The sequence below is a fragment of the Bufo bufo genome, chromosome 5 (genome assembly GCF_905171765.1).
Source record: "Bufo bufo chromosome 5, aBufBuf1.1, whole genome shotgun sequence".
NCBI classification, from domain to species: Eukaryota; Metazoa; Chordata; class Amphibia; order Anura; family Bufonidae; genus Bufo; species Bufo bufo.
In genome coordinates, this window is record NC_053393.1 from 80,545,434 (window position 1) to 80,689,612 (window position 144,179).

The 144,179-nt window shown below is 44.3% G+C and overlaps 3 protein-coding genes across 7 annotated transcripts; 2 read left to right on the top strand and 1 right to left on the bottom strand.

The window, feature by feature from the left end:
* Window positions 1–9,588: 9,588 nt before the first annotated feature.
* LOC121001139 (RNA-binding protein 12B-like) lies at window positions 9,589–64,782 on the bottom strand. Of its 2 annotated transcripts, XM_040432074.1 has the most exons (4): window positions 64,683–64,782; window positions 62,089–62,140; window positions 47,019–48,936; window positions 9,589–9,665 (listed from the first exon to the last, which is right to left on the bottom strand). In XM_040432074.1, the coding sequence occupies exon 3, from the start codon at window positions 48,911–48,913 to the stop codon at window positions 47,039–47,041; it is 1,875 nt and encodes a 624-aa protein (XP_040288008.1). In that variant the 5' UTR covers window positions 48,914–48,936; window positions 62,089–62,140; window positions 64,683–64,782; the 3' UTR covers window positions 9,589–9,665; window positions 47,019–47,038. The 2 variants fall into 2 exon arrangements, with proteins under 2 accessions (XP_040288008.1, XP_040288007.1); XM_040432073.1 differs by lacking the exon at window positions 9,589–9,665 and having other exon boundaries at window positions 44,861–48,936.
* Window positions 64,783–65,053: 271 nt separating this feature from the next.
* LOC121002263 (RNA-binding protein 12B-like) lies at window positions 65,054–74,998 on the top strand. Of its 3 annotated transcripts, none has more exons than XM_040433649.1 (3): window positions 65,054–65,157; window positions 70,294–70,326; window positions 72,864–74,998. In XM_040433649.1, the coding sequence occupies exon 3, from the start codon at window positions 72,888–72,890 to the stop codon at window positions 74,754–74,756; it is 1,869 nt and encodes a 622-aa protein (XP_040289583.1). In that variant the 5' UTR covers window positions 65,054–65,157; window positions 70,294–70,326; window positions 72,864–72,887; the 3' UTR covers window positions 74,757–74,998. The 3 variants fall into 3 exon arrangements, with proteins under 3 accessions (XP_040289583.1, XP_040289584.1, XP_040289586.1); XM_040433650.1 differs by having other exon boundaries at window positions 65,060–65,093; XM_040433652.1 differs by having other exon boundaries at window positions 65,074–65,138.
* A 7,999-nt stretch (window positions 74,999–82,997) lies between these two features.
* On the top strand, window positions 82,998–87,808 carry LOC121002262 (RNA-binding protein 12B-like). Of its 2 annotated transcripts, XM_040433648.1 has the most exons (3): window positions 82,998–83,517; window positions 85,733–87,369; window positions 87,465–87,808. In XM_040433648.1, the coding sequence occupies exons 1-3, from the start codon at window positions 83,443–83,445 to the stop codon at window positions 87,484–87,486; spliced, it is 1,734 nt and encodes a 577-aa protein (XP_040289582.1). In that variant the 5' UTR covers window positions 82,998–83,442; the 3' UTR covers window positions 87,487–87,808. The 2 variants fall into 2 exon arrangements, with proteins under 2 accessions (XP_040289582.1, XP_040289581.1); XM_040433647.1 differs by having other exon boundaries at window positions 83,003–83,517; window positions 85,733–87,790.
* The last annotated feature ends 56,371 nt before the right edge of the window (window positions 87,809–144,179 follow it).

Consider the following 144,179-nt stretch of genomic DNA (forward strand, 5'->3'; position numbering starts at 1 on the left):
GGTTCCTGATCCTGGTTTCGTCCGACTACCCTGCTGGTTCCTGATCCTGGTTTCGTCCGACTACCCTGCTGGTTCCTGATCCTGGCTTCGTCTGACTACCCTGCTGGTTCCTGATCCTGGCTTCGTCTGACTACCCTTCTGGTTCCTGACCTCTGGCTTCGCAAAGACTCTGCTTCGGTTTCGCCATCCGTTTGGACTTTTGCTTTACAGCTTTATTTTCAATAAAGCCTTCTTATTTTCACTTATCCCTTGTTGTACGTCTGGTTCATGGTTCCGTGACAACTACCTCTTGAAGCTCATCAAGAGAATGCCAAGAGTGCGCAAAGCAGTAATCAAAGCAAAAGGTGGCTACTTTGAAGAACCTAGAATATGACATATTTTCAGTTGTTTCACACTTGTTTGTTATGTATATAATTCCACATGTGTTGATTCATAGTTTTGATGCCTTCATAGTCATGAGAATAAAGAAAACTCTTTGAATGAGGTGTGTCCAAACTTTTGGTCTGTACTGTATATGGGGCAGTGTGGGGTAAATTACTACATGGGGCAGTGTAGGGAAATAACTGTATGGGGCAGTGTGGGGGAAATTACTATATGGGGCAGTGTGGGGGAAATTACTATATGGGGCAGTGTGGGGGAAATTACTATATGGGGCAGTGTGGTGGAAATTACGATATGGGGCAGTGTGGGGGAAATTACTAAGTGGGGGCCGTGTGGGGGGAATTAGTATATGGGTCAGTGTGGGGGAAATTACTATATGGGGCAGTGTGGGGGAAATTACTATATGGGGGCAGTGTGGGGGAAATTACTATATGGGGTAGTGTGGGGGAAATTACTATATGGGGGCAGTGTGGGGGAAATTACTATATGGGGGCAGTGTGGGGGAAATTACTATATGGGGGCAGTGTGGGGGAAATTACTATATGGGGGCAGTGTGGGGGGAAATTACTAAGTGGGGGGAAATTACTAAGTGGGGCAGTGTGGGGGAAATTACTATATGGAGCAGTGTGGGGAAATTACTATATGGGGGACGTGTGGGGGAAATTACTATATGGGGCAGTGTGGGGGAAATTACTATATGGGGCAGTGTGGGGGAAATTACTATGTGGGGGCAGTGTGAGGGAAATTACTATATGGGGGCAGTGTTGGGGGCGTTTCTATTAGGGGACATTATTTTTGGGGACCCTATATAGGCATTATTACTTGGAGCACAATATAGGGTGTTATTATTACTGGGTGCACTCTAGGGGACATTATAATTGCTGTAGACACTTTAGGGACCTTTGTGGTAATTTATCAAACTGGTGTAAAGTAGAACTGGCTTAGTTACCCATTTTTAACATATTCCACCTTTAATTTTTCACAGCTCCTTTGGAAAATGAAAGGTGGAATCTGATTGGTTTCTGTGGGCAACTAAGCCAGTTGTACTTTACACCAGTTTGATAAATGACCCCAATTATGAGAAATCTAACGTGTCTGTGTAACAAACTCTGTAGAGACGAGATGCGGCTGAAAGAATTTGTCATGGCGGTCTGGGTCAAACGGAGGAGAAGAGGAAAGAGAAGATCTACATGACAGGAGATGTCACTGGATGTAACAGGTATGTGGTGCTCTATTCCCCTATATGTAGAGCTGGCTCACTACTGTGAACTCATCTTCTCCTCTAAATCTTTTTTTATCATAATCATATGTATTTTACATTTGGCAACTAAAATTTTAATTTGTCACCTGCAGTCCTATGTAACAGCCCAGATCACAGTGATAACTTTCTGTGTGCAGATAATGTAGTAGATATTCCATGCAGTCCTTTGTAACATCCCACATAACACAATAGTTCACTGTGTTATGTGGGGTGTTGCATAGGACTGCAGGTAACATCTATGACATCTGTACTCAGAAAGTTATGAGATGGTGGGGGTCTGACTCCTGGCACCCCCACCAATCAGCTGTTTGAGGAGACCGCGATCTCCCAGTGAGCGCCGCAGCCTCTTTGCTCCTCACTCAGACGAAGTACCGCAGCCTCTTCATACAGAAAAAAAACTAAAGCTAAAAAGAAGGGGGGGGGGGTCCGAGTTGGGTAGAAAGCCCCGGGCCTATCATGCACTTAATCCGCCCCTGAGTGTGAATTGACACCAGGGCCCTGCCAAGTATTGTGTTTCTTTTCTGCCTTTTTGTGTGAATAAACACTGACTTTTGCTTTTTAACCGTGGTTTTGCCTCTGTATTGTGTCCGCTTACCCTGCCTACCAGAGCAAATCCCTACAGTGTACATCACTTTTTGATCACTTCTTATATTTTAATAGTTCAGCATTTGGGGACATGGCGATGATTTTTATTTTTTTATTGTTTATTTGGGAGAAAGGGGATGATTTGATTTTTTATAATTTAACATTTTTATTTATTTAGAAGGGCCATGATCAAGAATCCAGTTCCATCATTCCTGTGTAAATAGAATACAGGCCGGTAGCTGTCTTGCACAAAAGATAAACCTCCGGCACACAGCTGCCATATCCAATGTCAGGAGCAGGTACCAAGAAAATGCCCTCATCGTGTCATTTGTGTTAGTCTTTCACACTGGCGTTTTGGCTTTCCGTTTGCGAGATCCGTCATGGGCTCTCACAACGGATCAGTTTTGCCCTAATGCATTCTGAATGGAAAAGGATCCGCTCAGAATGCATCAGTTTGCCTCCGATCAGTCACCACTCCACTCTGGAGGCGGACACCAAAACGCTGCCTACAGCGTTTATTTGTCCCCCATGTGGTGCAGAGGAAGACAGATTCGTCCTGACACACAATGTAAGTCAATGGGGACGGATCCGTTTTCTCTGACACAATAGAAAACGGATCCATCCCCCATTGACTTTCAATGGTGTTCAAGACGGATCTGCCATGGCTATAGAAGACATAATAAAACCGGATCTGTTCATGATGGATGCATGCGGTTGCATTATTGTAACGGAAGCGTTTTTGCAGATCCATGACGGATCCGCAAAAAACGCTAATGTGAAAGTAGCCTTAGACAAGCTATTTAGTGGAACTCCTATGATATGCTGAGGGCACTCAATGGCACTGTCACGGCCTTTGCTGTGTGCGCCGTGACACTTGTGCCATGCTTGCGGTTGCCGGTGGGAACGTGTTGCTGTTATAGCATGTGGTGGCAGTGTCTCGGCTTTGGCTGTGTGCGCTGTGACATGGTTGCCATACATTCTGTTGCCGGTGGTAACGTGTTGTGTGTTGGCTGGTGTGTGCACTTCCCCTTTTAGTTGTAGCCTTCCCCTGTCTGGTGCTGTAAGGGTTAACTCCCTGACTGGGTGTGGTCACTTGGGTTTTATCTCCTGTGGCTTCCTGGCTGGAGGCAGTTGTACTTCAGCTGTTGTTGGTGCTGGAGCTCTGCTCCAGTCCAGGGTGATCTATCTGCCCAGTCCTTGAAAGCCACCTTGTAGGACATCGATGTCATTCCTTTGTCTCCCTTACCCTCTATGTACCCAACCTCACTTGTTGTATGTTTGGTGTGGGTTTTTGTTCAGGGTTTGTTGTATGTCTTGTTTGTTGTTACATGTCTGGGCTGTTGTTGGTGTTTGTCCCTGCATGTGCGTTTTCCCTGTGTGTGTTGTACCTCCGCGAGGGGTGAACCATAAGCCTGTATGCAGCGCTGCCATGCACTGTGTAAGCATGGGGGGCTCTTGTAGAGTTGGTATGCTGGATTCCTGTGTGGTTGTTTGTACTGTGACCTGCTGTGTGTTCGGGCTCCTGTACTGATGCACGGGTTCCAGTTGTGGAGGCTTCGGCAGGTGAGTAGTCTTGTTGTTCTTATCTGCCGATCCTCTAGCTGTGTATGGGCTTCCCTTTTCCCTGCCGCTTGGCCATTTGAGACTCCTGTTCATCCGTGTCTGGGAAGAACAGGTCGTCTCTCCCCTGCTCCTATGTGAGGGATTATCAGGGCGACTCAGGGCCATAGGTATCCTGGTATGAGCAGTCCTACCATCCAGGTCCGCTCATACGTTGAAGAGTTAGGGTGAGGATTAGGGACGCTATAGGAGGTGACCTGATTCCGGCATCCTGGCCTAGCTGCTTCTCCTTTATCCCTTTACATTGTACGGTGGGGGGTTTTCCGCACTCCCCACCGTGATAGGCACACTTCTATGCTTGGTAGGAAACGTCACAATGGTCACATATAAATTCAGAGCCTCTTTTGGGTGTTCTGTCTTGGTTTCAGTCACTTTCACAGCATGCAGCACTTCTTAACTTCAAAATGATGGCACCCCTCAAAGGACCTGATTCTAAGTTAGAGTGGTCCATTCCCCACCCTCAGTCTACATATGCGTTCACAGCCTCTGTTGAGTGCCACATGGTTTAAGTTACTTTTCACATCAAGCAGAGCACATGCTATACTTCTCTTGCCACCAAAATGGGGGAACCCCATACGTCAGTGAGGTCGTGGTAGATCCATGAGTTGGACCTATGACAGTTGTTCCATGAAAATGGGAACATCTGTATGGTCCGTTCCTCAGTTTGGGAGGGGGGGTGTCCCAGATGATGTACACTCCCGTGTTCGTTTTGGATCCCATTTTGCCATAGACCCTTATTTGGACTTTATTAGCCCATGTATTGTATAGGTGCCATATCTACCAGCGATCAAAATGGCAGAGTCCGCTATTGTTAATCACATTGCGCCTGCGCCAGTATACTCTTGCTATTTGCCTTTTCCAATATGGCCACCGAAGCCTTTGAGCGCATGCTCCGATAGCTGCATGACGTAACGGTATCACAGTAACTAAGGGCGGAACCCGGGCATGAGCAGTGGTAAATCCTACACTCCGAGTTTGGCACGGTATGGGCACTGAGTTGCTGTACATATGGTATGTGTATTACTGATCCTCCCCCACCTTAATCTAGCATATCATCATGATAAATGCACATGTCACTTTATTAACACATATGTTATGAATTGGTTTTAATTCCCAATTATATAAAATATTGCTTGATTTTTATCTCATTTAACACTTAGTTTTCACTTTTTAAATTATGATTGGTAATCACATTCGTCTTAATCATGTCCACTGGTTTTTCTTCACTGTACAATTTTTATTGCATTATGTATGGATTTTTTCTTATTTATTGAATAATTAATTGATAATCATGTATGTGATTAACTATGATATATACACTGAGCACTTTGTCCTTGAACTTTGCTTGAGAAAGGCTCTATTGTTGAGCTGTACCACATGGGTGAATAAAAGTTGTTTTATTTTATTTTTTGGGAGTGCTGATAGATATATATATATATATATATCTATCTATCAAAAACTCCCCTCAGGGGACTTTAACATGTGATTGTCTGATCGTTTCTCCCATAGACTGCAGTGATTTAATACTGTAGCCTATGGGAGATTCACTGTGTTACTTTGGAGCTCTGCTCCACTGGAACACTGCTATGGCAGACCTCGGATCCTTCAGAAGGGCCAGAGGCTGCCACAGCAACTGACTGGCTCCCTTGATATCATCGCAACTGACCACCACATCTGTACATGTGCAGCAGAGGTCAGGAAAGGTTCAACTTACACTTTGTTTGGAATTTAGCACAGACCATTAATCAATGCAATGCTCTTCTGTCGGCATCTTTAACTAGGCATATCAAGAGAACAATAGAGCTGTCATACTGTCATCTCAATTCTACATCTGCTATTTGCATGAGGATTACTCTGTAGATAAAATCTTCCTCTCACAGCAGCAGTAAACAGACAATGATTTCCCTGTGTACATAGGAGGTCTTTTCATTTGTGTTGCCACAGAAGGAAAATATTAAGCATTTAATTTTAAGTCATAGTACTGCCAAAATGAAAAGGAAATGGACAATTTTTTTTAGACCACTTAGAATTAAACCAGGCAGACAGAAGATTCACCAGTTTTATCAGTGGCTCACACTGTGTGATAGACTTGGCACATCTTGCTATACATGATACACTTTTTTTTTACGCCATCTTTGCTTACTTTAGACAAATATAGTGCACCAACATTTCTTCCACATTTTAAGCCATGCCCTTTTCTTGCCCTATTCAAAACGTGAGGCACAAAGTGCCTGAAACACAACAATAAATCTGGCGCACGGCATGTATGACAATGTGCCCAATGACTAGAAAACCTGGTTAGGATGGTTAGGAGGACATTGTTTCCCTTGCTGGAGGTTAGGATGGCAGGAGGACATTGTTTCCCTTGCTGGAGTTTTTGTTTTGAATGATTTCTGAGTTAAATATGGTGATATACAGGGTGAGTCAAAAGTCTCAGGACACCCTTTTATTTCAGAAATGAAAGGGAAAATGAAACATCTAAATACCCCAGGAAGTAATGTGTGAGGGGGGAGTATCTTGTCTGGCGGCCATCTTTTTCCAATGGGAAGGGGTTCATGTGGCATATCAAAGAAGACAATTTTCTCAGAAATCCATTGCCGAAATTAGATTTGCAATATCTCTTGTGGTTCAATAGTTATCAACACAGAAAGTTGCAACAACTGGGAACATTCCCTGTGATGCACAGCTATTTGACATTTCAAATCTTTTAGCCATGGTGCTGAACACAGAACTTTGAGGTTTTAAACTTTGTGTTAGCTTTTGAACCACAAGAGATATTGCAAATCTAATTGCGGCAATTGATTTCTGGGAAAACCCTGGTTTGATATGCTACAGGACCCCCTTCCCATTGGAAAAATTTGCCCTTGATCCAATATTGCGGCTTTCAAGATGGCGGCCACGTTCCAGACATAGCCTAAAGGGTCGCCTCACCCATTACTTGCTGGGTATTTAAATATTTAATTTTATCCTTTTGTTTCTGAAATAAAAGGGTGTCCTGCGACTTTTGACTCACCCTGTATAATCCATTATTACTGAGATTTCCAATTTGCCTTTTGTTTAAAAAACCATTCCAAGAGCCATAAGAGTTTTAAATCAATCATTGAATACAACCACTTTTTAAGTTTTCCCCGTGCTGTATGTTCTTATGTGTTATAGTTATTGCAATACTGGTATACCCATCTCTATGTAGAAGTACACTAAACGACAATTATTACCTAGTAAAACTCTAGCATAGTCTGACAGACATCTGTCCAGTTGTATGTCTAAGCATTTGCAGATACCCATCCTTTTATTGTTAGTGTTAATGGGGTAATACGTGACCAGCCCCATTATGGACGGCTCTGTACATCGATCTCAGTGGAAGGACGTGTATTTTCTATTTATCAGAGGACTACATGCTTCTAAATGTAAAAAATAAACTACAGGTTTGGTTTTAAAAAACTCTTTTATTGCAATCGAATAAGAAGCTAAACATTGAAAGAAAAAATATTACAGTTTGACTGTAAGGATCATCTTACCATTACTAATGGGTTTATTGGTATAAATGCCCCCCCCCACCAAACTACATTGGCAAATACCATTGGACTATACTGAGAAGAGCTCCTTTTCACAGTTTGGTCACTCCATGTTCAATACTTACAGAAACACATTGCCGATTATTACTTATCATTGTGATAGAGCCTAAAAAAGAGGGAATGAAAAAAAACTGAGTTACGCAAACGCTTATGGCACAGTGGTTCATGCTCTATACATTTAATGCAGCGTTGGTTATGTTCACATCTGCAATGTGATTTTCGTTTCTCTCTTTCAATATATTATCCTATGTGACTGTTTTGAATTGCAAGCTTTCGTGAAAACAAGGATACAACTAGATTCATTTCCCTGTCCTGGCCTATCATTTTTACAGAAATAAGTGGTGTTGCAGCAGTCTAACGGCAGCTGGTTTATTGAGAGCCACATGCCATTCAGACTCCTAAGGCTATGTTCACAGCAAATATTTGCAGCAGAAAACCTTAATCCACTAACAAAATACCAACAACTTTTCACTGATTTCAGTGAGAAAAACACCACCTTGTGCACAGGGGGCCGTTTATTTCTGCCGCTGAATTTAAATCCACTTCAGAAGGGGCATTTTACTTCTTTCAAGTGGATTTTAGCTGCGTTTCTCACGGAAGTAAGTAGGGAAGGGCTAAAACAGCTAGCTTTTTTTTTTGCAGCATTTCCAATGCCAAAAACACAGTGCTCACAAAGGCAGATAGTGTCTACTGATCCGCCACTGTTCTGTACACAGTAGATTTTAGCCGTGTGAACGCAGCCTCTCAATAAGCACAGGCTAAATATATTTTAACAACCCAGTGACTGTGGAAACAGGGCTCTGCAGGAAATACACTAAGGCTACTTTCACACCCGCATTTTGGGCGGATCCGTTCAGATAATACAACCGTCTGCATCCGTTCTGAACGGATCAGTTTGTATTATCTGTAACATAGCCAAGACGGATCAGTCTTGAACACCATTGAAAGTCAATGGAGGACGGATCTGTTTTCTATTGTGCCAGATTGCGTCAGTGAAAACTGATCCGTCCCCATTAACTTAAGCCAAAACACGAGTGTGAAAGTAGCCTTAGCTCCAACCAGTAATAAAGAGAAAATTCTAGCTCAGGTTCAAAAACCCTTTTTTTGCTGATGCCAGTCCATTTATTTTCTTTGGTGTTGGTATATGCCATGAGTAGTAACTGCAGCTTAGTTACATTCTGTAGCGGGGTCTGAGGTAGTCTGAAACTCATCCCAAGATGCTGCCCTGTGCCCCCCTTGTGCTTTGTATTACAGCAGTGTATGCACAGAACAGCGGCGCTGTAAGGCCTGATTCATACAACCATGCTCGGTCTGGGAAACACAGCCCATGTGTTAGACGCATCTCGCGGACCATCATAGTGATTTATGATAGTTAGTTCCTGTCTGATTGCAGGTCTGTTGTACTGTACTCACATCATACGAATACAATAGACCTGCAATCAGATAGACACTGATAAATCATAAATCACTTGGATGCGGTCAGTATGGTAGATGCGTCAGAGACGCAGGCCATGTTTCCCAGACCAAGCACGGTCATGTGAATCAGGTCTAAGATCTCATGCACATGTAAGGCTTCTTGCAGACGTGCTTGAGCGGATTAGGTCCGGATGCGTTCAGTGAAAAATGCGCGATTTCACAAGCAAGTCCATTTAGTTTTGCTTGTGATCACGTTCAGTTTTTATGGCGCGGGTGCAATGCGATTTAACGAGTTTTGCACGCGAGTGATAAAAAAAACCCAGAATGTTTACAAACAACATCTCTTAGCAACCATTCGTGAAAAACGCATCGCATCCGCACTTGCTTGAGGATGCAATTTTCACGCAGCCCCATTCACTTCAATGGGGCCTGCATTGAGTTAAAATTGCAGAATATAGAACATGCTGCGATTTTTACGAAACGCACAAGTGATGCGTGAAAACCAACGCTCATATACAGAGACCCATTGAAATGAATGGGTCCGGATTCCGCGCGGGCGCAATGCGTTCGCATGACGCATTGCACCCATGCAGAATACTCACTCGTGTGAAAGGGGCCTAATACAGTATGAATCTGTTTTGTCCACCCAAAGCTTACCAAATGAGTTGCAGCACGGACCTGTAGTGTTTTCACCGGCATGAACACTAGTGTACGGTGATGCCATGTTCATGGAACCAAAGCAGAAGCCCACCGGGAAGCTGGCACGTGTAGAGTCGTTTTTTGCTTTCAGCACTGCCACAATGAGTATGGAGTACACACAAGACCACCTGTAAGAAAATAAGTAAAGAAAATCATCTTCCTAGAAATATACGCATCATTTAAGGGATTCAGGAAGTTTACAAATATTGCATGCCTCAAAATGTGAGATAGTTGCATCATCTAGTTCATGGATCAGAAATCTTCGGCACTACAGCTGCTGTAAAACTACAACTCCCAGCATGCACACTTCCTCGGCTGTTCTTGTAACTCTCACAGCAGTTAAAGGAAGATTCTGGGAGTTGTAGTTTCAGGCTGCTGATTCCTGATCTAGTTTGTAAAACCTGTTTGCTACTGGTGCCATGTAACTAAAGTAGTGATATCGACCTATTCCCTTATTAGGCGTTTATATTATATTAGCTTTAACATGTGTTTGTAATGAGCATTTAGATAATTATATTAATCCCACATTACTACAACTGTTATATATGCAAACAATAGAGCTAAGAAATGGGGGTCATTCTAGATAAAAGTGGTACAATACCGACTATAAATGAGTATAAATGGATAATGGAAGCTCTTAGCACATATACGTGTCGGGCCCACCTACCAGGCGTTGTTTTTTGTAATTATGTTTGCTTCATGGATATGCACCTGTGATTCTGAAGGTTTTAGTCTAAATTTTCTTGCCCCGTTACTACAACTGTAAGAAATAAAGCTCTATGGCCCAATATTATATACACAATGTTATTACCATAACTGCAGGAACAATTTAAAAGCACCCACTAAACCACAAATTGGCCAGTGGGCTTTTACAGGAGGAACTCTTTGGCATCAATGTCCAATAATTACACATAGTACTGTGTGTGCAAAAAGCGAACTACAATTAATCATGCATAATACATATACAAATAAAACACCCTTAACCCTTTCAGCTCCGGAAGTTTTTTTTAGTCTTTCACTCCCTGCATTCTTGGAGCCATAACTTTTTGTTAACTTTTGTGTTCACATAGCATTGTGAGGGCTTTTTTTTTTTTGTGGGACAAGTTGTACTTTCTAATTCCACCATTTAATATTGTGTATAATGTAGTTGGGAGCTGAAAAAAAACCCCACAAAAATAAATAAATAAATATTCCGCAACAGTTTTATGGGTTTTCATTTTATGGCGTTCCTTATGTAGTAAAACTAACCTGTTACTTTCATTCTCCAGTTCAGTACGATTACGGCGATACCTCATAGGTAGTTTTTCTTGCGTTTTAATACCGAAAAATAAAAACCTTGAAATTTTTTTTTTTTTTCGTTGTCATACTCTGACCCCTATAACTTTTTTTGTAGTTATATGTTTGGAGCTGTCTGAGGGCCCATTTTTGTGGGGCAATCTGTACTTTTCATGCATATAATTTTGAGGTGTGTATGACTTTTTGATCACTTTTATTCAATCTTTTGTGGGAGGTGAAGTGACCAAAAAAACTGAATTGTCCATTTTAACTTTTTTTCTGTTTCACTGTATGGCATGCGTCATTGCCCATCATGTGTATTTTTTTTTATTGTTTATGTAATTTTTCATTTTGAGGAAAGGGGTGATTTGAATTTTTCTAAACTTTTTTTTTATATACACTGCTCAAAAAAATAAAGGGAACACTTAAACAACACAATGTAACTCCAAGTCAATCACACTTCTGTGAAATCAAAATGTCCACTTAGGAAGCAACGCTGAGTGACAATCAATTTCACATGCTGTTGTGCAAATGGGATAGACAACAGGTGGAAATTATATGCAATTAGTAAGACACCCCCAATAAAGGAGTGGTTCTGCAGGTGGTGACCCTAGACCACTTCTAAGTTCCTATGCTTCCTGGCTGATGTTTTGGTCACTTTTGAATGCTGGCGGTGCTTTCACTCTAGTGGTAGCATGAGACGGAGTCTACAACCCACACAAGTGGCTCAGGTAGTGCAGCTTATCCAGGATGGCACATCAATGCGAGCTGTGGCAAGAAGGTTTGCTGTGTCTGTCAGCGTAGTGTCCAGAGCATGGAGGCGCTACCAGGAGACAGGCCAGTACATCAGGAGACGTGGAGGAGGCCGTAGGAGGGCAACAACCCAGCAGCAGGACCGCTACCTCCGCCTTTGTGCAAGGAGGAACAGGAGGAGCACTGCCAGAGACCTGCAAAATGACCTCCAGCAGGCCACAAATATGCATGTGTCTGCTCAAACGGTCAGAAACAGACTCCATGAGGGTGATATGAGGGCCCGACATCCACAGGTGGGGGTTGTGCTTACAGCCCAACACCATGCAGGACGTTTGGCATTTGCCAGAGAACACCAAGATTGGCAAATTCGCCACTGGCGCCCTGTGCTCTTCACAGATGAAAGCAGGTTCACACTGAGCACATGTGACAGACGTGACAGAGTCTGGAGACGCCGTGGAGAACGTTCTGCTGCCTGCAACATCCTCCAGCATGACCGGTTTGGCATTGGGTCAGTAATGGTGTGGGGTGGCATTTCTTTGGAGGGCCGCACAGCCCTCCATGTGCTCGCCAGAGGTAGCCTTACTGCCATTAGGTACCGAGATGAGATCCTCAGACCCCTTGTGAGACCATATGCTGGTGCGGTTGGCCCTGGGTTCCTCCTAATGCAAGACAATGCTAGACCTCATGTGGCTGGAGTGTGTCAGCAGTTCCTGCAAGACGAAGGCATTGATGCTATGGACTGGCCCGTCCGTTCCCCAGACCTGAATCCAATTGAGCACATCTGGGACATCATGTCTCGCTCTATCCACCAACGTCACGTTGCACCACAGACTGTCCAGTTGTTGGCAGATGCTTTAGTCCAGGTCTGGGAGGAGATCCCTCAGGAGACCGTCCGCCACCTCATCAGGAGCATGCACAGGCGTTGTAGGGAGGTCATACAGGCACGTGGAGGCCACACACACTACTGAGCCTCATTTTGACTTGTTTTAAGGACATTACATCAAAGTTGGATCAGCCTGTAGTGTGTTTTTCCACTTTAATTTTGAGTGCGACTCCAAATACAGACCTCCATGGGTTGAAAAATTTGATTTCCATTTTTTAATTTTTGTGTGATTTTGTTGTCAGCACATTCAACTATGTAAAGAACAAAGTAGTTCAGAAGAATATTTAATTAACTCAGATCTAGGATGTGTTATTTTTGTGTTCCCTTTATTTTTTTGAGCAGTGTAGTTCCCATAGGGAACTATAACAACCAATCATGAGATTGCTTCTCCCATATACTCTAATGCATTAGCCACAGGCCTTTGAAGGGTTAAATGTCTGTGATCGGCATTACCGCCGGCCGCTGTTTAAAACAGCAGGCACCTGGCTAATGGTGCCAGCCGCACTCGTGAGCGGGCATCATCTTTAAATATATACAGAGTTCCTCTTGAAAATATCCACTGTCCAAGTTATTTTTTTATTGATGACCTATCAATTAAGAACAAGCCATCCTATTGAAATTAATGGGACGGCTTCTTGTAATTACACCTGCTCACCTCTGCAGTTGGGACGGCAAGCAGGTAAACAACAAAGTGAAGGCTGCGCTGGCACGGCGAGTGGCCTTCTCGTCAAACAAGATTATCCGGGTGTCTGGCCCCCGCCAATGTGATATTCATGACTTATCCTGAGAATAGGTCATCAATAAGAATAACTTGTACAACTCCTTTAATGCCTCGTTTACATTTCTGTTTTCACTGACATGTGTGGTCTGCATTTTCTGCGGTCAGAACACACGTGTCTGTTCACATAAACAGTTTTTTACTGAACATGGGTCAGTGAAAACAATCACGGAAACATGCACTACTTTGGTCCATGATGCAGACCAGATACGCCCAATTTAAGTCTATGGGTCCATGAAAAATCACTGACACAAGACGGATGGCATCCATGTTTGGCCCGTTTTTCACTATCCACTAATAGATGTTCCAGAAATTAAATTTTCAGCTGAGCAGTGTCCTTGGAATATGGATGACAAACAGACCAAACATGGATGAAACACAGACTGATTTTTTTTTTACAGATGTCAAACGGATATGGAAATGTAAAGGAGGCCTTAATAGGTGCTTCTGAACCATTCCTACAGTTGTGGTAATAAACTTTGGATATGCTACTGATGGGTCATAGTGCATTATCTTTCTACAGTTTCAGCAATGTGGGATAAATATAGGTTATCTAGGCGCTTTTGTTTTCCCAAAATTGAATATTACTAATGTGACAGGCCTTTGGTCCGTATGTAGGTTATAATTGACTACATGTTGTCCATATGCTAAATCCAAATATGTGGAAGAGGAAATTATTTGTTGCATTTAGCTGCAATATTAAAAAACATCCTAAAAAGATTGACTGTAGTGTGCCGCTGTGTGTTATAGCTATTGAAGATGTCAAAAGTATACCTAAATCAACCACAGAAAATGGAACTTTCCCAGCTAAGACTGACATGATTGAATCTCATAACCAAATCTTTGTGACCTTTAGTATGCAACACATTTAAAATGATTTTGATCATTTGCAAAACCTTCCTTAAAGAGGCTCTGTCACCAGGACCAACCCTACTAAACCAGACATACTGCCTGGTAGGGCTGATCATAACAATACCTTTCTTTGGTCTGTACGATAAATAGCTGCAGAGATATCCGTGTGGTTATTCATATGGAAATGAGCAATTGGAGCACCAGGAGGCAGGGCTGAATCCTTTGAGCACTGCTATGTAACACCCCCTGTGCTCTGCACACTCCCCCCTCCCTTTGATTGCCAGGGCTAGACAACAGGCTGAGGGCAGAGCTGGGTGCTAGCAATATCATATCACTATGTACTATAGCTTCACCACACTGAGATCTGCTCAGAAAGCTAATCTACATATAACTGCTGTATTTACAAGCACCATATATAATTATAAAGACACCAGTAATGTGTGATAGCTTCTAAGCATAGAAAAAAAAAAAGCATGCTTCTCTATGTGGTGATGTTATAGCTTTGTGGCATATTGTTTTACCATGTATGTAGAGATCCTAGGTTCAAGTCCCAGAAGAGATGTAAGTTTCCTGTTATTTTTTCCCCTCTTAATTAAAACCATATTAGAAGGCTATACTATAATATATAATCTAATAATAATGAGGCCTTACTATATTGAGAATAGGGCTTTGTGTTATTTTTTTTGTTGCTACAACCCATTACTGGTTTATTCACAGATACAATATATTATTATAAGGCCTCATGCACACGACCGGTTTTTTTTACGGTCCGCAAAAACGGGGTCCGTGACCGTTTTTTCGTCTGTGGGTCTTCCTTGATTTTTGGAGATTCCACGGACATGAAAAAAAAAGTCGTTTTGGTGTCCGCCAGGCCGTGCGGAGCCAAGCGGATCCATCCTGAATTACAATGCAAGTCAATGGGGACGGATCCGTTTGACGTTGACACAATATGGTGCAATTGCAAACGGATCCGTCCCCCATTGACTTTCAATATAAAGTCAGGAGTCCCTTTTATACCATCGGATCGGAGTTTTCTCTAATCCGATGGTATATTTTAACTTGAAGCGTCCCCATCACCATGGGAACGCCTCTATGTTAGAATATACTGTCGGATAAGAGTTAGATTGTGAAACTCAAATCCGACAGTATATTCTAACACAGAGGCGTTCCCATGGTGATGGGGACGCTTCAGGTTAGAATATACTAAAATAACTGTGTACATGACTGCCCCCTGCTGCCTGGCAGGTGCTGCCAGGCAGCAGGGGGCAGACCCCACCCCCCTGTTTTTAACTCATTGGTGGCCAGTGCGGCCGGCCCCCCTCCCCCTGTAGTTAACACTTTGTTGTCCAGTGCGGCCGGCCCCCCCTCCCTCCCCTGTAGTTAACTCGTTGGTGGCCAGTGGGCCCTCCCTCCCCCTCCTAATTAAAATCTCCCCCCCTATCATTGGTGGCAGCGGAGAGTACAGATCGGAGTCCCAGTTTAATCGCTGGGGCTCCGATCAGTAACCATGGCAACCAGGACGCTACAGCAGTCCCGGTTGCCATGGTTACTTAGCAATTTGTAGAAGCATTATACTTACCTGCGAGCTGCGATGTCTGTGTCCGGCCGGGAGCTCCTCCTACTGGTAAGTGACAGGTCTGTGCGGCGCATTGCTTAATGATCTGTCACTTACCAGTAGGAGGAGCTCCCGGCCAGACACAGACATCGCAGGTAAGTATAATGCTTCTACAAATTGCTAAGTAACCATGGCAACCGGGACTGCAGTAGCATCCTGGTTGCCATGGTTACCGATCGGAGCCCCAGCGATTAAACTGGGACTCCGATCGGTACTCTCCGCTGCCACCAATGATGGGGGGGGGGAGATTTTAATTAGGAGGGGGAGGGAGGGCCCACTGGCCACCAACGGGTTAACTACAGGGGAGGGAGGGAGGGGCCGGCCGCACTGGACAACAAAGAGTTAACTACAGGAGAGGGAGGGGGGCCCACTGGCCACCAATGTGTTAACTACAGGGGGGGGGGGGGGGGGCCTGCCCCCTGCTGCCTGGCAGGCAGCAGTCATGTACACAGTTCTTTTAGTATATTCTAACCTGAAGCGTCCCCATCACCATGGGAACGCCTCTGTGTTAGAATATACTGTAAAAGCTTTTATGCAGACGGATCCGTCTGTATGAAAGTAACCTACGGCCACGGATCACGGATGCCAATCTTGTGTGCATCCGTGTTCTTTCACGGACCCATTGACTTGAATGGGTCCGTGAACGGGTGTCCGTCAAAAAAATAGGACAGGTCATATTTTTTTGACGGACAGGATACACGGATCATGGTCTCGGCTGCAAAACGGTGCATTTTCCGATTTTTCCACGGACCCATTGAAAGTCAATGGGTCCGCGAAAAAAAACGGAAAACGGCACAACGGCCACGGATGCACACAACGGTCGTGTGCATGAGGCCTGAAGAAACCAGAAATATGTATTAGCTTTCTAAAAACAAAAAAACATTCTCAATATATGGACAGACTTTTCTTATGGGATAAATGTGGAAGAAAAAAAATATGTTCATGTCTCTCCCAAGATTCATCCCGTGCTTATAAGCTGTTACTTTTCCATTTAGTCATTGGACTATTGTTTGCTTTATCTTGACGTGTGTTATTCACTCCCGTAAAACTTTACTTTTATTGTGATTTATACTCCTAGTCTTGACCATTAAACAAAAAGTTTAAAATTATCAGTTGTGTCGCCTATTTATTGATATCTGATTGTTTCTTATTGTTAGTGACACTAATTTCAGATAGGGGTTGGCCGCCGCGTGCTGTCTCCAACCTCTCCAGCTATCTTCAATCCCTTCTTGTCTCATATATCACTATCATTTTATCTCATTATAGAGGCATCACTCCTTTTATTAAAAACGCCTCAGGCACTGCCCCCAACATGTTTCGCCAGCTAACCTGGCATCTTCAGGGAATAGGGCAGTGTGCGCATAATGGGCGTGGCAAGGATCTTTTATTAACTCCCAGGGGTGCGTCATATTATTTGGCCAATCGCATAAGTTATTACGAATTATTAGTGTCACTAACAATAAGGAACAAATCAGATATCAAAAAATAGGCAACAACTGATAATTTTAAACTTTTTGTTTAATGGTCAAGACTAAGAGTATAAATCACAATAAAATTTAAGTTTTTCGGGAGAAAATAACACACATGTCATGGACGGATCCGTTCAGATAATACAACCGTCTGCATCCGTTCAGAACGGATCCGTTTGTATTATCTTTAACCACCACCCGTCTGCCCATAGACTAAAAACGTCCGGGAGGTGGTTCTCCATTTCTGAATGGACGTTCCAGAACGTCCATTCAGAAACTGCAGCTGCACGCTAATCGTCAGTGACAGCAGGGCAACCCTTAGAGAAGGCAGGGACGGTGCCCAGGTGTCCCTGCCTTCTAGATCGCTGTATACACAGCGCTCGCCGAGCGCTGTGCATACAGAGCAGGAAGCGCTATGTGCTTCCTGTTCCGGCGGTCATGTGATCGCTGGGACCGGAGAGTGCAGGAGCTGTGTGAGGTCTTTCAGAGACCTCGATCAGCCCTGCACGGAGGCTGTATTTCTCCTGTAACTGGGGCTACTATATCAGCCCTAGTTCCAGGAGAAATAAACTCTGAACAAAAAAAAAGTGAAGTAAATGTCCCCCAGAGGTCCTGTATGACCTTATGGGGGACGAAAAGTGGGACGAAATATATCTCTAATTGGCTCTATAAATATATCACATGATCAACCCAGTCCGATAAACACCATAAAAAAATAAAATAAATGACTGTCAAAAAAAGCCATTTTTGTCACCTTACATCACAAAAAGTGCAACACCAAGTGATCAAAAAGGCGTATGTCCCACAAAATGGTACCAATAAAACCGTCACCTCATCCCGCAAAAAATGAGCCCCTACATAAGAACATGGACACATTAAAACATAATTTTTTTGGTTTCAAAAATGCTATTATTGTGTTAAAGTGAAATAAATAAAAAAAAGTATACATATTCGGTATTGCAGTATCCGTAACAACCAGCTCTATAAAAATATCACATGACCTAACCCCTCGGGGTAACATCGTAAAAAAAAAAAAAAAAGAATGACAAAACAACCAATTTTCTGGTCACCTTGCCCCATAAAGTGTTCTAATGAATGATCAAAAAATCATATGTACCCAAAAATAGTACCAATAAAACTGGCACCTTATCCCCTAGTTTCCAAAATGGGGTCACTTCTTGGGAGTTTCTACTGTAAGGGTGCATCAGGGGGGCTTCAAATGGGACATGGCATCTAAAAACCATGTGGAGTTCCTTTTCTTCTGTGCCCTGCCGTGTGCCCATACAGCAGTTTATGACCACATGTGGGGTGTTTCTGTAAACCGCAGGATCTGGGTAATAAATACTGAGTTTTGTTTGGATGCTAACCATCGTTGTTTTAAAGAAAAAATTGGATCAAAATGGAAAATCTGCCAAAAAAGTGAAATTTTAAAATTTGATCTCCATTTTCCTTTAATTCTTGTGGAACGCCTAAAGGGTTTAACACAGTTTGTAAAATCGGTTTTAAGTTCTCATGCGAGATTCTGGGTGTTATTTTTCAGAAATCTAGGAGAATGTATGCTTGGGAAGCAGGTGGGACGCTAGGATTTCTGGGTGGGGGGAATCTTCTTATGAGAGGTCGTTATGGTACATGTGCTTCAATGCCTATTCTCGTGATATTCATGTGATATGTTGTCATGAGTGTCGAACGGATGATCTGATGTATATGCCATACCATTGTAGAATATGTAGTGGAAAAGCAACAACTTAAAATTGGTATTTGTTTCTGCTCTTATTGCTCGGACTTTTCACCTAAGAGACTGTTGGAACTTCTCCGAGATGCTGTGGGACTTCTGGGACCGGGGACGGAAGGGAGGGGGGTTGGATGGGGGGGAAAGTTTGGTCTTTTCTCTGTTAAAAAAAAACAAAAAAAAAACTTTCAATAAAAATAATCTGATTTAAAAAAGAAAAATCGGTTTTAAGTAACTTGAGGGGTGTAGTTTCTACAATGGGTCATTTATGGGGGTATCCACTATCTAGGCCCCACAAAGTGACTTCAGACCTGAACTGGTCCTTAAAAAGTGGGTTTTGGCAATTTTCTTAAAAATTTTAAGAATTGCTTCTAAACTTCTAACGTCCTAAAAAAATAAAATGACATTTCCAAAATGATGCCAACATAAAGTAGACATATGGGGAATGTTAAGTAATAAATATTTTATGAGGTATCACTTTATGTTTTAAAAGCTGAGAAATTGAAATTTCTAAAATTGCGAATTTTTCTGAATTTTTTCATAAATAAAAGTCAAATATACTGACTCAAATTTATGACTATCATGAAGTGAAGTAAAATGTGTCACGAGAAAACAATCTCTGAATGACTTGGATAAGTAAAGGCGTTCCAAAGTTATTACCACATAAAGTGAGATATGTCAGATTTACAAAATTAGGCCTGGTCAGGAAGGGGGCAAATGGCCCAGATGGGAAGTGGTTAACATAGCCAAGACGGATCCGTCTTGAACACTATTGAAAGTCAATAGAGGACGGATCCGTTTTCTATTGTGCCAGTGAAAACAGATCAGTCTCCATTGACTTACATTGTGTGTCAGGACGGATCAGTTTGGCTCAGTTTCATCAGATGGACACCAAAGCGGAATTGAGACTGAATGGAGGCAAACTGAGGCATCCTGAGCGGATCCTTTTCCATTCAGAATGTATTAGAATGCAAACTGATCCGTTTTGGACTGCTTACGAGAGCCCTGAATGGATCTCACAAACGGAAAGCCAAAACGAGTGTGAAAGTAGATTTAGGGTATATATTTTTTTTGGGGTTAGTATAAGCTGTTACTGGCGTCTTTATAATCATATTGTGTTGGAATAAAGCCGTAATATGTAGATTAGCTTTCTGAGTAAATCTCATTGTGGTGAAGCTATAGTACATAGTGATATGATATTGCTAGCACACTGCTCTTGGACAGGGCTCTGCCCTCAGCCTGATGTCTAGCCCTGTCAGTCAAACAATGGTGGGGTGGGGGAGGTAGCATGTTACAAGGCAGTGCTCAGATTATTCAGCCTCGCCTCTGAGTGCTCAAAATTTTCATGTCCGTATCAATAAAAACGCAGATTTCTTTGCAGTTGTTTATCAGAGACAAAAGAAAGGTATCGTATTAATCAGTATGATGAGCCCTACAAGCCTGTATGTCTCGTTTAATAGGGTTGATCCTGGTGACAGAGTCTCTTTAATGTTAAAGCACCCAAATCAAATTCATATTCAATAGAAAGAAGAAAAAGAGAACATGGCAGTCTAACAGAACTATGCACGAGACCGTGACTCTCTAAGACCCTTGCAGACGAGCATGTCAGATTCAATCCGGATGCGTTGCGGGCGGTTTCAGGGAAACCCGCGTGAGTTCGCACGCAATTGCTCTGCGATTGCGTTGTTCAGTTTTTTCAAGTGGATGAGGTATTTTATTTTAACCCTCAATGGACATTTTACTTAGCATTCTGTATTAAGAATGCTATTATTTTCCTTTATAACCATGTTATAATGGAAAATAAACACAGTAAGTTGACTTTAATGGGGTCCCGGGCTCATCCCCATTTATTCACATCTCCTTAGAACCATCCGTGAAAATCGCATTGCATCCTCACTTGCTTGCGGATGCAATTCGATTTTCACACAGCCCCATTCACTTATATGGGGCCTGCGTTGTGTGAAAAACATAGCTCATGTACACAGCCCCATTGAAATGAATGGGTCAGGATTCAGTGCGGGTGCAACATGTTCACGTCAGATTGCACCCGCGCAAAAAACTAGCCCGTGTGAAAGGGGCCTAAGTGTTGGCCAGCACAGAAATTAGAAGGGTTTGTACCTGCACAAAGAGAAAGGCGATTGGCATAGGGTGGGCAAACTCATAAGCCAGTGAATGAGACTGGTTGTGACCCATGGAGGGCGGAGCGGAAGCTACAGGCTCCCTCATGGTGAAAACTTTGGTATAATCACATGTGGCATTATTTATTGCAGAATTGTATGTAGTGTGTGAATATACACTTGCTGTTCCAACACCAGGCAGATTTGTTTCTAAGCTGGCACAGATTACTGTAAGGGGCAGCGCTGAGGATTGTCCATTCCCATGGTGGGAATGGACATTAAAGGGAACCTGTCCTCTCCAACAAACATCCCAAGCCGGCAGCAGTACCTGAGAGCAGTCAGCAGCATGTTGGTAACGATCATTTTCTTCCTGCAGGCAGAGAAGCAAAAGCTGTACAAACGTTCTGCCGGTGCGTTTCTCTAGTCAGTCTTGAAGTCACGTATGCAGCGGCCTCCTTGCTTCTTCACAGTAACCACGCCCCCTTCCCTGCCGCTTCGCTGTGACTGACAGCCGGCAGTTCGGTAAAGCCAGCCGAGCTGTCGCGTATAAGCGCTGTCAGTCACAGGAAAATGGCAGGGAAGGGGGCGTGGTTACTGTGACGAAGCAAGGAGGCCGCTGCCTCCGTGACTTCAAGCCTGACTAGAGAAGCGCGCCGGCAGGGGATAAAAGAACGTTTGTACAGCTTTTGCTTCTCTGCCTGCAGGAAGAAAATGATCGTTACCAACATGCTGCTGCCGCATCAAAGTTCCACAGCATAAGACTGTGTCAACAAACAATTAAAGTGTAACTGTCATATTTTCGCCCTTCTGCCCAGCCCATTTTATGCAAATCCAACATGTGTCACTTTAATGTGGTGATATTCAAGCCATTCTAAGATTGTTTTCTCGTGACACATTGTCCTTTATGATAGTCATAAATTTGAGTCAATATATTTCACCTTTATTTATTAAAAAAATAAAAATTTAGCAAAAATGTAGAAAAATTCGCAATTTTTCAATTTCTCGGTTTTTAAAACAAAGTGATACCTCATAAAATATTTATTACTTAACATTCCCCATGTTTACTTTATGTTGCCATCATTTAGTAAATATAATTTTATATTTTAGGACGTTAGAAGGCTTAGAATTTTAGAAGCAATTCTTAAAATTTAAGAAAATTTCCAAAACCCACTTTTTAAGGACCAGTTCAGGGGGCTTACATAGTGGGAACCCCCCATAAATGACCCCACTGTAAAAACTACACACCTCAAGTTACTCAAAAATGATTTTTACAAACTTTGTTAACCCTTTAGGTGTTCCACAAGTATTAAAGAAAAAGGGGGATGACATTTCTAAATTTCACTTTTTTGGCAGATTTTCCATTTTAACCCATTTCTTTCTTTAACACATCGAGGGTTAACAGCCAAACAAAACTCTTTATTAAAATATTTATTACCCTGATTCTGCAGTTTACAGAAACAGCCCACATGTGGTTGTAAACTGATGTAAAGGCACACGTCAGGGCACAAAAGAAAAGGAACGTCAGATGGTTTTTAGAAGGCAGATTTTGCTGGACTGGTTTTTAGATGCCATGTCCCATTTGAAGCCCCCCTGATGCACCCTTACAGTAGAATCTCCCAAAAAGTTACCTCATTTTGGAAACTAGGCAATAAGGTGCCAGTTTTATTGGTACTATTTTGGGGTAGATACGATTTTTAATTGCTTTTTTTACAACATTCATCTGACAGGGTAGATCACGTGCTATTTTTATAGAGCAGGCTGTTACGGACGCAATGATATCAAATATGTCTACTTTCTTTGTTTGTTAGTTTCAGTTTTACACAATAAAGCATTTCTGAAAAAAAAATTATTATGTTTTTGTGTCTTCATTATCTGAACGCCATATTTTTTTTAGTTTTCTGCCGATCGTCTTTTGCAAGAAGAGTTGACGTTTTTATTGGTACCATTTTTGGGTACATATGATTTTTTGATCATTCATTATTACACTTTATGGGGCAAGGTGACCAAAAAATTGGTTGTTTTGGCACAGTTTTTATTTATTTATTTTTACAGTGTTCACCTGAGGGATTACGTCCTGTGACATTTTTATAGAGCAGATCGTTCCGGACGTGGCAATACCCAATATGTATACTTTTCTTATTTTTTTTTTAAGTTTTACACAATAATAGCATATTTGATGAAACAAAAAAAATTATGTTTTAATGTCTCCATGTTCTGAGAGCTATAGTTTTCTTATTTTTTGAGCGATTTTCTTATATAGGGGCTTATTTTTTGGCAGGATGAGGTGACTGTTTTATTGGTACCATTTTGTGGGACATATGCCTTTTTGATCGCTTGGTGTTGCACTTTTTATGATGTAAGATGACAAATTTTTATTTTTTTTTACTTGAAAATGTATTTTTAATAAACTTTTTTTTTTTTTTACTTCCTTTCTGTACCACTGTGTGACTTCAACTTTAGAGGGTCTGATCCCCTCTGCAATGCATTACAATACATCTGTATTGTAATGCACTGCCTGTTAGTGTATTACACTGAGTAATGGGGCTGGATCTCCTCGGCCCCCATAGAAGGCAGGTCCCGATGCCGTGCAAGGCATTGGGCAGCCTTGTCCCCCATCGGGTCCCCGCCACAGCAGTGAGGGGGCCCGATGGGCTCCCTCACCCGCTGCATGCACCTTTTATGCTGCGGTCAGCGCTGACCGTGGCATAGAACGGGTTAATCCGCCAGTATCGGCTTTTACAGTGATGCCAGCGGATACAGCAAGAGCCCGGCTATAGGGGACTGCCGATGCCCGCCCAATCACAATGACGTAATAGTACGTCAAAATGCGGCAAGTCACTTGCCGCCATGCTGTACCATTACGCCATATGTCAGGAAGGGGTTAATTCTAGTTTGCATTGTTTTTAATGCAGAAAATTGGATTTACAAAGAACTGCAAAGAAAATACTAAATGTACCATGATACTGTAAAGATGTAGTAAAGCGATAGAACTAAAGTTTATGAAGGTTTCATAGACTAAGCAATACCTCCACCTTTCAATCATATCCATTCAAAGACTGAAGAAGCCTCTCAGAAATCTGTATATTTAAAAATGAGATAAAGTGTAAAATCTAAAGGAGTTCTATATAAAGAATCCATGATGGGCCTGTCTTGTCTGGTGTTCTTCTTTTGTTTTGTTTTTTCGGTGTAGATAATGCTGTTTTGGCTGTAAGGGGCTAAAAAAATCCACTGGGAATATAACCTTGACGTGTTGTACAGGGACTAAGAAAGGTTAGTCATATTAACCCCTTAACACAAAATGCCGTGCATGTATGGCGGGGGAAGCTGTGCCAGAACGCATTCCGCCGTACATGCACGGCGGGCTGATCGGGCGGGTGAAGGAGCTGCGCCCGCCTGATCACTGCAGGGGTCCAGCAGTCCCTGGGTTTACAGCAATGCCGGCGGTCTAACCCCTTCTATGCCACGGTCAGAGCTGACCGCGACATGGAAGTGGTTTGCAGCAGGTGAAGGAGCGCATCGGGTCCCCGCACTGCTCTGGCATGGGACCAGATATGTGACAAGGCAGCCCGATGGTGTGCAGAGGCTGCCCAATGCCTTGCACGGCATCGGGACCTGCCTTCTATGGGTGCCCAGGAGATCTCCTAGGCAACCTGTTAGTGTATTACTCAGTGTAATACACCAACAGGCAATGTATTACAATACAGATGTATTATAATGCATTGAAGAGGGGATCAGACCACCAAAAGTTGAAGTCCCAGACTGGGACAGAAATAAAGTATATAGTAAAAAAGGTGTTTTCAATAACAAAATAAAGTTTCAAGTTAAAAGAAGGAAAAACGCCCCTTTCCCCTGATTTTATAAGAAAAAATAAAACACACACATATTCGGTATCGCCGCATCCGTAACGACCAAATATATCACATGATTTACCCCATCAGACAGACACCATAAAAAATAAAAACTGTACAATGATGAAATTTTTGTCATCTTACAACACTAAAAGTGCAATACCAAGCGATCAAAAAGGTGTATGCGCCAAAAAATAGTACCAATCTAACCATCACCTCCTCCTGCAATAATGAGCATAGGACACTAAAACATGATTTTGTTTTAAAAATGCTTTTATTGTGTCAAATGTAAAAAAAAGATACATATTAGGTATCGCCGCATCAGTAACAACCTGCTCTATAAAAATATTTTATGATCCAACCCCTCAGATGAACACCGTAAAAAAAAAAAAAGAAGTCAAAAGCAATTTTTGGGGTCACCTTACATCACAAAAAGTGTAATACCAAGTGATCAAAGTCATACGCACCCCAAAATTGTACCAAACAATCATCTCATCCTCCAAAAATTATACCCTACCTAAGACAATCGCCCAAAAAAGAAAACTGGCTCTCAGAATATGGCGACACTAAAACATGATTTTTTTTGTTTGTTTCAAAAATGCTGTTAGTGTAAAACTTAAATAAATTAAAAAAAAGTATAAAGATTAGGTATTGCCACGTCCGTAACAACCTGCTCTATAAAAATATCACATGACCTAACCCCTCAGATGAAGACCGTAAAAAAAAGTGTCAAAAAAGCCATCACAAAAAGTGTAATACCAAGCGATCAAAAAGTTATAAGCACCCCAAAATCATACCAATTAGTTATCTCATAAAAAACGAGCCCCTACATAAGACAGTTGTCCAAAAAAATATAAAAAACTATAGCTTTCAGAATAAGTGTAATATAGAGCAACCAAAAATCTTCTGTACCCTAAAATAGTACCAACAAAACTTCCACCTTATCCAGTAGTTTCCAAAATGGGGTTACTTTTTGGGAGTTTCTACTCTAGGGGTGCATCAGGGGGGTCTTCAAATGTGACATGGCAAGTTAAAATTATCCTAGTGAAATCTGCCCTCCAAAAAGCATATGGCGTTCCTTTCCTTCTGTGCCCTGCCGCAGGGGCGGACATACCGCCTGTGAAGCTGGTTCAGCTGCACAGGGGCCCAGTGTGCGAGGGGGCCCATACAGCTTGGACTGGTCCACTGGTGACTGGGGCCCCTTCCTGAACTTTAGACTGAAAGATAATGTGCTGCTCAGGGGCTGATTCATAGGAGGGCTGACAGGTTTTAGTGTAATCAGCACTCCTGGTCAGTAAGGCTGTGTCCACAGGGTCTGATTTGTACAAAATCGCGACAAAAAAAAAACACTGCATTTTTACGCAATTTTCTTGAAAATATGACCTTGTGGACCCAACCTTACTTACCAGGAGAGTTGATTGGTCTGAAAACTGTCACTCAAAAGCACTGACAGGCTCTCCTCCAATGGGCCAGCACTGCTAATCAGTGAAGAAGGAAGGACCCACTTCAGCTGTGTGGAGACCAAGCCCTGCTGCAAGAAGGAGGAGGAGCCTGCTACTGAGAGGGGAGGAGCCTGACTGAGGACACGAGAAACCACAATACAGCCAGGAGGCGAGGAAGGGATCTGTATGTAATGTAGTGTAAAATAATTCCTGCATGTATGACAGTGTGTGTATGTGAGAGTGCCTGCATGTGTACAAGTGTGTATGTGAGAGTGCCTGCATATGTACAAGTGTGTATGTGAGAGTGCCTGTATGTGTGAGGATGTATGACCGTGTGTATGTGACAGTGCCTGCATGTGTACAAATGTGTATGCGAGTGCCTGCATGTGTGAGGATGTATGACCGTGTGTATGTGACAGTGCCTGCATGTGTACAAATGTGTATGCGAGTGCCTGCATGTGTAAGGATGTATGACCGTGTGTATGTGACAGTGCCTGCATGTGTGAGGATGTATGACCATGTGTATGTGACAGTGCCTGCATGTGTACAAGTGTGTGTGCGACAGTGCCTGCATGTGTGAGGATGTGTGAAAAAGAGCAGTTGCATGTATGAAAGTCCAGTATGTGTGTTAGGGCTCATTCAGATGGCCGTATGAAGGAGTCCGCATCTGTTCTGCAATTTTGCAGAATGGGTGTGGATCCAATCATTTCAACGGGTACGCAGAAGATGCGTGCGTCCCATCGTGTGTTGTCCACATCCATGTCCTTTCCGCAGCCCCGCAAAAACGATACATGTCCTATTTTTGTCTGCAATTGCAGACAAGAATAGGCATTTTCTATCATAGGACGCACATGGCCAGTCTCTGTGTTTTGTGGATCCGCAATTTGCACAGCCGTCGAAATGGGCCCTTAGGCTGGCACCACAATGTGGCTGTGGCTGCAACACACATTATGCAGCCAAAGATTGCAGCGATACTACGATACATCACAACTAGTAAATGTTAATGAGGCCTTGACCTGACGGTCACAAAAAAATCTAACCTGCTGAATTTCTTGCAACTTTTCAATTGTGATTTTAAGAAACTTCAAGTTCACAATGCGACCACATTAATTTTAACTCAATGCATTGCAGCATTGTGTCTGCTGTGATCCTTGGTTGCACGACACATTGTTGGCCAAAAGCACTGTGTAGCCTTAAAGGGGTCACTGTATTTATAGTATATATTTACGTCTGTATGTGTGGTTTGGGGAGGAGGCCCAGGCACATTCTTTGCACAGGGGCCCTCTGCTGTCTGTGTCCGCCCCTGCCCTGCGCCCGTACAGCAGTTTACGACCACATATGAAGTGTTTCTGTAAACTACAGAATCAAGGCAATAAGTATTGAGTTTTGTTTGGCTGTTAACTCTTGCTTTGTTAGCGGAAGAAAATGATTAAAATGGAAAATCAGCCAAAAAAGTGAAATTCTGAAATTCCATCACAAATTTCCGTTCATTCTTGTGGAACACCTAAAGGGTTAACAGAGTTAGTAAAATCATACCTTGAGGGGTGTAGTTTCTAAAATGGGGTCACTTTTTTGGAGTTTCTACTCTAGGGGTGCATCAGGGGGGCTTCAAATGGAACATGGCGTCAAAAAACCAGTCCATCAAAATCTGCCTTCCAAAAACCATATGGCGTTCCTTTCCTTCTGCGCCCTGCTGTGTGTCCATACCGCAGTTTACAACCACATATGGGGTGTTTCTGTAAACTACAGAATCAGGGCATAAATATTGAGTTTAGTTTGGCTGTTAGGGCTCATGCACACGACTGTTGTTGTTTTGCGGTACGTTTTTCACTGATCCGTTGTTCCGTATCTGAGGTTATATTTTAAGTCCTCTTCCGTTCCTGCACAAAACATATCAGTATGGTTCTGTATACAGAAACAGTAACTTATTAATCCCCAAATACATGAGCAATATGGGCTGGGCATAGCATTTCTACAGTATGAATCCGCAAAATACGGATGAAATCCAGAAGACATACGGATGTGTTCCGTGTGCTTTCCTTATTATTTTGCGGACCCATTGACTTGATTGGGGCCTCGGACCGTGATTTGCGGACAATAGGACATGCACTACTTTTTTGCAGAACAGCCATGCGGACAAACGGAAACCACATGGAGTAACTTCTGTATTTTCTACAGCTTCATTGAAGTGAATTGTTCCGCATACGGTCCGCAAAAAAAATGGAACGGAAGCGGAAAGAAAATACGTTCGTGTGAATGAGCCCGCAATCCTTGCTTTGTTAGAGGAACAAAATGAATAAAATGGAAAATCTGCCAAAAAAAGTGAAGTTCTGAAATTTCATATACATTTTCAATTAATTCTTGTGGAACACCTAAAGGGTTAACAAAGTTAGTAAAATCAGTTTTGAATACATTGAGAAGTGTAGATTCTAAAATGGGGTCACTTTTTGGAGTTTCTACTCTAGGGGTGCATCAGGGGGGCTTGAAATGGGACATGGTGTCAAAAAACCAGTCCATCAAAATCTGCCCTCCAAAAACCAAATAGCGTTCCTTTCCTTCTGCACCCTGCCGTGTGGCCATACAGCAGTTTACGACCACATATGGGGTGTTTCTGTAAACTAGGGATCGACCGATTATCGGTTTTACCGATATTATCGGCTGATATTCAGTATTTTGACTGTTATCGGTATCGGCATCTATTTTGCCGATATTCCGATAACGTACTGGTAACACAGATCGCGCTGCTGACAACGCGCTCCGTGTTCCCTCAGCAGCACAGGGGAGAAGGAAGCAGTGTCTCCCTCCCCCCTGTGCTGCCGCCAATGAGAGGAAGGAGGACAAGAGAAGGGGAGGGGTTATGGCCACTGCGGCACCAATGAAGAGAAATCTCTCATTCATTCATATACAGGAGGCGGGAGCTGGCTGCAGAATCACATAGCCGGCTCCCGACCTCTATGAACAATAGCTGCGATCTGCGGTAGTTAACCCCTCAGGTGCCGCGGATCGCAGCTACCGCTCATAGAGGTCGGGAGCCGGCTATGTGATTCTGCAGCCAGCTCCCGCCTCCTATATATGAATGAATGAGAGATTTCTCTTCATTGGTGGCGCAGTGCGCCCCCCCAATATTAATCATTGGTGGCGCAGTGCGCCCCCCACCCCAGTATTAAAAACATTGGTGGCGCAGTGCGCCCCCCCCCCCCCCAGTATTAATCATTGGTGGCAGTGGCCACAGGATCCTCTCTCCCATGCTCCTCCGATCGGAGCACCAGCAGTGTAATCCTGGGGCTCTGATCGGTTACCATGGCAGCCAGGACGCTACTGAAGCCCTGGCTGCCATGGTAAGCTCCATGCTGCTGTGTGCACAAAGCCTTGGGTTTTTTCAAGATTTGCTTCTAAACTTCTAAGCCTTGTAACATCCCCAAAAAATAAAATATCATTCCCAAAATGATCCAAACATGAAGTAGACATATGGGGAATGTAAAGTAATAACTATTTTTGGAGGTATTACTATGTATTATAGAAGTAGAAAAATTGAAACTTGGAAATTTGCAATTTTTTACAAATTTTTGCTAAATTTTGTATTTTTTTAAATAAAATTTATATACATATATATTTTTTTGACTTCATTTTACCAGTGTCATGAAGTACAATATGTGACGAAAAAACAATCTCAGAATGGCCTGGATAAGTTAAAGCGTTTTAAAGTTATCAGCACTTAAAGTGACAATGGTCAGATTTGCAAAAAATGGCCTGGTCCTTAAGGCGAAATAAGGCTGTGTCCTTAAGGAGTTGAAGTCCGGACCCATGAAAAGTCTTATCATTGGTGGCGCAGTGCACCCTCCCCTCCTCCGCCTCTCCCCCCCCAGTGATGGCAGCGGTACAGGGGGGAGGGAGAGACTGCTTCCTTCTCCCCTGTGCTGCTGAGGGAACATGAGCGCGCTCTCAGCAGCACGCTCATGTTCTGTGATACTAGACTGTGTAGCAGCGCAGCCCAGGATTGAAAAAAAAATGGAAATCCCGGTGTTGTATCGATACCGGGACAAAAGTATCGATTGGGTATCGAAATTTCGATACCCGCAACAACCCTAGTCTATTATGCAAATTATTATAGTAATTTCTAGCAATGGAAGTGAGAAAAATGCAGATTGTACACGGAAAGTGTCCTTATTTTGCAAATTGCGGACCCCAATACCGACACAGTCATGTGCATGTTACCTTAGAGATAACGACAGGCAGTTGAATACAGAGGATGTGTGTGGAGGGAGTGAAGAACATTCAAAGAAGAGCAGCACACACAGACTGTAGAGAGGGAGAACGGCACTTGTAAGGCAGTTTGCAAGGGAAAGACAGCAGCATCCTGGACACACAGATCCAGTAAGTATTACTGGGAGGGCCACCCTTACATGGAAAAAAAAGACCTCTAAAACTGTTTATTAAGCATCTGAAAATGAACGAAGGAAAGGAGATTGCTTGTCTGAAAGAGCCCTTAAAAAATATACATAGTTGCAGGCTGCAATCATAAAAAATAAAAAAAAAGGAACATACATAGGTAGCATCTAGGGATGAACGAACTTCATATTTTGAAGTTCAGGTATATGCTAAATTGAGTTATGGATTTCGTTACCACGGACAATAACGCAATTAGATGACGGAATGCATAACGGAATGCCTTTAGAGGCATTCCATTATTCATTCATTCATAATAGAAGTCTTTGGCCTGCATAACAGATCCATCCGGTTTATGTTATGCAGGAGAGGACTCCAGCATAACGTAAACCGAACGGATCCTTTATGCAGGCCATAAACTTCTATTATGACGGAATGTATAATGAAATGCCTCTAAAGGAATTCAGTCATGGAATTGCGCTATGGTCCGTGGGAATGGAATCCATAATGCAATTCAGCATATACCCCAACCCGAACTTCAAAATATGAAGTTCGCTCATCCCTATTAGCGTCCATGTGCTGGCCCTATTTTTTTTTTTTTTTTCATCTTGAACCCATTTACTTGCACAAAAATGGGAGCTAAACTGTGCATGATGCGATTTTCTCTCTCTATGCAGAGCAATTACACAAGTGAATTGGCTCATTCACCATAATGGGACAGTATTCAGTCTGTGTGCTATTACACAGATGTGAACAATGCTTATCTGAATGAGCCATAAGGTAACCGCTAAAATCATAAAAATAACTGCCCATAGACTCCTTCCTGCTGCAGCTATTTTCAATTTTATTTACTCTATGCTTTCCACGAGCAATTCCTTTTTTTTTTGTTCATATAGCCATGTGAGGGCTTGTCTTTTTTCATGACTAGTACTTTCTAATGGCACCACTTATTATTCCATATAATGATGTAGGGAGCTGAGAAATAACATTCTAAATGGGTAAAGACGCTCGCAGGCTGCCAGCTTCCTCACAGCGCCTGCGCCGAATACGGAAAGGCTCGAGATTTTACCAGAGCACAGGGCTGGCAGACAGATGCGAGCGCTGCCTGGCCCTGTCAATCAGGACTTGGAGGGAGACGGCAAAAGGTGGGAGAACGGAGCCTCTAGGAGCAGGAGCAACGCCCCCCCCCCCCCCCCCTAGACGCTAATTAGCATTTTATAAAAAGTTAGATTTCTGGGGTAACGGGGGCATAGTTAAAAGTAGGAATAGGCTAGTTAGGTTCAGCTGACATTAGACCATCACTAATGTCAGCTAGCTTAATAGGGTTAAATCTGGTGACAAACTCTTTAAGGTGAAAATAGTACATCTCTGTCCCACAAGTCAATATTCTGCTAGCCTTAGAAGCAGCTGATCGACACTGCATGTTATTTAGTCTATGACCTACAAGTACACACAAACTCACTCTACAATTAACAGAATTACTCCACCTAGGACAGATGATGCATGTGGAGTTTTAGTACCTATTAGGGCTGCACGATAAATCGAAAAAATAATCGAATCGCGATAATCGGCAAATGCGATATGGCGATTTGGCCGACCCGAAAATGCCGCGATTATATATGAAGGGGCCCCGCTCACATAACTGGCTTTGTGTGTAAAGTATTTTACTAGTGTGTGAAACAATCTCTCTCCTATTGATAACATGGCCAGCCTCTGTACTCACTGTCACTATGAATGCACTGCAGCGAACGGGCCAGCCGTCACTTAGTAACGCTCCTGCTTCCTGAAGTGGGAGGAGCGTTACTAAGTGACGTCAGTCACGAGCCGGCCGGCCAGCTCGCTCCCGCTCGCTGTAGTGCATTCATAGTGACAGTGAGTACAGAGGCTGGCCATGTTATCAATAGTAGAGAGATTGTTTTACACACTAGTAAAATACTTTACACACAAAGCCAGTTATGTGCACAGTTTAGGACACATGAGGGGGACCAGCATAAGATGCTATATGTCTTATGCTGCCCCCCCTCATGGCCCTATGTGTCATAGCACACATCCCCTATAACAGCGTCCGCCACAGATCCCCCCCATAACAGCGTCCTCCACAGATCCCCCCCCCCATAACAGCGTCCTCCACAGATCCACCCCATAACAGCGTCCTCCACAGATCCACCCCATAACAGCGTCCTCCACAGATCCACCCCATAACAGCGTCCTCCACAGATCCCCCACAACACAGCGTCATCCACAGATCCCCCACAACACAGCGTCATCCACAGATCCCCCACAACACAGCGTCATCCACAGATCCCCCACAACACAGCGTCATCCACAGATCCCCCACAATAGTGCCATCCACAGATCCCCCACAATAGTGCCATCCACAGATCCCCCATAACAGTGCAATCCACAGATTCCCTATAACTATGTCATACCCAGCCGCGTCAGCGGCTCATATGGGAAAATCCAAGCAAATAGACCTCTAGCACAATTCCCTTAAAATATCGCATCGCATATCGTTATCGCAATTTTTAGGGCCCTAATCGCAATCGCACAAAATTCCCATATCGTGCAGCCCTAGTACCTATATGCAAAACTTTACATTGATCCACAATAAATCTCATTTGCTAAGTGGATGACCAAACACCTAGAGTGTCCAAGTCAGCTTTTAGTTTATGGACATCTTCTATAGTACTACATAACTTGGTGTCATCTGCAAAAAATAGATACAGTGCTAAATGCCATCCTCTAGATAATTAATAAACAACTTAAATAATAGGGGACCTAGCACTGAACCTTGGGCTACACCACTTTTAACCAGGGAACAATCAGAATAGGAAACAATGGCCGCAACTCTCTGGACACTGTCCTTCAGCCAGTTTTTAATCCAAATACAAACTATACTTTCTAAGCCTATAGTCCTTATACATCCTCAGGATAGGTCATCAATATCTGATCGGTGGGGTTCTGACAACAACCCGACGATCAGCTGTTTGAAAAGGCCTCTTAGGCCAGAGACGCCACGTTCATTGATCACATGCCCTATGTGCAGCTATACTATGTATGGAATCTAGGTTGGTATGCTGTGCATGATTGGTGGCGGTGCCCCACGATCAGATATTGACAACCTATTCTAAGGATAGGTTATGAATATTGTACTCCCAGAAAACCCCTTTGAAGCTCTTTTCTGTATTATTGTGTGACAATAGCTGCTTCCAGTCTATGCCTTGAAGTGCTGCCCTGAACCCGGCATAGTTGGCCTTTTTAAAATTATGGCCAGTTTCAAATGAGGGTATTCAGTCCAGGAAACAAGCTCCGTGTGAGAGCAGCATTTCTCAGGATGAACACTGCTCCTGTGACACAACCTGCCAGAATTATAATGATTTATAATGCTGTGGGTTCCTTCCCAACCCGAGATCTACTGAACTGTACTCACATCATACGGTCAGGACAATTCAGTGCAGCAGTGGGCAGACTGGACTTCACAGCAATATAATGCTGTCAGTCCGTGTCACAAGAGCCATGTTCAGTCCGGGAAATACTGCTCTCACAGAGTGTGTCAACCGGCCTATAGTCATCCTACAGCAAGCTGAGGAATGTTCTACCCTTTGCAGATGAAGCAGAACCAGGACCCCAATAAATACCTGGGATGATAAAATCTCCCATTATGAATACTGTACCCGCCTTACAGACTGCTCCTTTTCGTTATACAGCTGACTTATCTCCTCAGTGATATTGGGGGGCGGGTTCGTCTATAGATTACACCAATATTACTTTTTCAGTGTTTGTTCCCCTTTGTAACTCTACCTATAAGTTTCAACATCCTTACCCACAACTGCTTCTTTTCCATATCATTCCTCCCATACACACTCCACCACCTATTTGCCGTGTCTTTCCTAAAGTGTAGAACCCTGAAGATTAACAACCCAGTCATGTGAAGAGTCCAACCAAGTCTCTGCGTTCCTCCAGTAAAACAGACTCAAGCTTCCCTATTTTGCTTGCTTAATGTGAACATACATTCTACTATTTAATTTTCCACATTCAGTTTCTGGAATGTGAATTCCTGAGGACTTGTTGGCACATTGGTTTTTAGTGTTGGTTTGTAACATGCAGATCTCCCCATCCACTGACCTAAAAACCCTCCATAATCCATTTCTCGGCCTTACCCTCTCCCCTACTACAATTCTCTCCCCCAGCACAGCAGACCCCCTTCCATTCAGGTACATTATCTGCCGAATACAGTTTGTATTCCAATGAAAAGTCTACCCAGTGCTCCAAGAACCCAAACCCTTAAGCCACGCATTTAGCTCCCAGAGGATCTCGGCACACATTCTGTTCAGTCTGTACAAGCACCGATTATTAGAATTGTAAGTGCAAATACGGCTGCGTCTAGTGGCTTTCCTAATAAGTCACTTGCGACCTGTGACTATTTTTACTATTACAGACTGCGAGATTTTATACATTTCTTCATCCCAATTATAGGCTGCTTTAGTGACCAAGTTAGAAATAATTAACAAGCAGCGATTGACAATTTAGAGGTTCACTGGCATTCAAAAGATGTTCAATTACACAAAACAACCACTAAATATTTTTTTAGCTCTTTGCTAAAAACAGTGTACGTTACTTATTCGCCACTACATTTACATGCCAAATACTGACAGATTTATGATTAGATGAGGGGATTTGGTGGTAACTAACGATCAGGCAGATTTGTCTGATCTAGAAAAAAGGAACAATTTATCATTGGCGCACGCTAGTACATGCTATTATAAATTCTGAGAATTTAAGCAATAATCTATCTAATAGAGCCCTGAAAGTAGAAGAACAGTAATTAAGACTTGAAGAACCTGTTTCTGAGTTGAATTATGATACTTTTTTTTTTGCCTGTGATGGCAGCAGTAAAGAGTAGGAGAAATATATTAAGAAAACACATGCAGTGTATACTCCGTTAAGGAAGCACTCTGGCGATTTTTCCTTTTATGATCTGTGTAGTACTCACCATCAATATATTAGTTGTGTGTAATCTCCTCTTTGTTTTCTTCTGTCCAATGCAACCCAAGAGGTCAGACTACTTCAGTCTGACTCTCTGCACAGACTGGAGCTCGGTATCCCACGACGTGTCTGACCTCACATCAGCACTGTTGTACAACTGGCCCTGTCCTGGTCTTTTCCTCCACTCTGTCTTCCTCCCTGACGTGTTAAGTGTCTTCTCCTCCTCACAGGCTGTCCACCTCTGAGGTACTGACTATCACTGCTGTGTGACTCCAACCCCTGGTTTCAGAGTATATTATGGGGTTAACAGGCACAATACAGAGCTTCTGCCATGAAATTGAAGCTGGTAATCAAGTTATACTTTTTGATTACCATTTTCAAAATCAATGCTGCTGTGAGTAGGAAGGTGTAAATAAATAAAAAAAATCCCTAGAGTGCTCCCTTAATGAACTTTTTTGTTTTTGTTTTGGCTTTTCAAGGCATGCTTTACACTTACCTTGAGTCCACAGACAGTTTTAGGTGGGATTTAACATTAAACTTACCTGGCATCTTCTACATCAGCCTTTCCTTCACAAATGGACTGCAACTTTGGATAAGCAATGACCAGGACCAGCGTGTCTCCGAAGTCCAAGATAGATCCTACCATGCAGCTGTACATGTCACTGAAAGTCACCATGAGGTCTCATGCACACAAACTTGTTTTTGTTTGTTTCCGCTTCTTTGCAGTCTATATGCGAAACCATTCATTTCATCGAGACGGCAAAAAAACAGAAATGACTGTGTGCATTCTGTCTCCATATATGTCTTATCATTGTCCATTTTGCGGACAAGAATAGGACATTTCTGCAGGAACCAAAAATAAATGGTGGCATGCCCTAGGGTGGAATCTGTGTTTTGCAGATCCACAGGTTGCAGACTGCAAAACACTTATGGCCATGCGCATGAGCCCTGAGACTAAGGTGAAGGGAAATGTCCAGGCTTTGGTGTACTGCTCTTTTTTTGGGACACTTGGAGGTGCTACTGCTCATAGGCAGTAATCAGACACCTTCAAGTTGATATGTTCACATGTAGCAGTCACACTGCAGATCTTCTGCCCATATTTGTGGGCAATAAATCAGCAGAATATTACAGTAGCAGCAAAGTTTGATATTTTAACAAATCTCATCCAAATACTGCGGAGAAAAATCTGTGCAATTGAGACATAGCACAGATTTTAAATTGGTAGAATGTAAAATTTTCTTAATTCATAGGGTGAAAAGTGCAGCAAATCTGCAACAAAATGCAAATATGAAATGTGAATTTCGCACAGATTTCACTGTAAGCTCGTGTAGACATTGCCTTGTGAGGCACTTCCATGAAATGTAGAGGATCCAGCGATGAAATCCGGGGATTTTGACATCCACGTCTACTTTTACCATTCTGCATGTTTCTGCAGGAAGGCCTTACAAGGTAAAGGATCATGGACATGGAGGAAATGTAAAGACTCCGTTAACGGATCTATTCCACCACGAAAGATCTAGAGGAGCATAGCGCCATAATACAACCACTGGTGACCAAGGATAATTTTTAAATGAATTTTATGACCTCGTTGGGCGACTTTGGCCACGTAACATTAACATCACAATGTTGCACTGCTAAAATCACAACAATCATGAACGTAGTAGTGATGAAATCGAACCGTTTTGTATGACAGACTGTCATGTCTTGGTATGTGCCACAATGCAACTACATTCACTATTAGTTGTGAATTAGCAGCGCAAAATTGCAATCTTGAGGTCACGCAGACACAGTCCCATGTGGACCTATTCTAAGTGTTCGTACAGCTTGTATGGAGCCATAATAGGGCCATGCGCCATTACTTTCTAGCATGGATTTGAATATCAAAAAGATAATAAAGTCCAATGGTTAGAGTTACACCAAAGCTAGAGCAGATTCTTATAAAGGACACAATACTTCTACACATTCACTACCATCCTGCAAGTGAACCAATGAAGATAGTCAACAAGGAGTGTTTATGAAATATAGAAAAAAATAAAATGTTTTTAAATATTTTATTTAAAAAAAAAAAGCCAACCAAACAAAAAGTTGCAAGACGAATGGCTGCATCTGCTTCAGAATAAGTTCCCAGGCTCACCGTAGTTCATCGCTCCATCAGGTGTCGTTTCTTGTCATCCTGGATCAGCAACATCCGCCGGCGGTGCATCATCTGTGAGGGTCCAGGCCACATCCATTAAGGGTTTTGCTAAGGTCTGATGTCATGTGACAAAGCCAAAACTTTGAAAGTTTTGGTTGGCAGTCAAGTCTTCTGATCCTGCTATTAGCAGTGAAAATGAGGAGTGCCTCACTTACCACATACTAATAATCCATAGTAAGACCTAATTCACACGACCGTATTTTTTTTCGGTCTACGTCCAATCCGCATTTTTTGCAGATTGCACACGGACCCATTCATTCCTATAGGACCACAAAAAATACAGACAGCACATGGATGTCATTCATGCACTGTCCACATCCATGCGGCCGTGCAGCAAATGATAGAACATGTTCTATTCTTGTCCATTTGGCGGACAAGGACAGGCATTTTGAGAATGGAACCTGACTGATGCACGCGGCCGGTACCCACATTTTGGTGATTTGTGGAAGGCAAAACAGATACGGTCGTGTGAATGCAACATAACTTAGAGTGGTTCAGCAATGTGATGAACATGATACTTATGCTATTAATAAGGACAAAAGTCTAAGGTGTGATGGGGTTAAGAATCTCGGTCAAATGACTGGAGGATGGGGGTGGGAGAAACTGAAGAGTAAAGCCTGTATTACACTGCCTGATGTGACAGACGATTGTCGGGCAATCAGCCTCAGTATTACACTGCAAGATGATCGCTAACGGGCATTCATACGAACGCTCGTTACCGATCATCTGCCTAAAAATAGGAAGGTGTAATACAGGCTCAACTATTCTGAAACTTTATAAACTCAATTTCTTAAAATGAAAAATATTTTAGCTATTTCCATTTGGTAACCCGCCAGTAAGTGCTGGGAATATGACCTGTGGCAACAATTTTCAGCCCTACTTCTAACGCCTGAAAATAGGGTTAGGGGGTTAAAGAGGAAATGATCATCAGCATTACTTAAAGGGAATCTGTCACCAGTATTATGCCTCGGGATACAGTCACAGGCTCACACGGCCAAGTAAACTGTGGTGGTAATAAATTAACTCATTAGAAACACTTTATTCAGCTTTCATCGGTTTTTCAGGTTATACGTTATATAGGACCGCGCGCTGCTTCTTAATTTTCAGGAAGGATTCCTTCTATGTTCAGGTCATGGGTGTATTGCAGACCCAGGGAAAAGAACATCAATCTTCACACGAGACAAGTGGCTCTGTGAAGTATCAGCAGGTCGCATAGATAGTGAAGCACCATCGACAGAATCATATATAAAAGGGTTTTATTTATACTCGCAATGTGATTCTGTCGATGGTGCTTCACTATCTATGCGACCTTCTGATACTTCACAGAGCCACTTGTCTCGTGTGAAGATTGATGTTCTTTTCCCTGGGTCTGCAATACACCCATGACCTAAACATTGAGAAGCAGCGCGGTCCCATATAACGTATATATTGGCTAGTGTGAATTTTACCCACTTCACTTTGCGACCTGCAGCGCAATATTTACAGGCAATGTATCGGAGACTTTTTTATTATTGGGTTTTGCAGGTTACTGCACGATCATTAACAATGAATGCTGAATAAACAGTTTCTTATTTGTTCTACAACTCTACCCATATGTGAGCACAGCGTATCATATTTTTCGCTCCATAAGACGCATTTTCTTTTCCACCAAAGTGGGTGGGAAATGCCCCTGCGTCTTAATGGGTGAATAATAATGAGCGCTTCTATTATGGAAGCCCTTATTAGTATCGAAGGACCGGGAAGTGGTGAAGGCTCTGTACTCACCGCTTCTTTGTCCTCGGCCGTGGCTGAGCATAGCGCGAGGGCGCTCTGTGACCTCACACTGTGCAGTTGAGTCACAGTACAGCTGCGGTAAGAGGAAGATCATCGCTCTGGAGGTGAGGAGCGGCAGCGTCCAGAGCAGGAGAGGTACGTTTTTTTTTTTATGTCATCTGAGGGCTGATCAAACAAGGCATGGGGTCTGATCTGAGGTCTTATTAACATTGGGGGTCTGATTAGGGCTGTGAGCTGAGGTCTGATTAACATTGGGAATCTGATTGGTGGTCTGACCTGAGGTCTAATGAAAAATATTTTCTTATTGTCCTCCTCTATAACCTAAGTGCATCTTATAGGGCGAAAAATATGGTAAGTTACTGACAGAGACCCTAATTTCTTTTTGGCCATATTGAGCAGCTCCAGTGGGTCCTCAGTGCTGGAGTCCGGTCAATGTGAAGCACAAACTCAAGAGCTCCCAGCTCTCCCTGTCACAGATTTTCTAGACACACTACAGGAAGAAAGCTGCCATCTATCCACAAGCAGGGTGCAGCACCAGCTCATTAAAGGGTTGGGATAGGGGATAACTAAACAAATTGGTGGGGATCCGACTGCTGGGAGTGGTGTACTCAGCGCCCATAGAAAAGGAGTGGAGCGGCAGTGTGTATGCACAACCAGCAGCTCCATCAGAATGGGGGGGGATGGGGGGGGGGGGCGACCTCAGGATCAGTGGGGGTCCCAGCGGTTGAACCCTAAGAGATATGCCAGTTATTCCTTAGGCTACTTTCACACTAGCGTTTTGGCTTTCTGTTTGTGAGATCCGTTCAGAGCTCTCACAAGCGGTCCAAAACTGATCAGTTTTGCCCTAATGCATTCTGAATGGAAACGGATCCGCTCAGAATGCATCAGTTTGCCTCCGTTCCGTCTCCATTCCGCTTTGGAGGCGGATACCAAAACGCTGCTTGCAGCCAAACGGATCCGTTCTGACACACAATGTAAGTCAATGGGGACGGATCCTTTTTCTATGACACAATCTGGCACAATAGAAAACTGATCCGTCCTCCATTGACTTTTAATAGTGTTCAAGACGGATCCATCTTGGCTACGTTAAAGATAATACAAACTGATCCGTTCTGAACGGATGCAGACGGTTGTATTATCTGAACAGATCTGTCTGAGTGTGAAAGCAGCCTTATCCTGTGGCACAACCCCTTTCATTTTAATAATTTTTTTTGGAGGGGGAATTGAAAAAATAAAATGCAATTCTGCCTTTTTTTCAAAAACATTTTCATAGTAACATGTTTGGGTACATATGACATTCTTTTTAATCCATTTTTAGGGTACAGGAGGAACATAAAATATAATTTCTGATTTATTTTTATTTTTTAAGGGTAGCAATGTTTTTTTTTTATGGTGGCAATTTTCATTTCTTTTAACTACAATATTTTTTGCCCTAGACGCAACAAACTGGGGGGAAAATGTCAATGCATCTTATGGGGCGAATAAGCATTCATTAGTACAGGAGGAGCAATGAATGCAGTGCTTCCTGGCATTCCCCGGCCGCTTGCTGTGTTGTGACTGCATACAGCGTAGGAAGAACAAGGGAGGGATCCTAGGAGCAGCGGCGCCTGGAGCAGGAAAGGTAAGTCGATTTATTTTTTTTAATTATTATTTGGTTTGAGAATGGGGTTCTGATCTGTGGTCTGAAGGGGGGGGCGGGGTTTGGGGCTTATTTATAATGGGGCTCTTATCTAAGGGTCATTGGAGCTCTGATCTCATTGGGGTTCATTCACATTGGGGTCTTATTAACACCAGCGGTCTGATTAAGCGTCTGAGTTGAGGCCTGATCAACATTGGGGGTCAGATTGGGGCTCTGATCTGAGGTCTATTGAAAAAAAAAAATTATATATATATATATATATATATATATATATATATATATATAATCTTATTCTCCTCCTCTAAAACCTAGGTGCATCTTATAGGGCAAAAATACGATATGCAGGTTAAATAATGTGATCATTTTATAGTTTGCGTCATTAAAGAGGACGTGTCACACATTTGTATAACTGTGTTGTACCATTCATGTATTATTCCTTTGCCAGCAGTCTGCAGTAAAGGTACTGCTGGGTGTTCCCAGTAGCTACTGTGTCTGACTGTGAGGGACCCACCTCCAACTGGTAACACCCAGCTGGATCTTTACTGCTTCCAATTCATTCATAAACTTCTAGTAGAAATAACAGAGGAATGACCCAGCAGAGTCATAAGAATAGATTCTCCAGAAATATTATTACATGAGGAATGTAAGTAGTCACTACAGACATGTCAGGAGAAGGGACAGGTCCTCATTAAGTACTTTCTACATTTTTTTCACTTAAACCTATTAAAGGGGCTGTCTCACTTCAGTTAGTTGCATTTATCATGTAGAGAAAGTTAATACAAGCCAGTTACTAATGTATTCTTATTACCTATATTGCCTCCTTTGCTGGCTGGATTCATTTTTCCATCACATTATACACTGCACGTTTCCATGGTTACAGACCACCCTGCAATCCATCAGTGGTTGTCGTGCTTGAACACTATAGAAAAAAGCATCAGCCTCTCTGGTGGCCGGGACCATGGAAACAAGCAGTCTATAATGTGATAGAAAAATGAATCCAGCCAGCAAAGGAAGCAATACGGATAATACATTAGTAAGTGGCTTGTATTAACTTCCCCTACATGATAAATGCCACTTACTGAAGTGAGACAACCCCTTTAATGTGCAAGAAGGGGTTTCTTATAAATATTTTTATTTGTTCATACATTTTATTTCAGTTCCATTTGGACACTTGATCGCTCACATAATACACTGCAATACTTCTGTACTGCAGTGTATTATGCCTGTGTGTCAATGTAAAACTGATTGTTTTTGTGCCCAAGCGATCGGAGAGCTGTAGTATGGCGCTGGACCTCCCGCCAGTACTGTACTTTTAAGGGTTAAATAAAGTGTTGCTTTATTATATGGGTCATTATGATGACAAAGAATCTGTGTTTGGACCATGTGTCATCCATATTCCACAGACACTGCTCAGCCGCAAATTAATTTCCAGAGCATCGCCTACCAATAGTCTGAACAGGGACCACTGACAGAACATGGATGCTGGTCCGTTGAGGACACAAACAGCACAAGTCTGTGATTCACTGAAGTGCGAACAAGGCCTTATGCCGCCCTCATACATCTGTTGACAGATTCCCTTTAAGACCATTTGAAATGTTGGTTCACATTTCATTTTAGATTTGGAACTTTAAAAAAGAAAAAGGTTGGCCCTTCCCTATTAGACAATTATAGTAAGGCTATTCATGCACTTGTGCTGACTTTATACTACACAAGTTCTATGGGCTGATCAAAAATAGCTTTCAAATACTGTGAAAAGTTAGAAAAAAAAATAGCAAAACTGCAACATGTATAAAGGCATGTGAGAATAGGCATCAATAATTTGATGCAATGTTTGTTTTTTTTGTGCCCTAGGACGATACTCACACTCCACAGATATCCCGATCCTTGAGGAAGTGACATGGTCCTCTGATATTTGTCCTCCTCCGTAGCACCAAGCGAGTGTGAAATACACCCACAGCTCACGTCCTTCATCCCTCAGGTCCTTGGGAATCTTCCTCGACTATCACTCCTTTCAAAGTCTCCACATGCTGGTGGTGTTGTTGCTTCACAGAAGGCAGATTTCCGAATATTTTTTTTTTTTAAATTAAATAACCTCCCACCCACCCCAACAAACACATTGAGAGAGAAATTCTTCTAAACTGCTGCAAAGAAATGTCGATGTGTAATCCATTGCATCAGGATTACCTTTCTCAAAAGTGCATCTGAAATCAAATTGCTTAGTACCGACATCCGCCAATTCTCCTTTGCAGTAGTTTTGATGAATCTCAGACACCGACTGTAAAGGGTTCATTTAATTTTCAAGTAGTTTTGTTGGCATGGATGTAAAAAGCAATATTCTGCCTGGAGAAGGAGCTCCTAAAATTCAACAAAACAAGACTTGACGAGCCTGATATAAAAGGGTTGTAACACAGTTAGGGTGTAATTTCATATAGCATTTTTTTAGGTTTAAAAACACATACTGGTAAAAATGTGTCTGCGTTTTATGAAAATACACATGTGCCTTGCATTTTAAGTCCTCATGCACACAACTGCATCGGTTTTGCAAATCACTGATTCTAGAAATACGGATATAGTCTGTATGCCGTCCGCCTCACCCGACTTTAATGGGTCCATATCCCGCATTTTACAGACCAGAATAGGACATGTTCTATCATTTCTTTAACAGAAATAAGGATGCGGACAGAACACAGATGTCACATCCGTATAGGTCCGTTCCCCAAATTATAGAACAATTCTGGTCCAAAAACAAGGTGCTTGTGGACCCATTGAAGTCAACAGATCCTCAAAATACGGAGGGCAATATGCGGGACACAAAACGGAGACGGTCAAATGCATGAGGCCTTGGAATTATTGGAAAAAAAGATGTAGGCTTCCAAGAAAAACACCAGTTTTTTTATGAGCCGATTTAAAAAAAAAAAAAAAAAAAAAATGCATTACAAAAAATACTACATGTAATAGCACCCTTATTACGCATTGCAGGCCAATATACTTCTGTAAGTGGTTCTACAGTCCTTACTGTTCTGCTTGAATATCAGACTACATTCACACATCAATTTACTGCATGCATTTTATTATTAAGGCTACTTTCACACTAGCGTTCGGAGCGGATCCGTCTGATGTTTCATCAGACGGATCCGCTCCTATAATGCAGACGTTTGCATCCGTTCAGAACGGATCCGTCTGCATTATAACTTAGAAAAATTTCTAAGTGTGAAAGTAGCCTGAGCGGATCCGTTCAGACTTTACATTGAAAGTCAATGGGGAACGGATCTGCTTGAAGATTGAGCCATATGGTGTCATCTTCAAGCGGATCCGTCCCCATTGACTTCCATTATAAGTCTGGACGGATCCGCTCGCCTCCGCACGCCCAGGCGGACACCCGAACGCTGCAATCAGCGTTCAGGTGTCCGCTCACTGAGCGGAGCGGAGGCTGAACGCTGGCAGGCGGATGCATTCTCAGTGGATCCGCCTCCACTGAGAATGCATTAGGGCCAGACGGATGCGTTCGGGGCCGCTCGTGAGCCCCTTCAAATGGAGCTCATGAGCGGACACCCGAACGCTAGTGTGAAAGTAGCCTTATATAAATTAGAGCCAAAAGAGAAATAAATCTTTCATCTTAAAATTCTAGCCTATGGGTATGCCAGAAATGTAACGTAAGAATACCACTCAGAAAGATTAACGCATGCCTCCAGTTTTCATAAATGAACTAGTACAGGTGAATATAAAACTTTGTAATATATCTCATTAAGGCTACCATAACACTACCTGTGTGAATTCCGGCAGGCTGGTCCGGCAGAGAAAAGCTTCCCGGAGTTTACTGGGGTCCGGCGGAGATCCGTACGCTGTTCTGGCAGACAAGTGGAGAGTCGGCCAGACACAAACTGTTGCATGCTGCGGTTTGTGTCCAGACAATTCTCAGTTTGTCTGCTGGAAGAGTGTGCTGGAGGTTCACACCAGAGTTGTGAAACTAGCCTAAAGAATCATTCTTTCTTCTGGGTTTCTCAGACTGCTGCCCTCTTTCCATGCCCTCACCCTCTTATCTCTATTAGCTCCCATCTGTTTTCAGCCACACACAAGTGTATGGAGAGAGGAGGCGGCTGCCAGCTAGTAAGTGATTTATCACCTCACACTGTTAGATGCTTATCTTACTAGATATCAGAACAAAAAGTTCTAGGTGTCATAGAGCTAAGAAACTGCAGTTTGTGTCTCTCTCATCCAGAAGCCTCCTTCACCTCCACCGTAGAATTCAATGTTAAAAGCAGGGGAAAAAGCAAAGCAAAATGATAAAAGTAAATAGAGGACATTTCTTTTTTTTTTAAGATGTATTATAAAGTTTCTTATATTCACATGCACTATTCATCTTTTAAAAGTTGTTTATAATTAGAGGTACTCTTTAAGGATCCCATGAATAACAAATACTTATTTTGGACATAAACTTTAGAATTCTGCATTTTTAGGGTAGGTTCACGTCGCCTTATGAGCCTTCCGTCAGACATATAACCACAGGAGGTTCCATGATGTACACGCTAAACGTAGATGATAAACGTGACGTGAACCCACCCTTAACAGCACTTGACTACTGTGAAAGTGGTGGTGGGAGCAGGCTGCTGTGATGTAGTGATAGGGGAACCATTTTTACTAGAGAGAAAGGGGGGGGGGGTTGACATAGTAGAACTCCACTCTAACAAGTATGTCATTATGTGGATACAGATCTACAGCTCATGATTGCTGGCTCATAGATCAGGCTAAGATTTGGATAGTCCAGGGATGGGCAAACTCTGCCCTCCAGCTGTTGTAAAACTACAAATCCCATCATTCCCAGTTTGCCTACAGCAGGGCATGATGGGATTTGTAGTTTTAAAACAGCTGGAGGGCCGAGTTTGCCCATCCCTGGGCTAGGCCAACGTAAAGCTAGTCATAAGCATTAGATCAGATTTTGGCTGGATTACCTGACCATCTTCAAAATAGCGATAAACATTACATCTATGCTTTCTAAACCATTTAATGTGCACGTGGCCCCCTGATGACTGGGTCTATTGTGACTTTCAGGAGATAACCCATTGGCAGAAGTGTCTGGCCTCTGGCTTTCTTCCCTCCCCATTCACTACATATGCTTGAGCAGAACAGGATCAGGAGAGATTCTCTGAAAAGGCATCAGGGCCCAGCAGTCAGATCCCTGCCCGACATCCCCTATCCTGTGGATAAGGGTTAAGTTGTTCCCTTTTAGCAAGAATTTTCCACTTTCTAACATAATTAAGTTCCAACTTTCACATTTATTTATACAAAGCAAACATCGCATTTTCACGAGGCATCAGCTGCTGACTAATAATCCTATGTACACATAACATCTGTGGGGTGATGTCCATAGTTCGTCTGCTTCCAACTAACTATTCCTCAAAATGCAAGCTATGGAAAATACAACTTAAGAATTAGCTTACATCCTGCCCCTCATATGTGATCATTAAAGCAATTTTAATTCCAACAGAGAAAATTTGGTGAAGTCCTACCAACATGACATTAGAAAAATCAATTTTCATAACTGATACTCAACATGTGCTATAGGCTAATCTACAATAAACTGCGCTTAAAAAAAAACTCCTTGCTTATTTCACTTTGTACAAATTCCAGGATTTGTCACAGAACAAAAAATTTAATTAAATTTTTATCCAATATTAACAAAACTGGAATCGGATACAACCCCTAATGTTGGAAAATAGGCAATTACCAAAGGCAAAGACTTACCAAAGAAACTGCACCAGAACTCAAATTAAACTGAGGAACACCTGCTTAAGGCCCACTTCTTTCTTGTTAAGGGTATTTATGGCAGATTCGGCTTCTGCGTAACTTGGCAAGCGAACTGAGGCGATGCCTCTTTCAATATTTTTCAGATTCACAGAGCTCACTTTGTAGTCATGGAAAAAGTCTAAAACCTCGGCAGCAGTGACCGAAGAGGGCAAGTTCCTAACAAACAGTAGTGTTACTTCACTTTTCTTTGTGGCTTCGGCCTCGCAGGGCATTTCCTCAACGCAACCATTTGCATCATCTAGATTTTCCTCTGGAAGTTCGCTCTGAACCATAGGGTCTTCCTGTACGGAATCGGATACTGGTGTGGCTTCCGGTTCTTTATCCGAAGGTGGCACAGTTTCCGATTCAGAGGGAATATCTACTTCATTGGAGTCTGGCGCCGGGGACTCGCCATTGGTTTGCTCCGGTGGTGCATCCGCAACGGTAACCAAATTGGGTAATGCATCTGAAGTGAAATCAGGATCATCTGCTTCGGTGACTATGTCGTCATCCGCTTGATTAACCGTCTGTAACGACTTCATTTGTTCCTCGGTAATTCTGCTCAAGAGGATTTTAATCCCTAGATATGTTTGCTTATTTTGTTTTTCAGCTTTGGATGCCTCTTTTTCATCGGCAAACTTTACCAATACTTCCCCAAGCCCGACGCCTTTACTGTCAAGTAACAGAGTAATGTCATCCTCTTTCAAAGTTTGCTCAGTAAAGAATTTCTGAACGTCAGCTTTGGTGATGTTAAATGGAAAATTTCGCAGATATAAATACTTCTGTTCTTTAGAGGACCGACTTGGAGACTTTTTCCTATCTGAGCGATCTTTACAAACTCTGACTTTCATACGATCAATCAGTCCCAGCATATCCCTTTTGGAGATCGGTAATATATTTACACTGTGGCCCTTGAAGGTTTCCTTGTTCAGGCTGAGCGCTCTTCTATAATCCTTTTCGGTAGTGAACATAGCAAAACCTTCTCTTGTCCTTTTACCTTCTTTGTCAACTAGGAAGTTAATGTGAGAGTCTTTCATGTCAAGATCAAAAAAGAACCTCTTGATATCTTTTTTCTCAGCTCTGTAACTCAAATTAATAAGATGCACAAAGTATTCACGCACATAAGGTGATCCACGTCGTCGTCTTCTATGTACTGGTGTTCTGGACCTTGACCTGGACCTGGACCTTGACCTGGTCCTGGTCCGTCGCCTTGCATAGCTAGCGAAACGTGGAGGAGGAGACCGTTGCCTCTTTGCAGAATTTTCTCCACCATGTTTGGCCCATTCAAGCTCACTAGAAAGCTTGAGAGTCACTGGTGAACCACAAAGGGCCAGATTGTGGAGTTTCAGCCCTTCAGTAGCATCAGTGCTTCTTCCAAACTTGACAATGGCATTTCCATTCCTAACTCCATTTACAAATTTCAAAAACAAGACATCTTCCACGAGGAGTCCTCTAAAAAACTCTCGTAATTCCACTTTTGTGACTTTGATTGGCATCCCATGTATGTATATATATGAAAATGTTGGTCTCCCAAGACCTCTTGAATTAACCTCTGGATGATTTGAAGCACCCAATGATGGCTTTAGACCTATTTGGTACAGCTCCAACGCACGTCTCATTTCCTCTTCATTGCTGTACGTGAGGCGGACATATGAATCCTTAAGAGGACGGCCTGACAGGCCCAAGGCGTACCGAGCATCTTCGTAAGTTGCAAATACAATATAAGCCTCACCGTATTTTCCACCGGTGATGTACACGCCTCCTCTGGGAATATTCAATCCGCAAAAGAACTGCCGAATGTCAAAAGAATCTGCTACAGCAGAAAGACCCTGCAGCCGGATGATTAGTGACATTTTCGGGTCAAAAGAAATTATACCTGCAGATAGGAAAAAAGTGTTATGTCTAAGTTTCTCGCAATAAAAAATAAATAAATAAACATGCCTCAATGAAATCCTGTTGAGAAAAAAAATGAATTACCGTATTTTTCACTTTATAAGACGCACTTTTTTTCCCCCAAAAGAGGGGGGGAAATGACAGTGCGTCTTATAAAACGATGGTTGACTTTTTTTTTTTTTTTTACAGGACTGACACTGATATATCGCCGGCCGCTATGCTTCACAGCGTGGCCGGCAATACGGTACATCAGTTACAGTGCGGGGAGGGAGGAGGGGCTGAAGGCAACTCACAGCGGGCCCGGTGCAGTAACTGTATTACACCGGGCCCCGCGCACAGAAGTCTCTTTGTATGTAAAATCTTTCATTATTCCTGAATCCATCGCTCTCCTATTGATAAACTAGCCTAATCGCCTGCATCAGTACTCACTATGAATGTAGCGTGCAGTCCCTCCGGCGCATGACTTCATCCTGCTCCTGCTTCATTAATGAAGTGGGAGGAGCGTGACATCAGTCACACGCCGGCCGGACCGCACGCTACATTCATAGTGAGTACTGATGCAGGCGATTAGGCTAGTTTATCAATAGGAGAGCGATGGATTCAGGAATAATGAAAGATTTTACATACAAAGAGACTTCTGTGCGCGGGGCCCGGTGTAATACAGTCACTGTATTACACCGGGCCCCGCTGTGAGTTGCCTCCAGCCCCTCCTCCCTCCCCGCACTGTAACTGATGTATCGCCGGCCACGCTGTGCAGCATAGCGACCGGCGATACATCAGTGTCAGCTCGTTTATCAAAAGGAGAGTGATTGATTTAGAATTAAAGAAAGATTTTACATACAAAGAATAAAGTACTGTAATGCTGTGAAACATAGGGCTATGAGGGGGACCAGCATAAGAAGCTATATGTGTGTCATCCACACATATAGCATCTTATCCTGGCCCCCCCTCATGGCCCCATGTGTCACAACACACACCCCCCATAACAGTGCGTCATCCACAGAGCCCCATAACAGTGTCATCCCTAGACCATTAGTTCAAAATCCACCAAAAGCATACCTTTTGGTTCAAAATATATTTTTTCTTTTTTTCCTCAAAAACCTAGGTGCGTCTTATAATCAGGTGAGTCTTTTAAAGCGAAAAATACGGTAAAACCTATACATATTTCAAAAGGTATAAATGATAAGCAGTATACTGGATCAGCTCCCAAACTGCACATCGCAGGTTTGGTACAACATGACCCGAATAATTGATATCTTGGCCAAAGAAAAATTGGTAAAAAGAATCTGGTACAGAATAATAATACACCAGAACTCACAGCATGTATTTGTATACAGTTTTGCTGCTGAACTGGGGTATTCCCATCTCAGACATTGGCGGCTGCCACCAATGTCAGATAGGACAAAGTCCCAGAGGTGAGACTTGCACCAATGTCCAAAATGGTCCCTCCTAAGTGAAGCAGAGCGCACTGTGCAAGGGCAGCCACCCTCTATTAACTGTTTTGGGAGATTCAAAAATAGCCAAGCGGGGGATCAGCTATTGTAACTCCCATAGCAGTGAATGGAGGTACCTGCACATGCACGGACATCTCTCCTTTCACAACTATGGGACTGCTTGAAATAGCTGATTTAGCGCTTGTATGTTTTTGGAACTCCCACAGCGGTGAATGAAAGGTGGCGGCACTTGCACAGTGCGCCCTCCTTCTCCTTGCTGATGATAGGAGTGGGTCCCAGAGGTCCATGTCACGGGAGCAGCTTTCAGTAGGGAAATACTGCTGACACACGGGGCATATTTCCCACAATGAACACAATTGCGTGAAATTACCTGAAAAGGGTTTTTTGGATTTAAATACTTATGTCCTATCCAGCATAGGCCATCAATATCTGAACGGCAGGGGTCCGACACCCCCCGATTAGCTGTTCTGCAGCAGCTCCAGAACTATACACCTCTGTCCGCTGAGAAGTGGACAGAGCTGATAACTGCAGGGCTGCCCCCACTGAAGTGACCTGGACTACAGCTGCAGTTACAAGCTCAGTCCACTACACAACGGACTGAGTTTTGGCACTGGAGCGACTGTAGAACAGCCGATTGGCAGTAGTGCGGGATGTTGGACCCACGATGATCAGATATTGATAGCCTATTTCGAGGACAGGCCATCAATTTTTAAATCTCAGAAAACCCCTTTACGGTAGCCATACACCTTAGACAGCGGTCAGCTAAATGTGTGTTTGACCAACAGCTATTTCTCCCCTATCTCAATAGCGGAATCGTGAAAGTAGCCTAAAGCGTTCGTCTGTCCAGCCATTCATCGTTTAGGTAGCACATAAAATCATTGTTGGCATCAACCTGTGCTGCTGACCAGCAATGACTCTGTATGAGAAAGAATGATTGTACATTTAGATTGTGAGCCCCATTGGGGACAGCATGATGCCAATATCTGTAAAGCGCTGCGCAATATGTCAGCGGCAGCGCTATATATGTGCATAAGATAAATAAATAGTAGTGATCATTCATCCCATACCAAGGAGGTGATGGTTGCAAGTAAATGCAGCTGAACGAGCTGGCAATGATTGGGAATGGAGAGTTTGTTCCTGATCATTGCCCTGTGTATTGGCCCATGTAAATTCCAAGTGACAATTTACTTCTACTGAACGGTATCATATGAACACTCCAAGTAATGTGTAAGGCTACTTTCACACTTGCGGTAGCCTTTTCCGGCGGGGGAACAGCCTGCCGGATCCGTGCTACCGCAAGTCCACCGATGCTGCCGGAAATCCGTTCCAGCCCCATTCACTATAATGGGGTCAGGCGAGAGGTCCGGCCGCAGCACGGCATACATGGCGAGAAGCGCTGGAGCAAAACTACAGCATGCTTCGGTACATGCTGGAAATGGCTACCGCAAGAGTGAAAGTAGCCCAAGCTGTAGTCACCTGGCCCTTCAGAGGAACTAGGTGTGTGACAATGCATTTTTATCCGTGTATTAACACAGTCTAGCTCAGAGCTTGCATCATTAACAGTAATCATTTTGATAAAGCCAACTGTTAGAATAGTATTTTCCCATGCTGACGATTATTCTGCAAAATGTGCATGATATCCACATTGTAAACTGGAGAGATTACATACAGATTCGCCCATTGGTGCATGAAATCTCAAATACACCGGGCATGTTAAGGTGTTGTAAATCTGCATATTGTTCTAAAGTCGTATTAGGAAATTTTTCACAGTAAAAAAAAAAAAATTCTAATCCATACTTCATACTTTTCCCTGAATATTAAAACTGCCATTTCATTTGATACTTAAAGGGGCTATCCGAGACTATACAAAGCTCCTCCATATGCCGGGCCCTTCACACTGATTCTACTTACCTGGCTCTCCACTCTTTGTCCCTGCACTGTCGCAGCTTCTCCCCATGCGCGGATGAAAACTTAAGATTACACTTACTGGTAATCTCTTTTCCATGAGCCCATGACAGCACCCTTGAGAGACCGCCTCCATCCAGGACAGGAACTTTCGTGGAGAGCCCTTAAGGAGGGGCACTGCCCCAATACCATCAGTTAATTGTATAATTTTTTTTTATTTGTATTACATTTTTTTCTTTTCTTTGGGAGGCTGGAAGAGGGCATGAATAAAATCCCGGCTGCTGTCATGGGCTCATGGAAAAGTGATTACCGGTAAGTGTAATCTTAAATTTCCCTTATGCCCATGACAGCACCCTTGAGAGACGACTAGAATAGTAATAGCTTGGGGGGGGGGGGGGGGGTGAAGTACATGGAGACTTCTAGAGATGCATTAGCCCTCTCTGCCCACGAGGTAGAAATGGATCTGTTTGAGTGAGCACCAAAACTCAAATTCCCCCGCTGAGGAATAGGCTAAGGCAGGCATGCTCAATCTGCGGCCCTCCAGCTGTTGCAAAACTACAACTCCCAGCATGTCTGAGCAGCCTACAGTTATCAGCCTATAGCAGAGCATAGTGGGAGTTGTAATTTTACAACAGCTGGGGGCCGCAGGTTGAGCATGCCTGGGCTAAGGAAATGGCACCCACTATCCACCTAGATAGGGTTCTAGAAGAAGCTTTGAGACCTCTGTTTATACCTCCAAATGTAGAAAAAGTCTAGAGGATCTTCTCCATTGACTAGTCACTTTTTAAGTATTCAGACAGGCATCTTTTTACATCTAGACAATGGAGCCTCCTCTCTTTCTCGTTCTTTGGGGACCGACACAAGGATGGAAGAACAATGTCTTGGGTTCTATGGAACAGGGAGACCACTTTAGGTAGAAAAGAAGGATCTGGTCTAATGAGCACTCTATCCTCCAAGATGTTAGTATAAGGAGGAGAGGCTGAAAAGGCAGAAATCTCCTCCACACGCCTGGCAGAGGTAATTGCCACCAAAAAAGCGGTTTTAAACGAAAAAATTTTAATAGACAAATCCCGTATTGGTTCGAAAGGGAGGCGCCATCATTCTACTCAAACCTAGATTAAGATTCCACGGGGGAACTGAGGGTCTGATTACAGGTTTCATCCTACTAATTGCTTTAAAGAATCTCCTGATCCATGGATGATTTGCAATTGGGAAATCAAAAAAAGCACTAAGGGCAGAAACTTGTACCTTAAGAGTGCTAGGTCTTAGGATCTTATCGAGACCCCTTTGTAAAAAAAAATCTATATTTTAGACAAAGGAGAACTCAAGGGGTCTACCGGGTTTTTAGAGAAGTTTAAGAAAGTCTTTCATATTCTGAGGTAAATGGTAGAGGTTACTTTTTTCCTTCATAATAATAGGGTAGATCAGGGCTCGACAAATTCCAGGCACCAGGTCGCCATGGCGATCAGGAATTTTGTCCTGGCGCCTGGGTATTTGCCCCTGCTTGAAAATAGGCCCAGCACACCAACAGCCGGGCGCAGTAGCACTAAGTTTAGAGTAGACGCGGACTCCTGCATGACGCCGCGTCTACTAGGCCCGCCCCTCACGCTTCCTGCCCCAGACTACAGTGAAGAGGACCGCTACTGGCTTAGGCTCCTCATCGCTGCGGCACGTCTCCTTCTCAGAACTGTGGCGAGTGGCGGTACGATAGGGGGCGGCCTCCCCCATCATTGGTGGGCATTGCGCCCTCCTCCTCATTGGTGAAAGCGGCAGTTCCGATCAGAGTCCCAGCAGTGTAATGCTGGGGCTCCGATCGGTTACCATGGCAGCTAGGACGCTACTGAAGTCCTGGCTGCCATGGCCAGTTACTCGGCAGCAATATACTTACATGCGCTGTGGCCGCCCGGCACTCCTTCTTGTAACTCGCCACAGGTCGGTGCAGCGCATGGCTATAAGCATTAGCAATGCGCTGCACAGACCTGTGGCGAGTTACAAGAAGGAGCGTCGGGCGGCCACAGCGCATGTAAGTATATTGCTGCAGAGTAACTGACCATGGCAGCCATAACTTCAGTAGCGTCCTGGCTGCCATGGTAACCGATCGGAGCCCCAGCATTACACTGCTGGGGAAGGGGGGGGCGGTCGCACTGCCAGCCAATGATTTTAATACTTGGGGAGGGGGCGCACTGCCCACCAATGATTTTAATACTTGGGGGGGGGGGAGCGCGCACTGCCCACCAATTATTTTAATACCTGGGGGGGGGGGCGCACTGCCCACCAATGATTTTAATACAGAGGGCTCCTAACTTTTTTAGCTGGCTCATAGATTCCAAGGAAATTTGTCAAGCCCTGAGGTAGATACAACTTCCTTAGATAAACCTCTGCGCTCTAGGATTTCCCTTTCAAATACCAGGCTATTAGATGAAGGTGTCTCACTTCCGGATGGAAGACAGGACCCTGAAACAACAAATCCTGCCTGTCCGGAAGAATACGGGGATCTGTTAAAGAAAGCTTCCTCAACCAAGTGAACTATGTTCTCCTTGGCCAGAAGGAGCGATCAAAATGATCCTTGTCCGTTCCTGTCTTAGTTTTTCAGGTCAGGGGGAAATTAACTCTCCTTAAGGAGATAGCACCTTAATCAGTGTGAGGAGACTTATAGGCCATACATGCTCCTCTGGAATTCTGGGAGGGAACTCTCGGAAGAAGACTCAGCCGGGGGGGAAGGCGTACAGAAGTTGATTCGGCCACGGAAGGGAGAAGGCGTCTATCCGTGTCGGAGAATCTTCCGAATTTAGGGAAAATAATAGGTTGTATTTTTTTTGTTTTCCCTGGTTGCAAATAGGTCTACTTGAGGATGGCCCCAGAGCTAAATTATCTGGTTGAAGACTTATTGGTTTAAACATCATTCTCCCTGGTCTAGAAGGTTTCTGCTTAGATAGTCTGCCACCTTGTTTTCTGTTCCCTTTAAGTGTACTGCTTTGATAAAACATAAGGAATAATCAGGGAAAAAATGTCTGCGGCTAAGGACATAAGATTTTTTGATCTGGTCCCTCCTTGTCGGTTTAAGTAGGATACCACAGTGGCACTGTCTGAGAATATTTTTATTCCTTTCCCTTGTATTATGGGTAGGAATTCTCTTAAAGGGAACCTGTCACAAGGATTTTGGGCATAGAGCTGAGGACATAGGTTGCTAGATGGCCACTAGCACATCCGCAATACCCAGTCCCCACAGCTCTGTGTGCTTTTATTGTGTAAAAAAAAAAAAAAGATTTGATACATATGCAAATTAACATAAAGAGTGTCATATCTTACTTGTGTGACCAGAGAAGAGTCATATTTTCAAGCTCTGACTCATCTCAGGTTAATTTGCATATGTATCAAATCGTTTTTTTTACACAATAAAAGCACACAGAGCTATGGGGACTGGGTATTGCGGATGTGCTAGCGGCCATCTAGCAACCCATGTCCTCAGCTCTATACACAAAATCCCGGTGACAGGTTCCCTTTAAGGCAAATAGAACTGCTCTGAGCTCTCTCATGTTCTGGGAGTCCTGACTCTCCATTGAGCTCCATACCCCTTTTCGAATGCCCCACTGACAATAGGCGCCCCACTCGGTTAGACTGGCGTCTGTGGTGATTGTTATCTGCGCCTATAGATGCCAAGAGAGACCCTGAGATAGATTTGAAGGATCCAGCCACCAGATTAAGGATTGTATCACCTGAGAGGAAGCGGGGCATCCAATGGGGATAGTGATCCCTGCCACTCTTTTAGAATCTGCCATTGAAGTGTTCTGGAATGAAACTGGGCCCAATTGACTGCGGGTAACGTGGAGGTCATTCTTCCCAATACTGCCACATTCCCTGTCTGAAGGCTCGATCTTTTGAGGGTACCAGTGACCGCACATCTTCTCTTAAACCGGGATATCTTGTGCTGAGGAAGGATACAACGTAGGTTTAGTGAGTCCAGAATCAGTCCTAAAAATATGCAACTTTGGGAAGGGGTCAGTTTTGAATTTCCCCAGTTTATCTGCCATCCTAGTTTTGTCAAAATTTGTAATACTTCTTGTAGATGCGAGGTTAAACGTTTTTTTTGTTTCTGCCACCACTAGAAGATCGTCCAAATAAGAAATAACCAAAATGTATTTTTCCCTTATGTGGGCCATAATCTCCGCCATCAACTTTGTAAAGAGCCTGAGATATTCCAAACGGAAGTGCTCTGTATTGTAGATGATGGACTTGGCCTTCCATGGAAACTGCCACTCAGATATTTTTGGAAATCTGCACGAATAGTGATGTGGTAATAGGCATCTTTTATGTCTATGGTGGCCATGACCGTCTTTGAATAGATGTTTTATTGCAGCTTGTATAGATTCCATTCTGAATTTTTTGTATCTTAGGAACTGATTTAAGTCTCTCAGGTTTATGATCATTCTGAATGCGCCGTCTGGCTTGGGTACAAGGAAAAGGGACGAATAAAACCCCCTCACTTTTCCTGAGTCCGGAACAGGAACTAGAACCTTTTTCTCTAGAAGGGAAAAAACTTCTTGTTTTAATGCTAAGTTTCTTGCAGAATTCTGCATAAGATTTGTCATTTTTAATCTTTCTGGTGGGGGAGAGACAAACTCTAGACGGAACCCGTCTTTTATAATACCAAGAATCCAAGGGCTTGACGAGATTTTTTCCCAAGCCCGAGAAAACAGAGTCTTCCCCCCCCATGGGACAGAAACAGTCATTGTTGACTAGCCTTGGACCCTGAAGTGGACTGAGAATTAAACAGAAATCCCTTATCCTTCTTATTTCTGTTCTCGTCGGAAATTCTGTCTTCTAAAAAAAAAAATCTTATTTTTCCGAAAAAACTGCTGTCTTTTGGGAGGTCTGGAGACAGGAAACCCTTTTTTGTTATCAGAGGCCTTCTCTAGAAGGTCATCCAAAATTGTTCTTAAGATAATCTTCCTGGCACAGAATAGAGCAGAGTTTATTCTTTGAAATTTGAACCCGTGTCACCAGACCATCCCTTAAGCCAAATAGCTCTCCTTGCCGAATTAGATAGAGCCGCTGACCTTGCATTTAATTTTAATGCATCCGCAGAAGCATCCGAGATGAAGTCTACTGCTTTAAAGGTAACCGGTCACCAGTTTTATGGTGTCCTAACTAAGGGCAACATAAATAAGTGACTGATTCTCTTAGCAAAATGCTGGGTCACTTTCTTTAATTGACCCATTCAATCTGCCAACATCTTGTATCGAAAAGCTCCAGCTGATAATGATGAGTCCTGAATATTTATGAGCTCCTGACTCTCCCCGCCCACCTGCTGCTGAATGAGTTTTTTTCCATATGAATCAGCAGCAGGTGGGCAGGGGAGTGGCTATAGCTCTGAATTAAATATACGCTGGACTCAATGACATCACGCTGGACTAAAATCAGCTCATTAGCATGCGGCATCATTGTGTGTATATTATGAGGTAACCATCTGTCACACCAGTAAGTGAATACATCTAAGGCACTTTTTATTAGTTAATGATTATAATCTAACTAATTACGGTATATACAATCAAATATCCACATGACAGGTTCCCTTTATTAAGGATGGTGGGGAACACTGCTAGTAACTGGTCTCTGGAGGTTTTATTCTGGATATAAGACTCCAGTTCTTCTAACCATAATTTTAACGACCTGGCAGTAGAAGTAGTGGCAATATTCGGTTCAAATACCTGGGTAGAGGCTTCTCATACTTTTTTAAGGTACACTTCTGCTTGTCTATCCATAGGATCTTTTAAGGCGCCGAGATCTTCAAATGACAAAATAAGATTTTTTAGAGATCTTAGCAATTGGGGTATACAATTTAGGAGGCATATCCCTGCAGGAGGACTCAGCCTCAAAGCGGTTTTTTCTTTTCACTTTTTTTTTTTTTTTTATTAAAAATGTGTCAGGTTTTTTCCATTCTTTTTTAATTAAAAATTTTATGTTTTCATTTAATGGAAACACTCGATCTTTTGTGCCCCAGATCACCAAACATTATATTGTGGACCGACTTTTGTTCTCTAGATTCATCCACTTTCATAGTGGCTCTGATAGCCTTCAGCAGAGATTCTGTATCCTCAGGAAAAAATAAAGGTCTACCCGTGGTTTCTTCATCTGAAAACGAGTTTGAACTTTCTAGGATTTCTCCTTGCTCGTTCTCGTCTGAGGAATCTGAATCAGATACCATGGCAGCGTGACCCTGTTTGCTTCAGAGTTGACAATATCCTTAATACTCTGAAGCAGAGATGGGGATTCCTCTTCTACCACTTTATCGACACAATGCTGACATAATAACAGACCAGAAAGGGGCGAGCTTTTTCTTGCATACAACACACTCTTTTCCTCTAGTCTTTGTGGTAGCTTTCCTAGGGCCCTCTTTGACACTACAAAAATAAGAGAACAAGCCCCTATTAGAACCTGACAGAGGAAAAATAAAAGTTGGGGAATGACCCCCTTACCCCCCCCACCAGGAGTACCGGTCTGGCGTCATGACCCTCCTGGACATCTGCGCGCGGACTACTCTCATCCGCCATTATAGCAGACAGGGATAGAGAGCGTCTTCCATCGAGATCACTGATGCTTGTAGGCTGGCTGGGCTCCTTCTGACCGCATGCAGAGGGAATTTAAATAACCCAGGTCGGTTCCTTGCCGATGCTCCCATGTGGCCTCAGCAGGAGAACTCCCTCCCCCACTTCCGGAAACGCTCACCGCGTGCGTTCCAAATACCGGAAGTTGCGCTGAGCGTGTATGTCATGGGAACAAAAAAGTCTCCCCCCGCCTCTGTAAGTTGCCCAGGCAGGTAGAGAAAAACCCCGGCCCTCCTGAACACCGCCAGGAGTATCCGGCGTGTCAGCATCAACTCCCGGTAATGCTGGGACTGCCCGGGAACACCGGCTCGATGTTACATCCAGGACCCAGAAGGAGGATCCCAGATTTTGCAGGCGGCTCCTAGTGGAGACTTACACCGAACCAGGTAACCCCTATTAAAAGCGTTTTCAAGGGCTCCTGCAGCCTAAATCTTGCTCTCCACAAAATATCATCCTTTCCATAGGACAGGAAACAGGAACTGGTGGTATAGGGGCAGTGCTCTGTTTCCTGTCCTGGATGGAGGCGGTCTCTCAATGGTGCTATGGGCGTAAGGGAAACATCCGGTGTTGGGGGGAGCAGCCAATGGATGGCAGAGTGCTTCCCTAGAGTCACTTGCGACGCTAGGGAGGCTCGTCCCCGCCTGCCATTGGATGCTCCCCCTCCCCCCCCACGTTTTCATCCGCACACTCGGAGAAGCTGCAGCGGAGGTGTAGGGACCAGGAGCTGCGCAGGGAGCCAAGTATATTCATTGAGAGGGGCCCGGCATATGGGGGAGCTTTTTATAGTCTCTGATAACCCCTTTAAGATTCACCAGAAGTGAGCAAAATATTCAAAACCATCCAAAAAGGGAGATACCAGTGTGGAAGATCACACATACCAGATAGCAAGATGTAACAAGACAAACACAGGGGGGGTGCTTGCCTTAATGTGCGCTGATCTTGCGTCTGGAAAAGGACGGCCCTGTGCAGCAACCTCCTAATCGCCCTACAGTGCCATAACACCTCATGCACACGACCGTATGTGTTTTTGAAGTCCACAAATTGCGGATTCTGGCCATACTGTAGAAATGTCTTACCCTTGTCTGCAAAACGTACAAGAACAGGACATGTTCTATCTTTTTTACAGGGCCGGAAAATGGACAATCTGCTGTCTGCATCTTTTGCACAACCACTGAAATTAACAGCTCTGCAAAAAGAAAGCAGATCGGATGTGGACCAAACATATGGTAGTGTGCATGAGGCCTTAAATAAATGGGTGGGGTGGAACCCTAGGGGTCAAATTACCTCATAGTACAATGTCCCATCCAATCACCTCTATACAATATAAAAACACACCTGCCACCTAGTGGCCAGAACATTCCAAAACAAAAAGTAGACAAATATATGGTAGTGTAGATAACACGTATAGTGCCAACAGTTAAAGGGTTTCTATCACTTCGTTTGACATATTTAGGTGTCAGACACTAGCGATCCGCTAGTGTCTGCTCTAACAAACCATCCTAATATGATAGGCTTTGGGGCAGCCGTTTTGCTAAAATAACAACTTATATCTATATGCTAATGAGCCTCTAGGTGCTATGGGGGCGTCATTAGCACCTAGAGGCTCCGTCTACCTTCATAAACTGTCGCCGTCCAGCGCGTCCCTCCAGCCCGCCCATCTCCTGCTGAATGCGATCCTCTCCGTGCGCGTCTCTGTTCTGCGCATGCGCAGTGAACGTCTGACCGCTTCCCTGCTCAGACATCTCCACTGCGCCTGTTCCTCGGAGCACTATGATGTCATCGGCGCAGGCGCAGTGGAGATGTCTGAGCAGGGAAGCGGTCAGACATTCACTGCGCATGCGCAGAACAGAGACGCGCACGGAGAGGATCGCATTCAGCAGGAGATGGGCGGGCTGGAGGGACGCGCTGGGCGGCGGCAGTTTGTGAAGGTAGACGGAGCCTCTAGGTGCTAATGACGCCCCCATAGCACCTAGAGGCTCATTAGCATATAGATATAAGTTGTTATTTTAGCAAAACGGCTGCCCCAAAGCCTATCATATTAGGATGGTTTGTTAGAGCAGACACTAGCGGATCGCTAGTGTCTGACACCTAAATATGTCAAACGAAGTGATAGAAACCCTTTAAGTTTGCCATGATATTATCAGATATACGAGTAATTGCTGGTTGAGATCTGCTCAGTAAGCTAATCCACATATTACTGTTTTATTCCCACACAATGTATCATTATAAAAGACACCAGTAAGATGTGTTAGCATGGAAAAAACGGACATCTTTGCGTGGTCATGTTACAGCTTGGTGGGTAAGTGATTGGTTTTGCATGTAGAGATCCCAGGTTTGAATCCTGCGAGATACAAGCTTTGTTTCAGTTCAGGTCAGGAGCCATGGTCAGACCCATGAGCCCTTACACAGACAATGTCATCAGTCACTTATAACATCTCCCACATGGACAATGAAGTCAGAAATAGCAAGGGTTTAAATGTATAAATTGTATACGTCAGTCTGCTCCTGCCCCTTTGAAGGAGTTTTCCAGTTATAATTATATTTTATGTATGTATTCTGTATAGCTCGCATCTTTCCTCCTGAAAAAGAAGAATTATACTTACCTGCATCACGATGCTCCGGTCCTCTGCTGTCGCCATCTTCTGGTCCCTGCACTGTTTGATTCCAGCTGGCCATAAGCATTGTCATACGCACCACTTCAGCCAGCGGTGATGTGGCCACAAGGGGCTGTCCTGGTGTTTAATATGGATGACCTATCCTTAGGATAGGTCATCAATATCAGGATGGTGGGGGTCCGACTCCAGGCACCCATGCTGATCATATGCCTGAGGAGGCAGCTAACCAAGCACAGCGCCGTACCTTGTAGCTATGCTTGGTACTGCAGCTCAGCTCCATTCACTCAGCTGTGCCTAGGCCATGTGACCTATGAATGTGATGTCACTGGCCTAGGATAGGCCATCACTATAAAAATCTCAGACAAACCCTCTAAAAGGGGTTGTCTGAGATGAGCAATGAGTTCATTTTTAATTGTCAGTGCTATATGCAAGTAAAATATATATATATTCATACACACACAAATACTTGGCATCTATGACATCAGCAGAACAATGGAAGTGTCTATATCTATCACACACAACAATTACAGAGGTTACATGCCAAAAAATCCCATACCTGTATGATATGTCTGGCAGCAGTTTGTGGGTTATAACGTTTGTACTAGAACCTGCAAACATAAAGGAGAGAAAGATTAAGCATAAACATCTTACATAACTGAAAAAATATACATTTGACTGCGTAGGTGTCTGGAATAATGGCCCCCGTTGCTCCTAGAGGCTCATTTGCATATAATAAAACATCATATTTCACAGCAATGCAGACACATATGAACATGGGACCAACACAGATGTCTTCAGCTGCCAAGTGCACATGTAAGGCTACTTTCACACTCGCGTTTGGTGCGGATCCGTCATGATCTGCACAGACTGATCTGTTCAGATAATACAATCGTCTGCATCCGTTTAGAACGGATCCGTTTTGTATTATCTTTAACATAGCCAAAACGGATCCGTCTTGAACACCATTGAAAGTCAATGGGGACGGATCCGTTTTCAATTGCACCATATTGTGTCCGTCCCCATTGACTTACATTGTAAGTCAGGACGGATCCGTTTGGCTCTGCTTCGTCAGGCGGACACCAAAACGCTGCAGGCAGCATTTTGGTGTCCGCCTCCAAAGCGGAGTGGTGACTGAACGGAGACAAACTGATGCATTCTGAGCGGATCCTTTTCCATTTAGAATGCATTAGGGCAAAACTGATCCGTTTTGGACCGCTTGTGAGAGCCCTGAGCGGATCTCACAAACGGAAAGCCAAAACGCCAGTGTGAAAGTAGACTAAGGCTACTTTCACACTAGCGTTTTGATTTTCCGGTATTGAGATCCGTCATAGGGTCTCAATACCGGAGAAAAAAACTTCTGTTTTGTCCCCATTCATTGTCAATGCGGACAAAACGTAACTGAACAGAACGGAATGTTCCAAAATGTATTCCGTTTGTTTGCGTTCCCATACCGCAGACCAAACCGCAGCAAGCGGCGGTTTTCCTTCCGTCATGGGATGCGGAGCAAAACGGCATGACCCACAATGCAAGTCAATGGGGTTGGATCCGTTTTCTCTGACACAATAGAAAACGGATCCGTCCCCATTGACTTTTAATGGCGTTCATGACGGATCCGTCTTGGCTATGTTACAGATAATACAACCGGATCCGTTCATAACGGATGCAGACGGTTGTATTATCGGTATCGGAAGCGTTTTTGCTGAACCCTGCCGGATCCTGCAAAAACGCTAGTGTGAAAGTAGCCTAACAGGTCAGCCAGTTTCATAGGTACAAAACTGCTTACAGATGCCCTTTAAACACAGGATATGCAGCTTTTCTCAACCCCTGGGCATTTTTTTGGCTTGTTTTTCCTTCTTTTTATCACAGTGCATGCAGAAAAGAAAAATGCTATGAATGATTGCGATTGCCAGGTGGTATAACACACTGGGGGTCATCTATTAAGGCTACTTTCACACTTGCGGCAGAGTATTCCGGCAGGCAGTTCCGTCGCCGGAGCTGCCTGCCAGGTCCGGCCGCAAACGGATGCATTTGTCAGACAGATTCAGATCCGTCTCACAAATGCATTGCAATACCGGATCTGTCCTTCATCTGGAAAAACAGATCCAGTATTTCTTTTTTTTCACAGATTTAAAGGTCTGCGCATGCGCGGACCGGAAGAACGGATCAGTCAATGCGGAAATTTTAATGCCGGATCTGGCACTAATACATTTCAATGGAAATGAATGCCGGATCCGGCATGTGGTCAGGATTTTTGGCCGGAGAGAAAACTGCAGCACGCTGCGCTAACATGTAAGGCCTTGTTCACATCAGCGTTTAGCCTTGCCGTTATAGGAGCAGGAAAACGGAATGGACGGATTAGGCTCATAACTGAGCCGAACGGACCTCATAGACCCCTATAGACTATAATGGGGTCCGTTAGGTTTCCGCTCAGAAGATGATTTTGGAGCGGAGACAAAAGTCCTGCATGCAGGACTTCTCCGCTCCAAAATCATCTTCTGAGCGGAAACCTAACGGACCCCATTATAGTCTATGGGGGTCTATGAGGTCCGTAGGCTCAGTTATTAGCCGAATCCGTCCATTCCGTTTTCCTGCTCCTATAACGGAGCAGGAGAACGGAAAGGCTGAATGAACTGATGCACACTGAACGGATTGCTCTCCATTCAGAATGCATTAGGATAAAACTGCTAGTGTGAATGTACCCCAAGTCCCTATGCCAGTTTTGCAGCAGACAAAAGTTGCAAAAAAATTTTTATTTTTGTACGCCACCCTCACCACTTTCTGCAAAGTAAGCCTGACTACAGGCCCTGGCAGATTTATCGTCACGGGCACAAGTTTGATTTTAGGTGCACAAGAGGATGACAAAGCGTCTATCTCAGACAATGCATTTTACTAGATTGGTTGCTATGGGCAACCACCACATTTTATCTAAATTTCCATTGCTGGGCGGTTGTGCAGAGAGGACACCCCGGATGAGGTAAGCGGTGACCCGAAAAACTACGATATCACCCGGTATATGCGCTGCAGGAGGTAACACTACTTCTATGGCGTCTCCCTGCAGCCGCTGCCTTCCCCGTCACATATTTGGGTCTTAAAACGGCGACCAAAGAAGGGAACAGCAAACGCAATAATCAGCAGCACACTAATACTGACCATGGGCCCGGTCACCGTGAACGTCTCGGCTCCTCACTCACTACCTGCGACGTCTGAGCAAAATGGCGGCCGCAGAGCGTGCTCTCCAAACTGCGCATGCGCGCTGCCTCCCGCTCTTCCTAGGGAAATGCGCAGAATCAAGAGTGCAAAGCCGTCGTGTAAAACGTTAGAATTCGATTAGTCAACGCTTTGAAAGTACAGTCTACGTATGCTCCACGTCAATGGTCACACCGCGGAGCTGTCTTTTACCGCTTAAACAACGGAGGATAACCAACGAAATGTCTACCTTCTGATCGGCGACTGTTCGTTGGAGCCAATAGCTAGTCAGTGACGTCACTGTCGCGTCTAAACCAGAACGTTCTAGTCGTTCTGTGGGACTCGAGGGGTAAGGCGGGCGCCATCTTGGAACAGGTTGAATTTGGCGTTTGGGAGACGCGGCGCGCTCATCTGTTCTCGGTACTGGGGCTGATATTCGGTAACGATGGGCTGAGCGTTAGCGGTGTAGTTCAGAGGGGGAGAGCGGTTATTGTGGGGGGTGCACGCGCCTGGGCAGGTTGGTGGCTCCAGCACGCGCTCTGTCTGTAGTGCAGGAGACCCGTGCTGGGACTTGTGGTGCTTCGGCCCGTGGAAATGCAATCTTTAGGATGGATTTGCGATCTCTTCTGATGTGACCTCCAGGGCACAGGGCTGGTGGAGGTTTGAATGTGTCCGGATGTATATTAATGTTTTGTTTTTTTATGCATGCCTGACACGAGTTTTATTGTTTTTTTGCGTTTTGTGCATGTGTCCAGATATAGGGTATTTTAGGCTACTTTCACACTAGCTTTTGATTTTCAATACCGGAAAAAAACGCTCCAGTTTAGTCACCAATTCATTGTCAATGGGGACACAACGTAACTGAACAGAACAGAGTGCTCCAAACTGCGTTCCGTTCTCACACCGGAGAGCAGCGTGCTGGGACGCTGAGCAAGACGGATCCGTCATCACCCACAATGCAAGTCAATGGGGACGGATCTGTTTTCTCTGACGCAATATAGTATAAATCGTCCCCCATTGACTTTCAGTGGAGTTCATGACAGGTCCGTTTTGGGTATAGTAAAGATAATTCAACTGAGTCCGTTATGAACAGTAACGGAGGCGTTTTTGCTGAACCGTGCCGGGTATTCTCTGCTGCTCTTGTGGGCCCAGATATAGGGTGTTCTCTGCTGCCCTTGTGGGCCCAGATATAGGGTGTTCTCTGCCGCCCTTGTGGGCCCAGATATAGGGTGTTCTCTGCTGCCCTTGTGGGCCCAGATATAGGGTGTTCTCTGCCGCCCTTGTGGGCCCAGATATAGGGTGTTCTCTGCCGCCCTTGTGGGCCCAGCTATAGGGTGTTCTCTGCCGCCCTTGTGGGCCCAGCTATAGGGTGTTCTCTGCCGCCCTTGTGGGCCCAGATATAGGGTGTTCTCTGCTGCCCTTGTGGGCCCAGATATAGGGTGTTCTCTGCCGCCCTTGTGGGCCCAGATATAGGGTGTTCTCTGCCGCCCTTGTGGGCCCAGATATAGGGTGTTCTCTGCCGCCCTTGTGGGCCCAGATATAGGGTGTTCTCTGCCGCCCTTGTGGGCCCAGCTATAGGGTGTTCTCTGCCGCCCTTGTGGGCCCAGCTATAGGGTGTTCTCTGCCGCCCTTGTGGGCCCAGCTATAGGGTGTTCTCTGCCGCCCTTGTGGGCCCAGCTATAGGGTGTTCTCTGCCGCCCTTGTGGGCCCAGCTATAGGGTTGTTTTTTTTTAGGCACACATGTCCAGATATAGGTTTTTGTTTTTTGGGGGGGGGGGGGGGGGATGGGGGGGTCAGATCACCCCCCCCCTCCCTTTGTGTTAGATGAATATTTTGTATAAAAAATGACATGTTGTTTCAGAAGGATGTTTATATTTTTTTATTTGCTTGCATAAGACTTCGTTTACATCTGTGTAGGAGGCACCGTCATAAACTCCCTCAAACATCTTGGGCTGCATGCTGTCATTGCTACAACATTTTTGTCTGGTAAAATGATGGAGCGCTCAGCTGACCCGTGGGGGGGGGGGGGTTTGGGTGTCATTTGTGCCCACAATGCAGCTGATGCGGCACTTTTATTTTTCTTTTATAACTAATCAGAACAGAAATGTTTTTGCCGATGTGAATGAAGCCTAGATATGTGAAGAAAGCACCAGTAGAGTAGCCTCCAGGATAGGTCATCTCTATATATCGGAGGGGTCCGACTCCCAGTAGCCCCGCTGATCACCTACCAGTGACATGACGCACAGGTAATTATCAGCGCTGCTACCTCTTCAAGCAGCCGACCGTGGAGGTGTCGGATCCCTACCAATCTCTTATTGACCCATCCTGAGGGTAATCAATATTAAACTATAATACGTAGAAGATAAATGAAATAAGGCGGCACTGCCTTCACTGGTATAGCCTTGTTGATAATGAGAAACCGCTGCTGTGGTTAGGTGTACTCCGTAACGTGGTGCTCAGCGAAGTAGAGGCTAGGTCAATAGTTCATAATGTGGAGAGAAACTGATAAAGAAGATCGCGGCACTCACCGGAGTAGAAACAATGTTGCAATGTTGTATCTTTCAAAGAAGTTTTCTAATAAAGCAGCAACATTGTTTCTACTCCGGTGAGTGCCGCGATCTTCTTTATCAGTTTCTCTCCACATTATAGTCAATATTAAACCACTATACACCTTCAAGGGCTGCGCTCAGATTGTGTTTTTAGTCCACACGTAGGGCTGTATTACACCAGGCGGTCAGACACCTAATTGTCAGAAGAGAAGTGTCCCTTACTGACCATTACGTGTAGCGATCTCCTCCATAGTATGGGGAGGAGTGATCGCTAGTGCCAAATGATGATTTTTAAACCAGGTGAAAGATTTTGTTTGCCCAATGAACAAGCGTTTACTCGTTTGTCAGGTAATCGGCGGCAGTATTACACTGCCAGATCATTGCTAACCAGCGTTCCTACAAACGCTGTTCAGCGATGATTAGCCCAACAATCGGCTGCTGTAGTACAGCCTTAAGTACGCCATTAAAGTTCCGGATGTACATGCTGATCATGAGGGTATAGCGCCAGTGAAAGCATCATAGACACCAGAGCATATTACTCAAGTGTATTCATGCATAATACTTTCAGTATAATTCTATAGAAGCAAGATCAGGCAGTAACACACAGCATTATAAATCCGTATGATGCCATGTGATTCCGTAATGGAAAATCACACTCGCACACGGAGGGTGTTTTCCGCACTGGACACTCATCTGAAATAGGCCTTAGGGGTGAGTTCACACGACCCCTATTTAGTTACGTTCTGCTCTGTTATAGGAAAATAACGGAAGTGCCGACTAGGATACATAACTGACACGACCGCAGCTGAATAAACCCCATTGCTTGTAATACAGTCCGTTCAGTGTCCATTCAGGATCCTGTCTTTTTACCAGACAAGTCCTACGTGCAGGCCTCTTATTGGCCGGAGTTTTTGATGGAACCTGCGACAGGAGACCCTGAACTGAGCCTCCTATGCAGAAGTGAACAAGTCGTTAACATTATGTATGCCTATGTATTATTTCTTAGAATTACTGCAACTTTCCTACTCCTCGGCTAGGAATACTTGCCAAAAATGCCGAGAGGAGTATTTTTCACTCCGGAAAAAAAATAAAATGAAGTGTGACCTCTGCATCCACAGGTCCGGTCCTGTGAGAAAGATTAAAAAAAAAAAAAAGTACACCACAAATTAAACATGGTGGCCCAAATTTACTAATGTGTCTGTGCCAAAAAATCGCTCTAAAAGGTGGCACAGATTGTGCAGTTTGGTGCATCTAGAGTTTCTACACTCTTTCTGACATGCTCGATAAAGGTACAAGGCCTAAGATGCTCCACAATGATGGTGTAAAAAATCTGTCTAAGGCTCCATTCAGACGTCCGTAACGTGTTTTGCGCGGATCAGCAAAACACAGACAGCGGCAATGTGCGTTCCGCATTTTGCTGGCACTAATAGAATATGCCTATTCTTGTCCCCAATTGCAGACAAGAATAGGACATGTTCTATTTTTTTCGGGACCGGAATTGAGGACCCTGAAGTGTGGGTCCGTATCCGGGCATCACATCTTGCTGCCCCATAGAAATGAATAGATCCGAAATTGGCGGACATGTGAATGGGGCCTTAAGGTAAGTTCTCTGGATCCGGTGTAACTGGATAGTGCTGTGTGCTCCCCGGCGTAAATGCCAAGATTTGGCCAGACAAAAATGTTGCATGCAGCAATGTTTGACTGGCCGGATCCCCTCTGATTCCTGCTCAATCCGGGTTCAGTGAGCACACGTTACTGTCCGGCTATGCTGAATCCAGAGAACTAGGGCAGGCTGTTCTTAGCCAGAATACCCTGCCAAATTGCTGTGCCACATGTGTGAAAGTAGCCTAAGGCTACTTTCACACTAGCGTCGGGGTTCCGTTTGAAGAGTCTCACAAGCGGCCCCGAACGCATCTGTCCAGCTACCAATGCATTCTGAGGGGATGCGGATCCGCTCAGAATGCATCAGTCTGGCAGCGTTCAGCCTCCGCTAAGCAGACGGACACCCGAGCGCTGCTTGCAGCGTTCGGGTGTCCCTGGCCGTGCGGAGGCAAACTAAGTCAATGTAAGTCAATGGGGACGGATCCGTTTGAAGTTGACACAATATGGCTCAATTTTCAAACGGATCCGTCCCCCGTTGACTTTCAATGTAAAGTCTGGACGGATCCGTCTGAACTACTTTCACACTTAGAATTTTTTTTTAAACTATAATGCAGACGGATCCGTTCTGAACGGATCCAAACGTCTGCATTATAGGAGCGGATCCGTCTGTGAAGACATCAGACGGACCCGCTCTGAACGGCAGTGTGAAAGTAGCCTAAGTCAGCCAACAGTTGGTCGGAGTAAAGGATTTACCCCGCATCACATTCATCATCCAGCCTTGAGCCCCTGTGGTAAATCTGGTGCAGGTCTAGACAGACTGTCTAAATTGACGCCATGTTTAGGATTAGTACATTTGGGCCAGTGTGTGCCATGTGACAATTACCGCTCGGTCTTGACACCCATTCTGATTTGATTGATGTCCCAAAGGCCTGGTTTCTTTGTTACAGGCTCTTGTGATATCTGGTGTCCTGGGTTCATGTGTCTTTTGGTACTGGCGAGTGGCACTACAAACACAGCATGGTGCGGCTTTTACAAATGTCCCCTTGTGTCAGTGAGTGTTGGTAGCACAAGTTGGTTTTGGTGCATTTTTGTGATGCATTTGTATTAAGCAGAACAAGTCACATCCATTCCTGGGTTCAGATATGTACACATTACATATGGATTTTACTGTGGATTATCTGCAGATTTCACCCCATACATTGGCTAAAATCCATAACACAATAGGCACATTGCACTTCTGAAAATCCACAGCATGCTTGTCTTTCCACATGTAACTTGATGCAACGTGGTATCTGCACTTCAAATCCACAGCTTCTGAATTCACCCCTATTCTGTTATTTGAGAGCCCTTGCAGTGTATAGGTTATTTATTTTTTTCTCTCAATGTCCCAGAAATTTATATCTGTTTTTGTTTTATTTTTACAGTTAAGTTCCAAACGAGCTTCAGAATTTAAGCAGGTAAGACAGGACATGATCTTGAAGGCTGATTACTGAACCCTTAGGTCCCGTTAACAAATCAGATTTTGACATTATCAAAATCTGCCTCAAACTCCGTGGCAGAGAACACCACCGTTGTTCACTTTGCTGAGGAGCCGTTCATGGCTTAGCTCCATTGAATGGCGCTAACTCACGAGTGGAATCCGTCTGGGCACTGCTTCTATAAGGCGCAAGTCCGCTTTAGGCACAGTCGAGGCCTGCAAACTGCATCGCTGCCTCCCATTGAAAAACGGCAGGCACCATGCGGCTGCCATTGGAATTTTGGCATAGTGTCAATGCCAAAATTACAACGACAAATTCTACCATTTGAATAGGTCCTTAGTATTTTCAATGGGCAGCATGAAGCGTTAAAGGACCTGTCCTGTCCTCAAACAAGTTAAACTACTACCATACCTTTATTTATTTTTATATTGTCCCCAGAATGCAGAGCAATTTCTGTTTTTCTCTATTCCCCCTGCAGTTCTTTACAATTACTTTCCATAATATGGTAAGTAATGCATACATTTACAACCAGGCAGTCTCCAATGTCCAGTATCAAGGGGCATGAAGCTGAGTGGATCTGTCTAGTCAGATCAAGCAGTCGCAGATCTTGAGACTTTATGCTGTATTCCGAGATCACGCTGCCTTCTGACAGCAGTCCTTGCAGAGTGGTTCCAGAAGCAGAGGCCCATGCAACCTGCATGTAGCAGGGGAAGAACAGGAAATAAATCCACAGAGGGCAAGCAGAGGTTCCAATGCAGACCTCCTCTACTACCCTTGTGGCAGTGGCCTGGCTGTATAGGCCTCTGCTTCTGAATCCCACTGGCTGCTGTCTGAAGGGAGTGTGATCTAAGGAGATGATGTAAAGCTGGGTACACACAAGAGAACTGTCTGGTGATGGCTGTCTCTCTCAATCTTCCCATACATATGTATGCTCTGCTTGACAGTGGCTTCTCCTGGGAACAAAAGGATCTTTTAGGTGTAATGTGTATGGCCAACTTTAAGCCAGATCAAGCTACCGGAGTTGTCCTGTGATAATTGGACAATGAAACAGAGGCTAAGGGCTGTTTTACACCAGGCGATCAGACAGACGATTGTCAGGAAGTGTTCCTTCCCCTGCTCGTCAGTGGAGGAGACTACTGCTATTACATGCAACTTCCACTGTGTAAAGAGGACCGATCACTAATGCCATCCTTCATCCCCCTACTGAATCATTGTTTGCCAACAGCAGAGTGTGTTTAGAAAGCATGATCTGCCGCCGGCAAGTGATTTTTTTTAACCTGCTGAAAGATTACAATTGCCCAATGACCGAGTGTTTGCTCATTCATTGGGTAATCGGCAGCTGGTATTACACAAATCATCGCTAACTAGTATTCCTACGAATGCTTGTCAGCGATGATCTGCCCAACAATCGGCTAGCGTAATACAGCCTTAAAGGGGTTCTGCAGTTTGTTTAAAGAGGACCTTTCACCGATCCTGACATTGTGAACTAAGTATCATGACATGTACAGCAGCGCCCAGGGATCTCACTGCACTTACTATTATCCCTGGGCGCCGCTCTGTTATGTCCTCCGGTATGTTCGGGGACTTTGTTATAGTAGGCAGAGTCTGCCCTTGTTCTGCTGGGCGTCTCCTTCTCCTAGGCTGTAGCACTGGCCCATCGCAGAGCTCACAGCATGGGAGAAAAAACCTCCCAGGCTGTGAGCTCTGCGCTGCGATTGGCCAGTGCTACAGCCTAGGAGAAGGAGACGCCCAGCAGAACAAGGGCAGTCTCCGCCTACTATAACCAAGTCCTCGAACATACCGGAGGACGGAGCGGCGCCCGGGGATAATAGTAAGTGCAGTGAGATCCCTGGGCGCCACTGTATATGTCATGATACTTAGTTCACAATGTCAGGATCGGTGAAAGGTCCTCTTTAAACTGATGAGCTATCCTCTGGATAGATCATCAGCATCTGATCGGCAGGGGTCCGGGACCCCTGTTGATCAGCGGTTTGAGAAGGCCTCGGCACTCCTGGAGCGCCGCTACCTTCTCAAACAGCTGATCGGCAGTGGTCCCGGGTGTCGGACCCCCGCCGATCAGAGGATAGATCATCAGTTTAAACAAACTGCTGAACCCCTTTAAGGCTTATGCGCCTTCGACACTAGGCAGTTCGTTAATTAGCATGTCGGATGTAGAACATAATAATGCTGATTGTGGCACAATAGATACCCCTAGAAAAAATGCAGACAGTGGACAATTAGTAATAAAGGTATGGTGGCCTTTTTAATGTTTTGGGGACGTGAGAGGTCCTAATCAGTCCATCTGTGACCTTTTCTACTGTATGTGATCAGGTTATACGTGTTTGCTTTGGGTGCAGCTGTCTTGGATCTGTCGTTCCCTTTTCTCAGATCTTTGTAAGTTGCTTTCTCCAACCTTTTTAGTTTTATGTACTGTACAGGTCAGATGTGTTTTATATATGAATACATTACATTTTTACTATATATTTACAATTTTTGTTGTACACTTTTGTTTTCAGGTGACATTCTTTCAGACCCTAAAAATGGCTGTAGTGATCCGCTTACAGGGGCTTCCTGTTGTTGCTGGTTCGGTTGATATAAGGCATTTCTTTACTGGTTTGCAAATTCCTGATGGAGGAGTGCATATTATTGGTGGAAATCTTGGTGAGGCTTTCGTCATATTTGCAACAGATGAAGATGCCAGACGAGCCATGAGTCGGAATGGGGGTATCATTAAGAGCGCACAAATTCAGCTCTTACTCAGCAGCAAGACAGAAATGCAGAATACGCTAGAAATGAGCCGTAAAGCTAACAAGAATCCAAAGCATCCTGCTGTACCACCTTCTGGTGATATGAACCGGTCAGCAATGGTGAAGAAAGGACCAAATCAAAATAAATTCGAGAAAAAGAATTATGATTCTGGCTTGCAGAACAGTGGGCCGAAACACCGCGAATCATATGGCCAGAAATACGACACAAACGAGGTGAATTCTCCCAGTGATGACCTTTACGTATCTCTCTATGGGCTACCATACAGTGCAACAGAGGAAGAAATCAGAAATTTTTTTAAAGGCCTGGATGTAGCTGATATTATTTTTACTTTGCGACCAAACGGTCTTAAGAATGGAAATGGCTATGCGAAATTTAGAAGCGCAAAGGATGCTGAAGCAGCATTGGGTTTTCACAATCAATATTTAGGTCACAGGTTTATATCTCTATCTAAAGCAAGTGAAGAAAAGTGGGTGATGGCTGGAGGAAAGGTTGATGAAGCTTACTCCAAACAACCCAGGAGACGAACAAGGTCTAGATCACCACAAAACCAACAGTTTTATGTGCATCTGAAAAACCTACCGTATGTAGTAGAGAGAGAAGATATTAAGAAATTTTTTGGAGTACCCGATATGGAAGATTCCCAGATCAAATTACTGTTTGATAAGCACAGCAGCAGGATAAGGGAAGGCTTTGTCATGTTAAGAAGTGAGTGGCAATACGAGAAATGCCTTAGTTTACACAAAAGCAACTTTAAGGGTCTGCCATTGTTCATCCTCCCCGTCCCTCGGAAGGCAATGCTGGAAATAATCGAATCATATGAAACAAAGACACCGCCAAAACAAGAACGCCCATATGACGCTTATGCAAGAGGAGAGCCCTCGAGTCTAAAGAGATGCATATACATAAGAAATTTTCCCTTTGATGTGACTAAAGGTGAAGTTCAGAAGTTCTTCACTGGATTTTTTTTGCATGAAGACGATATAATCTTGCTTTTTGATAACAAAGGAGTTGGATTGGGAGAAGCCCTAGTAAAGTTCCCATCTGAAGAACAAGCACTTCGTGCCGAAGGCTTGAATCGGCAACAGTTTTTGGGGACAGAAGTTCTTTTGAGGCGTATTTCTGAGGGACAGATGAAAGAGTTTAGTCCTTTCACTGATGCTCCAGTTCCAGTGTATAGAAATGACTACACAAGAATTCCGCTACCAGAAGGCCCTGACAGGTCCTATGGGTTGCCTGAATTTGACCGTAGAGAGTTTAGAGGTTCTCCAGAAAGGATAAGTGGCTCTTATCCGATGGAGTTTGCTGGTGGAGATGATTCTTTTGACATGGGAAACAATCACATCGACTACGATCATTACTATTCAGCTCCTCATCGCAACTTTGATAGCGGGTCAGCAGGAGCAGTAATACACATGAAAAACCTACCATACACCATTACCACTGCAGAAATTTCCGACTTTTTCTATGGTTACAATGTCATTCCCGATTCTATAGATATCAAGTTTAATAGAAAAGGAATGGCCACGGGACATGCTACCGCCTGCACTAACAATTATGATGAAGCAATGGCTGCCGTGAATGAGCTAAATGAAAGACCTATTGGATCACGCAAGATATTTTTGACTTTGAACAGGATCTGAAAAGGTCTCAATGGACTTGGTTCTAAGCTCCTGTTTACCACTGTTGTTATGCATGTCTAGAAAAGTTTCTCACAGTAGTTGGAAAGTTTTTGTTCTAAAAGTCAGGACTTTCAGTTTTAAACAGTTTGTCATAAGGAGAAACGAGATCGATTTTTGTTAGTGAACACATTCCACATTCTGTCTTCAGTTATTCTTGTGCTACTTTGTTCGTTTTTGGATTAAAGTGCTGACGTACAACCATTCATGTCTGGAAATTTCTTTAGCTGATAATTGCTCAATACACCAGTCTTATAAACCAAGACAATGCCGTACAAGTTGGGAGGTGTATATCTGGAACTGAGCTTTTTCTTTCCCCCCCCCTCCCCCTCCACTCCTGCAAACAGTGGTATTACAAAAGGCTGTTTAATACTTTTTCCAAAAACATTTAGTTGGTTAGATTACATGATGGTTTAAGGCATTGGGTATTTATTGTAGATGGCACATCAATAGCCTGCAATATTGTTAGCAATATAAATTGCTGCCAGTTGGGTAGTAGTCCAACTACATATGTGAAGTTATGGCGCCACCCTTCGCAAAGTTGATGGTTATGGGCACCAGTTCCAGGATGCCTGTCTAGTTTCTTTATCTGAATCACTTGTGTACTTAGTTTCTAATAGCTGCTTTTTTTTTTTTGGTTAGGCTGTTGGAGAAATTGTGTGACGAAGTCTTATTTTGAGGTTTCTGCTTTTGCCTTGTGCGAAGTCTAAGTACATTTCGAAATCAGCCTCGTCCCCTTATGTTTTTAGTCTGTTCTTTTGTTCTACCTTGTTTTTAACAGCATTTGGAATAATGAGACGCTATGTAGTCAGGAATCTAGCTTAAGTCTGCTGCATCACTCATTATGGTGTTGTCCGAAAACAGTTCAACCATAGCCTTGTGAATTATCAGCAGGTTGTTACCATACGGTTTGCAGTGGCAAATGGAACAGAGTGGTTTGACAAGGCTTTTCTGGTCAACAGCAATGTCGGACAGCCAACACCTTGGAGAAAACTTGGTTACATATACCAATTTTTTTGCTTGATAAGGGGCTGTAGTTTTGTTCTTTAAGTGTTAGTATTGCTCAATTTAGATATAGGGTGTGACTTTTCTCGGAATTATAAAGCCTACATTGCCAACTAAGCAAATCTGGGATCAATTTGCTTTTACTATAGCTAGAAATGTTATTGGTGTAATTATTGCAGTCAGTGATATTGTGGTCCGATGTGAGAAAGGTATTCCTTGTTTTTTTATATATACATATGCAATTAATGTGTAACTTAAATTTGCAAGGTAGCGAACGATACTTTATTCTGTAGATGTATGATGCATACACAGGTATTGTCCCCTACCCGATTTGAGGACAACCTATTGTAGTCCTAAATAAATGACTGTCACATTTCACTATGCAGCTTAAAGACCAACTATTCAGGTACACGTTTGGTCACGTCGACTTGCCGGACTTGAGTTTCAAGTTTAGATAGGGCTGATTCGTCATGGGCAAAAGAAAGTATTTGAATAGGTGGAGAAATGGCAGTAATTCAAGGCTTTATCCAGGATAAAACGGTGGTGCTTGGCTACAGAAGCAGACGAGAGATCTTCAAAACTCGCAGAAACTAGACATTCATGAATGTGTAAGATATTATTTTTATTTAACTTTAAAACCTAGCGCAGTAGATGCAGCTTTCTGACATTGGTAATGGCCCATTTTGTGCTTCATTGTGTCATTGGGAATACTTGCCCAATTCCATTCAGATGTTTAGTTACACTGGATCACGTTACTAAAAGGTGAGCAATGGTGCATTTGAAAGCACAGCTGAACGTTTTGTTAGGTACAGCTGTCTAGAGTTGACTGCTTGGTGAAATAATTAAGTGGAGACCATGGTGTTTGAGATAAATGGAATTTGCACCATTTAATTATGGCATAGTCAGTGGTGATACGGTCATGTCCATGAAGAATTCCTCAAGAAACAATGGACATGCAAATTAATCATGAGTATCCTTTTGAACGACTGCAGCATAACAACCCTAAAGCATAATTAACATTTTCACCACTTTCCAGGAATTATGCAGTTGGTTAACAAAGCTGAACATTGGACCCAAAAAAGGAGATGAAGAAAATATGATGTATCTTGAAACCGGATGTGGATGGACACTAGCAACCTGTTTCCAATCCATTTTGCATTCTAAAGCAAGATAAGGTCGTGAGATATGGTCTATAAAAAGGTGTAGAAAGATAATTTATTTTGGGGACGACCATAGTTATGGTAGACATCACACAGACATGCCATATGAGAGCATTTACCAACATATTTAGTAGCCTTTTTTTTTTTTTTTTCCCCCTTTGTGGATGTAAGTATGAATGGAAAACCTCACCCCCAGAAAGACCCGTCTCTACAGTATTTCAGCTACAAACATAAGAATGTCCTGATATTGCTCCAGGAATACAGGTCACCTGCATCTTAATAAATCACTGTCCAATCATGGAAAGGGTTGTGGCAAATTATTAGAACTGAAATGAAGCCAAATAGGTTTATACATCAAGCACACACATTTTAACCTCCAGGCCATTCCATTTGGACTAGATGTTAGCTTTTTTTGTGTTGGAAAACAGGACCTCACATGGTATATTCAGAGTTTTTCATGAAAGAATTCCAGCCACACTGAGCAAAGCCACTTGTCTCTTTCCTTACAAGATGTAATGCAGCATCTACTGGATCTCACTCGCTGTGCTCTTGCTTGGACTACAAGATTTGGGAAGAATTTATTTTTCTCTAATCTGGGAATAAAACACCACCTGGAAGAACCGGGGTCTGTAGTTCATGTAACAATCTCATCTGTAATATGAATGTCAAGGGAGAGGGGGGAGGTAAAGAGTATGTACAGTGCTTTAGGACACAGCTGGAGTGTGGCCAAATATCCCAGAAGAAAAGCTGTGATATACAGTTGGAGTCCACCATTAACATGGTCTACCATTGAAAACAGGGGAACTGACCACTAGCCTCCTTTTGTTTAGCTTTATTGGTATTGTTTGATTGAGCTTTGCTTTGTCTATAGTCGAACCTTGGGAGTTTAAAAGGCGTTGTCCAGGCAATCTCTAAGGCCTCTTTCACACCAGCGTGACGGATTGGCTCCGGTTGCATTCAGTGAAACTCGCACCATTTTGCAAGCAAGTTCAGTCAGTTTGCCTGCAATTGCGTTCAGTTTTTTAGTTTTTTTTTCTTTCCACGCGGGTGCATCGCGTTTTGATGCTTTTTTCACGCGCGTGATAAAAAAATTGAAGGTTTACAACCAACATCTCTTAGCAACCATCAGTGAAAAACGCATTGCATCCACACTTGCTTCCAGATGCAATGCGTTTTTAATTAAAGCCCCAATCACTTCTCTTGGGCGAGGGCTGCGTGAAAAACGCAGAATATAGAACATGCTGGATTTTTCACGCAACGCAAAACTGATGTGTGAAAGAAAAAGAAAAAACCGCTCATGTACACAGACCCATTGAAATGAATGGGTCAGGATTCAGTGCGGGTGCTATATGCGTTCACGTCCTGCATTGCACCCACGCGGAAAACTCGCTTGTGTAAAAGGGGCCTAACCGTTCTCACAAATGAGGGAAGAGTTACCCGTGCACATTAAATAGCAGTAGTCTGAATAGTTGGTCGACCGATGGCTCTCTCCCCCAGCTGTGTTCATTTTCTCTAAGTGGGGAAAAAAGCTGTTGCCAGACTCCTGGTAAAGTCTTATCTCCCCTATAACAAATGGAAGTAAGTAATTGAATTCCAACAGCTGATACCTGGCGCTGGGGAATGGGGATCCTCCACTCAAATCGGCAGGTTCACCTCATATTTATGGTATGTATGGGTGCTTTGACTAGTTTAAATTGCATACATAATAACATTTATTGGGTGGTTAATAACTTCAGGAACAGCAGCAAATTCTATGCCTATGACTGCAGATCACACCTCACCAGGCAATGGCTATATACTTTTGTGGTGTGAAAGTTGCAAACTGCACATTTGTGACTTTTTCAGTGGCACTCGTATAAAAATGTGTGAAAATGCTGTTACTCCGCTGGCTGCGCCACTCTCCCGAAAAAGGGCCGGGCTGGAGACTGAAATCTATGCCAGCCAAGTGCCCATGCCCCTCTGTCAGTGGTCAGTAACTCCTTCCCTGTCTTTCTGTAAGTCAGCCCAACGTACAATATGTCAGCGTCTGCTTCTGAAATCCCATTCACGTCACTACTGGGTGCGAAAAGGGTCATTTTGCGGTCTAATCGGTGATGTTACTGCCCACAGTGGGTATTGTATGGGACATTCCCGGGCCGGCAGTGATGTGCACAAGCACGGGATTTTAGGAGCAGAGACACTGACGTAGGCAGGACACAGGTAAGGAGTTATTGACTAGTAATGCCCAGTTGCCTGGGCACTTGCAGCAATTGAAAACGCCCCTGGGCACTGGAAAGCTAATTAGTTTATTGCTTCAAACTTCGGGTTCTCAGCATCACAGCTGCAGAGAAAGCAGACAAAGGTACCATTTCTGAAACGTGTATATGAATTATAATGCAATTCAAGCACTTTGAAAAGTAGCTGACAGACTCCCTTTAATTCAAAATGTTTGCGTAGATTGTTTTGTAGAGAGAGCCTGAGTCCTGCCTGCCCTACCCACACAGTGGTTAACAGCTTTTCCTGTATACCGTTATTATACAGGAAGAGTTGTCAGTCATGAAGTCTATTGAAAAGAAAAAAAAAAGTGCTTACACATCTCCGATGAGGCCTCTTGTAACCCGCTTAAGATGCAAATGGAGCAGGTTATAAATCAACATATTGGAGGAAAAAGTACATTTCTTTAGATAATTTATGTATCCAACGAAGCCTCTGTATTGTGAACAGAGAGAAAATATTGATTTGTGCCGATTTCCATTCTGGCAGATAGTGCTCTTTCAACTCACTGGGATGCTGAGCAAGACGGATCCGTCATGACCCACAATGCAAGTCAATGGGGAGGGATCTGTTTTCTCTGACGCAATATAGTATAAATCGTCCCCCATTGACTTTCAGTGGAGTTCATGACAGGTCCGTTTTGGGTATAGTAAAGCTAATACAACTGAATCCGTTAATACAATCTGCATCCATTATGAACAGTAACGGAGGCGTTTTTACTGAACCGTGCCGGGTCCAGCAAAAACGCTAGTCTAAAAGTAGGCTTATGCAGACGTGCCCAGATATAGGGTGTTGTCTGCCACCGAGTGGGCCCAGATATTGGGTGCTCTCTGCCGCCGTGTGGGCCCAGATATAGGGTGCTCTCTGCCGCCGTGTGGGCCCAGATATAGGGTGCTCTCTGCCGCCGTGTGGGCCCAGATATAGGATGTTCTCTGCCGCCGTGTGGGCCCAGATATAGGGTGTTCTCTGCCGCCGTGTGGGCCCAGATATAGGGTGTTCTCTGCCGCCGTGTGGGCCCAGATATAGGGTGTTCTCTGCCGCCGTGTGGGCCTAGATATAGGGTGCTCTCTGCCACCGTGTGGGCCTAGATATAGGGTGCTCTCTGCCGCCGTGTGGGCCCAGATATAGGGTGTTCTCTGCCGCCGTGTGGGCCCAGATATAGGGTGTTCTCTGCCGCCGTGTGGGCCTAGATATAGGGTGCTCTCTGCCGCCGTGTGGGCCTAGATATAGGGTGTTGTATGCCAACATGTCCAGATATAGGTTTTTGTGTGTGTGTTTTTTTTTTGGGGGGGGGGGGGGGGTTTGTTTGTTTTTGGGGGGGGGGGGGGCATGGGTGAGTCAGTTCACCCCCCTCTCCCTCCCTTTGTGTTAGATGAATATTTTATATCAAAAATAACAAAGGTTATTGTTTCAGAAGGATGTTTTATTTTATTTGCTTGCATAAGACTTCGTTTACATCTGTGTAGGAGGCACCGTCATAGACTCCCTCAAAAATCTTGGGCTGCATGCTGTCATTGCTACAACATTTTTGTCTGGTAAAATGGAGCGCTCAGCTGACCCGTGTGGGGGGGGGGGGGGGGTGTTGGGTGTCATTTGTGCCCACAATGCAGCTGATGCGGCACTTATATTTTGTAACTGATCAGAACAGAAATGTTGCCGATGTGAAGAAAGCACCAGTAGAGTAGTCTCACCCATAGGTGTCATCTCTATATATCGGAGGGGTCCGACTCCCAGTAGCCCCGCTGATCACCTACCAGTGACATGACGCACAGGTAATTATCAGCGCTGCTACCTCTTCAAGCAGCCGACCGTGGAGGTGTCGGATCCCTACCAATCTCTTATTGACCCATCCTGAGGGTAATCAATATTAAACCACTATACACCTTCAAGGGCTGCGCTCAGATTGTGTTTTTAGTCCACACGTAGGGCTGTATTACACCAGGCGGTCAGACACCTAATTGTCAGAAGAGAAGTGTCCCTTCCTGACCATTACGTGTAGCGATCTCCTCCATAGTATGGGGAGGAGTGATCGCTAGTGCCAAATGATGATTTTTAAACCAGGTGAAAGATTTTGTTTGCCCAATGAACAAGCGTTTACTCGTTTGTCAGGTAATCGGCGGCAGTATTACACTGCCAGATCATTGCTAACCAGCGTTCCTACAAACGCTGTTCAGCGATGATTAGCCCAACAATCGGCTGGTGTAGTACAGCCTTAAGTACGCCATTAAAGTTCCAGATGTACATGCTGATCATGAGGGTATAGCGCCAGTGAAAGCATCATAGACACCAGAGCATATTACTCAGGTGTATTCATGCATAATACTTTCAGTATAATTCTATAGAAGCAAGATCAGGCAGTAACACACAGCATTATAAATCCGTATGATGCCATGTGATTCCGTAATGGAAAATCGCACTCGCACACGGAGGGTGTTTTCCGCACTGGACACACTCATCTGAAATAGGCCTTAAGGGTGAGTTCACACAACCCCTATTTAGTTCCGTTCTGCTCTGTTATAGGAAAATAACGGAAGTGCAGACTAGGATACATAACTGACACGACCGCAGCTGAATAAACCCCATTGCTTGTAATACAGTCCGTTCAGTGTCCATTCAGGATCCTGTCTTTTTACCAGACAAGTCCTACGTGCAGGCCTCTTATTGGCCGGAGTTTTTGTTGGAACCTGCGACAGAGACCCTGAACTGAGCCTCCTATGCAGAAGTGAACAAACATTATGTATGCCTATGTATCATTTCGAGAGGAGTATTTTTCACTCCGGAAAAAAAATAAAATGAAGTGTGACCTCTGCATCCACAGGTCCGGTCCTGTGAGAAAGATTAAAAAAAAAAAAAAGTACACCACAAATTAAACATGGTGGCCCAAATTTACTAATGTGTCTGTGCCAAAAAATCGCTCTAAAAGGTGGCACAGATTGTGCAGTTTGGCGCATCTAGGGTTTCTACACTCTTTCTGACATGCTCGATAAGGGTACGAGGCCTAAGATGCTCCACAATGATGGTGTAAAAAATCTGTCTAAGGCTCCATTCAGACGTCCGTAACGTGTTTTGCGGTTCCGTGGATCAGCAAAACACAGACAGCGGCAATGTGCGTTCCGCATTTTGCGGACTGCACATTGCTGGCACTAATAGAATATGCCTATTCTTGTCCACAATTGCGGACAAGAATAGGACATGTTCTATTTTTTTCGGGAACGGAATTGAGGACCCTGAAGTGTGGGTCCGTATCCGTAGAAATGAATGGGTCCGCAATTCCGATCCGAAAAATGTGGAACGAAATTGACGGATGTGTGAATGGGGCCTTAAGGTAAGTTCTCTGGATCCGGTGTAACTGGATAGTGCTGTGTGCTCCCCGGCGTAAATGCCAAGATTCGGCTAGACAAAAATGTTGCATGCAGCAATGTTTGACAGGCTGGATCCCCTCTGATTCCTGCTCAATCCGGGTTCAGTGAGCACACGTTACTGTCCGGCTATGCTGAATCCAGAGAACTAGGGCAGGCTGTTCTTTGCCAGAATACCCTGCCAAATTGCTGTGCCACATGTGTGAAAGTAGCCTAAGTCAGCCAACAGTTGGTCGGAGTAAAGGATTTACCCCGCATCACATTCATCATCCAGCCTTGAGCCCCTGTGATAAATCTGGTGCAGGTCTAGACAGACTGTCTAAATTAACGCCATGTTTAGGATTAGTACATTTGGGCCAGTGTGCGCCATGTGACAATTACCGCTCGGTCTTGACACCCATTCTGATTTGATGTCCCAAAGGCCTGGTTTCTTTGTTACAGGCTCTTGTGATATCTGGTGTCCTGGGTTCATGTGTCTTTTGGTACTGGCGAGTGGCACTACAAACACAGCATGGTGCGGCTTTTACAAATGTCCCCTTGTGTCATTGAGTGTTGGTAGCACAAGTTGGTTTTGGTGCATTTTTGTGATGCATTTGTATTAAGCAGAACAAGTCACATCCATTCCTGGGTTCAGATATGTACACATTACATATGGATTTTACTGTGGATTATCTGCAGATTTCACCCCATACATTGGCTAAAATCCATAACACAATAGGCACATTGCACTTGTGAAAATCCACAGCATGCTTGTCTTTCCACATGTAACTTGATGCAACGTGGTATCTGCACTTCAAATCCACAGCTTCTGAATTCACCCCTATTCTGTTATTTGAGCCCTTGCAGTGTATAGGTTTTTTTTTTTTTCTCTCAATGTCCCAGAAATTTATATCTGTTTTTGTTTTATTTTTACAGTTAAGTTCCAAACGAGCTTCAGAATTTAAGCAGGTAAGACAGGACATGATCTTGAAGGCTGATTACTGAACCCTTAGGTCCCGTTAACACATCAGATTTTGACATTATCAAAATCTGCCTCAAACTCCGTGGCAGAGAACACCACCGTTGTTCACTTTGCTGAGGAGCCGTTAATGGCTTAGCTCCATTGAATGGCGCTAACTCACGAGTGGAATCCGTCTGGGCACTGCTTCTATAAGGCGCAATTTCGCTTTAGGCACAGTCGAGGCCTGCAAACTGCATCGCTGCCTCCCATTGAAAAACGGCAGGCACCATGCGGCTGCCATTGGAATTTTGGCATAGTGTCAATGCCAAAATTACAACGACAAATTCTACCATTTGAATAGGTCCTTAGTATTTGCAGTGGACAGCATGAAGTGTTAAAGGACCTGTCCTGTCCCCAAACAAGTTAAACTACTACCATACCTTTTATTTATTTTTATATTGTCCCCAGAATGCAGAGCAATTTCTGTTTTTCTCTATTCCCCCTGCAGTTCTTTACAATTCCTTTCCATAATATGGCAAGTAATGCATACATTTACAACCAGGCAGTCTCCAGCGTCCAGTATCAAGGGGCATGAAGCTGAGTGGATCTGTCTAGTCAGCTCAAGCAGTCGCAGATCTTGAGACTTTATGCTGTATTCCGAGATCACGCTGCCTTCTGACAGCAGTCCTTGCAGAGTGGTTCCAGAAGCAGAGGCCCATGCAACCTGCATGTAGCAGGGGAAGAACAGGAAATAAATCCAATGCAGACCTCCTCTACTACCCTTGTGGCAGTGGCCTGGCTGTATAGGTCTCTGCTTCTGAATCCCACTGGCTGCTGTCTGAAGGGAGTGTGATCTAAGGAGATGATGTAAAGCTGGGTACATACAAGAGAACTGTCAGGTGATGGCTGTCTCTCTCAATCTTCCCATACATATGTATGCTCTGCTTGACAGTGGCTTCTCCTGGGAACAAAAGGATCTTTTAGGTGTAATGTGTATGGCCAACTTTAAGCCAGATCAAGCTACCGGAGTTGTCCTGTGATAATTGGACAATAAAACAGAGGCTAAGGGCTGTTTTACACCAGGCGATCAGACGATTGTCAGGAAGTGTTCCTTCCCCTGCTCGTCAGTGGAGGAGACTACTGCTATTACATGCAACTTCCACTGTGTAAAGAGGAGCGATCACTAATGCCATCCTTCATCCCCATACTGAATCATTGTTTGCCAACAGCAGAGTGTGTTTAGAAAGCATGATCTGCCGCCGGCAAGTGATTTTTTTTTTAACCTGCTGAAAGATTACGGTTGCCCAATGACCGAGTGTTTGCTCATTCATTGGGTAATCGGCAGCTGGTATTACACAAATCATCGCTAACTAGTATTCCTACGAATGCTTGTCAGCGATGATCTGCCCAACAATCGGCTGGCGTAATACAGCCTTAAAGGGGTTCTGCAGTTTGTTTAAACTGATGAGCTCTCCTCTGGATAGATCAGCATCTGATCGGCAGGGGTACGACACCCGGGACCCCTGTTGATCAGCGGTGTGAGAAGGCAGTGGCGCTCCGGCCTTCTCACTGTTTACCGCTGGCCCAGTGACATCGTGACTAGTGTCAACTGGCCTGGGCGGGGCTAAGCTCTGTTCACTTGAATGGAGTTTAGCCGTGCCCAGGCCAGGTGATACTAGTCGTGACATCACTGGCCCTGCGGTAAACAGTGAGAAGGCCTTGGAGCACCACTACCTTCTCAAACAGCTGATCGGCAGTGGTCCCGGGTGTCCGACCCCCGCCTATCAGAGGATAGATCATCAGTTTAAACAAACTGCTGAACCCCTTTTAAGGCTTATGCGCCTTCGACACTAGGCAGTTCGTTAATTAGCATGTCGGATGTAGAACATAATAATGCTGATTGTGGCACAATAGATACCCCTAGGAAAAAATGCAGACAGTGGACAATTAGTACTAAAGGTATGGTGGCCTTTTTAATGTTTTGGGGACGTGAGAGGTCCTAATCAGTCCATCTGTGACCTTTTCTACTGTATGTGATCAGGTTATACGTGTTTGCTTTGGGTGCAGCTGTCTTGGTTCTGTCGTTCCCTTTTCTCAGATCTTTGTAAGTTGCTTTCTCCAACCTTTTTAGTTTTATGTACTGTACAGGTCAGATGTGTTTTATATATGAATATATTAAATTTTTACTATATATTTACAATTGTTGTACACTTTGGTTTTCAGGTGACATTCTTTCAGACCCTAAAAATGGCTGTAGTGATCCGCTTACAGGGGCTTCCGGTTGTTGCTGGTTCGGTTGATATAAGGCATTTCTTTACTGGTTTGCAAATTCCTGATGGAGGAGTGCATATTATTGGTGGAAATCTTGGTGAGGCTTTCGTCATATTTGCAGCAGATGAAGATGCCAGACGAGCCATGAGTCGGAATGGGGGTATCATTAAGAGCGCACAAATTCAGCTCTTACTCAGCAGCAAGACAGAAATGCAGAATACGCTAGAAATGAGCCGTAAAGCTAACAAGAATCCAAAGCATCCTGCTGTACCACCTTCTGGTGATATGAACCGGTCAGCAATGGTGAAGAAAGGACCAAATCAAAATAAATTCGAGAAAAAGAATTATGTTTCTGGCTTGCAGAACAGTGGGCCGAAACACCGCGAATCATATGGCCAGAAATACGACACAAACGAGGTGAATTCTCCCAGTGATGACCTTTACGTATCTCTCTTTGGGCTACCATACAGTGCAACAGAGAAAGAAATCAGAATTTTTTTTAAAGGCCTGGATGTAGCTGATTTTATTTTTACTTTGCAACCAAACGGTCTTAGGAATGGAAATGGCTATGCGAAATTTAGAAGCGCAAAGGATGCTGAAGCAGCATTGGGTTTTCACAATCAATATATAGGTCACAGGTTTATATCTATATCTAAAGCAAGTGAAGAAAAGTGGGTGATGGCTGGAGGAAAGGTTGATGAAGCTTACTCCAAACAACCCAGGAGACGAACAAGGTCTAGATCACCACAAAACCAACAGTTTTATGTGCATCTGAAAAACCTACCGTATGTAGTAGAGAGAGAAGATATTAAGAAATTTTTTGGAGTACCCGATATGGAAGATTCCCAGATCAAATTACTGTTTGATAAGCACAGCAGCAGGATAAGGGAAGGCTTTGTCATGTTAAGAAGTGAGTGGCAATACGAGAAATGCCTTAGTTTACACAAAAGCAACTTTAAGGGTCTGCCATTGTTCATCCTCCCCGCCCCTCGGAAGGCAATGCAGGAAATAATCGAATCATATGAAACAAAGACACCGCCAAAACAAGAACGCCCATATGAGGATTATGCAAGGGGAGAGCCCTCGAGTCTAAAGAGATGCATATACATAAGAAATTTTCCCTTTGATGTCACTAAAGGTGAAGTTCAGAAGTTCTTCACTGGATTTTTTTTCCATGAAGACGATATAATCTTGCTTTTTGATAACAAAGGAGTTGGATTGGGAGAAGCCCTAGTAAAGTTCCCATCTGAAGAACAAGCACTGCGTGCCGAAGGCTTGAATCGTCGACAGTTTTTGGGGACAGAAGTTCTTTTGAGGCGTATTTCTGAGGGCCAGATGAAAGAGTTTAGTCCTTTCACTGATGTTCCAGTGTATAGAAATGACTACACAAGAATTCCGCTACCAGAAGGCCCTGACAGGTCCTATGGGTTGCCTGAATCTGACCGTAGAGAGTTTAGAGGTTCTCCAGAAAGGATAAGTGGCTCTCATCCGATGGATTTTGCTGGTGGAGATGAGTCTTTTGACATGGGAAACAATCACATTGACTACGATCATTACATTTCAGCTCCTCATCGCAACTTTGATAGCAGGTCAGCAGGAGCAGTAATACACATGAAAAACCTACCATACACCATTACCACTGCAGAAATTTCCGACTTTTTCTATGGTTACAATGTCATTCCTGATTCTATAGATATCAAGTTTAATAGAAAAGGAATGGCCACGGGACATGCTACCGCCTGCACTAACAATTATGATGAAGCAATGGCTGCCGTGAATGAGCTAAATGAAAGACCTATTGGATCACGCAAGATATTTTTGACTTTGAACAGGATCTGAAAAGGTCTCAATGGACTTGGTTTTAAGCTCCTGTTTACCACTGTTATGCATGTCTAGAAAAGTTTCTCACAGTAGTTGGAAAGTTTTTGTTCAAAAAATTAGGACTTTCAGTTTTAAACAGTTTGTCATAAGGAGAAACGAGATCGATTTTTTTTTGTTAGTGAACACATTCCACATTCTCTCTTCAGATATTCTTGTGCTACTTTGTTCGTTTTTGGATTAAAGTGCTGACGTACAACCATTCATGTCTGGAAATTTCTTTAGCTGATAATTGCTCAATACACCAGTCTTATAAACCAAGACAATGCTGTATAAAGTTGGGAGGTGTATATCTGGAACTGAGATTTTTCTTCCTCCCCTCCTGCAAACAGTGGTATTACAAAAGGCTGTTTAATATTATTTTCCAAATACTTTTAGTTGGTTAGATTACATGATGGTTTAAGGCATTGGGTATTTATTGAAGATGGCACATCAATAGCCTGCAATATTGTTAGCAATATAAATTGCTGCCAGTTGGGTAGTAGTCCAACTACATATGTGAAGTTATGGCACCACACTTTGCAAAGTTGATAGTTATGGGCACCAGTTCCAGGATGCCTGTCTAGTTTCTTTATCTGAATCACTTGTGTACTTAGAGTTTCTAATAGCTGCTTTTTTTATTTATTTTTTGTTAGGCTGTTGGAGAAATTGTGTGACGAAGTCTTATTTTGAGGTTTCTGCTTTTGCCTTGTGCGAAGTCTAAGTACATTTCGAAATCAGCCTCGTCCCCTTATGTTTAGTCTGTTCTTTTGTTCTACCTTGTTTTTAACAGCATTTGGAATAATGAGACGCTATGTAGTCAGGAATCTAGCTTAAGTCTGCTGCATCACTCATTATGGTGTTGTCCGAAAACCGTTCAACCATAGCCTTGTGAATTATCAGCAGGTTGTTACCATACGGTTTGCAGTGGCAAATGGAACAGAGTGGTTTGACAAGGCTTTTCTGGTCAACAGCAATGTCGGACAGCCAACACCTTGGAGAAAACTTGGTTACATATACCAATTTTTTTTTGCTTGATGAGGGGCTGTAGTTTTGTTCTTTAAAGTGTTACTATTGCTCAATTTAGATATAGGGTGTGACTTTTCTCGGAATTATAAAGCCTACATTGCCAACTAAGCAAATCTGGGATCAATTTGCTTTTACTATAGCTAGAAATGTTATTGGTGTAATTATTGCAGTCAGTGATATTGTGGTCCGATGTGAGAAAGGTATTCCTTGTTTTTTTTATATATACATATGCAATTAATGTGTAAGTTTAAATTTGCAAGGTAACGAACGATACTTTATTCTGTAGATGTATGATACATACACAGGTATTGTCCCCTACCCGATTTGAGGACAACCCATTGTAGTCCTAAATAAATGACTGTCACATTTCACTATGCAGCTTAAAGACCGACTATTCAGGTACAGGTTTGGTCACGTCGACTTGCCGGACTTGAGTTTCAAGTTTAGATAGGGCTGATTTGTCATGGGCAAAAGAAAGTATTTGAATAGGTGGAGAAATGGCAGTAATTCAAGGCTTTATCCAGGATAAAACGGTGGTGCTTAGCTACAGAAGCAGACGAGAGATCTTCAAAACTCGCAGAAACTAGACATTCATGAATGTGTAAGATATTCTTTTATTTATTTAACTTTAAAACCTAGCGCAGTAGATGCAGCTTTCTGACATTGGTAATGGCCCATTTTGTGCTTCATTGTGTCATTGGGAATATTTGCCCAATTCCATTCAGATGTTTAGTTACACTGGATCACGTTACTAAAAGGTGAGCAATGGTGCATTTGAAAGCACAGCTGAACGTTTTGTTAGGTACAGCTGTCTAGAGTTGACTGCTTGGTGAAATAATTAAGTGGAGACCATGGTGTTTGAGATAAATGGAATTTGCACCATTTAATTATGGCATAGTCAGTGGTGATACGGTCATGTCCATGAAGAATTCCTCAAGAAACAATGGACATGCAAATTAATCATGAGTATCCTTTTAAACAACTGCAGCATAACAACCCTAAAGCATAATTAACATTTTCACCACTTTCCAGGAATTATGCAGTTGGTTAACAAAGCTGAACATTGGACCCAAAAAAGGAGATGAAGAAAATATGATGTATCTTGAAACCGGATGTGGATGGACACTAGCAACCTGTTTCCAATCCATTTTGCATTCTAAAGCAAGATAAGGTTGTGAGATATGGTCTATAAAAAGGTGTAGAAAGAGAATTTATTTTGGGGACGACCATAGTTATGGTAGACATCACAGACATGCCATATGAGAGCATTTACCAACATATTTAGTAGCCTTTTTTTTTTTCTTCCCTTTTTGGATGTAAGTATGAATGGAAAACCTCACCCCCAGAAAGACCCGTCTCTACAGTATTTCAGCTACAAACATAAGAATGTCCTGATATGGCTCCAGGAATACAGGTCACCTGCATCTTAATAAATCACTGTCCAATCATGGAAAGGGTTGTGGCAAATTATTAGAACTGAAATGAAGCCAAATAGGTTTATACATCAAGCACACACATTTTAACCTCCAGGCCATTCCATTTGGACTAGATGTTAGGTTTTTTTTGTGTTGGAAAACAGGACCTCACATGGTATATTCAGAGTTTTTCATGAAAGAATTCCAGCCACACTGAGCAAAGCCACGTCAGTAGTCCGTTCTGATTCTCGCCAAGTTACTCCATATATTTACCTTTCATTACATGATCCTTGGTCTTACTGGTGCTTTTCTTAGCCTCTGGGAAGGTCTTCCTTGTGTGTCTCTTTCCTTACAAGATGTAATGCAGCATCTACTGGATCTCACTCGCTGTGCTCTTGCTTGGACTACAAGATTTGGGAAGAATTTATTTTTCTCTAATCTGGGAATAAAACACCACCTGGAAGAACCGGGGTCTGTAGTTCATGTAACAATCTCATCTGTAATATGAATGTCAAGGGAGAGGGGGGAGGTAAAGAGTATGTACAGTGCTTTAGGACACAGCTGGAGTTTGGCCAAATATCCCAGAAGAAAAGCTGTGATATACAGTTGGAGTCCACCATTAACATGGTCTACCATTGAAAACAGGGGAACTGACTGCTAGCCTCCTTTTGTTTAGCTTTATTGGTATTGTTTGATTGAGCTTTGCTTTGTCTATAGTCGAACCTTGGGAGTTTAAAAGGCGTTGTCCAGGCAATCTCTAAGGCCTCTTTCACACCAGCGTGACGGATTGGCTCCGGTTGCATTCAGTGAAACTCGCACCATTTTGCAAGCAAGTTCAGTCAGTTTGCCTGCAATAGCGTTCAGTTTTTTTGTTTTTTTTCACGCGGGTGCAATGTGTTTTGATGCATTTTTCATGCGCGTGATAAAAAAATTGAAGGTTTACAACCAACATCTCTTAGCAGCCATCGTTGGAAAAACGCATTGCATCCACCCTTGCTTCCGGATGCAATGCGTTTTTAACTGAAGCCCCATTCACATCTATGGGGCCAGGGCTGCGTGAAAAACGCAGAATATAGAACATGCTGCATTTTTCACGCAACGCAGAACTGATGTGTGAAAGAAAAAAAAAAAAACGCTCATGTACACAGACCCATTGAAATGAATGGTTCAGGATTCAGTGCGGGTGCTATATGCGTACACGTCCCGCATTGCACCCACGCGGAAAACTCGCTTGTGTAAAAGGGGCCTAACAGTTCTCACAAATGAGGGAAGAGTTACCCGTGCACATTAAATAGCAGTAGTCTGAATAGTTATTCGACCGATGGCTCTCTCCCCCAGCTGTGTTAATTTTCTCTAATTGGGGAAAAAAGCTGTTGCCAGACTCCTGGTAAAGCCTTATCTCCCCTATAAGAAATGGAAGTAAGTAATTGAATTCCAACAGCGGATACCTGGCGCTGGGGAATGGGGATCCTCCACTCAAATCGGCAGGTTCACCTCATATTTATGGTATGTATGGGTGCTTTGACTAGTTTAAATTGCATACATAATAAAAAATTTATTGGGTGGTTAATAACTTCAGGAACAGCAGCACTTACACAGCAAATTCTATGCCTATGACTGCAGATCACACCTCACCAGTCAATGGCTATATACTTTTGTGGTGTGAAAGTTGCAAACTGCACATTTGTGACTTTTTCAGTGGCACTCGTATAAAAATTTGTGTGGAAATGCTGTTACTCCGCTGGCTGCGCCACTTTCCCAAAAAGGGCCGGGCTGGAGACTGAAATCTATGCCAGCCAAGTGCCCATGCCCCTCTGTCAGTGGTCAGTAACTCCTTCCCTGTCTTTCTGTAAGTCAGCCCAACGTACAATATGTCAGCGTCTGCTTCTGAAATCCCATTCACGTCACTACTGGGTGCGAAAAGGGTCATTTTGCGGTCTAATCGGTGATGTTACTGCCCACAGTGGGTATTGTATGGGACATTCCCGGGCCGGCAGTGATGTGCACAAGCACGGGATTTTAGGAGCAGAGACACTGACGTAGGCAGTACACAGGTAAGGAGTTATTGACTAGTAATGCCGAGTTGCCTGGGCACTTGCAGCAATTGAAAACGCCCCTGGGCACTGGAAAGCTAATTAGTTTATTGCTTCAAACTTCGTGTTCTCAGCATCACAGCTGCAGAGAAAGCAGACAAAGGTACCATTTCTGAAACGTGTATATGAATTATAATGCAATTCAAGCACTTTGAAAAGTAGCTGACAGACTCCCTTTAATTCAAAATGTTTGCGTAGATTGTTTTGTAGAGAGAGCCTGAGTCCTGCCTGCCCTACCCACACAGTGGTTAACAGCTTTTCCTGTATACCGTTATTATACAGGAAGAGTTGTCAGTCATGAAGTCTATTAAAAAGAAAAAAAAAAGTGCTTACACATCTCCGATTTGTGCCGATTTTCATTCTGGCAGATGGTGCTCTTTCAACTCACTGAATACTGGTGGCAGTAAATGGTACTGAACAAGAAGATGGTGCTGCTTTTAACCCCTTAAGGACACATGATGTACCGGTACGTCATGTGTTCCGATCACTGCCGCCCAGGCTGGCGGTGATCGGAACAAGTTGCCTGCTCAAATCATTGAGCAGGCACCTCGGCTAAATGCGCGGGGGAGTCCTGTGACCCCCCCCATGTCGGCGATCGCAACAAACCGCAGGTCAATTCAGACCTGTGCTTTCTGCAGTTTCTGACCCCTGCGGTCCCTGACTGCGGGGATCAGAAACTTTATATGCCTAAAATATAGATTCTCCCCCCCTTCCCCGCACCCCTGAATGATTTTATGGCGGCGGGAGATGCAGGGAAGGGGGTTGCGGGCGGTGCGGGATCGCGATCCCCCGCTTGCCTTCTCTTGATAAACGGCTGACATCTGTGATGCGATGTCAGCCGTTTAACCCTTTTGATACCGCGGTCCTTACGGACCGCGGTATGGAATAGCAGAGGTTAGCAGTCGGGAGCTCCCTCTCCCATCGGGGGGCTGCTGTGCCTTTGCAGCCCCCCGACAGGATGGGGTGACAGAGGGAGGGAGCCCCCCTCCTTACCCTTCCCCCGTCTGCGCAGTTGTGGCCACAACTGAGCAGACGGGGAAGGTTCCCATGGCAACAGGACGCCTTCTCAGGCATCCTGCTGTCCATGGTGCTGAACAGATCTGTGCTAAAGGCATAGATCTGTTCAGACAAAGTGTAAGTAAAATACAGTACAGTACACTATATAGTGTACTGTATAATACAGACATCAGATCCACTGGATCTTCAAGGACTAAGTGGGTCTGGGTCAAATCAAAAAATACATTTATCACTGATTAAAAATGAAAACAATAAAATTCCCTACACATGTTTGATATCACCGCGTCCGTAACGACCAAATCTATAAAACGGTCATGTTACTTTACCCGAACGGTGAACGCCATAAAAAACTATGATGAAATTGAAATTTTGCCCACCTTACTTCCCAAAAAAGGTAAGTGATCAAAAAAGTCGCATGTACGCCAAAATAGTACCAATCAAACAGTCATCTCATCCCGCAAAAATCATACCCTACCCAAGATAATCGCCCAAAAACTGAAAAAACTATGGCTCTTAGACTATGGAAACACTAAAACATGATATTTTTTTTTTTTTTTTTTTGTTTCAAAAATGAAATCATTGTGTAAAACTTACATAAATAAAAAAAAGTATACATATTGGGTATTTCCGCGTCCGTATCGACCGGCTCTATAAAAATATCACATGACCTAACCCCTCATATGACCACCGTAAAAAAATAAAAATAAAAACGGTGTAAAAAAAGCTATTTTTTGTAATCTTACGTCACAGAAAGTGTAATAGCAAGCGATCAAAAAGTCATATGCACCCCAAAATAGTGCCAATCAAACCGTCATCTCGTCCCACAAAAAATGAGACCCTACTTAAGATAATCGCCCAAAAACTGAAAAAAATAGGGCTCTTAGACTATGGAGACACTAAAACATGATTATTTTTTTTTGTTTCAAAAATGAAATCATTGTGTAAAACTTACATAAATAAGAAAATTGTATACATATTAGGTATCGCCGCGTCCGTGACAACCTGCTCTATAAAATTACCATATGATCTAACCTGTCAGATGAATGTTGTAAATAACAACAAAAAAAAACGCTGCCAAAAAAGCTATTTCTTGTTACCTTGCCGCACAAAAAGTGTAATATAGAGCAACCAAAAATCATATGTACCCTAAACTAGTACCAACAAAACTGCCACCCTATCCCGTAGTTTCTAAAATGGGGTCACTTTGGAGTTTCTACTCTAGGGGTGCATCAGGGGGGCTTCAAATGGGACATGTTGTCAAAAAAACAATCCAGCAAAATCTGGCTTCCAAAAACTATACGGCGCACCTTTCCGTCTACGCCCTACTGTGTGCCCGTACAGTAGTTTACGGCCACATATGGGGTGTTTCTGCAAACTACAGAATCGGGGCAATAAATATAGCATTTTGTTTGGCTGTTATTGGCAAATGGAGATGAAATTTGAGAATTTAAATTTTTTGGCAAATTTTTCATTTTAATCAATTTTTTCCAGTAACAAAGCAAGGGTTGCTTTGTTACTGGAAAAAATGGAAAATTTGCCAAAAAATTGCAATTCTCAAATTTCATCTCCATTTGCCAATACCTCTTGTGCAACACCTAAAGGGTTAACAAAGTTTGTAAAATCAGTTTTGAATACCTTGAGGGGTGTAGTTTCTAGAATGGGGTCATTTTTGGGTGGTTTGGAGCCATTCACAGTTTCACTGTACCGGCCGTGCGTACTTACACGTGCATGGCTTAATCTTTTGAGACAAAGTGACTTCAGACCTGAACTGGTCCCTAAAAAGTGGGTTTTTGAAAATTTCTGAAAAATTTCAAGATTTGCTTCTAAACTTCTAAGCCTTGTAACATCCCCCAAAAATTAAATATCATTCCCAAATTGATCCAAACATGAAGTAGACATATGGGGAATGTAAAGTAATAACTATTTTTGGATGTATTACTACTAAACTTGGAAATTTGCAATTTTTTTTACAAATTTTTGGTAAATTTTGTATTTTTTTTATAAATAAAAATGAATTTTTTTGACTTCATTTTACCAGTGTCATGAAGTACAATATGTGACAAAAAAACAATCTCAAAATGGCCTGGATAAGTCAGTGTTTTAAAGTTATCACCACTTAAAGTGACACTGGTCAGATTTGCAAAAAATGGCCTGCTCCTTAAGGTGAAATAAGGCTGTGTTCCCTAAGGGGTTAAAGTTATCGGACAGTGTAGGTATCTTTTAAATGCTAGGGAAATATTTGCACTTATTTTTTTGGCTAAAGGAAGAATTAGGCAACTTCTGTCTTTGTTGGTTCTCTCCTCCATTCTGTTAGTGTTAGAGATAACAGCAGGGAGGGGGAAAGAGAATGCACACAGCTGAGAGGGGGGGGGGGGGGGGACGACGACGACACAAGGCACTTTGCAGAGAGGAGATGGCAACATCCTGGACACAGATCCAGCATGTTTCAGGCAACATTCACCTGACCGTGAGAAATGGATGTTTTTTTCGTGTTGTTTTTTTTAAACCCTTACGCTACCAGTGGCATACATGTACAGCGCTGGGAGGTTCTTTAAACATGGCGCCCGTGGCTAATCTCTGCGACCAGCAATAATGCAGATTGCAGTCATTTAAGCCTTCAGATGCTGTGGTTAAGTGTGGCCACAGCATCATTAAACGGCAGAAAACCCCAAAAGCACATGCTTCCGAGTTAATACTAGGCATGCCTGCAGTCATCTCAGAACTGCTAAACCGAACAGGAAGACAGCATTAAAGGGATTATGCAAGAATGGTAATTTGGTAACCACCACTGGACCTGCAAAGGGAAGATTACTTGCCTGCTTCCTGGCATTGGCTCTCCCACCTTCTCTAGGCCTGCAATGCTCTGCTGGGCTCTATCAATGTCAACATCCGGTTTGACAGTGCTGCAGCAGTGTCTGGCTCCCTTTACGTCCTGACTAGTGTTGAGCGAACTTCTGTTTTAAGTTCGGCGTCTAAATTTCGGTTTCCGGTTAGCAAAGAATCCAGATATGGATTCTGAATTCTGTTGTGGTCCGTGGTAGCGGAATCAATAATTGGCCATTATTGATTCCGCTACCATGGACCACAACGGAATTCGGGATCCATATCGGGATTCTTCGCTAACCGGAAGCCGAACTTTAGACGCCAAACTTAAAATAGAAGTTCGCTCAACACTAGTCCTGACGAGTGGTCATAATGCAGCGGGGGCAGGCCATTGATTGATGATGTCAAAATGGAAGTTGCTATTGATGGAGCCCAGCATAGCACTGCAGAAGCAGCATGTTGGCGCAAGGAAGCCGTTTTCATTCCTTTGTACATTCTTGCACAAAGTAACTAACTTTTCACAGGTGGCCACAGCCTGCCTCTGCTATGGGAAGAATAAGACTCCATTCACACGTCCGCAAAATGGGTCCGCATCCTTTCTGCAATTTTGCGGAAAGGGTGCGGACCCATTCATTCTCTATGGGGACGGAATGTGCTGTCCGCATCCACATTTGCGGATCCGTGCTTCCGTTTCCGCAAAAAAATAGAACATGTCCTGTTCTTGTCCGCAATTGCGGACAAGAACAGGCATATTCTATTATGTCGGCAATGTGTGGTCCGCAATCTGCGGAACACACATTGCCGCTTTCTGCGGATCCGTGTATCCGCAAAACACATTGCGGACGTGTGAATGGAGCCTAAAACTCCCTCTTCCCTTCCACTCTTGTCCTTTTTGTGCACAGGACCAGAGCAACAGATGGAAGGTAAGTATGAATCTTTCTATAGCAGGGGCAGGCTGGTGGCGCCTTTCAAAAGTTATTTATTCCTAGACAGTCTTTTTGTTGCTGCACTGAATATAGCAGCTATACCTTAATGTTTTATTCCCATTTACGCTTGCATGTGATTCTCTGCATTTCCAGGACATACATTTAGCTTTTCTAACTTTTTCTGAGGACACTGTCATAATTTCTTAAAATCATTAAGTGTATAACAGTGTTTTCCAGTTAATAGTGCATTGCATTCTTACAGCAATTTAGAAATTTTATTCCAATAAATATGGTTTAATTGTGGCCTGATCACTTACATGATAGAAAGAAAAAGCAAATGTTACCATTTTTCTACATTAAATGTATTATTACTAAATTATTGATCATTTTATGAAGGAGTCAGAGTTGAAGACAGAACTTTGGCTTACCAACTCCACAGACCTGGATATTAATGATTGAGGAATGATGTACCACGCTGAATGCACTTGGACACACAAATCATTAAGAGCCACTGTTGACAGCTCCCTTTGCAATTACCAACTAATGTCATCTCAGATGTGCTCAATGGGAGCCAAGTTTGGAAATGCCACAGGACATGGTGGCATGTTTAGGATGCAGGATGCGCACAGTAGTACGAACAACATACCGCCTGGTGTCCTGTTGAAAAAAAAAAATGGCTTCTAGTACACATTGGATGAATGGCTGTACTACTGGTTCTATGACTAAATCAATGTAATGCAGAGCTGTTAATGTACCTGAAATTAAGACGAGGGGTCCTACTAGCATACATTTTCCACCCACCGTATTCCTGGGAGTAGGACTAGTGTGACGTTCCCTTGTGAAGGCTTCTTCACGGCATCAAAAACTTGCTGAAGAGGATAGACCTCCATTCCAGCCTCGAGTGCTGTCTTGCTGTGTACCATGCAGGCTTTTGATAGCAGTGGAATGAGGTCAATGGAGCACCTGTAGCTGAACATCTGGCCTATAGCCCAGGGTCGTGCAGACGCCTTTTGGGAGTTTGTGCAGACACTTAGTGCCCTAATATACCTCTTACTGTCATTCCAGCTTGTCTTCCTCCCAACCCTTGGGACAGGCAGTATTGAACTGTGCTGACATATTGGCCCAGGAGTGTAGTGATCTGCCAGAGTGATAAACCTCTCTATTTGTGACAAGTGGAGATAAATGGCAGGTTGACGAACAGGAGGCATTGCACAAATATCCCACACAACTTGATCTTTGCTTTCAATCTGGCTTTTACGCCACAGATTGGAACTAGGAGCTTGAAGATTTGATTATCTGCATATTTTGGCAATGCTTGCTACTTCCTCAATTTGCATAACATTTCAGCTTGTCCTTCTTGGTGTTGCAATTTTAATGTGGAAGGGTTTGTTATTGTAACACAATATCTTACGGGGATTGTCTTGGTTCGGAGCTGAACCCAGACATGCCCATAATTTTACTCAGTCAGCCCCCCTTGACTTGAGCATCGGAACAGTTCATGCTCCAATGCTCTCCCTTGCCCTGTGCAGGATCGTGCATGGCACGGGCTTTTTTATTTACTTTAACACACTGCTGGGTGGAAGCTTCCACCCAGCAGTGTGTTCGGTGACGTCACTGGCTCTGATGCGCAGGCTTTAGCGCTGCCTTAGCCGTTTTACAAGCTAGGGCAGCGCTAAAGCCCGCCCATCAGTACCGGTGATGTCACTGTGCTCACTGCTGGGCGGAAGCCTCCGCCTGGCAGCCCAGAGGAGAGCCCGGTTTGTCACCGGAATCGCGCAGGGCAAAGGAGAGCATCGGATCATGAACTGCTCCAATGATCTTGTCAGGGGGCTGCCTGGGTTCAGCTCTGAACCCGGACAACCCCTTTAAAGCAGATGTCTGACTCCAAAACTATTTGAGGGCCTTAAAAGTGTTTTATAGGAATGAAAACAAAGCACTCGCCCAGTGAATACGGCTCAGTTTTAGTGACTAGGGCCCTGTCCCTGTTCCCTCTGGGCTCCAGCAGGCAGGAAGTGTAGCATACCATCTATGGTTATAACAGAGGTTATGCAGTCATGCCATTTAGGCACATGTCACTGATAAGGCCAGTGAGTGACTGCGATGGTGCATGTGACAACAGGGTAGCATGTAATTGATTTTTGGGCCCTCACTAACAAAATGTTAAACTTTTTTCTCCCAGTTTTATCCCCAGTTTGTGTAAATGTCATACAACTTAATTTTGACCACCATCCCAGAACAGCAGTTTATGCTTGTGACAGAGTTCAGACTTCTAAAATGTGGGGGAGAGAGAAACACAATTATATCCTCAATGATAAAATGATTCCATGCAGTCTGCCTTTACATACAATTGTCAAAGAATGGTTGATTCTAAAGAGCTCACTGAACTCCAGTGTGGTCCTATATTAGGATGCCACCGCTGCAAAGAGTTTGCAATATTTCTTCCATCTTAGATATTCCACAATCACAAAGTTACAGGGCGGGATCAGCAGCTGCTGAGGTGCATAGGGCATGAAAGTGGCTAACCCTTTGGCTTAGAGACTGCAGAGCTCCAAACCTCCTCTGGCATTAATATCAGTACAACTGCACTGGAATCTTCATGGCATGGGTTTCCATGACCAAGTCAGATGCATACAAGTTTTACATCACCAAACAATGCCAAGTGTTGGATGGAGGGGTGTAAAGCACATCATTGGACTCTGGAGCAGTGGAAATGTTTTAAGAATCACACTTTAGCTGGCACTCTGATGGATGAGAACATTAGCTGCCTGACTATAAAGTTTGGTGGAGAAAGGATAATGCTATGAAGTTGTTCAAGCGAACCATCATAATGTTTCAGCATAGCAAGACATTTAAAGGTTTGGGGAACGCCCTTCTCTGTCCCAGTGCACAAAGCAAGGTCCATAAAGGCAGGGTTAGGGGTGGTTGATGTGGAAGGACTTGACTGGCTGCACAGAGCCCTGACCTCAACTCCATCCAACACTGTTCTTCTTGATGAATGGGCAATTCACTTCAAAATCTTGTAGCAAGTCTTCCTAGAAGAGAGGAAACTGTTTGTTGCAAAAGGGGGGGGGGGGGGAACTCCTTATGAATGCCTATGGATTTATAATGGGATGTCATAAAATCTCTTGTAGGAGCCCCAATACTTTTGTCCATATAGTGGGTAAGGTTTATTGTTAACACAGATTTCTCCATGGAAAATGCACCAAACTTCTTGTGTGAACATGCCCCGAGGGATGGATACACACTTTCAGAAGTTGTAATGCTATATGTTAAACTAAGGATCCACAACAAAAGTTGCATGAGTCACACGTAGATTTTGCAACATGCTTTATTTTTTGAAACGTGCAAATTGCCCAGGGTGTTACTAGGACTGGGCAGTAGGAGGCCTGCTACTCCAATCACTGGCCTCTTCAGTGCACTGCAGAGGCCAATGGTTGGCTGCAGCAGCCACGTATTGTCGACGTGACAACCACAACTGCCAGCTAAACAGATCCTGGCTAGGAGAATTAGAGCGGCAGTGCAGGATCTGCCAGGTAAGTAAATATCACTTCTTTATTGCAGAACACCTGTGTTGTCTTGTTTCCTCCTGAAATTGGACAGACCTTTTAAGTTACAACATGTTATAACTTCATGCACACGACGGTTGTTTTTTGCGTCCGCAAAAAAAACTGATGCGGCATCCATTTTTTTTTTTTTTTTTTTTTTTTAAGGATCCGTTTTTTTCCCCACAGATCCCTTGTAATAAATGTCTATCCTTGTCCGCAAATGTGAAAAAAGTAGGACATGCACTATTTTTTGGGCTGAAGGGAAAAACGGACGCGGAACACAAACAGATGAACTATCAGTATTTTTTTTTGCAGACCCATTGAAATGAATGGGTCCCCAGCCTATCCGCAAAAAAAAACGGAACGGAGGCTGAGAAAAACAACTGTCGTGTGCATGAGGCCTTAGGCTGAGTTCACACTTCAGTTATTTGGTTGGTTATTTCCATCAGTTATTGTGAGCAAAAACCTGTAATGAAGCCTACTCAGAGATAAGGTATAATGGAAAGATCAGCATCTATTATGTGTATTGGACCCGCACCTGGTTTTGGCTCCAAATAACTGAATTGCGAACCTTAGCTATTGATCCTTTTTGGGGGGGGGGGGGGGAAGGAGGCTGTGCAGTATTCACATGCTTTCAGAGGTTGCCAACAGCAGAAGATAAACATTTCTGCAACAAATCTGCTACTTGTCATTTTAAACTCAATAGCATGTGACCAGAATGTGTAAGTATATATCTGCGCAGTAAGGTATTACAGCGCTTGGATCAACTGGGCACAGCAGTATTGTCACACTAAAAAAGTTCTAGTACAGCTATGCCAGACTGAAGAATTGGGGTGGCGCAGATGAAATTACATACCTTACTCTAGTGTCTTTGAACTCCAGTTTGTGGCTCTTCCCTGTGCTCAATACAGTAACTATTTATGGTGATTTCATAGAGGCCCTTTCTTAAAATACAAGGGACTGATTCCCAGCAGCAGAGGAAGGAAAACCAGAACATCTTGATTGACAGCATACCTACTAGTCATGTTTTTTTTTTGCCATTTTACTGTTAAAACCTATTGTTCAATAAAGAGTGCTACTACAAAATGTGCATATTTTATCTGTAAAATAAAATTATGATTGCAATTAAGTGTTGGAAATGAAATAACATTTTGCTCTCTGCCACTGAACTTTGCCAGTGGCTAAAACTGCCAGCGAAATTCTGTCTGGAGTCATGGAAACTGATGACCACTTTCCTCCAGTGGCAATATGCAGGTCAGTTCTATCATTACAAAAAAAAGGCAAACTAAATTGTAAAAGTATAAACTTGGCTGTATTATGGTAAATTTGGCTCTGTGCCACTTTTACAAAACTTTTGATATACACTCACTTAAAGAATTATTAGGAACACCTGTTCTATTTCTCATTAATGCAATTATCTAGTCAACCAATCACATGGCAGTTGCTTCAATGCATTTAGGGTTGTGGTCCTGGTCAAGACAATCTCCTGAACTCCAAACTGACTGTCAGAATGGGAAAGAAAGGTGATTTAAGCAATTTTGAGCGTGGCATGGTTGTTGGTGCCAGGCGGGCCGGTCTGAGTATTTCACAATCTGCTCAGTTACTGGGATTTTCACACACAACCATTTCTAGGGTTTACAAAGAATGGTGTGAAAAGGGAAAAACATCCAGTATGCGGCAGTCCTGTGGGCAAAAATGCCTTGTTGATGCTTGAGGTCAGAGGAGAATGGGCCGACTGATTCAAGCTGATAGAAGAGCAACATTGACTGAAATAACCACTCATTACAACCGAGGTATGCAGCAAAGCATTTGTGAAGCCACAACACGCACAACCTTGAGGCGGATGGGCTACAACAGCAGAAGACCCCACCGGGTACCATTCATCTCCACTACAAATAGGAAAAAGAGGCTACAATTTGCACGAGCTCACCAAAATTGGACTGTTGAAGACTGGAAAAATGTTGCCTGGTCTGATGAGTCTCGATTTCTGTTGAGACATTCAAATGGTAGAGTCCGAATTTGGCGTAAACAGAATGAGAACATGTATCCATCCTCTGATGGCTACTTCCAGTAGGATAATGCACCATGTCACAAAGCTCAAATCATTTCAAATTGGTTTCTTGAACATGACAATGAGTTCACTGTACTAAAATGGCCCCCACAGTCACCAGATCTCAACCCAATAGAGCATCTTTGGGATGTGGTGGAACGGGAGCTTCGTGCCCTGGATGCGCATCCCTCAAATCTCCATCAACTGCAAGATGCTATCCTATCAATATGGGCCAACATTTGTAAAGAATGCTATCAGCACCTTGTTGAATCAATGCCACGTAGAATTAAGGCAGTTCTGAAGGCAAAAGGGGGTCCAACACCGTATTAGTATGGTGTTCCTAATAATTCTTTAGGTGAGTGTATACTTCCAATGTCATATGGCAGTGGTCAGCAAACCGCGGCTCGCGAGCCCCTTGAATGCGGCTCTTACAGGTGACCTGTGTGGCGGCACTGCTAAGTTTTCTAACTCTGCTACTGTCGCCACGCTAAGCGCAGCTCCGGACTCATGGAAAGGATGGGGTTCCCCGCTGGCAGCCGCTCTGCCTACCTCTTTAAGAGACTCGACGAGCAGTGGCTGTGAGTGAGCGCGCCGTGTCTGTCTGATGTTGCCACAGCTCTGCCCGCAGAGAAGAACCAGCGGCAGCCAGCCACAGACTCTGACAGGGGCGGCCCGCTGCCTACACACACAAGACTCTTCTGAGACTGTGACAGGAGGCAGCCAAGTTCCAACAGTTACTGGTAGGTTGGTTAAATATAACAACTTAGTTACTGGATCCCATCTCACCTGTGCCAGCCAGTGTACTGTAATTAGCCCGCCCTGGTTCTGTTTGGACTGGACTGGAGAAATAGGGGGGGGGGGGGGGGGAAGGTCATGAGAGAGATGTCTGCATGTGCTGGCACTGCTGGAGAAATGTGGCTGCCCTGGTTCTGTTTGAACTGGAGAAATGTGCATGGGGGCAGAACCAGGGCGGCCCCATGGCACATTTCTCCAGAAGTGCCAGCACATGCACAGACATTCCCTCATGACTCCTCCCCCATGCACATTTCTCCAGTCCAAACAGAACCAGGGCGGCCGCGGTCCCATGGCACATTCGAACCCCCCCATGCACATTTCTCCAGCAGTGCCAGCACATGCACAGACATCTAAGATTCATGAGAGAGATGTCTGTGCATGTACTGGCACTGCTGGAGAAATACGGCCACCCTGGGACTGGACTGGAGAAATGGGGGGGGGGCCCTTATTGTTTTTCACCTTGGCCCTATTTCACCAAGAACCGGCCCCACCTGTGGAATGCATATGCATTCTGCAAAGCTGGAGAGGGCCTGTACATCTCATATCACCCATATTTCCTCCCACTATTATCATCATCACACAGGAAGCCGGAGTAATCGAGGGTGTACACACCTCCTTCCAAACGTCGGAACGTGCTGCATCACAACAGGTGATGAGGGTAGAGAAAAAAAATTGGCTCTTAAAAGAAATTTCAATCGCGGTTTTGTTGATATTTGGCTCAGTTGACTAAAAAGTTTGCCCACCATTGTTATATGGAGTTTTTTCCTGTCGGATTCATATGAATCTGGCAAAACAAATGTGTCCTACTTAATTGTCTCTTATGAAATATGCAGTGTACAGCCTCAATACAATTTTGAATGTAGTCTTTTTCCCATACTTGGATCAAGAAACGTAAAGCAAACCTGCGCCGACCCCCCCCCAGGGCCGATCGTGTCCCAGGTTTATAGGAATGCCGAGTAGTGTAGTGCAGCCTTAATAGTTTCTGTGTATGTGTGTCATGGTGCTCCTACCTGGATACCGTCGCTCCCCAGGGTTGGGCTCCTGAGCAATAAAGGAGTGTCTTGTATGAGGTAAAAAATAAGTTGAGTCCAGACTTCGGTGGTCATGAAAACCCTAAAGAAGGTGGTCCTCTCCATCCTGAAGCCCGCCACTCTGGACCCTCTGCAAATCGCCTACAGGGCAAACAGATCCACTGACGATGCGATTAACATGTGTCTAGAATACGTCACTGAACACCTCGACAAACCCAACACATATGCGAGAATCCTCCTTCTAGACTTCAGCTCGGCTTTTAATACTATCTCCCCCAGTATCCTATAGAGCAGGGGTACTCAACTAGTTTTATTAAAGGTCCACATACCTGGGTCTGCAGTCAGGTGAAGGTCCGAGCTGAATGCCAACAGTAAAGATGCCATGCGATCATGTGATCCATGCGCGTGGGGCGCTCTGACGTTATAGTGGAGCGCCCCGGGTAAGTCCCAGAATTAGTAATGGCCACATTAGTGCCCCAGTAAGAATAATGCCCCCAGTAAGAATAATGTCCCCATTAGTGCCCCCAGTAAGAGTAATGCCCCCATTAGTGCCCCCCTTCTCTGCTTTTGCAAAAAAATAAAATAAAATTTGCATTCACCTGGCTGCGGTGAACATTCGCTGCTGACTGCAAGCTCAGGACCGGTGCTCCAACGTGATGACGTCTTGTAGGTCCTGTCTTGAGCTTCTAGTCAGCAGGGAGTGCTCTCCACAGCGTGAGCAAATGGAGGTGGAGATACCGTAATTTTATTAATTTTTTTACTAGCACAAGTTGCGGTGGAGGTAACGGCTGTACTAATGGGCGTTCCATGATGGAAGCGCTCATTAGTAAGGGTACTTTCACACTTGCAGAAGGACGGATCCGACAGGCTGCTCACCCTGTCAGATCCATTTTGCCACTACTTCGCCGTGCCGCTGCTCTGTGCCCATCGACTATAATGGGGATGGGGGCAGAGCTACGGCGCAGCACGGTGAGAGGCCGCCAGACTAAAAGTACTACATGTCCGACTTTTTCGTCTGGCGGCCTCACGCCGTGCACTGCCATGCTGCACCGTAGCTCCACTCCCGCTATAGTCAATGGGGAGTGGCAGTCCGGCGAAATAGCGGCAGGGCAGATCTGACAGGGTGAGCAGCCTGTCGGATCCGTCCTGCCGCAAGTGTGAAAGTACCCTAACAGTCCTTACAGGAAAATTCTGGCACCGGCAAGGGAACTAAAATACCAGCCTTGCTGGTGAACTACTGGCCGGGTGGCAACCCAAGCCACAGAACAGACATATGATAGTTTTGTTCCGCATCCAATTCCCATTATTGGGGGATTGGATGCGGCCCCTTAATTACAATGGGGCCCCAAGAGATGCAGACAGCACACTGTGTGCTGTCTGCATCTTTTTCCGCTCCATTGAAACTAAGGGGTCCGCATCCAATGCCCCAATAATGGGAATTGGATGCGGAACAAAACTATCATGGTTTGATGGGGCTTAATCACTTTATTTAATCAGGTTACCTAAAGAAGATGGCCCAGGGGAGATGGGAACATGACACTGGAGTCAGTGACGTGTTCCCGCCTCTCTGTAGCCCTCTCCACGCACCCCTTACTTTCCAAATGTGACATTTATTTCATTGGTGGCAGTGGTGATGTCCCTCCACTCTCCAGCAGCACGTAAGTGTCCTTTGGAGCTTGAAGCTCCCTTATGTGCTGCCGCTGCTGCAGGGGAGGAGGGACCTGTGAGCGCACTGAGGGAGAAAGCTCCCTCCACGCGCAGGTGTCGGATGAAAGCGCTGGTGCCTGCATGTGGAGGGAGCAGTCTCTCACTGCGCCCCTGGGAAGGAGGAAGTTTGCCGGTAAGCTCCGCCTCTTGCGCGTACCAGAGTGTGCAGGAGGAGGAGCGCTATATGTGGAGGGAGCCAGCCTGTCTCACTGCGCTCTGGGACAGGAGGAAGTGCGCCGGTAAGCTCCTCCTCCTGCACGGCACAGTGTGCAGGAGATAGTGATGGGAAGTTCGGATCTTTTAGGTGAATCGGTTCATTTGAATCAGCTCATTCGGATCAGAATCGGATCTTCGGTTCACTTGGCGAGTCAGACTGCTGAGCTGACTCGCAAGTGAACTGAAGACTCTAGGTGCCGGTGCGCATGCGCAGCTGCTGACTCAGTCAGTGACACTGCAGTGAGTCGGCTCTTCAGCTCTCTGAAGTTGAACTCGTCTCTGATTAGTATTGAGTGAGTCAGGAAGAGTGATTTTTTTATAGTAAAGGGAAGCTGAGGCTGACGTTGGACAGGCGGACAGGAGGAAGCTGTCACTGTGGTGTGCAATGTGAATTGTTGTCTGTTGTGCATTGTTCCCCACAGTGACAACAGTCTGACACTGACAGTAGTACAACCAACCAAGTGATGTGAAATGTGAATGCACAGGGAAAACTATGTGCTGACCTGTGTCATCTGTCCCTTCTCTTATCTCTCTGCTCCTGTCCCTTAATCTTATCACTGCTGCAACAAGAGCCGACAGCCTCAGTGTAACCTGTTCTACAGTCTGACTCACGGCTCTTTTAACTCAATGAATCGAATGAGTCACTGACTGAGTCGGATCTTTAGATTCTTGTGACTCATTCGATTCATTTAGACTCCCTGACCCTGCACTACTCCGAGGACTCGAGTCAGAGCTGCTAGTGTGCTGTGCTGGCCTCGCCCCCTCAGCTCTGGTCGGTGATTGGTTGGTGGGCGGGGAGGGGTGGGGCTGGCAGAAGCAGCTTCCACTCTAAGATCATATTACTGACTCCTCCCAGTCCCGCCCTCAGGCTCCTGCTGCCAGCGTGAGGTGAGCTGAGCGTCTCTGTCAGCATTGCTGTGTGCTGTGACTGAGCTGAGCCGGTTCAAACGGATCGGATCACTCTGAACTGAATCGATTGGAGGAGCGCTCTGAAGGATGGCCGGGGTCCGGACAACTGGCGGCCGCGGTCCGTATTTGGACCGCGGTCCGCCAGTTGAGTACCCCTGCTATAGAGGAACCTCACGGCGCTTGATGTCCACCCAACACTACGACATTGTATCATAGATTTTCTCACTAACAGGTCCCAGGTCGTCAGATTAGGCAATCTGACCTCCAAACCGAGGGTCACCAACACTGGCGCCCCTCAGGGATGTGTACTATTGCCGTTCCTGTTCTCTCTGTACACGAACGAGTGCAGATCGGAGGAGGCCTCAGTTAAAGTCATCAAGTTCGCAGATGACACCACACTCGTGGGCCAATCTGGTCCTAAACACCACAAAGACAGTCGAGCTGGTCATCGACTTCAGGAAGAGAAGGGTAGTTCCCCCCCTGACCTACATTGACGGATCTGAAGTCGCAAGGGTACCCAGTGCCCGTCTCCTAGGCACGACAATCTCTGAGGACCTATCCTGACGTCCCAACATCTCGTCCATCATAAAGAAGGCTCACCAGCGGTTCTACTTCCTTCGACAACTGAGGAAGTTCGGCATGGCACAGGACCAACTGAAGTCCTTCTACTCCTGTACCATCGAGTTGGTACTGTGCTCGTCTCTTCTGGTTTGGTATGCTGGCTCATCAGCCAGTGACAAGCGCAAACTACAAAGGGTCATCAGCTCGGCGGAGAGAACTACTTGACTGCCACTTCCACCCCTTGACTCTATCTTCTCCAACAAACTGCGCTCCAGGGCTCTGAAAATATCCAATGACCACTCCCATCCGGGCCATCATCTCTTCAGACGTCTATAGTCCGGCTGCAGGTATAAGGACATCAAGGAGGCTGAACACTTTCTTCCTAACGACCGGCAGACTGCTGAACTCACCACGCCCCATCTCCCGCCCATAATCCCTCGCCCCTGATGTGCCCATTGCATAACCCCCACCTCCCCCTAGTATTTTGCCTGTACCTGTGCCTAACCCAATTCCGAGCACGATCGACTCGTGTTTGGCAAATAAAGCTGATTCTGATTCTGTTGAAGGTTCAACAGCTTTAGGCCTCCTTCACACTACCGTATGGCTATTTCAGTGTTTTGCGGTCTGTTTTTCACGGTTCCATTCAGTTTTTTTTTGTTTCTGTTCCTTTTTTTCGTATGGCATATACAGTAATTACATAGAAAAAATTGGGCTGGGCATAACATTTTAATAGATGGTTCCGCAAGAAAGGATACGGAAGACATATGGATGCATTTCCGTATGTGTTTAGTTTTTTTTGCGGACCCATTGACTTGAATAGAGCCACGGAACGTGATTTGCGGGCAATAATAGGACATGTTCTATCTTTCAACGGAAACGGAATGCATACGGAGTACATTCAGTTTTTTTTGCGGAACCAATTAAATGAATGGTTCCGTATACGGAACGCAAAAAACGGACCGCAAAACGGAAAAAAAAACTGTAGTGTGAAAGAGGCCTTACTTGAATAAACTTACATCCAGACAATATTCAGTCTCTCTCTTGGTTCCAGCAGGCTTTAATAGAACAGTACTATCCTTGTCCGTAATGCGGACAATAATAGGAAATGTTTTTTGTTTTGCTTTTTCGGAACGGACATACAAAAACAGAATGCACATGGAGTAACTTCCCTTTTTTTGCAGACCCATTGAAATTAAAGGTTCCACATACGGTCCAAAAAAATAAAATTAACGGACATGGAAAGAAAATACATTTGTGTGCATGAGCCCTTAATCTGTAAGGAGTCATGGTGCTGTATGAGCTGCTTCCCCTACTTGCTCCATCTTTCATGTCTTCTCAGCTCCACTATCGAATCTAAACTGGAATAGACTAGAACTAAGACTGATTAAACACTTCCCACCGCCCCTCCTTTGGACGGAAACATGACTAGCCCACTTCTACCCAAAAGGGCGAGAATGGAATGGTAGGTTCCATTCTGTCTAAGGATCTGTTTGTTATATACGCCGCCAGAGTGGTCCAATATATGTCCTCTTAGGATTTTTGGTTGGTCCTAAGAAGGCTGTGCGAGCCTTTTCAGGAATCCTCTCTCTACCTTCTCTCTGGATCATCAGATATATATATATTTTTTATAATTGTGTATTTATTAAATAATATGGAAATAAAAATGCACATTTACAATAGGATAATGCACAATAGTACAAGGTAAAGAATGAAATATGAAATACATCACATTCATATTGATTGAGCACTTGTAACACTCGATAATAATCAGTGATGAAAAATGAGAGACCGAGCAGAAATATAACAATAAAGTGTACTAATGGAGACTGTGTCTATCTAATCAGTCCGTAGAAGGACTACTTAGCGGTGTATCCTAGACAAAAAGACATCAGGTAGTAGCGGAAGAGTCTTAAAGACCCAAAAGCCCAGAGCTTCTCAGCTAGTAATGCTTTACCTAACAAATACCCAAAAGACAAGACAAATAACATAGACAGAGACATAAGGGGGGGGGGGATGGGAGGAGGGAACACCTCTTTCACATGAGGTCGTCAAGGTTGCCTTGTGGCCCAGTATTTATCCCACAGGTCCCATATGGCGTTGAAGAGTGCTATTTTGTCCTGAAAGATAGCAGTGGAATATTCCATTGTTCGGACCTCCATCACCCTAGTATACAAATCAGAAACCCGTGGTTCGGGGCTTTTCCAAGCTCGGGAGTTTAGACAACGAGCTGCTATTAGTATCAATAGTACTTGAGTGAGTGTTTTTTTAACTTGAATGGGGACCACATTAAACAGGAAGGACATAGGATCCAGTCGGATTTCAACTCCAAAAACATCACTCAGGAGGGTGCCTACTCCGGTCCAATAGGAGCATATCTTGGGGCAGCCCAAGAAAATATGAGGCAATGTACTCCTATGTAAGCCGCATCTCCAGCAGTCTCCCGGGACTACTGGGTTCATTCTATGGAGGAGGTCAGGAGTGTGGTACCAGTATATTAAGATTTTATATTGGTTCTCCTGATGAAGTACCGACATAGAGTATTTCGCTGCCCTCCTCCATATAAGGTGCCAGAGTGTGTCCGGTAAGGCCCTCCCCAGATACTCCTCCCACCGCACCATGTAGGAATGCCTTTGAACCCGATCAGGGAAGGGAGTCAGCAATATGGAGTAAATCTCAGAAATTAGACCTTTCGCATGGGAGACTGTGATCCCTGAAAAAATTGACTGAGTGAAGTGACTAATCTGGATATAAAAGTAATTGGAGGAGGGGGGGAGATCATATTTGGTCTGGAGGGTAGAAAACGGCAAAAGGTCCTTAGTGAAGGGGTCCACAATATCTGCAAACCGAAACACCCCCCGCTGAAACCATGGTCTTGTTGTGGACGTGGTTAGGCTACATTCACACGTCAGTATTTTTCTATATCCCGATTTTCGGTCCGTTTTTTGCGGATCCGTTGTTCCTGAAAATGTTTCCGTATGTCATCCGTTTTTTGCGGATCCGCAAAAAACGGAAACATGTATAAATTTCAATAAGCAAATAAAGTTGTTTGGATTTCTTTGAAAAAATAAATAAATAAAAAAAAATTAAAATGTAATTTCCAGGAACGGAATCCGCATAAAACGGATGACATACGTAATGACATCCGAATGTCTTCCGTTTTTTGCGGATCCATTGACTTTGTATTGTACCAGGATCCGAATTTTGCGGAAAAGAATAGGACATGTTTTATATTTAAACGGACATGCGGAACGGAACAACGGAAACGGACAGCACACATTGTGCTGTCCGATTTTTTCCAGGACCCATTGAAAATGAATGGGTCCAGATCTGTTCCGCAAAAAACGGAACAGATCAGGAAAGAAAAAACGGACGTGTGAATGGACCCTAAGACTAGCAGGGAGCGTAGGGTGATACAAAAAGGAGGTCATGGCGGAGTGATTCGAAACCAGAGGGAATTTGACACTGCACTGCTGCCAGATGCGTCTGGTACAAGCCATGGGCCCTAGGAGATCCTTGGCTGGTAGAGTCCTGTCAGGTCCGGACCATAACATGGAGTAAGGATGTACAGGAGCTAGTCAGAGTCTTTATACCTGCATCCAGACAGAGTCTGGGTGCACGGAAGCCCAGGCTGTGACAGAACGTAGCTGGGCCGCCCAGTAATATTTGGACAGATCCGGTACCCCTAGTCCACCCTGATGCCTACTAGATAGAAGGACTTACTGGGATTCTATGATGCCTTCCCGCCCATATGAATCTAAGGAGGTGAGATTGAGTGGATCTCAGATCTTTGAGGGGAACTATAATCGGTAAGGTCTCAAAAAGATACAGAAGCTTGAGCAAGATCGTCATTTTAGTCGCAGCAATATGTCCCATGAGAGAGAGTGGGAGAGCGTGCCACTTATCCAGAAGACCCCTGATCTCCACATATATTCATGGGAAGTTAGCTTTATAAAGTTCCCCATATCGGGGAGTGAGGTCAACACCCAAATATCGCAGGAAGTCTGTTTTCCAATGGAAAGGGAAGTTAACCATGAGGGAGCCCAGGGGCATCTGAGAAAGATTAAGAGGGAGGGCCTCAGTTTTATGGGTGTTGACCTTATACCCCGAGAGTCGACCAAACTCCTGTAGGATAGAGTGGAGGTTTGGTAGGGAAATATGAAGCTTGGTAAGGGTAAGAAGGATGTCGTCTGCATATAGCGATAGCTTAAACTCCCTGTCCTTGACCATAACACCTCTGATGTCTGGGCATGCCCTGATCTTGGCCGCCAGGGGTTCGCTACACATGGCAAATAGTAGGGGAGATAGGGGGCAGCCTTGTCTCGTCCCGTTAGCAATGCATATGGGTCGAGATTGAGCATGAGGTAGTCTGATTGTCGCTGTAGGGGAGGACTATAGGCTACGAATGGCCCTAACAAAGGGACCAGAAAGGCCAAAAGCCTGCAAGGTAGCAAAAAGGAAAGGCCAACCTAAACGGTCGAACGCCTTTTCAGCATCTAAACTAAGAAGCAATGCCTCCTCACCCGAGTGAGATATGACATCTATCAAGTCAATGTTTCTTTGTGTGTTGTCGGCCTCCTGACGACCTGGGACAAATCCCACCTGGTCTTTGTGAATCAGAGAGGGGAGAAAAACGTTTAGTCGGGAGGCTAGGGCTTTGGTGTAAATCTTAAGGTCTGAATTAAGCAGGGCAATGGGCCTATAATTATGGCATTCGTGCGGATCTTTCCCATGTTTCGGAATAATCATGAGATAAGAGTGAGACATTGGGGCAGGTACTGCGTTACCAGCTAGAAAATGATTAAAAAGGGTTACTAAGTGAGGGATTAGTTCAGTCTTAAAAGTCTTATAATATTTGTACGAAAAGCTATCAGGCCCTGGGGATTTACCCTCAGGTAGATGGTCCACCACTTCCCCAATCTCTTCCGGCGTGATCGGACTATTAAGGGTGGCAAGATCAGAAGTCGATAGGGTAGGAAGGTGACAGGATGCCAAATAAGACCGGAGTGTAATATTTCTAAGTCCCTCATCTAAGGGGAGGTCGGAGGGTAAATTGTACAGGGAAGAGTAGTAGGTCGAGAACCTCTCTGCTATCACTCTGGGGTCATAGTGGATTGTTTAGCCCCCCTAATAGCACTCGGATCCGTTTGGGAATTGTGATTCCTGAGTTGTCTGGCCAGAAAAGTGTGAGGTTTGTTTCCCCAGGCATAATAACGCTGTCATGTGTAAAGTAATAACTTGCTGACATGACCTAAAGTTAGACTCTTCAATTGGGCCCTGATATCAACAATTCATCTGAGTGTGCACCGGGAGGGGTGAGCAGCCATCTTGTCTTCTAGTGTTCGCAAGCGAGACGTAAGGGTCTTGACCAAAGCAGTCGAGTCCTTCTTTAATTTTGAGCTTATTGCAATACGATGTCCCCTCATGACCGCTTTATGTGCCTCCCACAAAGGACAGACATCCCCTACTGATCCCTCATTTAGTTCAAAGTACGTTTTCAGGTGTTCGCGGAGTTCCTCCCTAATGATAGGCTGCTTCAAGAGGGAGTCATTAAGTCTCCAGTGGCAATGGCGAACATGGCCCGACTCACTACTAATGTCCATTAGTACAGGAGCATGGTCTGACCAGGTGATTTGAACCATGTCCGCTCCTTCCAATATTCTGAGGGTCGAGATGGTACCAAAAAGGTAATCAATACGGGTGTGTGAACCATGTGGGGCAGAGTAAAAGGAGAAGGACCTATCAGTGGGATAAGTGAGACGCCCGAGGTCATACAGGGAGTATTTCCGCACAAGTTTACGAAAGTCCCTGGCTAAGCGCTGCTGTGTCGAATGTATTGGTCTGCCCGGGAGGGCCAGGCGATCCATTGATTCAGAGAACACTGCATTAAAGTCCCCACCTAGGAGGACCAGGGGCTCCGAAGAGTCCACTCCCTCAACAAAAACCTTGCGGAAGATTCCGCCGAGAAAGCGGATCTGGGAAGTTTTTGAGGCATAAATGTTACATAAGGTGATGGGTTTATCTGCTAAACGGCCACGGAGAATAATATAACGCCCCTGTGGGTCTATAATTGAGGATTCAATCTTGAGGGGACATCGCGCAGATACCAAGATGGCAACCCCCGCATTCGGACGGCTATAAGTAGCCAAATAAGCAGTAGGATACAAGTGAGAGGCAAAACGGAAGGAGTTGCTATCAAAATGTGTTTCTTGTAGGAACACAATGTCCGCTTTAAGGGATTTCAGATCCAAAAGCAAGAGTTTCCTCTTGGCGTTGGAGTTGAGCCCCTTGACATTGAAGGTTATGCACCGCACCCTGTGAGTATGTGATGATATATAATATATGCAGGGTACAGCTCACCGAGGGAGTCCGTATACGTCAGTGGCTTCGCACTACTTGGACAATGGATCAAAGGCAAAACTGAGGTACACGATCTCCACAGGCAAGGAAGTTCAGGCACCTACAACAGGAGAAAGAACACAAGAGGGGGGGGGGAGACAGGACGAGACAACACAAGAACAGACAAACAGATAGCAGTAAACAACTATTCCCAGGGATATAATCCCTTCTAGGGGCAAATAAGAAGCCCCTTTGGGGGTGTAAGTGTCGGAGACCAACAAATTGAGGCTGGCCAAGGAGCCAACTACAAGTATCTGAGAGAAAAGAAAACAAGTAACAACGAGGTGGGCCCTTCAGATAGCCCGCACCGTAATGTAGCAACAAGAAAGCAATAACTGGCTTAACAGAGGTAATAAACGACTATTATGGGGGCCCATCAGAGACCATCGATCCTGAGGGCGAGAAGGAATAAGGGCAAAGTTCAGGACGACTAAGTCCTCCAATCCATTGGCGGTCAGGAAGATGGACGATGCCCTGATGACGGAGGAGACCGCGGAGAAGAGGATGCACTTGGACCAGGCCTTCTTTTCCTGGTTACAGGAGACCAAATGCGTGGTGGCGGAAGTGCTGGAGACCCAAACTCCCAATCCAACATGTCGGGGATAGGAATTCCGAGTGATTCGCAAAAAGGGTGAAGATCCGAGAAGGAACGGAGAGACTCTGTTCTTCCTTGATGACGGACCATCAGGGCAAAGGGGAATCCCCAGCGGTAGGCAATCTGGCGGTCCCTGAGTGATGTGAGGAGAGGTTGGAGATGTCTCCTTTTCTGGAGTGTGAACCAGGATAGGTCAGGAAACAATTGTAACGGAGCGCCATCAAAGTTGCGTAGAGATCTCGCCTTAGCCATGATGGCTTCTTTAAGGGTGAAGTCGTGGACACAACAAATTACGTCCCTAGGACGTGCAGCAGAGCCCTTAGGCTTGAGTGCTCTATGAGCTCTGTCCAGCTTGATCTTATGCGAGGATGGTTGTCCCAAGATCATGTTAAAAATGGCTTCCAGTGTAGCAAAGAGATCCTTGTCTCCGGTAGCCTCCGTACCCGGATATTATTCCGGCGGCCTCGGTTATCCAAGTCCTCTAAATGCCGCCTCATGCCCCTGAGCACTGCCGTTTGGGCAGAAATGGATTCATGAAGAGTGGATATACAGGGTGGGCCATTTATATGGATACACCTTAATAAAATGGGAATGGTTGGTGATATTAACTTCCTGTTTGTGGCACATTAGTATATGTGAGGGGGGAAACTTTTCAAGATGGGTGGTGACCATGGCGGCCATTTTGAAGTCGGCCATTTTGAATCCAACTTTTGTTTTTTCAATAGGAAGAGGGTCATGTGACACATCAAACTTATTGGGAATTTCACAAGAAAAACAATGGTGTGCTTGGTTTTAACGTAACTTTATTCTTTCATGAGTTATTTACAAGTTTCTGACCACTTATAAAATGTGTTCAATGTGCTGCCCATTGTGTTGGATTGTCAATGCAACCCTCTTCTCCCACTCTTCACACACTGATAGCAACACCGCAGGAGAAATGCTAGCACAGGCTTCCAGTATCCGTAGTTTCAGGTGCTGCACATCTCGTATCTTCACAGCATAGACAATTGCCTTCAGATGACCCCAAAGATTAAAGTCTAAGGGGGTCAGATCGGGAGACTTTGGGGGCCATTCAACTGGCCCACGACGACCAATCCACTTTCCAGGAAACTGTTCATCTAGGAATGCTCGGACCTGACACCCATAATGTGGTGGTGCACCATCTTGCTGGAAAAACTCAGGGAACGTGGCAGCTTCAGTGCATAAAGAGGGAAACACATCATCATGTAGCAATTTCGCATATCCAGTGACCCCCTTAGGCCTCTTTCACACGGGCGTTGCGTTTTGCACTCGCGTGAGAAAAAACACGCATGTTTGGTACCCAAACCCGAACTTCTTCACAGAAGTTCAGGTTTGGGTTAGGTGTTGTGTAGATGTTATTATTTTCCCTTATAACCATGTTATAAGGGAAAATAATACAGTGAATAGACTGTCACCTAGCAACCATGCGTGAAAATCGCACCGCATCCGCACTTGCTTGCGGATGCTTGCGATTTTCACGCAACCCCATTCACTTCTATGGGGCCTGCGTTGCGTGAAAAACGCAGAATATAGAGCATGCTGCGATTTTCACGCAACGCATAAGTGATGCGTGAAAATCACCGCTCATCTGAACAGCCCCATAGAAATGAATGGGTCGGTATTCAGTGGGGGTGCAATGCGTTCACCTCACGCATCGCATCCGCGCGGAATACTCGCCCGTGTGAAAGGGGCCTTAGACTTTTATCTTTGGGGTCATCTGAAGGCAATTGTCTATGCTGTGAAGATACGAGATGTGCAGCACCTGAAACTATGGATACTGGAAGCCTGTGCTAGCATTTCTCCTGCGGTGTTGCTATCAGTGTGTGAAGAGTGGGAGAAGAGGGTTGCATTGACAATCCAACACAATGGGCAGCACATTGAACACATTTTATAAGTGGTCAGAAACTTGTAAATAACTCATGAAAGAATAAAGTTACGTTAAAACCAAGCACACCATTGTTTTTCTTGTGAAATTCCCAATAAGTTTGATGTGTCACATGACCCTCTTCCTATTGAAAAAACAAAAGTTGGATTCAAAATGGCCGACTTCAAAATGGCCGCCATGGTCACCACCCATCTTGAAAAGTTTCCCCCCTCACATATACTAATGTGCCACAAACAGGAAGTTAATATCACCAACCATTCCCATTTTATTAAGGTGTATCCATATAAATGGCCCACCCTGTATATTGCCTGGTGCCAGTGGCGTTGCAAGAGGGTGCTGGGGATGCGGACCTCAACGGGTGACACCAGCAGGGCCGGCATTTACGAGTCATTTGTATTGCCGTCCTCAGGAGAGGGAAGATGTGTCTGGGATTTGAACCCACGACCTCTGTATCAGAGGCAAAGCACTGAGATGCAGCCTCTTCCTGTGTCTCGCCCTGTATGTCCATATATGGAGTCAGTGCTTGTGTATTCTAATTTAGCCTGTATTTCAGAAAAGTTTCTGCTGGGATTCAAACCCACAACCTTCTGTATCAGAGGCAAAGCACTTAACCACACACAGTAGCATTGCTACTGCCTGAAAAAATATGAGACTTCTACTGTTATAGCTTGCTAAGTGTACATCTATACACATGACAGCTGCCCCAACACACCCAGCACTGCTAAATCTCTATATGACAGCTGTCCCAGCACACTCAGCTCTGCTATATCTCTATATATGATAGCTGCCCCAGCACACCCAGCTCTGCTACATCTAATACACATGACAGCTGCCCAAACACACCCAGCTTTGCTATATCTATACACATGACAGCTGCCTCAGCACACTCAGCTCTGCTATATCTCTATATATCTATCTACTGTATAGCAATACTTAGAGATATATAGATGTAGCAGAGCTGGGTGTGCTGGGGCAGCTGTCATGTGTATAGATGTAGCAGAGCTGGGTGTGTTTGGGCAGCTGTCATGTGTATAGATGTAGCAGAACTGGGTTTGCTGGGGCAGCTGTCATATATAGAGATATAGTAGGCTGAGTGTGCTGGTGCAGCTGCCATGTGTATTAGATGTAGCAGAGCTGGGTGTGCTGGGGCAGCTATCATATATAGAGATATAGCAGAGCTGAGTGTGCTGGGACAGCTGTCATGTGTATAGATGTAGCAGAGCTGGGTGTGTTAGGGCAGCTATCATGTTTATAGATGTACACTTAGCCAGCTATAACAGTAGATGTCTCATATTTTTTCAGTCTGTAGCACTGCTGCTCTTATGGTTGTGTGGTTAAGTGCTTTGCCTCTGATACTGAAGGTCATGGGTTCAAATCCCATCAGCAACTTTTCTGAAATACAGGCTAAATTAGAATACACAAGCACTGACTCCATATATGGACATACAGGAAGAGACGGCATCGCATCGCTGACATGGAGGTAAGTATAAGTGTTTTTTTGTTTTTTTTAAATACCCGACTGTTACTGCCATGGGGGAGCGGGAGGCACTTGATACTGGCACATGGGGAGAGGGGGGTTGGCACCTGATACTGGCACATGGGGGGGGTTGGCACCTGATACTGGCACATGGGGGAGATGGCATGGCACTATGATACTGGGACAGGGGGGGGGGGGGGTGAGAGGCACTTGATACTGGCACTTTTGGGGGGGAGATGGCACTATGATACTGGGACATGGGGGGGGGGAGAGGCACTTGATACTGGCACATTGGGGGGGGTAGATGGCACTATGATACTGGGACATGTGGGGGGGAGGAGAGAGGCACTTGATACTGGCACATGATGGGGGGGCATCTATGGGACACTTACCGGCACATTATTGGGGGGCATTATGGGGGACACATCAGAGGGCATCTACTGGGGCACTATATATGGGGCATTTTATACTGGTACATTATGGGGGGCACTAGCAGGAAGGGGGGAGAGGAGCACTATGGGGGAATTTACTGGGGGCACTATATAGGGGCATTTTATACTGGGACATTATGGGGACATTAGCTCAACTGGTGGCATTACAAGGCGGCATTTTTTTTGCACTTTCACATTAAAAGAAGAATTATTTCTACTGGGGGGGGGGGGGGGCATTATGGTGGGCTTTATTACTCCCCCATGGCATGAGCCCCCTAGTAGTAGCACCAGCCTCTCCCTGCTCTGCTATTCCTCTGCCCTTTCTCCAAATCCTTATTATGAAATCTTTCTCATTAGGATAAAACACATCAGCTCCGCCGAGCCCCCAGCCAAGTGTTGAAGTGGTGTCCGAGATCCCCAAGGGCCAAGCCAAGTAATTGTAAGTTTTTATGTGAAATATGTTTGTTATACACATATAGCATACACTCTGCCACACAATATACAGTATACCGCTACACTGTGCCACACAATATACAGTATACCTCTACACTGTGCCACACAATGTACAGTATACCTCTACACTGTGCCCCACAATATACAGTATACCGCTACACTGTGTAGTCTGTTCTATAAGCACCATTGTTTTGTGGTGGCGGACAGAAAATAATCTGGAAGTGCCCCTCCCGAGACCAGGCTCTGACTGCTAGGGGGAGTCTGCTGAGCTAACGGATGCCCCCTATGGCAGTAGCACCACCATAGCCCCCATATATGGCAAAAAAATTATTGCTTCGGGGGGGAAAGGGGGGTGACACCATTTTCTACCGCACCGGTTGACACCAGCCCTAGCAACGCCACTGCCTGGTGTCATCATGGGCATTTTCCAGGGAGTCAACCCGGTCCACCACATGTTTAATATCAGTGCTAACTGCCACAATTTCAGCTCTACAGGCTTCTGTAACTTCAGAGATAAGAACCCGAAAGTCCTCTTTTGTAGGAAAACTGCTAAAATAGCTCACCCAGGGCTGTGGAGGTTCAGACAGGGGTGGGGGGTCCATAACAGCAAGTGATGGAGGGCTTGGAGACAGGGCTGGTGCAAGGATTTTTGCCACCCTAGGCAAAAGCTAATTTTGCCGCCCCCTTGACTCCGCCCATTGACCACACACCCTTTCCCGCCTCTTTTTCAGCCACCTATTGCATGCAACATTTAACTATGGTCGTGTACCCTGTGCCAGTCTATGGTCATGTACCCTGTGCCAGTCTGACTATGGTCGCGTACCCTGTGCCAGTCTGACTATGGTCATGTATATATAATATCCAGCCATTGTCTGCCACCTAGTACCATCCCAGTGATGCCAATCACTCTGCGCTGTTCACCAGGTTGGCACACCAAACACGAGCAGTGCTACCTATTCACTGCCAGGCGCCGTTCAGCCACTGTCTGAAATCCTGTGCCACCAGGGCAACATAAAACAGTATGCTGCCTTGTGCCCTCTGCCAGTCTGGCACTGTCCTGCACCCTGTACCATTCATAGCCCTTTAGACAGTCTGTGCCACCTATTAGGCTCCATGTGCCACTGCTGGGCACCCTGTGCCAGTCAGAATCTATGGCCCCTAGTCAAGCAGCAGGTGTGCCCTGACCCCTGTACACAAGTGTGTGCCACCCTGCTGTCAGTCACTGTCCTGCAGCCTCTGACACCCTAGTGCAGGTTGTCAGAGTGCGGTTGCCAGGGGTGCTCACCAGGTTCTGCTCCTCGCTGTGCTCCAGGTCCACATTGCCTTGGCTCTTGCCAAGATCATGTGTCTTTGGCGCGTGATCCCGCGAGACCCACCTCTGGAGGTCACTGGTCTCGCGGGATTGCGCGCCCGAAGTCAGGGCCGGTGCAAGGATTTTTGTCAACAGAAGCAAATGTACATTTTGCCCCCCCATCATTTCACATTTCTGCCCCTCCCATGTGCTAATATCATAGTGCCATCCTCTCCCCCTGCCCCCTAATGTGCCATTATCAAGCGCCTCTCTCCTCCCCCCTCCATGTGCCAGTATCATGGCGCCAATAGCCCTCCCCCCTCCCCCGTGGCAGTAAAGTAACAGTCCGGTATTTAAAAAAAAACACTTTTAGAAAAGTTTCTCCTGGGACTCAAACTCACAACCTTTCACATCAGAGGCAAGGCATTTACCCACACAGCTATCAAAGCAGTGAAACCAGATGCTTAAAAAAAAGTTAAGTAGCAGTCCGGCCGGCAAGTACAGGAACAGAAGGAGATGATGTCAGATGGATGACAAGTAGGGGGCGGGGCGCAGGCGGCAGCCGGCGCCCCCCAGGCGTGGCCCTGCTTGGAGATCTGGGTGGCGCGGCCCTGCTTGGAGATCTGGCCCAGATGTCAGAAGGGAGGAGATCTGCTGTCCCCTTGATCCAGCAATGGTGGGGCTGGGGAGGGGGGACTGCTTATTTTGCCAGGGCTCATGCAAGGCTGTCCTAGGAAGCCTAGATGCAGGGTCCCCTAGGGTAATATCTCGTCCCCTTACATGAGCCACAGGCTCAATGATAGAAAACAGAGGGTGGTTATTAACGGTACACACTCAGATTGGGTCACTGTCACTAGTGGGGTACCTCAGGGGTCAGTATTGGGCCCTATTCTCTTCAATATATTTATTAATGATCTTGTAGAAGGCTTGCATAGTAAAATATCAATTTTCGCAGATGACACTAAACTGTGTAAAGTAATTTACACTGAAGAGAACAGTATACTGCTACAGAGGGATCTGGATAGATTGGAGGCTTGGGCAGATAAGTGGCAGATGAGGTTTAACACTGACAAATGTAAGGAATAATGCAAGTCACCCGTACATACTAAATGATAAAACACTCGGTAACACTGACATGGAAAAGGATCTAGGAATTTTAATAAACAGCAAACTAAGCTGAAATAAAAAAGCTGCTGCCAAGGCCAATGAGATAATGGGTTGCATCAAAAGGGGCATAGATGCCCGAAATAAGAACATAGTCCTACCACTTTACAAATCGCTAGTCAGACCACACATGGAGTACTGTGTACAGTTCTGGGCTCCTGTAAACAAGGCAGACATAGCAGAGCTGGAGAAGGTCCAGAGGAGGGCAACTAAAGTAATAACTGGAATGGGGCAACTACAGTACCCTGAAAGATTATCAAAATCAGGGTTATTCACTTTAGAAAAAAGACGACTGAGGGGAGATCTAATTAATATGTATAAATATATCAGGGGTCAGTACAGATATCTATCCCATCATCTATTTATCCCCAGGACTGTGACTGTGACGAGGGGACATCCTCTGCGTCTGGAGGAAAGAAGATTTGTACACAAACATAGAAGAATCTACCTCACAGTTGTTGTTTTTTTTGCCTTCCTCTGGATCAACTTGCAGGATAAAAGGCCGAACTGGATGGACAAATTTCTTTTTTCGGCCTTATGTACTATGTTACTATGTTACTAAGGCCTCATGCACACGACCGTTTTTTTTTAAGGTCCGCAAAACGGGGTCCGTAGGTCCGTGATCCGTGACGGTTTTTTCGTCCATGGGTCTTCCTTGATTTTTGGAGGATCCACGGACATGAAAAAAAAGTCGTTTTGGTGTCCGCCTGGCCGTGCGGAGCCAAACGGATCCGTCCTGAATTACAATGCAAGTCAATGGGGACGGATCCGTTTGAAGTTGACACAATATGGTGCAATTGCAAACGGATCCGTCCCCCATTGACTTTCAATGTAAAGTCAGGAGTCCCTATTATACCATCGGATCAAAGTTTTCTCCAATCTGATGGTATATTTTAACTTGAAGCGTCCCCATCACCATGGGAACGCCTCTATGTTAGAATATACCATCGGATTTGAGTTAAATCGTGAAAACTCATATCCGACAATATATTCTAACACAGAGGCATTCCCATAGTGATTGGGACGCTTCAAGTTAGAATATACTTTGAACTGTGTACATGACTGCCCCCTGCTGCCTGGCAGCACCCGATCTCTTACAGGGGGCTATGATACGCACAATTAACCCCTCAGGTCCTGTGCTGCCAGGCAGGAGGGGGCACACCCCCCTCCCTCCCCAGTTTTAAATTCATTGGTGGCCAGTGGGCCCCCCTCCCTCCCCTGTATTACTGTAGATTCATTGGTGGCCAGTGGGCCCCCCTACCTCCCCTGTATTACTGTAGATTCATTGGTGGCCAGTGGGCCCCCCTCCCTCCCCTGTAGTACTGTAGATTCATTGGTGGCCAGTGGGCCCCCCCTCCCCCCTATCATTGGTGGCAGCGGAGAGTTCCGATCGGAGTCCCAGTTTAATCGCTGGGGCTCTGATCGGTAACCATGGCAACCAGGACACTACTGCAGTCCTGGTTGCCATGGTTACTTAGCAATTTTTAGAAGCATTATACTTACCTGCGAGCTGCAATGTCTGTGACCGGCCGGGCGCTCCTCCTCCTGGTAAGTGAAAGGTCTGTGCGGCGCATTGCTTATAGCACAGACCTGTCACTTACCAGTAGGAGGAGCGCACGGCCGGATACAGACATCGCAGCCTCGCAGGTAAGTATAATGCTTCTAAAAATTGCTAAGTAACCATGGCAACCAGGACTGCAGTAGCGTCTTGGTTGCCATGGTTACCGATCGGAGCCCCAGCGATTAAACTGGGACTCCGATCGGAACTCTCCGCTGCCACCAATTATAGGGGGGGAGATTTTAATTAGGAGGGGGAGAGAGGGGGGGCCCACTGGCCACCAATGAATCTACAGTACTACAGGGGAGGGAGGGGGGGCTGCACTGGCCACCAATGAATTTAAAACTGGGGAGGGAGGGGGGTGTGCCCCCTCCTGCCTGGCAGCACATGATCTCTTACAGGGTGCTATGATACGCACAATTAACCCCTCAGGTGCAGCACCTGAGGGGTTAATTGTGCGGATCACAGCCCCCTGTAAGAGATCGGTGCTGGCAGGCAGCAGGGGGCAGTCATGTACACAGTTCAAAGTATATTCTAACTAGAAGCGTCCCCATAACTATGGGAACGCTTCTGTGTTAGAATATACTGTCGGATCTGAGTTTTCACGAAGTGAAAACTCAGCTCTGAAAAAGCTTTTATGCCGACCTATCTGCAGATCCGTCTGTGTGAAGGTAGCCTACGGACCACAGACGCGGATGCCAATCTTGTGTGCATCCGTGTTTTTTCACTGACCCATTGACTTGAATGGGTCCGTGAACCGTTGTCCATCAAAAAAATAGGACAGGTCCTATTTTTTTGACGGACAGGAAACACGGATCACGGATGCGGCTGCAAAACGGTGCATTTTCCGATTTTTCCACGGACCCATTGAAAGTCAATGGGTCCGCGAAAAAAACTGGAAAACGGAACAACGGCCGTGGATGCACACAACGGTCGTGTGCATGAGGCCTAAGTCCCCATGCAAGGGGTTTCCCCATGCATGGGGTTTCCATAATGGCATTCCAGGGGTTTTCCCCTGGTGGTCTCTGCGGAAAACGTAACCTGCCATGCTATTCCCTCATTGTTCTTTACTTGTAAGACAAAAGTAATCAGGGACCCGCCTAACCCTCGTCTGGCTATTCAGCAGAAACACAGTGGCTACAATGTCAATTGGGTTATCCCTCAGCTGAGGGGGGAGGGGATGTGTGGCATACACATCTGTTCGTGAAACTAGCATATGAATGCCCTCAGTCTTGTACAGTGTAAAATTAACACATGAACCAAGTCTTTGATATACTGAAGTGGCTAGGTTTGCCACACCCTCCATCCCTAATTTACTTAGCATTCTGTATTAAAAATGCTATTATTTATAACCATGTTTTAAGGGAAAATAATAAAGATCTGGTCCCCATCCCGATCGTCACCTAGCAACCGTGCGTGAAAATCGCACCGCATCCGCACTTGCTTGCGGATGCTTGCGATTTTCACGCAGCCCCATTCACTTCTATGGGGCCTGCGTTGCGTGAAAAACACACAATATAGAGCATGCTGCGATTTTCACGCAACGCACAAATGATGCGTGAAAATCACCGCTCGTGCACAGCCCCATAGAAATGAATGGAATGCAATGCACGGAAAACTCGCCCGTGTGAAAGGGGCCTTAAAATCCTGATCAGAGGCTAACCAGCAAATCTTTTAAGGACACTCAGAAGAGTGGTATGGCAAGCTTCCAGTGCATGACTATATAAGAAGCATAGTTTATGCTGCTATATGTGATGCCATTGTCATGGAGGATCAGTCTGGTCACAGTTTTTCCTCTAGTACTGAAAGCAATACATCTCTCATAGCCATAATTTTATTTGACCCAACAGTGTGTGGGTTATTGTACTCATGTAGATAAATTATGGAAAAATCTTGTTGTTTCAGTAAACCAACCTTGTCAACCTTCAGTAGGTGGTTCATACTATTACCATCATTACAAGGATGGTCTCATGCGTCAAAAAAAAACAACTTAAGGGCTTGTTCACACGAACGTGCCGTATTTTGCAGATCCGCAAAGCACGGATGCCGCCCGTGTGCCTTCCGCAATTAACGGAACGGACGGCCTTTTATAGAAATGCCTATTCTTGTCCTTAAAACGGACAAGAATAGGACATGACTCATCATTTTTGCGGGGCCACGGAATGGAGCAACGGATGCTGACAGCACACACAATGATGTCCGCTTCTTTTGTGGCCCCATTGAAGTAAATGGGTCCGCACCTGAGCTGCAAAAAATGCGGCTCGGATACAGAACCAAACCACGGTCGTGTCAATGAGCCCTAAGTCAGACCAGATGGTCTGTTAAGTTTTTTTTTTTTCCTCCAAAAATAAAGTTTTCTGTATGGTGTACGCCTCTCAATTGACACAAGGGTTGAGAATATTGCTAGGCCTTTTACATTTAAAACCCAGTTTACTGAATTATCTGCTTCCTCTCAGTATTGGTTCATATACTCTAACGAGTTATTCTCCAGAGTCATGCCAACCTGTTTCTCTGTGGAAATCCCACCAAAACAAAGAAAAATATTACCCTTGAGCCCTTGGAGGACTACTTTAGGTAGCTCTCTACAATGTGGTCAAATAGCAGTTATGTTTCAGGTACTGGATTATTGAGATCCTTAAATTGCTTCTGGAATCCGTTAGGCTAAGGTCTCTACCATTTCTCAGCACATATGGATGCTTCCTTGTTAATATTAATCAGCTGATCTCCTTTCACTTCTACATGTTGACAACTATTCAGGAAATACTTCTCACTAAGGCCTCATGCACACGACCGTTGTGTTCCGTTCTGCAAAATGGGGTTCCGTTATCCGTTTCCGTTTTTGTTTCCGTGTGTCTTCCTTTATTTTTGGAGGACCACCAGACATAAAGGAATGTAAAAAAAAGTCTAAGACAGGTTTGCCATGCAAATGATAGGAATAAAATGGACACGGATGACAATCTTGTGTGCCTCCGCGTTTTTTAGCGGTCCCTTTGACTTGAATGGGTCCGCAAACCGATTTCCGCGGAAATAATAGGACAGGTTATATTTTTTTGACGGACTGGAACCACGGACGCGGATGGCAAACGGTGCACTATCCGCATTTTCAACGGCTCCATAGAAATAAATGGGTCCGCACCTGAAACGCTAAAATCGGAGGAACGATCGCGGAAGCAAACAACGGTCGTGTGTATGAGGCCTAACATTGTCTTGCCATGCTGCATTGTCTCTCCATCAGGGCTGCAGAACTTTTGCTGTGTCAGACGCCACACCACTCCTAATTCTTTATGCAGGATTAGTCCTTGATCTTCAGAAAAGACTTCCTTTGGCAGTGAGTTTTGAGATCTCTGAAAGGGTCCCTCTCTAGGGTATTTTACTTGCTATATTCCTATATGTTCTGCTTCTGTAAAGGGCATAACGGAAACATTAGATTTAGAATGTAAATCTCTTTTCCCTTAGTCCCACCAATAGCACAAGGCTCTCCCTCCCTATGTTGTTAGTCAGTTTGCTAATAAAATACACAAGGAGGTGGCATTTGGGGCACCTTATATATAGTGTTCAAGGGCGGAGAATTGCCCATATGTTGGACTAGGGAACATCCGATTTACATTCTAAATCTAATGCTTTCCATCTGGCCATGACATCTACAAAGACAGAGATCCTAGTCTCATCAACAGTGGATCTATACTTTGCTAATGGTATTGCCAGACTTTACTCCAAAGGATTATTCTATAGTATTTGTAATCAGGTCTTTTCCTTCCAGTTTTATGAGCTGTCCTCTAATCTCCATACTCTAGGCCTTTCCAGATGTTCTGAGATCTATTTAGCCTGGAGTAAAGAGATCAGGAAGGTTGAGAATTTGGTATTTCTGGAAGTAACAATAAGCTTAACCCCTTAAGGACTTATGACGTACCGGTACGGCATGTTTCCCGAGTCCTTAAGGACCCATGACGTACCGGTACGTCATAACTTTAAAACTAGATTGCGGCGCGGCGGGGGTTAATAGGAACAGGATGTCCGCTGAAATCATTCAGCGGGCATCTTGTCACAACGCCAGAGGGGGGTCATGTGACCCCCCCTCTATCGGCGATCGCAGCAAACCGCAGGTCAATTCAGACCTGCGGTTTGCGGCTTTACCTGCGGTTTGCGGCGGCGATCGGCAGTGCCATCGGGTCCCCTTGCGGCTGTAGGGGGGACCCGATGGCATGGAAGGCAGCGCGATGCCTAAGGAAGGCATCACGCTGCCTTCCGGTGACGAGCCTGTGAGATCCAGCCCCCTGGATCTCACAGGCCGGAAGCTGTATGTATGAGTAATACACACAGTATTACTCATACAGCCAATGCATTCTAATACAGAAGTTTTCCCCCCAAAAAAAATTACGTTTCAAGTAAAAATAAACAAAATTGTCATTTTCCCCAAATAAAGTTAAAAAAATTGGTAAAAAATAGGGGAGAAAAAAAAAGTATACATATTAGGTATCGCCGCGTCCGTATCGACCGGCTCTATAAAAATATCACATGATCTAACCCCTCAGATGAACACCGTAAAAAAAAAACAAAAAAAAACCTGTGCTAAATAAACCATTTTTTGTCACCTTACATCACAAAACGTACAACAGCAAGCGATCAAAAAGACGTTTGCCTACCAAAATAGTAACAATCTAGCCGTCACCTCATCCCGCAAAAAATGAGCCCCTACCTGAGACAATTGCCCAAAAAATAAAAAAAACTATGGCTCAGAATATGGAGATACTAAAACATCATTTTTTTTGTTTTAAAAAAGCTGTTATTGTGTAAAACTTACATAAATCGACCGGCTCTATAAAAATATCACATGACCTAACCCCTCAGATGAACACCGTAAAAAAATGTAAAATAAAAACTGTGCTAAATAAACAATTTTTTGTCACCTTACATCACAAAAAGTGTAATAGCAAGCAATCAAAAAGTCACACGCACTCCAAAATAGTGCCAATAAAACCGTCATCTCATCCTGCAAAAATCATACCCTACCCAAGGTAATCGCCCAAAAACTGAAAAAATTATGTCTCTCAGACTATGGAAACACTAAAACATTATTTTTTTGGCTTCAAACATGAAATCATTGTGTAAAACTTACATTAAAAAAAAGTATACATATTAGGTATTGCAGCGTCCGTAATAACTTGCTCTATAAAAATATCACATGACCTAACCCCTCAGGTGAATACCGTAAAAAAAGAAAAATAAAAACGGTGTAAAAAAAGCCATTTTTGTCACCTTACATCACAAAAAGTGTAATAGCAAGCGATCAAAAAGTCAAACGCACCCCAAAATAGTGCCAATAAAACCGTCATCTCATCCCGCAAAAATCATACCCTACCCAAGGTAATCGCCCAAAAACTGAAAAAATTATGGCTCTCAGACTATGGAAACACTAAAACATGATTTTTTTGGGTTTAAAATGAAATCATTGTGTAAAACTTATATAAATAAAAAAAAAGTATACATATTAGGTATCGCCGCGTCTGTATCGACCGGCTCTATAAAAACATCACATGACCTAACCCCTCAGATGAACACCGTAAAAAAATGTAAAATAAAAACTGTGCTAAATAAACAATTTTTTGTGACCTTACATCACTAAAAGTGTAATAGCAAGCGATCAAAAAGTCACACGCACCCAGGGCCGGCGCCACCAGTAAGGCGACTTAGGCAGTCGCCTAGGGCGCCATCTAGCAGGGGGCGCCCTTTTGCGGTGTAAAAAAAATAAATAAAAAGTTGGTTATATAAGTTTGTGCGGCCGGCCGGCGGCGCCCCTCATGCTGCGCCTCCTGAGCGCTTGCCGCTCTAAAGAATCTCCGGCTCAGTGCTGCGCAGCCTGCTGTGTCTGCCCTGTGCTACTGCTGTTGTTAATGTAGCGTGGCCGAGCTCTGTTCGGTCCGCGGTACAGGAGCTTTTGTTTCCTGTACCCGGCCGGACTGACAGGAAGTGCTCACTTAGTGTGCACTTCCTTTCAGTCCGGCCGGGTACAAGAAACAAATGCTCCTGTACCGCGGACCGAACAGCGCTCGGCCACGCTACACTAGAGGTGACCGGGGGGGGGGGGGGGCGGGGGGTGTAAAATGAGTGACAAGGGGGGTGTAAAATGAGTGACAAGGGGGGGGTGTAAATTGAGTGACAAGGGGGGTGTAAAATGAGTGACAAGGGGGGGGTGTAAAATGAGTGACAAGGGGGGGGTGTAAAATGAGAGTGACAAGGGGGGGTGTAAAATGAGAGTGACAAGGGCGGGGGGGTGTAAAATGATAGTGACAACGGGGGGGGTGTAAAATGAGAGTGACAAGGGGGGGTGTAAAATGAGAGTGACAAGGGGGGGTGTAAAATGAGAGTGACAAGGTGGGGTGTAAAATGAGAGTGAGGGGGGATGGGGTGTAAAATGAGAGGGACGAGGGGGGGTGGGGTGTAAAATGAGAGGGACGAGGGGGGGTGGGATGTAAAATGAGAGTGACGAGGGGGGGTGGGGTGTAAAATGAGAGTGACGAGGGAGGAGGGGGGTAAAATGAGAGTGAAAAGGGGAGGGGGTAAAATGAGAGTGACAAGGGAGGGGGGTGTAAAATGAGAATGACAAGGGAGGAGGGGGGTGTAAAATGAGAGTGACAAGGGGGGGTGTAAAATGAGAGTAACAAGGGGGAGGGGGGTGTAAAATGAGAGTGACAAGGGGGGGTGTAAAATGAGAGTGACAAGGGGGGAGGGGGGGTGTAAAATGAGAGTGACAAGGGGGGGTGTAAAATGAGAGTGACAAGGGAGGGGGGGTAGAATGAGAGTGACGGGGGGGGTAGAATGAGAGTGACAGGGGAGGGAGGGTAGAATGAGAGTGACAGGGGAGGGGGGGTAGAATGAGAGTGACAAGGGGGGGTGTAAAATGAAAGTGACAAGGGAGGGGGGGTAGAATGAGAGTGACAGGGGGGGTAGAATGAGAGTGACAGGGGAGGGAGGGTAGAATGAGAGTGACAAGGGAGGGGGGGTAGAATGAGAGTGACAGGGGGGTAGAATGAGAGTGACAGGGGGGGGGTAGAATGAGAGTGACAGGGGAGGGAGGGTAGAATGAGAGTGACAAGGGAGGGGGGGTAGAATGAGAGTGACAGGGGGGGTAGAATGAGAGTGACGGGGGGGTAGAATGAGAGTGACAGGGGAGGGAGGGTAGAATGAGAGTGACAAGGGAGGAAGGGAGGGGGGGTAGAATGAGAGTGACAAGGAGGGGGGGGGTGAGTGACAAGGGAGGGGGGGGCAGAGTGACAAGGGAGGGAGGGGGGGGGAAGAGAGTGACAAGGGAGTCCCCAGAGCCAGACTGTAGCCAGAGACCAGATCATCTTATTGTCCTGGTGGTAAGTAGACGATGCAATATGTGTATTATGTAATTGTTTAGTTATTAATACTACATTGGAAACTAATTTACCTCACATTTAGGGTCCATTCACACATCCGTGTGTGTTTTGCAGATCCACAAAACACGGACAGCAGCAATGTGCGTTCCACATTTTGCGGACCGCACATTGCCGGCACTAAGAGAATATGCCTATTCTTGTCCGCTATTGCGGACAAGAATAGGACATGTTCTATTTTTTTCAGGATCGGAATTGAGGATCCGGGTCCGCAATTCCGTTCTGCAAAAAGGGACAGCTACAAGAATTAACCGTAAGGGAAACATAGCAGTTCTTTTAATTTAAAAGCTGAGAAAGGGGTGGAACATATGTGATGTCATGATATGGGCAGATCATCTGATAAGGGGGTTGGGGGGCGGCAATTTTTATCTTGCCTAGGGCGGCAAAAACCCTTGCACCGGCCCTGCACGCACCCCAAAATAGTGCCAATAAAACCGTCATCTCATCCCGCAAAAATCATACCCTACCCAAGGTAATCGCCCAAAAACTGAAAAAATTATGGCTCTCAGACTATGGAAACACTAAAACATGATTTTTTTTGTTTCAAAACTTACATAAATAAAAAAAAGTATACATATTAGGTATCGCCGCATCCATGACAACCTGGTCTATAAAAATATCACATGATCTAACCTGTCAGATGAATGTTTTAAATAACAAAAAATAAAAACGGTGCCAAAACAGCTATTTATTGTTACCTTGCCTCACAAAAAGTGTAATATAGAGCAACCAAAAATCATATGTACCCTAAACTAGTACCAACAACACTGCCACCCTATCCCGTAGTTTCTAAAATGGGGTCACTTTTTTGGAGTTTCTACTCTAGGGGTGCATCAGGGGGGCTTCAAATGGGACATGGTGTCAAAAAAAACAGTCCAGCAAAATCTGCCTTCCAAAAACCGTATGGCATTCCTTTCCTTCTGCGCCCTGCCGTGTGCCCGTACAGCAGTTTACGACCACATATGGGGTGTTTCTGTAAACTACAGAATCATGGCCATAAATATTGAGTTTGGTTTGGCTGTTAACCCTTGCTTTGCAACTGGAAAAAAATTATTAAAATGGAAAATCTGCCAAAAAAGTGAAATTTTTAAATTGTATCTCTATTTTCCATTAATTCTTGTGGAACACCTAAGGGGTTAACGACGTTTGCAAAATCAGTTTTGAATACCTCGAGGGGTGTAGTTTATAGAATGGGGTCATTTTTGGGTGGTTTCTATTATGTAAGCCTCGCAAAGTGACTTCAGACCTGAACTGGTCCCTAAAAATTGGGTTTTTGAAAATTTCTGAAAAATTTCAAGATTTGCTTCTAAACTTCTAAGCCTTGTAACATCCCCAAAAAATAAAATATCATTCCCAAAATGATCCAAACATGAAGTAGACATATGGGGAATATAAAGTAATAACTATTTTTGGAGGTATTACTATGTATTATAGAAGTAGAGAAACTGAAACTTGGAAATTTGCAATTTTTTACTAATTTTTGGTAAGGTTTTTTTTTGCCTTCCTCTGGATCAACTTGCAGGATGACAGGCCGAACTGGATGGACAAATGTCTTTTTTCGGCCTTATGTACTATGTTACTATGTTACTATGTAAATTTGGTATTTTTTTATAAATAAAAATGATTTTTTTTTACTTCATTTTACCAGTGTCATGAAGTACAGTATGTGACGAAAAAACAATCTCAGAATGGCCTGGATAAGTCAAAGCGTTTTTAAGTTATCAGCACTTAAAGAAACACTGGTCAGATTAGCAAAAAATGTCCTTAACCCCTTCCCGACTGCAATCCGTTTATATACGTGATATTTGCACATGCCCCGTGCAGCTATCACGTCTATAAACGTCAAACCAGCTCTTTAATCCAAACGCTGCAAAGCGCTTGGATTAAAGCTTCTGCCCCTGTCCTGCTGCTGTCACGGACAGCATACAGTGCAGTAATGCCGGCAAGGGACCAATCACAGTGGCCCCTTGCCGACAATCGATCTGATTGGTTAGTCTGTGCAGACTAACCAATCGGATCGCAGCAGTGAAAAAATGCCGGTTTCAGGCTCTGATCTGCGCTCTGCAGATCAGAGCCTGAAATCAGATAGTGTCCTCGTAATACCCCTTCCCCCCGATCTGTGCCCCCTATCAGTGCCCCTCCGCCTGCAGCTCATCTGCCCCTGCGCTCATCTCCTAGAGGCAGCTGCCCTGATGCGGTCCGCCCCCCCGCCCCATGCATTATCACCCACCCCTCCTGCCCCAGCCTCCCTCAATGTTGGCGGCCGTACCCCCCCCCCCCCCGATTCCCCCTTTCCAGCGCTTCCCCCGATCCCCCTGCTGTGTGTGATGGCGGCGGCTCCATTCCTGAGGGTTAACAAAGTTTGTAAAATCAGTTTTGAGTAACTTGAAGGGTGTAGTTTCTACAATGGGGTCATTTATGGGGGTATCCACTATATAGGCCCCACAAAGTGACTTCAGACCTTAACTGGTCCTTAAAAAGTGGGTTTTGGAAATTTTTTTGCTTCTAAACTTCTAAGCCTTCTAACATCCTAAAAAAATAAAATTACATTTCCAAAATGATGCCAACATAAAGTAGACATATGGGGAATGTTAAGTAATAAATATTTTATTAGGTATCACTTTCTGTTTTAGAAGCAGAGAAATTGAAATTTGGAAAATTGTGAATTTTTTAAGATTTTGGGTACATTTTGGATTTTTTCATAAATAAAGGTGAAATATATTGACTCAAATATATGACTATCATGAAGTACAATGTGTCACGAGAAAACAATCTCAGAATGGCTTGGATAAGTAAAAGTGTTCCAAAGCTATTACCACATAAAGTGACGCATGTCAGATTTGTAAATTTTGACCTGGACACTAGGGCCAGGGCCATCTTTAATATTGATTGGACCCTAGGCAAAAAATTACTTGGGCCCCGTGGATCCCGCCTTCCCACACCTTAGCAGGTAATCACGGCCTCCACCACAAGACACACAAAAAATCCACACATCTGGTAGAGTACAGTGAATGACTGTAAATACTTCCAGTTCTGAAGACTCCAGCGGCTCAGGATCAGTGCTCTGGGCAGCTGGGCTAAGGCTGTTAGTGGGCACCGCTCTGCAGGAAGGAGACCAGGGCTCGGCTCACCCTAGTGTTACAGTGCACCCCAGCACCCCACAGTATGCAGTATAGCACCCTATAGTATACAGCAACCCACAGTATGCAGTATAGCACCCTATAGCATACAGCACCACACAGTATGCAGTATAGCACCCCACACTATACAGTACCCCACAGTATATAGTAGAGCAGTATAGCAGTCCACAGTATACAGCACCTCACAGTATACAGTAGAGCAGTATAGCACCTCACCGTATACAGCACCCCAAACTATACACGATACAGCACCCCACACTATACAGCCCCCCACACTATACAGTACAGCAGTGTAGCACTCCACACTATACAGCACCCACAGTATACATTATACAGCCCCCCACACTATACAGTACAGCAGTATAGCACTCCACACTATACAGCACCCACAGTATACAGTATACAGCCCCCACAGTATACAGTACAGCAGTATAGCACTCCACAATATACAGCACCCACAGTATACAGACCCCCACACTATCATCCCCCCACACTATACAGGCCCCCCACACTATACAGGCCCCCTTCACACTATACAGGCCCCCCCACACTATACAGGCCCCCACAGTATACAGGCCACCACACAGTATACAGGCCCCCACACAGTATACAGGCCCCCACACAGTATACAGGCCCCCACAGTATACAGGCCCCCACACAGTATACAGCCCCCACACAGTATACAGCCCCCCCCCCACACAGTATACAGCCCCCCACACAGTATACAGCCCCCCCACACAGTATACAGCCCCCCCACACAGTATACAGCCCCCCCCCCACACATCATACAGCCCCCCACACCCAGTATACAGCCTCCCACACACAGTATACAGCCCCCACAGTATACAGGCCTCCCACACTATACAGGCCCCCCACACTATACAGGCTCCCCACAGTATACAGCCCCCCCCACAGTATACAGCCCCCCACAGTATACAGGCCCCCCCAAAGTATACAGGTCCCCCACAGTATACAGGCCCCCTACAGTATACAGCCCCACACAGTATACAGCCCCACACAGTATACAGCCCCCCACTATACAGTAGTTTACAGTATATTAGCACAACAGCCCCTGTCACCTTTTTCTGATGTAATCTTCACAAAAAAAGCTCCACAGTTAAGGCAAACTTCTCCTGCAACACTCCTAATAGGACCTCGATGACCTCATAGCCATGTGACCAGTAATATTGCTAGGTTACTGGTCACATGGTGATGATGTCATCTAAGGTCCTAGATCACAGCTAAGGTCCTAGATCACAGCTGACAGCCTGACACCCGGGGCAGTGGCTAGCAGGACTCAATAGGCAGCTGCCTTGGGCCCCCCAGGAGCAACTGGGCCCAGGGCAGCTGCCCCTTTTGCCCCTTAGTAAAGACGGCCCTGACTAGGGCATCAATGACCCTTGGTCATGAAAGGGTTAAATACACAGGGTGTCCCCAACAGTAAAAAGTTTGATTTTATTGCAAAAAAAAAATGGAGCAAAACGTAAAATATGATCAAATAACACCCATATTAACCCACACCAAGCTTTTTAACTTGTGTAACCAGTATTTTTTTCTTGGGAAAGGTGGCAACCCTAACAGCCCCCCCACTCAGGACCTCTATAGGGCCCGCTCGCTGCAGGAAGCTAAGCCTCATCAGGACTTACTTTGTAAAAAATGTTTTCTTTTCATCGCAATATTCTGACCGTCATAACTTTTTTATAGTTATGTCCACGGAGATGTGTGGGGGCTCATTTTTTGCAAGTCGATCTGTCATTTTTGACAATACCATTTAGGTTGTGTATGACTTGATCACTTTTTATTCCATTTTTTTGGGAGATAAAGTGATGAAAAAAACTCAAAAGGTCAATTTTTAAAAGAATTTCTGTTATGCCATTCACCATATGGGCTAACTTTTTTTTATATTTTAATAGTATGGGCGCTTTCGCATGCGGCGTTGCCCGTGATTTTAATTTTTATGGTTTTTTTTAACTTTTTTTACATTTTTATTTTCTTTTTGTTAAGGGTACTTTCACACTTGCGTTAAACTTTTCCAGTATTGAGTTCTGTCCTAGGGGCAATACTGGATGACAACTGGAGAGATGGATCCAGTATTGCAATGCATTTGTGAGACGGATTCGCATCCGGATCCGTCTAGAATTGGTATCCGTTTTCAGAACTGCCTGCCAGAATCCAACAACGCAAGTGTGAAAGTACCCTAAGTCCCCCAAGTGGACTACAACTTACAATCATCAGATGTAAATTGCTCCATTATTCTGCATAGAAATCACTTTATCACAGTTCAGTGCTGCCATCTAGTGGCATGAACTGGGATATACTAACAATGAGCCTGGAAGCCTAGTACAGGCTGTGATTTATTTTTAGAACAGGGTGCTTTCCCTGATCTCCTCTGGGGGCAAGCGCGCCTGAAGAGGAATCCCGCGCTTCCGGTTTTTAACACTCTCAGATGCCATGAGTAAGGGGAACTCATTGCTGTGAGGTGAGGGGGCATGTGGCATATTCTGGGGCCATGAGGGTGAAGAACTGTGTGAGGAGCTTTACAGGGTGTAAATCTGTGAGGGAGGGCTGGAATCGACAGAATGTAACTGTGTTGTTAGTACATTATTACAAGATTTGGGGCCCCACTCTTGATTTTGCCCAGGGCCACATCTTGATTTTGCCCAGGGCACTGCAGCCTTCTCACAGACGTACATTGTATAGTAGCTGTGCTTGGTATTGAAGCTCAGCCCCATTCACTTCTACCAGAATGAACTGCGCCTCTGCCATATGACCTATGAACGTGATGTCTCTGGCCTAGGAAAAGGCCACAGCACTCACTGGAATGCAGTGGCCTGTTTGAACAGCGGATACAAAAAGCAAATAGAAAAAAGTTACAACTGGTATAGCGCATTTTGTATATATGAAGGGTATAAACAACTTCGTACACATACACTGCTGAACTGTGAAATTGCAGAACTAAGAAGGACAAGTCAAAGGGCAAGAAGGATTTAGCCACTTGTAATCTTAAAAATTGGGTCAAGAAGTTTAGGATGATTGTGCAATGCCTTTTCATTGTTGACGTACCAGTTATCACCAGTTATCACAAACTGAGGGGGACAGAATGTTTAAACTGAGAGACCTTGGGTTATCACTCCAGCAGATTGCTACACACCTAGTCATTGATGTCAGCACTGTTTACCATTGCGTGTCCTTATGGTTGGGAGAACAACAGCGAACTAGAATGACAGCAAGAGGTGCATAAAGGTAAACCTTTGCACGGAGGGATTGTCTGATTAGAATGATGTGTGATAATAGTGATGCATTCTGTAAAGCAAGTAAAAAAAACGGAAAATTGTGTCTACATAAACCATCAGTAGGCATTTGCACGCCATTGGGCTATGAGCTAGATGCCCAGCTACAGGTGTTCCATTGACCTCACCCCACAGCTGTCAAAGGCTATCATGATGCACAGCAAGATGGCAATCAAGGCTGATATTGTGATCTATGCTCTTCAGCAATCAGTACCACTTTTGTCTTAGGGTACTTTCACACTAGAGTTAGAGGAATTCGGCAGGCAGTTCCGTTGCCGGAACTGCCTGCCGGATCTGGAAATCCGTGTGCAAACGGATACCATTTGTTTCCGGATCCGTTTGACAAATATATTGAAATACCAGATCCGTCTCTCCAGTGTCATCCGGAAAAATGGATCAGGTATTTATTTTTTCACATTTTTAAAGGTCTGCGCATGTGCAGACCGGAAAACCGGATCCGTTTTTTCCAGAACACTTGGTACCGGATCCGGCATTAATACATTTCAATGGAAAATAATGCTGGATCTGGCATTCCGGCAAGTGTAAGTGACTGAACTGAAGACATCCTGATGCATACTGAACGGAATGCATTAGGACAAAACTGAAGCATTTTTTTCCGGTATTGAGCCCCTAGGGCAGAACTCAATACCGGAAAACTTTAAAGTCAACCTGTCACCTCAAAAGCGCATATAAAACAGTAAGCATTACCTCATAGTAGCTCCCAGTCTGTTAATAATCATATGTTTGATCCTGTCTCCGGCTGCCGCTGTTAGCCAGGTTTCAGCGCCGCACTGCGCATGCGCGAGACTTGTGCGATTCCGGCCTCACTGCAAGCTGTCAATCTAACAAAAGAGGGGACGGTTAGGGGCACGAGCTTACCTTTACTTGAAGCAAGGAAGCCACTGCCCCCTTGACTTCAAGCTGACTGGCAAGATAGCGCTGATGGCACTTAAAACATTGTTTTTTGAATCTATGGAGCATCATACTATCGGATCAAACATATGATTAACAACAGACTGGGGGCTACTATGAAGTAATGCTGGCGGTTTTATATGCGTTTTTGAGGTGACAGGTTCCCTTTAACGCTAGTGTGAAAGTACCCTTAGACACAATGACAGCTGGGAATTGGTCTGGAGACCAAGTGGACAACGGCATCAAGATGCCTTTACTAGGGAACGTCACCCTGGGCCTACTCCCAGGACTATGGTGTGGGTTGGCATAATGTATGATAGTCGGACCCCTCTATTTTTCTTTCAGGTACAATACCATTAGGTTTGAGGGCATTCATTTATGCACAGCTCTCTTAAAGGGTCGTTGGACTTGTACAAAACTCTTGATGTCACAGCACTCTACTGATGGTTAGAACAAGGAGAGCAAAACACTTGCATAGGAATCTCTCTCCTTGCTGCAGGAGATTGGCAATGGACCCCTTTCAAATTCCGTCTCCTGCAGTGAGGAGAGAGAGTACACTATGTAAGTGCTTCTCTCTCCTTTTTCTAGTGATGGGGGGGGGGGGGGGTCTGTTGCTATGACATCAAAAATTTAGTAAAAGCTCAGTCACCCTTTAATGCCCTGCCACAGCATTTTAATTGGGTTGATGTGTGGACTTTGAGCCATTGCTTGCAACACCTTGATTCTTTTCTTTACCCAGTTTTCTCCATGACATCACATCCGATACTGCCTGTCCCCTATAGTGCAGGAAAAAATACCGTTCATACTTGTGAGAAATGGACAACAATTCTCATAACTTTAAATATCTCTGTATGTTTTATACCTGTCGTGTGATCCCATATACAGTGCTGCCCATAATTATTCATACCCCTGGCAAATTTTGACTTAAAGTTACTTTTATTCAACCAGCAAGTAATTTTTTGACGGGAAATGACATAGGTGTCTCCCAAAAGATAATAAGACGATGTACAAGAGGCATTATTGTGGAAAAAAAATAAAATTCTCAGCTTTTATTTACATTGCAGCAAAAAGTGTCCTGTCCAAAATTATTCATACCCTTCACAAACTGTCACAGTCTGTGGGAAAATTGGAGATTTTCCTAGCTATTGTAAGGGAAAATATTGATTTTATTGAAGACAGGAGGCGAGCATTGTGCATTAACTTTCTTTACTACTCCCATTAGCAGCAAGAATAACTATTATAACAGGTGAAAAGAGTTTTTTCAAAACAGGTACTAAATATGTAAATGAGGAAGTCCAGATAGCCAATCAGAGATCTTTCTAGTGTATAAGAGATGATGATGATGTAGATTCTGCCTCTTTCTTGATGGTGACTCGAGATGAAATAACTTGAAATTAAACGGATCTTGACAATAAAAGGAATGTAAAGTAGATCTAGATGAGACAAATCCGGAGTAACAGGAACATTGGAAGATGGATGGAAGATTGAAGGATTGAAGATATTCTAGTATGCTATGGAGACAGAAAATATATATAAAACGATTAGGGTTGGGTTAATAGGGGGGGACAATGCTCGCCTCCTGTCTTCAATAAAATCTATATTTTCCGTTACAATAGCTAGGAAAATCTCCAATTTTATTGCAACAGGAGGCTCCCATTGTGCAAGTTTAAAGCTAAATTTATGCCAAATGTCATAACTATAATTATATGATAGACATGGATACATGAGTGTCAGGTTTGAAATAGAACGTTTTAAAAGTGGATTCTGAAGACCAATCCGCGGCCTTCAAAATCTCAGGGAGAGAATCTCCTTTTTGGAATGCTTTAGTGGAAACCGCTCCTCGGATAGAGTGTGGGCCAAAGATTGTTGTATTAATCCCTGCCATTTGCATGGTAAGTTTAATCCATCTTGCTAATGTAGGGGAGGATACTGGAAGATGTGGTTTACGAAAAGAAATAAGAAGTTGGGAAGATTGAGGAGAGCGTAAAGATTGGGTCATGGATTCGTATGTTTTTAAACAACGGACAATGCATAGTTTATCGTTAGAAGGGAAAGCCGGGTAAAAAACCATATGTAGGTTGGTTTTGGTTCTTCTGGTTATTTGGAAGGTTACTCCGTTAGGGGTGAAGGATCTGTGAGAAATGTCTAAGGCTCTAACATCTGACACTCTTTTTATGGAGATGAGACATAAGAGGGTCGTGATTTTAAAAGAGAGTAATTTTAGTGAAAGATTTTCATTGTCTTCCCAGTTAGAAAAAAGATTTAGAAGGGAGGTAACGTCCCAAGTGGAATGGTAGCTAGGTTTCGGGGGGGTTTCTAAAACGAATGCCTTTCATGAGTCTACAAATCATTGGATGTTTACCGACGGGAATGGAGTTAACAGGGGCATGTTCTGATGATATTGCGGAACGATAAAGGTTTATGGTCCTATAAGCCTTCCCCATATTGAATGATTCAAGTTTCGTTGAGTGCACCAATGAAGCCAAATTTTCCAGGCTGATCTAAAAGCCTTTTTGGTACCCGAGGCCCATGCGTCAGAGAGGATGTCGATAGTAGATTGTGAAAGGCCGAGATCGATTGTTGGTTGCCTGAAATCAACCAAGCTATTAATGTTAGGTGTCCCGATAGGATCAGAGGGTGTAGGTGTCCCGAAGGGTCTCGGAGAAGATCTTGGGGAGAAGGAAGAATTCTCGGGATATCTATCGTCAGACTGAGTAATGTGGGAAACCATGTTTGAGACGGCCACCATGGGGTGATGATCACTAGTGTGGAACTCTCTGCGATTGTCTGAAGTAGAAACCTGGGAATTAGTGCAAAGGGGGGAAAAGCGTAGAGACGTTCTTGTGGCCAAATTTGGTGGAGAGCATCTAGGGCTAAGGCTTCTGGATCCGGACGCCAGCTGAAGAAAGTGGGAAGTTGGGTGTTCAGTCGTGATGCAAATAGATCCATGAGGAGGGGACCCCATAAATTTTTGATCTGTTGAAAGATGAAAGGGTGTAATTGCCAATCGCTGGAATCCGAAAGGTATCGGGAATTCCAATCGGCAACTGAGTTTATCAAACCTGGAAGGTATTCTGCTTTTAAGGTGATATCCCTGTCTAGACAGAAGTGCCAAAATTCTTTGGCAATGTCGGTTAGAATCTTGGAGGTAGTGCCCCCGAAACGGTTGATGTATTGAACTGCTGCAATATTGTAGAAGGATGCAGCAGTGTGATTTGTCTTTCGCGAAACTTTTCATGGCGAAAAAGGCGGCTAGTAATTGCAGACAATTGATGTGTAGTTGAGATTCTGAGTCTGACCATTTTCCTCCTGTGGAGTAAGGGCCACAACAAGCGCCCCATCCCGATAGGCTGGCGTCTGATTCTAGTGTCAGATCTGGAAGGGAATTGAATATCATTTTCCCATTCCAGGTCTGAATATGTTGAAGCCACCAAAGAAGTTCTTCTTTGGCTTCTGAGGATAGTGGAACTTTGTTTGAATATTGTAGACCATCTCGTAAATGTTGCGTTTTTAGACGTTGGAGGGCTCTGTAGTGTAATAGGGCGGGGGAGATTGCTTGTATGGAGGCCGATAAGAGGCCCACAATCCGTGCAATGGTCCTTAGTGAAACTAGATGTTTGTTTAGTACTGAACAGATTTCTCTTCGAATCAATGTGAGTTTTTTGGTAGGAAGACTCAATAGAGCGGAGTCGGTATTGATATTGAAGCCCAGAAACTCTAGTTCTTTGGATGGGGACAGGACTGATTTTTTGTAATTGATTAGAAAACCAAGATTGGTTAGAAGAGAAATGGTCCATTGTGAATGAGTAAGGATTAGTGAGAGTGTTTGTGCCATAATTAGAATATCGTCCAAATATATGATTAGACGTACACCTCGGGATCTTAGGGATGATATCACTGGTTTCATTAATTTGGTGAAACACCAAGGGGCTGATGATAGGCCAAATGGAAGACAAGTGAATTGCCATTTCTGATTGTTCCAAAAAAATTGTAGAAAAGGTTGATGGGAAGGGTGTATGGGTACGGTGAGATAAGCGTCTTTTAGATCTATTTTTATTAACCAATCTTGAGGGAGTAAGAGATCCCTGAGAAGGTGAATTCCCTCCATTTTGAAATGATGGTAAGTCACAAAATTGTTGAGGGTTTTCAAATTTATGACAGGTCTGTGACCCCCATCTTTCTTTTTTACTAGAAAGATGTTGCTGATGAAACCTGGAGATAGAGGTGGTACTTGAATGATAGCTTTCTTGTGGAAAAGATCTAGTATCTCTGACTCTATGAGGTCTTGATCTAAAGTGGAGAAATGTATTGGTTGAGGGATGTGGTTCTGTGAGGGGAAGGATTGGACATCTATCTGATATCCTGAGATGGTGTTCAGGATCCATAAATCTGAGGTTAGAGAGAACCATATTTGGAAAAAAATGTTTCAGTCTTCCCCCTAGAGGAATGTGGGAATAGTTTGGGATAGAAAAGCTTACCTGATGAGGGTCTGGATCTAGGGAATCCTCGCTGGCCTCGGGTTCTCCATAGGCGTCCTCTGGTAGGGAAAAATGGTGTGGTGGACGGTGTAAAGGTGGTAGGTCTGTCTGATTGGAAGGGAGCCTGCTGGGTTTGTCTGAACTGTGAAGTTCGGCTGGGAAAGCGGCCCCTGCCTTTCCAAGCCCTGCCAAAAATTTTAGGCTGACCTACTTTTTTCAAAGATGTTTTGGCTTTATCGAGGGAGGAAAATACTCCAACGAATTTTCCTATCTCTTTGATGAGGGAATCTCCAAAAAGGAGACCTTCAGCAGACTCATCAGGGTCTGAATTGGCCAAATGAGTGAGTTGAGGGTCTAATTTCATCAAGATATTACGTTTCCTTTCCGCACTCAAGGCGGAGTTAATGTTTCCAAAGAAACAGATGGCCCTTTAGGCCCAGCCACGTAGGACTGACGTGTCTACTGGTTCTCCTGTAATAACGGCTTGCTCTGATAAATCTAATATTTTAGTGAGGGGTCCTAATAAATCTAAAAGTTTGTCTTGACAAAGTTTAAATGATCTGTCCAGACCTCTTTTGGGATTTTTTCCCATTTTATTTAAATATTTAAAAATGATGGGGTCTAACTCAGGAGTCAGGGATTTTTTGTGTGGTAAAGTAGGTCTAGGACATTCTGCTTTTAGTTTGTTCCTGGAGGATCTATCCAGGGATTTATTAACCCAATGCATAAAAATTTTTGAAAAAGGGGATACCCTGACTGTCTAGGATTAGAGATTCTGGGATTTGGCTGGTTGAAGAGAATTCCTCAGGATCCTCAGGATAGTCATCCTCATAATAAAATGGTAACTCGTCTCTCAAAACTGAGTCAGAATCAGAATCATCTGATAATGAGGAGGAAGATCTTTCTTTGTAAGAGATAAACTTAGCCCTCTTACTGGCTGTCATAACCCGGCTATTGGTAGTCTCCTCCCGGGTGGAGGGTCCTTTGTGGGGATTTTCGCCACCATTATCATTACCGCATGGTTTATGCCGACATTCTTTGAGATTTTGACCCTTTCCCGGGGTGTGGGATTTTGGGTCGCCTGTAAACCTTCTCTTTTTGGCTGATTTGCCTGATTTTTTAAAACCATTGGCAAGCTCTGTAACTGAATCTTCCGCTGAGAGGAAGTTGTCAGTCGGAGTAGAAGGGTAATTTTGAGGAGGCCTTTGGTTTACTACCAAGGAAAGGGATTTGGAAATAGAGTCCTAAATGGATACCATGGCTGACTGTATTGCAACGGATACAGATTTAGAGACGGATTGATCCACCATTTGTTGAATAGAATCCGAAATTAATACTTCATAGCCAATGGGTATGGATTGATTGGTTCTTCAGAAGGGTTCATGTTGCTAAATAAAAGAATATGAATAGAAAAGAAAATGGGAAAATTTAAATGAATGTTTTATACATATACATACACAAATACACGCATTCAGGAATATACTCAGTCAGTATAAGAAATATATACAGACCAGTATAAAGTAACTGAACGCATGTAAGTGTAAATGCAATGTAAATGTGCCAGGTATACTCACAATTGGGTAGGAGAGAGGATATATATATAAGAATATATATATTTAATAGTGTGTGGAGTAAACTGTAGCACGTAGTATCTCTGTGAGGTGACTAGCTGCGCTGAGGTAATTTGAAAAGCGCGCGCAATCACCTCACAGTCAAAAGAGCAGAGCGCCCGAAGTCTCGCGATACACGAGACTTCGGCGTTGAATGAAAGAAGATGGCGCTTGGGACTGGAGACAGAGCGGAGGTAAAATTTAAGAGGGATTGAAGGCCGACGTAGTTTGATAAAACGAGTTGGCAGTCAGTGGAACAGGGGAAGAAGTGACCATTAGTATCGTAATAAGAACGGTGGCTTAGGA

Bases quoted from the DNA above. Each gene is read 5' to 3' on its own strand.
- LOC121002263 (XM_040433649.1), top strand. From the start codon at position 72,888: ATGGCTGTAGTGATCCGCTTACAGGGGCTTCCTGTTGTTGCTGGTTCG.
- LOC121002262 (XM_040433647.1), top strand. From the start codon at position 83,443: ATGTCCCAGAAATTTATATCTGTTTTTGTTTTATTTTTACAGTTAAGT. The intron at 83,518-85,732 runs GTAAGACAGGAC...TTTGGTTTTCAG, and splicing joins GAGCTTCAGAATTTAAGCAG to GTGACATTCTTTCAGACCCT.
- LOC121001139 (XM_040432074.1), bottom strand. From the start codon at position 48,913: ATGTCACTAATCATCCGGCTGCAGGGTCTTTCTGCTGTAGCAGATTCT.